This window comes from Poecilia reticulata, chromosome 14 (assembly GCF_904066995.2).
Source record: "Poecilia reticulata chromosome 14, P_reticulata-male-v2, whole genome shotgun sequence".
NCBI classification, from domain to species: domain Eukaryota; kingdom Metazoa; phylum Chordata; class Actinopteri; order Cyprinodontiformes; family Poeciliidae; genus Poecilia; species Poecilia reticulata.
The window spans coordinates 5,700,624-5,822,906 of record NC_088843.1 but is presented as its reverse complement, the minus strand read 5'-3'; the positions used below and the strand labels follow the sequence as shown (position 1 = coordinate 5,822,906).

The window sequence follows — 122,283 nt, the reverse complement described above, 5'->3', positions numbered from 1 at the left end:
TGCACTAAATAAAGTGCTAAACAAATACAAACCATTAACCAATAGAGTAGAAATAGCTTCCTACAGAGGTGAGGAATTCATCCTTGAAATGGATTTTTAGATTATGAAACTGAATTGATTCTGAACATTCATTTAAAGTAGTATCTCATAACGCAAGAAATACTAATAACTTCCCTGGGTTTAATTAAATTGTGCTCTGTTTGTACAATACAATAATTATTATTTTTTCAGTAGAGTTTAACATCCGTGTAAGAGTAACGAGCTTTCAGCCACCTCATATTACAAACCATTAGACTGTCACTGTGACGCATTGCAGTAACTGGCTTTTCTCCCAACATAAGACCCTGTCATACTATTTTGTATCAGCCTCTAGTTTCAAGGGTGTTGAGAGACATGATGCCATTGGAAAACACCGCTCCCACATCATCACAATAAGAAAAAAAAAATCATAAATATTGGCGTAAAAGCAGAGAGTTTACGTAACGAAATTGATTGCAGGAAACAGGTGGCGCAAATACAACATGAGAACAAAACTAGTAACTGAGGACATCTAGTGTTCCAGACTAAGTACTGCACTTAAAAGACAAATTCACGTCACTAATCGTCATTTAGTGGTTTAAACATATGAAATATTATGATATATTATGGAAATTTGAATCTTGAAATATTTTTTCCCCTCTGGTTTATCCTGGTTTTATGCTGTTTAACTTAGTGTTAAAAAGCATTAAATAACAAAAAGAAAAAAATGAGGTAAGTTGATCACATCACTAGTCAAATCGTCATTTCTATATGAGAAGATAAAGATATTAAATGTGACAGGTTTTCTCTGCAAATACAAATAATTTTGTTCAGATACAAAAAATTTTAAATAAGAAATTCACAAATTCCTCACTAATAAACTTTTAAAGCCAATATCAGTAGATCGTTTATATGTTAGAAGAGGGCAAAGTGCCACCATTATAAACATCTTATTAAGTATTAACTAGACCTCCGGTTGGTAGAGTTTGCCCAGCAGATAGAAAACAATGAATACAGAAATAAATCTCACTTTGACGTGTCTTGTTAAAAAAAATGTCATCTTCATTCAGAAAAATTACTGGAAGCGGCTAGCCAGAAATTGTACTCAAGTACGAAAAGTGTTACTTTAAAATAATATCACTCAAGCAAAGGTTTTAAAAATGTGGAGCAGGAAAACTACTCACAGAATAACTTTTTCTTTCTTTCTTTTATTTTCAAAAAAGTTTCTCAAGTAAATGTAACTGTACAACCGACCCGCTTGGTGACATCGTCAGTTTCAGACGTTTCCAAATCTGTAATGTATCCATTAAACCACTAGAGGTCAGGCTTTGAACATTTTGCCTTTCTCTTTCCGTTTCACTCTGCAGAAATATAAACCAGTAGATTTAACACACTGTTCTAATAATCCAACAAAATATTCACATAAATAAAAGCAGCACCCGATTTTTCTTGTCCTAACACAGTTTATCCAGCTGAATAAATGTTGTTTTCCTGACAATAGTGTTAAGATTTTACTGCTATTAGGAGTGATGTTATATTTTTGCATTATTCCTGTCAAAGTTTTTATACAAAATAAAATTATTGCCTACGATAAACAGATTCAATTAAAAAAACTCTTCATTCACACATTTTTCTTGGGAAAATGTTCCATCACTGATGCAGGATGTTACATTCATAGACTAGCGGTTCTCAACGTGGGCGGTACCGCCCCCCAGGGGGCGCTGGCGGACATCTCTACAAAAGGGGGGGCGCTGGGATGCCTTTGGTCGAAGGTAAACTTTACACCTTAAATGCACAAAAATGCCAGTTTAGACTTTGAGCAACTTGATAAAACTGTATTGTGTAACATTAAACCATGCCTGGCTGCAACTGTATCTATGGCAGCTCTTCTTCTTCTTCTATTCAGTGTTTGTTAGCTTCTGTTAGCTTCTTGGCGCAGCTCCGTTCTCCTGCTACTGCTAGCTAAAATCACGATACCTCACTGTGTATCCCTCTGAAAAATGAACCCATTTAAATAAAGAAATCCCTCCATGGGTGATACCTCGATAGAGAGCGTTCATTTTATAGCGTTAACACGGTGCTGTAAGTGGTCCAGTATGAAACGGGGGTGATAGAACAACGGTACCACAGCACTTTTAAATTTCAATAATCAGAATGCAGAAATTGTTTCCGTTGTTTTAAAAGGTTTATGTCAGTCTGCATTTTCCCCATCGATACTCTTCCAGACCGCCCTGCACCTTAGGGAGTTAAAAAAAAAAAAGACTCGCACATTGCACAAAACTCTGAAACAAGAGAAGCGGGACATAAAACGGAGCGACGAACTAGATGTGAATTATGGCATAAAAACAGAGAATCCGACGCTGAACAGTGAAAAATCAACATATGTGAAACACATGACGATTAGGCTGCGCAGCAGGTGATGAGATTACTGATGGTCAATAAACGATAAAATAAATCTAGCAACAGGAAAGAAACTAAAGTGGACATTGCAATAAACCAAGAGAGGATAAAACTAATCAAATGAAACTAAATGGAAATGAATAAAGAACAAAATGCAAGAATAAACTAAGAAACTAAAGTAAATACAGAGGAGTAAAGTGGTATGGCAAGACCTTTGGAGCAATAATTAATACAGAGGATTGTATGGCAAGAATAAAGACACTATTTCCAGATAAAAGGTAAAATAATATTGTTGAAATGTCATGGGTTTAAGACCATATCTAGTACTGAGAATAAATATCTTACAGACCATAACAGTAAAGGACTGATCACTTATTTATGTTTTTAATTAGATTTGATATATTTATTTCTTCAATATTATTTTTCATGTCAGTTTTAATGTCATGAGGCTGATGACTCCATGACACTTTCAATTTGACTCATTAGGATTTGATTAAGAACCAGATTTGTTCTTTGTAATTTCTGTCCAGTAAAACTATTAATCTATAAATCAATAGACAGGTCTATATAAAGATATAATCCATGTTTCTGTCTCATATTTGTATGGCATTAAAAGGATCTGGAACTTTTGTTTTTCCATTGAAAGCTCTGGTTTGCACAATAAATGCCATGTGGGTGAAGTTTTATGGATGATGCTCTGATGTCCCATTCTCCTGAAGGCAGCACAGAGCTGCACCACCAGAAACTCACAGAAACACTGAAGAGAAGAAGAGTTATGATTAATGTAGTTACAGTTCTATCCATGTTTTAATGTTGCAGAGCTCAGTCGTTTTGCAAATAGTTCAAAGTTTAAACTGGCATGTTGTTCATCTTTTATCTGGTCATTTTGTGGAATATTTAACAACTAGAAAATGGCACAAAATAAGAATATTTTTTCCACTCTGATTTGCTGCTGTTAGGCCTACCAATTTTAAGTTGAATGTTCATTGCATTTTTTGTAGACGCCTGTGAAAATAATTTTTATTCCCATGACTTTTTTGTTCTCTGGGAAATTATTTTTGATGATACAGAAACAAGCATAAAAATCAAAACATCTACAATAGTGATAGTAATATTAATGATAAAATAATAGTCAGTGCAAAGTAGTCTGCAAATTGTTTGGTGGGGGGCGGTGAGGGACCTGAATAAAGGCTAGGGGGGCGCTGGCCCAAAAAAGGTTGAGAAACACTGATCTATACAGTTTGCATTTGTGATAAAGTTGTAAATGTGTAGATAACAGTTGCAGATTTGAAATATTTTTTTATAGAAACAGGAAACCTAACATTTTTAAAAGGCTGGTAAGATTTCTGTTCTCCAAACAAATCACAAAAATCAACAAAATGAGTTATGCAGACATATATAAATAAAATAGGTGGAACACCTTGGAAACAAGGTGTAGATTTTATCTGCCATGAAGTATTCACAAGACAAAACTATACATTGAAACATGGGTGAGAGTTTATTTATTCATTCTAAGTAGTGGTACACTTGTTTGGCTAAAAGGACAAGCAAGTCGCATTTATAAAACACAAAAATAGAGATTGAATTGCATTAGTCAAGATTATTTTACTTAAATGTATGGCTATTGTTTCTGTTCACAAGACACATTGATACAAAATTGTGCCGATATTAAAACCACAGAGTTGACCAAATTTCACAGAAATGTATATTTATGTTGCCAGCAGTTACTGTTTGCACATCCTTGATCATCTTTAACCACAATTCCTGGGTTATTACTTAATCATAAAGTGAAAAAGGATTGGAGTTTAATTATGCTTTTGAGTTAACTTTGGTTTTTCTAAACAAATCAAGTGTCCTGATTTTAATCTCTTTAGTTTTCAGAGAATAAACAATAGGATTAATGCAAGGAGGCATGCAAGATGCCAGCGACAGACTCAAAACTCTCTTCTCTGGGTCCACTGCCATTGAAAAAAACCCAATGCTGAAAATAACAAGTAGAGGAATATAAAATATAGCAACAACAATAATATGTTCAACACATGTGGCCAAAGCTTTTACTCGTCTGTCCACAGATTTCATCTTGAACACAGTCACCAGGATGCTCACATAGGAGAGCAGGATGAAAACAAAAGGTCCTCCCAGGGTCAGAACAGAGAGGGATGAAGATGCCGACCACTGCAGTGAGTAATCATTACAGGCAAGTCGAAACACAGGTGCATAGTCACAAAAATAACTGAACACCCTGACAGAGTTGCAAAAAGACAGTCGGGTCATTGAGCTTGTAGTGAATGTTATCATTACCAGAGTTAAACACCAGGTAACGCTGATAATCCAGCACATGCTGCGCACTGTATTGATTGAGTTCTGCCTGAAGGGGAAACATATAGCAATCAGCCTGTCATAGGCCAGTATAGTGAGTGCATAAGACTCCAGAGCTGCAAATGCATAATATACAAACATCTGAACAAAACACAGGTTAAATGGAATAAAATTATCTTTGATGAGAAAAATCTTTATCATGCCAGGAATGGTGCAGGTGTTAAGCACTAAATCTATCACTGCCAGGTTGGTGATGGCCAGAAATTTTGGAGTGTGCAAACTGTGACTCACAGCAATTGTATAAATCAGCAAACAGTTAAACATAACTGAAAACATATACACAAATGCCAGGAAGATAAAATACACAGATATGAAGGGAAATGACTCAAATCCAACAATGTAGAAACCTGGAGGGTGAATGATGACAGAAGTGTTTGAAACAGATCTAGAGGAAGACATCACCGATTCCCACAGCGTTTGCTGGAAGATGGAGCCTCAGTATGAAAATCTTTAATCTGAAAACAGAAAAGACAAGGCTTGTCAGAAATACAAGCAAAATTAAAATGAAGACCATAAGTTCTGCATGTTCTAAATTATTTTAAATTGTTTTACCTAATGTTGCTTCCGAGTTGTTCGCTGCAACTCTTTGTGAGGCTTCTTTCAGTGTCGGCAGCAGGAAGATTCCTGCGAATGTGACTGTGTGTACCTGGGAAATATTTTTAAAGCCTATCCCATGAGTTTAGTCTCAAGAAGTCATTGTGAAATACCTCATTTGTTCTAGTAAATTGGTCCATTGAGAGACCACCAAGTTCATGCCATACACTTTGTGTTTGTTGTGATCAAAACAAAGTTCTAATTATCTGAAAGTTGAATTGCAACTCAAAGCCTGATGCAAATTATATCAACTGTTTGAATCTGTAAAGAAAACATGTTTTGATGGACTGCCTTACAGCATGCTATATCAACATGCTGTAGCTACTGATTTGTTTCCAATGTACATATTCATGTTTAAGTTTGTCTGTGTTAGTTATTTTATATGTGATTGCCCAGACCCTTGTGACTGTACATCCTTTTTGACTTTCAAAAGTTAAACATTTACTTCTTTGTATTGAAATTATTCTTTGTATGCTTTTTGTATGCACACAGTAAAAAGCTTGCACATCATATTTTCCTCATTTTCTAACATTAGTTTACAATTATGCCCCACAATGTGGCAGAGTGATACAGTGGGTGTTTGATTCCAAGCTGTGCAATCCGTTTTGTCAATACGGCAATATTTTTATGCTGGAAATGATTACTTTTAAAAAGATTTTTCATTTTGGATTTAAATGCTATGCAGCTTGATGTTTGTTACTTTTATTTACATCTGGCAGCTGCTGAATGGATTACAAAAAGTTACCTAATCCCAAATCCAATGAGCTGAAACAGGAGACTTCAAAGACACAGAGGAAGAGCAAAGAAGAGAGAAAGGAGGAAGAAATTCAAAGCACATCTTCTGTCAATCATGATGAGGAACATGAGGTTCTAGATCTCACTCTTGAAGCAATGATAAGGACCCAGCCTTATCTGCAATTTTATAAAATCTGTTTGCATGATCATTATCTCTGCCTGTGTGAAGCTTCATGACTGTATAATCAGAAAAAGATTTGAAACGGATCAGCAAAAGCAAAGGAAGTGGATTAGCAGGATTCAATTAATCCAGGAAAAGCTGCTGCAGCTCAGAAAAAAACAAAACAAAACAAAAAAAATGTCCTACTGGCTACTTGTTTTCTTTGTTCTTAAAAACATGTTTTAAATAAAATAAAAGAAGTATATGAAAAGTGATTGGGGAAAGGTAGGCAGGTAGATACATATTGGGCCAGGGGTCATCCAGTAGAAGGGAAACCCCGACCCACGGTCACAACTCCAGAATCCATCCAGAGATATTTCCAAAAAAGAAGAAAAATGTCCAAACAATCCAGCCAATCAGAACTTAATCAGAATGAAATAGTCCCACTCTCTCAATAAACTTAAATTGAAACTCAACCTGAAACCCCCATAAACTGCAACATGAATTTTCCCACTAAGTCAACCCCAACCGGCAAACAAACACATAAACCCACAAACAAATACTGATGGGTATTTTTCTCGAACCTTCATTAAAAGAACCACAGACAACGTATATGAATTTTCTGACCAAGCTTTTGCAAAAGGAGAAGACTCAGCAAACTGCTCCTCCAAGCCGTTCACTGAGCGTTCTGAAGACCTTTGGTTACATCTTGTCTTTTATTATCAAGCGGAAACAGGGAGGATAGCTAAAGAAGACAGCAGAGACAAATTATTAGGTAGGGAGTATTCTGGTTGATAAGAAGGCACCTGTGGAAACGTGATTTAAGGTCTGGGAAACACACAGTTAACTGTTTCACATGAAGACAAACAGGCAGATGGGCCTCCAGGTCAGTTTATACACACAGAAGAAAGAGAACACTTTAAATTGAACATTAGACTGAATATGAACTAAAGTAATAGCAAAATGATAATACCAAAAAATCTCTAACAAATACCATTCCAGGGCTCAGTTCAGAAGCTGAGTCCAGAGAGCTGGTTGCTTTGTGGCGCGACCATCTTATCCTGAATCTGACCAAAACAAAGGAGATGACTGTAAATTGTTATTACATGGACAACAGACTGGACTGGAGATGCAGCAGTGAAGCTGTCTACAAGAAGCGACAGTCCAGACTTGTGCATCTTTTCTGTAGTGTAGATGATTGGAAAAACAAGCTTCCTGAACTGAAGAAGAGATGTTCCTACGTAACAAGATAGTAACCCGTTTCTAATCCTTAGCATCAATTTCAATGAGTCTGTAACGGTGTGTTCAGTCAGAGGCCTGTTCAGATCTCCTGTGTAATGGCACAGATAGTTTAAATGTTTCTGTTAACATTTAACATCAGTTTTTTAAAAAAGAAAAAAGGTAAGGTAAAGGTAGATGTCATAAAAGGAACCCTTTTATTTTGTTTACACTGATTTAAAGGGGAAGAGTCCTGATTTATGGCAGGAGATTCATGCTGCAGGACTTGAGTGATGTTCTTGGGTAGTGTATTTAATTTATGTGGCTGGTAGATTTAATAAACTACCAGAAAGCTGGTAGTTTATTAGAACATGAGGCCATTATGTCCATGGAAAAGAAATAGCTTGAGGACACACTGTTCTCTCTTATTCACATCAGTTATCCATTTATATTAATGGATTATTTGAATTCAGAAAAATATGACAGACATGGTTTAGCATTCTTGGATATGTGTGTCAACAATAGCACATTTCAGGTTGAAAAGCTACTTAGTGAGTGGATTTAGCTATGCATGAATTCTTTAGATGTTGTGCAACAGTAACAGATTGAGAAGTTATGAGCACAGTCTGGTGGGTTTGTGGAATTGAAATCAAGGCAAGTGAGTTTGAAGCCAAAGTCAAAACCAAGGGCAAAAAATGCTTTCAAGTTGTTTTCTTTAAACTATGGTGTTCTATCATTTTGCCTTGAGGGTCAAAATTGTAAGCATAAAAGGCAAAAATAGCAACCTTTTTTCAAACAATTCTTGTTTTTAAATAAACTAAACATGCAATATTTATTAATGAAACAAGCAAGTGTTCAACCTATTGTAGAAAAGTGTTTACCAAAATCATAAAAAGGATGCAGTTTATTATTACAAATAGAAAATAATAACATTTGCTGCTTTTTTCCTAGACCAAGTTTTCGTTTATTTGGATTTTGAAGATTTTAGAAGAACATGGTCCTGTCTTTCTTTTGAAGAACTTTCTATATATGCCCAGGTTTAGTAAATGGCTGTGCCAAAAGCTAAAATTTAAACTAAAGGTGTCAATTTGGATATCATTAATCGGTGGGACATATTTTAATTGTGGTCACTTGAAATCACTCAGAGGGCCGGATGTGCACCCAGACCGTACTTTGGACAACCTTTCATTTTGTAGACAAAAACTTACTTAAAATGCATTTTAATGTCATGAAGGATCAAAACAGGATGATGGACAATGTCAGTTTATTCTTCTAAAGCGGCAGCCTGAGATATGACATGTACTGAGCCCATTTTACCACTAGAGGTCAGGCTTTCATCATACTGTGTATGTACGTTCATATGATTTATTTTTGGAGTACCGTACATTTAATGCTGCAACCTTTTACTGATGTCCTCATGCATCAAGATAGTGACCCGGTTTGTTTTCTCTTGTCCGTCATTTTCAGGTGGTTGTGGAGTTTCTCAAATATAGTTTTAAGCTGTGCTAACAAAATAAAAGCAACTGAAAATAATGAGCTGAAACATTAATTTACATCAAAAATATTATGATACATTTTATGGAGTATGTTTTAAGAAATCTATTAATATTGCTGACAAACCAAGCAAACTAAGAAAATTTCCATAACTAACACGCACATTTTCACACACGTTTAGACATGTGACTAGTCTAGATTCATGGTGATTAATAGTTACAGTATAGATTATAGATACAATCAAATATCTAAAAGGAGCTTAAGAAACGGAAACTCAGCAATCCAGCAGTGAAAAAAATCTCTTGATAACTGGAAATAACAAAAAACATTTGGCTTTACAGAAAGATCTATATCAAATGTTCCCTAATTAGAAGAAAATAAAGACACACAACTAAGTCAGAAAATATTAATTGTAACAATATATGTACAAAATAAAAATTTACCATACATTTTCATTAGTGAACTGAACAAAAATTATTTTTAATTTTTTATTCTTGTTTTGATCAGACCTTCCAGTTTATCACTGTAACGTCTGCAAGGATTGTTATTAGAATTTTGTACTAACTTTGGTTTTTCTAAACAAAACTAGTGTTCTGGTTTTAATCTCTTTAGTTTTCAGAGAATAAACAATAGGATTAATGCAAGGAGGCATGCAAGATGCCAGCGACAGACTCAGAACTCTCTTCTCTGGGTCCACAACCATTGAAAAAAACCCAATGCTGAAAATAACAAGAAGAGGAATATAAAATATAGCAACAACAATAATATGTTCAACACATGTGACCAAAGTTTTTACTCGTCGGTCCACAGATTTCATCTTGAACACAGTCACCAGGATGCTCACATAGGAGAGGAAAATGAAAATAAAAGGTCCTCCCAGGGTCAGAACAGAGAGGGATGAAGATGCAGACCACTGCAGTGAGTAATCATTACAGGCAAGTCGAAACACAGGTGCATAGTCACAAAAATAACTGAACACCCTGACAGAGTTGCAAAAAGACAGTCGGGTCATTGAGCTTACAGCAAATGTTATAATTCCCACAGAAAAACACCAAGAAGAAAAAATAATCCAGCACATGCTGCGCACTGTGTTGATTGAGTTCTGCCTGAAGGGGAAACATATAGCAATCAGCCTGTCATAGGCCAGTATAGTGAGTGCATAAGACTCCAGAGCTGCAAATACATAATATACAAACATCTGAACAAGGCACAGGTTAAATGGAATAAAATTATCTTTGATGAGAAAAATCTTTATCATGCCAGGAATGGTGCAGGTGTTAAGCACTAAATCTATCACTGCCAGGTTGGTGATGGCCAGAAATTTTGGAGTGTGCAAACTGTGACTCACAGCAATTGTATAAATCAGCAAACAGTTAAACATCACTGAAAACACATAAACAAATGCCAGGAAGATAAAATACACAGATATGAAGGGAAATGACTCAAATCCAACAATGTAGAAACCTGGAGGGTGAATGATGACAGAAGTGTTTGAAACAGATCTAGAGGAAGACATCACCGATTCCCACAGTGTTTGCTGGAAGATGGAGCCTCAGTATGAAAATCTTTAATCTGAAAACAGAAAAGACAAGGCTTGTCAGAAATACAAGTAAAATTAAAATGAAGACCATAAGTTCGGCATGTTCTAAATTATTTTAAATTGTTTTACCTAATGTTGCTTCCGAGTTGTTCGCTGCAACTCTTTGTGAGGCTTCTTTCAGTGTCGGCAGCAGGAAGATACCTGCGAATGTGACTATGTGAACCTGGGAAATATTTTTAAAGCCTATCCCATGAGTTTAGTCTCAAGAAGTCATTGTGAAATACCTCATTTGTTGTAGTAAATTGGTCCATTGAGAGACCAAGTTTATGCCTTACACTTTGTGTTTGTTGTGATCAAAACAAAGTTCTAATTATCTGAAAGTTGAATTGCAACTCAAAGCCTGATGCAAATTATATCAACTGTTTGAATCTGTAAAAAATACATGTTTTGATGGACTGCCTTACAGCATGCTATATCAACATGCTGTAGCTACTGATTTTTGTTTCCAATGTACATATTCATGTTTAAGCTTTTCTTCATTTTATAATATGTGATTGCCCAGACATGTGACTGTCCATCCTTTTTGACTTTCTACAATATTAATCTTCAAAAGTTAAACATTTAACAAGCGTCTCATGAACACAGCTGTGGTCAGGCACGTGCAGAGGGGGGTGGGAAGAAGGCTGGGAGTGCTTGAGCATCTGCCCCTTTTGCTCCTTGTCCCCAATGCCCTTTTGGTCAATTCTCTTTTTTGGGGGGAGAGGGGGCGTTTCTAAGCCCTCTTCTGACACATAATAACATGTAGTAAAATTATTTTGTTTTTTGTTGGGGTTTTTTTTGTACAACATAATATGTCCGTCACCTTATTACCTTTGACCTTTTGCCCGTGACGCATGACGCAATTGCCTCTCTCGCAGTGAGATAAGTCGGTTAACTGCGGAGCTCAACGTTCCAGATTACAGAACAGGTTTTGGTGAATTAAAAAAAAAAAAAGAAAAAACGTTTTTGGTGAATAAAGTGGAGTAAACTTGCTATTTGTCAGATGACAGAAATCCTTGATGTATCATTTCTGCGTCAGCATGGAGTAGCGATTTAAGCAGAGATGTAATGAAATACAACAGACACTGACAGGCCTCTGCTTCTGCCTTTCTCTGAAGAACTACTGAGTGGGAGGAGACAGCCAGGTGAGGAAAAACTGTTCTTAACTATCGATTCAATATTTTTATCATAGACATTAGGCTGTTGTTGTGCTATTAGCTAGCTGCTAGCTAACGACTTTGCTAGCAAAGCAGCATTTGTTGTATTGAAAATATTATTTGCATGCTTTTTGTATGCACACAGTAAAAAGCTTGCACATTATTTTTTTCCTCATTTTCTAACATTAGTTTACAATTATGCCCCACAATGTGGCAGAGTGATACAGTGGGTGTTTGATTCCAAGCAGTGCAATCCGTTTTGTCAATACAGCAATATTTTTCTGCTGGAAATGACTTTTAAGAAGATTTTTCATTTTGGATTTAAATGCTATGAAGCTAGATGTTCATTTACATTTGGCAGCTGCTGAATGGGTTAGAAAAAGTTACCTAATACCAAATCTCCAATGAGCTAAACAGATTTTACTCGTATGTCATGGAGTCTAATGTCTTAACCCACATGCAGAACACCACGCGGAGAACAGAAATCAGTTAAATATGTTTATTGTAAACACACAATAATGATCAACAATAGGGTTCTGAACAAAGTCTGCAAACTGGATCTCCGGAGCACTGCAATATGAAAAAAAGAGAGATGGTGAGTTCAGGAGTCCTGGAAAACGGCAGTGTCAGAATAAACGGACCGGTCTTGGGTGGAGGTAGGTTGGGGGGAAGAATCACTGTGGTTACCAGGGTTTGGTTCAGGTGGAGGGTTGCTGCTTGACCGACGAAGAGGTTGCGGTGGAGGGAGGACAGGTAAGCTTTGGATCACAGAAGGCGAGGAGCGAGTGAGACTGATGACAGGGTAATCCAAGGAGGTTTGGTTTACTGCGGAGGTGTCAGTGGAACTCTGGAAACCAGAGGGTCCACAGAGTCACGAGGAATAACCTGAGGAAGAGGCACAAGGAGACATCACTTTGAGGTCCACAACAGGAGATCACAGTGAGAAGCACAGAGGGCTAGAGTACCAAATACTTGCTAACACTCTGGAACTGTAGTGTTGGCAGCTCCGTCCTCATATACTCCTCCAGACGATCTGATTAATTGCAGGTGTGCAGGAATCCAGGAACCACCGGCAACGCCTCAGGAAGAAACAGCCTCTTGGCACCCTCTGGTGGTAAAAGTGGGGGAAAGCAGCAAAAAGGAACCATTCCAACAACACGGTTCCCAACAGCGTAATTGTTTTTATGGTGGAATTTCGGCAACGCCAGCTACCGGCAATTTTTATTTATTTATTTTTTATACATTGTGGTGTTGCCAGAATTCCACAGTAAAATAAATTAGGGATAAAAAAGTTTTTTGTTTTACGCCAGTTCCTTTGCGATTTCAGTTTGATATATCAAAGGCATTATAAATTTGATTATTAAAAAACAATAGACACTCAAGTATCACACCAACATTCTAATCTTTGTAAATTACTTTTGCTGTCTGGTTTATGGTTTTACATCAAAGATAAAAACATCAGCAAAATTTGTAATTTTGGATAATTAATTCCATTAATTTTAGGGTAATTTTCTGTAGGCTATATTACAATATTTTTCTATGAATTTTACAATTACTTAGATTTTTACAATAGATTTCTGTGTTTTCTACATTTAAAAATCACTTGCCATATATGTTTATGGAGTTATTGTAATTCCATGTATTTTCTACAGTAATGAAGTGATTTTTATATTACAGTCAGCAACCGTAACTATTTGACCATTTTTTAACGAAAATTTAGTGACTTATTTTGCAGTGGTGACTGACGGTGATTCAATGTAGTTTATATGATAATAAAATGTTTTGGACATTCTATGTTTTGGCTGAAAGTAGTTTTAAATTCTTGGTGCTACTATTTGGAGTTTCTGTGCTGATTAATTTTTTTGCGAAGCGATAAAAGCTGGGTAGCTCTTGAATTGCTACACAATGGAGCCATGTTTCCCTCAGTCCACTGGCTGCAATGTTGACACCTTGAGATGCCATGAGACCTAAATCCTGATACTCATGGCATGGAGTGCAACCCAGTTTTCCATGTCTGGCATATAACCATTCATTTTAGCTTTTAACCTGGTTATATTGATTATGTCCAGACAGAGGGATAATCAGTAGGTCTAGATTCATGACCTGTTTGTTCTGAAGATCCTGCAGCTTCCACTTCTCTTCCTAACATGGCGCCTCCTCACCCTGACTCTCATACTGATAGGAGGAACCACAGAGCTCTGTTAGGTTAAAGCTCATCTTCTGAAGTTGGGATATTTTTCCTCCAACAGGTCCCAGAGGAATCACCTCAAACCAGATGTTGAACTGGATTTTAATTCAATGTCATTTGTGAATGTTAGAGCCTAATTTTCAAAAGTGGAGCTATAAAGGTTGAAAAAGGTTATTATTTAAATCTCATCAACATCAATATTTTCACTAAATAAGAGGCAAAAAAAAAAGTTTAATAGAGGAAAAGCCTCCCGGACTCTGAGCTCAAAGCAAGATGTGTTTAAGAGCATCAAAATATATACTTTTTACATATTAGAAAATGTATTTAATTTCACATAATTATCGCGGTAGAAGCCATTTGTTTGTTAAATACTTAATGAAACATATTTACCGTGTTTGATGTTTGTTGTGAATGACGCATACTCACAAAGAACGAGATAATTAGTCCAACTTTGTCGTTTATTGAACGTTCAGAAACTACAGCGGCTGTGATGCGCCACAGCAAAGGTAAACAAAGATAAAACAACCCGAACAGGTGATCAACTCTAAACCACTCGCACCTTTTAACTCTGTCTTTCTCTCTGTGTGTGTCATTTAAGCACACCCGTTGCTGTGCCAACCCCTGAGCTCCACAAGCCGACCAGAGATTACATTAAAAACATAACATTCAGTCCGTTACAATATCAGATTTTCAGGCTTGATATTTATGTGGCGATTATTAATAAGCCTCTCATGAACACAGCTGTAGTTAATTAGTTCATTTTAAGCTCCTGCAATGCTCGTTATTAATGGAACCGAAACGCACAGAATTGCAACACCTGATTGAAACAATAATTACAGAGATTATTATTTTTGTCTCGTCATTAATTTGAACACGTTTTGTTGATTTTGTTGTTGTTCTTTAATAAAGTTATGAATGTTTTAATAAGGGGTCAGAGGAACAAGTGCTGGTCTCAGCATCATGGCGGCGTTCAGTTAATGCCGATATCGAATCAAAACCTTCCGCGATCAACGTGTTATTGCAGCCCTGCTATAGCAAAGCACAAACAGTTCAGAAACAATATGAAATGGTGAAAAAAGCTGTTTATTAACTAATTAGGTCGTGTTTTAGATTGTTCTTGAAAAACTAATCACTCACGGCTGCACAGTGAACCCATAGATTCTTTACAGCAGACAGCTGCTCCCCTCTGTTTGTCCTTGGGGTGCTCCCCTCTCTTGCAGGCACGCAGTACCTGCAAGAGATAGCACAAAACATTTGGCTATACAGAAAGATATATATCAAATGTTCCCAAATTAGAAGTAAATAAAGACAAAAAATAAGTCAGACGTTATTTATTGTAATAATATATGTACAAAATAAACATTTACCATACAGTTTCATTAGTGAAATGAACAAAAATGATTTTTTTTTATTCTGGATTTTATTCAGACGTTCCAGTTTATCACTGTAACATCTGCAATGATTGCTATTAGAATTTTGTACTAACTTTGGTTTTTCTAAACAAAACTAGTGTTCTGATTTTAATCTCTTTAGTTTTCAGAGAATAAACAATAGGATTAATGCAAGGAGGCATGCAAGATGCCAGCGACAGACTCAAAACTCTCTTCTCTGGGTCCACTACCCTTGAAAACAACCCAATGGCAAAAATAACAAGAAGAGGAATATAAAATATAGCGACAACAATAATATGTTCAACACATGTGGCCAAAGCTTTCATTCGTCTGTCCACAGATTTCATCTTGAACACAGTCACCAGGATGCTCACATAGGAGAGCAGGATGAAAACAAAAGGTCCTCCCAGGTTCAGAACAGAGAGGGATGAAGATGCCGACCACTGCAGTGAGTAATCATTACAGGCAAGTCGAAACACAGGTGCATAGTCACAAAAATAACTGAACACCCTGACAGAGTTGCAAAAAGACAGTCGGGTCATTGAGCTTATTGCAAATGTTATAATTCCCACAGAAAAACACCAAGAAGCAAAAATAATCCAGCACATGCTGCGCACTGTGTTGATTGAGTTCTGCCTGAAGGGGAAACATATAGCAATCAGCCTGTCATAGGCCAGTATAGTGAGTGCATAAGACTCCAGACCTGCAAATGCATAATATACAAACATCTGAACAAGGCACAAGTTAAACGGAATAAAATTATCTTTGATGAGAAAAATCTTTATCATGCCAGGAATGGTGCAGGTGTTAAGCACTAAATCTATCACTGCCAGGTTGGTGATGGCCAGAAATTTTGGAGTGTGCAAACTGTGACTCACAGCAATTGTATAAATCAGCAAACAGTTAAACATCACTGAAAACATATACACAAATGCCAGGAAGATAAAATACACAGATATAAAGGGAAATGACTCAAATCCAACAATGTAGAAACCTGGAGGGTGAATGATGACAGAAGTGTTTGAAACAGATCTAGAGGAAGACATCACCGATTCCCACAGCGTTTGCTGGAAGATGGAGCCTCAGTATGAAAGTCTTTAATCTGAAAACAGAAAAGACAAGGCTTGTCAGAAATACATGCAAAATTAAAATGAAAACCATAAGTTCTGCATGTTCTAAATTATTTTAAATTGCTTTACCTAATGTTGCTTCCGAGTTGTTCGCTGCAACTCTTTGTGAGGCTTCTTTCAGTGTCGGCAGCAGGAAGATACCTGCGAATGTGACTGTGTGTACCTGAGAAATATTTTTAAAGCCTATCCCATGAGTTTAGTCTCAAGAAGTCATTGTGAAATACCTCATTTGTTGTAGTAAATTGGTCCATTGAGAGACCAAGTTCATGCCTTACACTTTGTGTTTGTTGTGATCAAAACAAAGTTCTAATTATCTGAAAGTTGAATTGCAACTCAAAGCCTGATGCAAATTATATCAACTGTTTGAACCTGTAAAAAATACATGTTTTGATGGACTGCCTTACAGCATGCTATATCAACATGCTGTAGCTACTGATCTTTGTTTGCAATGTACATATTCATGTTTAAGCTTTTCTCCATTTTATAATATGTGATTGCCCAGATATGTGACTGTCCATCCTTTTTGACTTTCTACAATATTAATCTTCAAAAGTTAACTATTTACTTCTTTGTTTTGAAATTATCCTTCGTATGCTTTTTGTATGTGCACAGTAAAAAGCTTGCACATCATTTTTTCCTCATTTTCTAACATTAGTTTACAAATATGCCCCACAATGTGGCAGAGTGATACAGTGGGTGTTTTATTCCAAGCAGTGTAATCAGTTTTTTCAATACGGCAATATTTTTTAGCTGGAAATGACTTTTAAAAAGATTTTTCATTTTGGATTTAAATGCTGGGTTGCACAGTGGCGCAGTTGGTAGAGCTGTTGCCTTGCAGCAAGAAGGTTCTGGGTTCGATTCCCGGCCCCAGTCTTTCTGCATGGAGTTTGCATGTTCTCCCTGTGCATGCGTGAAAGTTACCCAATACCAAATCCCGAATCCCCAATGAGCTTAAACGGGAGACTTCAAAGACACAGAAGAAAAGCAAAGTAGAGAGAGAAATAAATTATCTCAAAAAACAAAACAGATTTTACTCGCAATTGTTTTTTTACAGTTGAATCTCGGCACCCCGGCTGCCGGCGTTTTACCCTAAAATAAAAAACAGATTTTACTCGTATGTCATGGAGTCTAATTTCTTAACCCACATGCAGAACACCACGCGGAGAACAGAAATCAGTTAAATATGTTTATTGCAAACACAAAATAATGATCAACAATAGGGTTCTGAACAAAGTCTGCAAACTGGATCACCGGAGCACTGGAATGTGAAAAAAAGAGAGATGGTGAGTTCAGGAGTCGTGGAAAACGGCAGTTTCAGAATAAACGGACCGGTCTTGGGTGGAGGTAGGTCGGGGGGAAGAATCACTGTGGTTACCGGGGTTTGGTTCAGGTGGAGGGTTGCTGCTGGACCGACGAAGAGGTTGCGGTGGAGGGAGGACAGGTAAGCTTTGGATCACAGAAGGCGAGGAGCGAGTGAGACTGATGACAGGGTAATCCAAGGAGGTTTGGTTTACTGCGGAGGTGTCAGTGGAACTCTGGCAACCAGAGGGTCCACAGAGTCACGAGGAATAACCTGAGGAAGAGGCACAAGGAGACATCACTTTGAGGTCCACAACAGGAGATCACAGTGAGAAGCACAGAGGGCTAGAGTACCAAATACTTGCTAACACTCTGGAACTGTAGTGTTGGCAGCTCCGTCCTCATATACTCCTCCAGACGATCTGATTAATTGCAGGTGTGCAGGAATCCAGGAACCACCGGCAACGCCTCAGGAAGAAACAGCCTCCCTCTGGTGGTAAAAGTGGGGGAAAGCAGCAAAAAGGAACCATTCCAACAACACGGTTCTCAACAGCGTAATTGTTTTTATGGAGGAATTTCGGCAACCCTAGCTGCCATAAATTTTTATTTTTTAATTTTTTATACATTGTGGTGTTGCCAGAATTTCACAGTAAAATAAATTAGGGATAAAAATGTTGTTTGTCTTACGCCAATTCCTTTGAGATTTCAGTTTGATACATCAAAGGCACTGTGACAGACTGGCGACCTGTCCAGGTGACCCCGCCTCTTGCCCGGAACGATAGCTGGAGATGGGCACCAGCAACCCTCCCGACCCCACTAAGGGACAAAGGTGTTAAGAAAATGTATGTATGGATGGATGGATATCAAAGGCATTTTAAATTTAATTATTAAAAAACAAAAGGAACCCAAGTATCACACCGACATTCTAATCCTTGTAAATTACTTTTGCTGTCTGGTTTATGGTTTTACATCAAAGATATAAACATCAGCAAAATTTGTAATTTTGGCTAATTAATTCCATTAATTTTAGGGTAATTTGCTGCAGGCTATATTACAATATTTTTCTATGAATTTTACAATTACTTAGATTTTTACAATAGATTTCTGTGTTTTCTTCATTTAAAAATCACTTGCAATATATGTTTATGGAGTTATTGTTGATAGGTATTTTTCTCAAACCTTCAATAAAAGATCCACAGACAACGTATATGAATTTTATGACCAAGCTTTTGCAAAAGGAGAAGAGTCAGCAAACTGCTCCTCTGAGTCGTCTACAGAGCATTCTAAAGACTTTTGTTTACAGCTTGTCTTTTATTATCAAGCAGGAACAGGGAGGATAGGTAAGAAAAACAGCAAAGACAAATTTTTAATGCACACAGGCAGTTTCTAAGGTAGGGAGTATTCCGGTTGATAAACAGGCACCTGTGGAAACATAATTTAAGGTCTGGGAAACACACAGTTAACTGTTTCACATGAAGACAAACAGGCAGATGGGCCTCCAGGTCAGTTTATACACACAGAAGGAAGAGAACACTTTTAATTGAACATTAGACTGAATGTGAACTAAAGTAATAACAAAATGATAATACCAAAAAATCTCTAACAATTGTAATTCCATGTATTTTCTACAGTAATGAAGTGATTTCATTACAGTCATCAACCGTAACTATTTTATCATTTTTTACAGTAAATTTACTTACTTATTTTGCAGATGACTGACGGTGATTCAATGTAGTTTATATGATAATAAAATGTTTTGGACATTCTATGTTTTGGCTGAAAGTAGTTTTAAATTCTTGGTGCTACTATTTGGAGTTTCTGTGCTGATGATTTTTTTTGCGAAGCGATAAAAGCTGGGTAGCTCTTGAATTGCTACACAATGGACCCATGTTTCTCTCAGTCCACTGGCTGCAATGTTGACACCTTGAGATGCCATGAGACCTAAATCCTGATACTCATGGCATGGAGTGCAACCCAGTTTTCCATGTCTGGCATATAACCATTCATTTTAGCTTTTAACCTGGTTATATTGAACCTGTGTCCAGACAGAGGGATAATCAGTAGGTCTAGATTCATGACCTGTTTGTTCTGAAGATACTGCAGCTTCCACTTCTCTTCCTAACATGGCGCCTCCTCACCCTGACTCTCATACTGATAGGAGGAAAAACATAGTTCTGTTAGGTTAAAGCTCATCTTCTGAAGTTGCTGGAGTTGGGAAATGTTTCCTCCAACAGGTCCCAGAGGAATCACCTCAAACCAGATGTTGAACTTGATTTTAATTCAATGTCATTTGTGAATGTTAGAGCCTAATTTTCAACAGTGGAGCCATAAAGATTGAAAAAGGTTATTATTTAAATCTCATCAACATCAATATTTTCACTAAATAAGAGGCAAAAAAAAAGTTGAATAGAGGAAAAGCCTCCCGGACTCTGAGCTCAAAGCAAGATGTGTTTGAGAGCATCAAACAATTTTTTTTCTTAGAAAATGTATTATATTTCACATAATTATCGCGGTAGAAGCCATTTGTTTGTTAAATACTTAATGAAACATATTTACCGTGTTTGATGTTTGTTGTGAATGACGCATACTCACAAAGAACGAGATAATTAGTCCAACTTTGTCGTTTATTGAACATTCAGAAACTACAGCGGCTGTAAACCGCCACAGCAAAGGTAAACAAAGATAAAACAACCCGAACAGGTGATCAACTCTAAACTACTCGCACCTTTTAACTCTCTCTTTCTCTCTGTGTGTGTCATGTAAGCACACCGTTGCCGTGGCAACCGCCAGCGCTCCGCAAGCCGAACAGAGATTACATTAAAAACATAACATTTAGTCTGTTGTGATATCAGGTTTTCAAGCTTGATATTTATTTTGCGATTATTAATAAGCGTCTCATGAACACAGCTGTGGTCAGGCACGTGCAGAGGGGGGTGGGAGGGAGGTTGGGGTTGCTTGAGCATCTGCCCCTTTTGCTCCTTGTCCCCAAGTGCCCTTTTGGTCAATTCTCTTTTTTTGAGAGGGGGCAGGGGGGAGTTAGAGGGGGTATTATTTTCTAAGCCCTCTTCTGACACATAATAACATGTAGTAAAATTATTTAGTTTTTTGTTGGGGGTTTTTTTGTACAACATAATATGTCGGTCACCTTGTTACCTTTGACCTTTTGCCCGTGACGCATGACGCAATTGCCTCTCTCGCAGTGAGATAAGTCGGTTAACTGCGGAGCTCAACGTTCCAGATTACAGAACAGGTTTTGATGAATTAAAAAAAAAACAAAAATGTTTTTGGTGAATAAAGTGGAGTAAACTTGCTATTTGTCAGATGATGTATCATTTCTGCTTCAGCATGGAGTAGCGATTTAAGCAGAGATGTAATGAAATACAACAGACACTGTCAGGCCTCTGTGTCTGCCTTTCTCTGAAGAACTACTGAGTGGGAGGAGACAGCCAGGTGAGGAAAAACTGTTCTTAACTATCGATTCAATATTTTTATCATACAGACATTAGGCTGTTGTTGTGCTATTAGCTAGCTGCTAGCTAATGACTTTGCTAGCAAAGCAGCATTTGTTGTATTTAAATTATCCTTTGTATGCTTTTTGTATGTGCACAGTAAAAAGCTTGCACATCATTTTTTCCTCATTTTCTAATATTAGTTTACAAGTATGCCCCACAATGTGGCAGAGTGATATAGTGGGTGTTTTATTCCAAGCAGTGTAATCAGTTTTTTCAATACGGTTAATTTTTTTTTTTGCTGGAAATGATTACTTTTAAAAAGATTTTTCATTTTGGATTTAAATGCTGGGTTGCACAATGGCGCAGTTGGTATAACTGTTGCCTTTCAGCAAGAAGGTTCTGGGTTCGATTCCCGGCCCCGGTCTTTCTGCATGGAGTTTGCATGGTCTCCCTGTGCATGCGTGGGTTTTCTCCAGGTACTCCAGTTTCCTCCCACAGTCCAAAAACATGACTGTCAGGTTAATTGGCCTCTCCAAATTGCCCCTAGGTGTGAGTGTGTGTGTGCGTGGTTGTTTGTCCTGTGTGTCTCTGTGTTGCCCTGCGACAGACTGGCGACCTGTCCAGGGTGACCCTGCCTCTCGCCTGGAACGTTAGCTGGAGAGGCACCAGCAACCCTCCTGACCCCACTAAGGAACAAGGGTCTAAGAAGATGGATGGATGGACTTTTGGAATTGTAATTTCTTTTTTAAGAACAAAATGTTTTGTTTAAAAAACTTTTTTTTTAATTAAATAACTCGTTTTTGTATCGTGAACTTAAAAAGTTATTTGCCAAACATAAACTTTTATTTTCACACATCAGAAATCTTTTGTTGCGCGTTTGGGCCCTGCCCACGATGTCATGCGAGAATAACAAGCAAAACTTTGAGTCACAAACAAAAACTTAGAATAGCAAGAAAAGATTTCTGACATGCGCAAATAACTTTCTTTTGCAAATAATGTTTTCATTTCATGAGGCAAAAATGTGTGATTTTAATTTTTCAAGTTTTTTTAAGCAAAACTCAGTAGGCTTTTCTCATGGTGACATGCATTAACAATTAAATATTTGCTTTTGTTGGTTTTTTTTCCTGCAGTTCCACATTAAAGTTTGATGCAGCTCTGCTTTCCTGAATGGACCATCTTCATCTCCACTGCAAGTGTAGCAAACAGGCAGCTCTTTTTTATAGGTTAAAGTACTCTAAAAAGTTGCATTGTGCCCTTTTTTATATTTTTAATAGTGTAATTCTGTAAAGACAAAATATGTCTGGTGGTCCAGCAATGATTTACATATCTTGCTAAATTGCGGGTTTGAATATTGCAATACTTTCCTATAACAAAATAGACCTGCAGAAAGAAATTACTAATGAAATATCTTACATATGCCTAGTTGCATGCTCGTAGAGATTGTATTTTTCATAATTTTGTAACTTTTCATTGTTTATTAAACTCTGGAAGCTGTGTGGCTTTGTTAATATTCTGTCCTAGAATGCGGTTGGATGTGCCCTTTTTTTTTTGAGCACCTGCCCCTTTAGTGGTCTCTGCACGGCCTTGGCTGTGGTTAATTAGTTCATTTTAAGCTCCTGCTCTGCTCGTTATTAATGGAACCAAAACGCACAGAATTGCAACACCTGATTGAAACAATAATTACAGAGATTATTATTTTTGTCTCGTCATTAATTTGAACACGTTTTGTTGATTTTGTTGTTGTTCTTTAATAAAGTTATGAATGTTTTAATAAGGGGTCAGAGGAACAAGTGCTGGTCTCAGCATCATGGTGGCGTTCAGTTTGTCACCTAATGCCGAGATCGAATCAAAACCTTCCGCGATCAACGTATTATTGCAGCCCTGCTATAGCAAAGCACAAACAGTTCAGAAACAATATGAAATGGTGAAAAAAGCTGTTTATTAACTAATGAAGTTGTGTTTTAGATTGTTCTTGAAAAACTAATCACTCACGGCTGCACAGTGAACCCATAGATTCTTTACAGCAGACAGCTGCTCCCCTCTGTTTGTCCTTGGGGTGCTCCCTTCTCTTGCAGGCACGCAGTACCTGCAAGAGATAGCACAAAACATTTGGCTATACAGAAAGATATATATCAAATGTTCCCAAATTAGAAGTAAATAAAGACAAAAACTAAGTCAAACGTTATTTATTGTAATAATATATGTACAAAATAAAAATTTACCATACAGTTTCATTAGTGAAATGAACAAAAATGATTTTTTTTTAATTCTGGATTTTATTCAGACGTTCCAGTTTATCACTGTAACGTCTGCAAGGATTGTTATTAGAATTTCGTACTAACTTTGGTTTTTCTAAACAAAACTAGTGTTCTGATTTTAATCTCTTTAGTTTTCAGAGAATAAACAATAGGATTTATGCAAGGAGGCATGCAAGATGCCAGCGACAGACTCAAAACTCTCTTCTCTGGGTCCACTACCCTTGAAAACAACCCAATGGCAAAAATAACAAGTAGAGGAATATAAAATATAGCAACAACAATAATATGTTCAACACATGTGGCCAAAGCTTTCATTCGTCTGTCCACAGATTTCATCTTGAACACAGTCACCAGGATGCTCACATAGGAGAGCAGGATGAAAACAAAAGGTCCTCCCAGGTTCAGAACAGAGAGGGATGAAGATGCCGACCACTGCAGTGAGTAATCATTACAGGCAAGTCGAAACACAGGTGCATAGTCACAAAAATAACTGAACACCCTGACAGAGTTGCAAAAAGACAATAGTGTCATTGAGCTTACAGCAAATGTTATAATTCCCACAGTAAAACACCAAGAAGCAAAAATAATCCAGCACATGCTGCGCACTGTGTTGATTGAGTTCTGCCTGAAGGGGAAACATATAGCAATCAGCCTGTCATAGGCCAGTATAGTGAGTGCATAAGACTCCAGAGCTGCAAATGCATAATATACAAACATCTGAACAAGGCACAAGTTAAACGGAATAAAATTATCTTTGATGAGAAAAATCTTTATCATGCCAGGAATGGTGCAGGTGTTAAGCACTAAATCTATCACTGCCAGGTTGGTGATGGCCAAGAATTTTGGAGTGTGCAAACTGTGACTCACAGCAATTGTATAAATCAGCAAACAGTTAAACATCACTGAAAACACATAAACAAATGCCAGGAAGATAAAATACACAGATATGAAGGGAAATGACTCAAATCCAACAATGTAGAAACCTGGAGGGTGAATGATGACAGAAGTGTTTGAAACAGATCTAGAGGAAGACATCACCGATTCCCACAGCGTTTGCTGGAAGATGGAGCCTCAGTATGAAAATCTTTAATCTGAAAACAGAAAATGTAGGGTCCGTGTTAAATTCAAGTCTAACTATATAGCCTTAACTGCCACCTGCATACTCTAACAACACACTGCCTTTCTCATGAGATTCAACTCACATTACGTACTTAAAAAGTAGTTGTGAAATACCTTGTTTATTCTACTAATTTGGCCCCTTGAGAGAGCAAAACTGAAGTTATTCTGATAAACATTTGCTCTGCATGAAACAAGGAGCTAATTATCTAAATGTTGATGTAGTAACCTGAGTAACTGAACTCCCATTGTTAATAATTACAACTGGTACAATCTGCTCCAAAGTTCTGAAGTGTGGCAAACATAAAGTTGAAGAGATGGGACATTGGCTTAGTTTCTAATTAATCATTTTGTGGCGTCACTAGAAGATCTTTATTTCTTCAAATGTTGCATGTTTTAACTTTTATTCAGAATTATTCTTTACGGTCCCACAATGGGGATTTTTCTGAAAAGGAAAAACTCAGAATCAAATGAGAGCTGCTTATAAATTAATACTAAGAGTGAACATCTCCAACCACCAACAACTCTAAAGCAGAGACTTTGTTGTAAGCAACTTTGTAATTGAAAACCCAATTGTGTCAAAACCTTAACTTCCATTTTGTTGTTGAGATGCTGCTTCATTATTTATGTACAAGGATGTTTTGCTTAATCAGTCTGTGTATTTTATGAAGCTACAGCGCCACAGCATGATACTATGAGGGGGCCGTTTAGGACAAAATCTATGTTTTGTCTCACACACTACATAAAACCTCATAAACACTCAAAAAATACTCAAATTGCTTATACACACTACTAAAATGTCACACACGCACACAAATGTTATCTTTCTCGCACATACACTGCACTACCAACACGCACACAAATGTTATATTTCTCGCACTCATACACTGTACTAACATGTCGCACACGCACACACAAAATACTACAATTGCGCACATACACTATTCAAATGTCCCACACGCAAACAAATTTTTTTGTCTTACTCACAAGACTAAGATTGCACATATAAACTGATAAAATATAGACTCGTCATTTTGTATGTGAGAGACTCAGTTTTGTATGTGTGAGGGACATTTTTTGTATGTGTGAGAGGTGTCACGGAAGAGGCGGGGCATAATTTGGAGATCAGATCACGCATGCGTTATACCACAGTGAAGTTAGCTTCAAGTTAGATATTGGAGCGCCATTTTTCAAGCGGCGTTTAGCTCAAGGTTAATCCGATTTATGAACGCTTATTTCGGCCAGCCGTTCTCTACCGCTCCCTCCTCAAGGGGTCGTCGGTTCACTTAGGGCGCTCCTCCGGCTTTAGAGCCGAAGTTAGCGGCCTTATAACCGGCGTTTGAAACGGAGTCAGCTGCCTTATAGCCGGCGTTATAGCCGAAGTAAGCGGCCTTAGAACCGGTGTTATAGAGCCGAAGTTAGCGGCCTTATAGCCGGCGTTATAGCCGGCATTTGAACCGGAGTAAGCGGCCTTATAACCGGCGTTTGAACCGGAGTAAGCGGCCTTATAGCCGGCGTTATAGCCGGAGTAAGGGGCCTTAGAACCGGCGTTATAGAGCCGAAGTTAGCGGCCTTATAGCCGGCGTTATTGCCGGCATTTGAACCGGAGTAAGCGGCCTTATAACCGGCGTTTGAACCGGAGTAAGCGGCCTTATAGCCGGAGTAAGGGGCCTTAGAACCGGCGTTATAGAGCAGGAGTAAACGGCCTTAGAACCGGAATAAGCCCTAGGTGAACCTCCAAGCGCTTGAGGAGGGAGCGGTAGAGAACGGCTGGCCGAAATTAGCGTTCATAAATCGGATTAACCTTGAGCTAAACGCTGCTTACACTGGGGAGCTCCAATATCAAACTTGAAGCTAACTTCACTGTGATATAACGCATGCGCGATCTGATCTCTAAATTATGCCCCGTCTCTTCCGTGACACCTCTCACACATACAAACTTGAGTCTCTCTCACATACAAAAAATGTCCCTCATACATACAAAACTGAGTCTCTCACATACAAAATAACGAATCTATATTTTATTAGTTTATATGTGCAATCTTAGTCTTGTGAGTAAGACAAAAAAAAATTGTGCATGTGAGATTTTAGTAGTGTATGTGCACAATTGTAGTATTTTGTGTTTGCGTGTGCGAGATGTTAGTACAGTATGTGTGCAAGAAAGATACAATTTGTATGCGTGTGTGCCATTTTAGTAGTGTGTATATGCAATTTGAGTGTGCGTGAGTTTTTTGTAGTGTGTGAGAGACAAAACATAGATTTTTGTCCTAAACGGCCCTTCATATGATACTGCTACCAGTTGGAACAATGTAATCAGGTTGACCAACTTTCCCCTTTGTATAATTGTAAAGTTATGATGGACAAACACATCATCAGTGCACATCATATTTTTGAAGTAATTTCTTTTTTCTCATTAAGTCTCCTTATATTGGAGAGTTAATGAGAAGTCTCTTTATATTGGTGCTGCATTCATTTCACTACAGATTGTGGCTCCCTTATCATTCTTAGTCAACATGATCACAAGACCTTTTGCTTTTCTTGCTTGAATGATTCACCAGGTGTTTGTAGATGAGCTGCTTCTGGACGGAGGCCCTCATGCCCCAACCTTTCCAACACTGTTGCTGTTTTTAACAAATTAAATCTTAACTATAAGCTTTTATAATTTATTTTATAGGCTAAGCTGTTTTCATGATGATGTTATTGTGATAAGCTAATATACACAGCTGCCAAAAATATGTTAATATGTAAATTTGCATCTTCTGCTGCTTCCTTTTTAGTCCACATAGCAAGATGAAATGTGTTTTGTTCACTCAAACTGTAATTTACTCAACATTGATATTTGGTAGGATTATTTTGTATTTTAAACAGACAATGTTTTATCTGAATTCATAAAACAATTAAACAATGCTTCTATATCAAAGTTGCACTTTACACATTTAACCACTAGATGTCAACCTTTTGTCCTTTTACTGCCTCTAAGCTTCAATAAAAATATTGTATATTAAAAGGAACTAATGGAAATATAATAATCAAATATAAATATAATATTACCAAAAAATAATTTTGCATACTTCTCCTTTTGATGATTCTACATTTAAAGAAAAATATTCGTGCATACATTAGCTACCATATCGTAATGCTGGTAATTTTCTCAAACAACATTGAAGGAAAACTTATAATGTTAGATTAACATATTCACAAATATTTAATGATAGAATACAAATACTGCAGAACAGGCATAAAATATTTCAGAAATGTGGAACATTTGAATCAACCTGATAAAAGTTCATTTCCAGTTTAGACTATTTTATTTCTTATTTGTTATGGGTCTTCAAAGAACCTAAATTAACCAACTAAGTTAATTTAAACTGTAAATGTAACACGGTGAAGTAAAACAGTTAATCCACTGTAAAATTTGTTTTCAAGGCACTGTTCCAACCAATTTCACTTAGAGAATTCAAATACCTGACATAATTTAAATCATATTTACACATAAAATCAAATCTCAGAAGACAATTGTGGAAGGCTGAACCCCCAGTTTTAATTGACTTTACAAGGTACAGATTACAAGAAAATGGTAACACTTTATTTGACGGGATGTGCATAAAACTGACATGACACTGTCATAAACATGACATAACATCTGTCATGAACATGAACGAGTCTTTATGAATGTTTATGACAGTTGTCATAAAGTGTCATTCGGTAAATAATTACATTTTTAATGCAAAGTTGTTCTAAAAGTTGCATTAAAAGTCCATTAAAAATGCCAACTTTGCATTCAATTGTCATTATTTACAAAATCATGCAAAGTTGGCACTTTTAATGGACTTTTAATGCAACTTTTAGAACTACTTTGCATTAAAAATGTCATTATTTACCAAATGACACTTCATGACAACTGTCAAAAACATTCATAAAGACTCGTTCATGTTCATGACAGGTGTTATGTCATGTTTATGACAGTGTCATGTCAGTCTTATGCAAACCCCTTCAAATAAAGTGTTACCCAAAAATTATACCACAGTATAATAATAAGATATTAGGTGTAGTGACATCCTTACATATTTATAAGTAAAAAAAAAAAGGAAAATTAGAGACAAGATCTGTTCATTACTTTTTTTTCTAGGTTATTTGTTACTTCTAGAGTCTAAAAAGATTTATTTGGATTTTGCTCAGATTTTTGTATTAACTTTAGTTTTTCTAAAGATAGCCAGTATTCTGATTTTGATCTCTTTAGTTTTCAGAGAATAAACAATAGGATTAATGCAAGGAGGCATGCAAGATGCCAGCGACAGACTCAGAACTCTCTTGTCTGGGTCCACTACCCTTGAAAAAAACCCAATGCTGAAAATAACAAAAATAGGAATATAAAATATAGTGACAACAATAATATGTTCAACACACGTGGCCAAAGCTTTCACTCGTCGGTCCACAGATTTCATCCTGAACACAGTCACCAGGATGCTCACATAGGAGAGCAGGATGAAAACAAAAGGCACTCCAAGGACAACAGTGGAGGAGTATGAAGCTGAGGACCATTGCAACGAGTTATCATTACATGCAAGACGAAACACAGGTGCATAGTCACAAAAATAACTAACCACTCTGACAGAGTTGCAAAAAGACAGTCTTGTCATTATGGTTGTTGAAAATCCTGTCATTCCAACAGCTAAACACCAGGTAACACTGATAATGCAGCACATGCTGCGCACTGTGTTGACTGAGCTTTGTCTAAAAGGGAAACATATAGCAATCAGTCTGTCATAGGCTAGTACTGTGAGTGCATATGATTCCAGTGTTAAGAATGCATAATATACAAACATTTGTACAAGACACAGGTTAAATGGAACAAAGTTATCCTTGGTTAGAAAAATCTTTATCATGCCAGGAATGGTGCAGGAGTTAAAGACTAAATCTATCACTGCCAGGTTGGTGATGGCTAGAAATTTTGGAGTGTGCAAACTGTGATTCACAGCAATTGTATAAATCAGCAAACAGTTAAACATCACTGAAAACACATAAACAAATGCCAGGAAGATAAAATACACAGATATGAAGGGAAATGACTCAAATCCAACAATGTAGAAACCTGGAGGGTGAATGATGACAGAAGTGTTTGAAACAGTCCTAGAGGAAGACATCGCTCATCTGCAAAGCTTTTGTTGAAAGACAGCATCTGTTTAAAAGTAAAATCTGAAAAACAAAGTGTTGATGTTTATTTTGAAATACTGATATCTAAAATATACTAAAAACTAAGTAAATCAGCTCACCTAATGATCCATGAGTGTTGTTTAGCCGCAGCACTGAACAGGGCTTATCTGAGAAGCTGCAGGCAGGCAACTGGAAATGTGACTTGCGTACCAGAAAAAATATATGTCCCAGTTTATCCCATGAGATTAACTCAAAACTTTGAAAGCCATTATGAAATACCTTATTTATTTCACTAATTTGGTCTATGAAGAAGTTCAACTGGTTCATTATCGTTAAGCTTGCACATCAGTTCCATTAGCTTTGAAAAAGTTATGTACAGATGAATACCTGCAGATTTTTCTATATTTTAACACAAACAGTAACATTGACTCTATCAAAATCGGAATATGGGACAATTTATGAGAAGCTACAAATACTAGTCGGTTATGACCTGCAACCTTCAGCTGTCTGAAAGCGAGATAAAACAATTTTTGACTTTTCCTAATCAATCTGAATCAACTAAAGAATGACTTTACCAGAAAAAAATGGTCTATGAGTGACTTAAACAGAGCATAGAAATAAATCCAACAAAATGTCTCATGAAAAAGACAGTGGACAAACATGTCCTCATCATCTGGGTAATCTGACGACAGAAGCCAAGATCTGAAACGTGGACAAACCTACAGAAGTAAACTGAGAGCCGAAAATGAAATAAAAAGTTGCTTCAACATTATATTAGATCTAGGGTGCACTTATTAATTATGCAGATGTTTATTTTTTCCCGACAAAATATGTTTTTCAAACTGTCTAATTGTTTAGCAGTCAAATAAATAGGAATACATGATGAAATAATTTATCAATTTAGTTTATTTGTATGAATATGTGTAATGTGTATAGTACAAAGTGCTTTACATCATAAAAACAAACACAAAAAATACTAAGTTGCAGAACACACACTCAACAATTGTTCATTAATGTCTAATTGATTATGTTTCAAAAGCAACTCTGAACAGGTGGGTTTTTAGTCCAGATTTAAAGCCACTCGGTGTTTTGGCAGTTTTCTCAGAGTTTGTTCCAGATTTGTGGTGCATAGAAGCTGAGTGCTGCTTCTCCATGTTTGGTTCTGGCTCAAAAACCTTTTGACTGCGTTTTGAAATGGGTCTCTTTTAGATCAATTTGAGTTATGCATGTAATTGAGCAGCTCATCACCAGACTGCCAAATGTTATATTCTTACAGAAAGATGTGTGAAAGTAGAGAAAAGGCCTTTTTTGTAGCAGTTGCATGGATGATGAGAAACTGTCTAGTCAATGTCATTTCTAAGGAAACATCAGTTTTTGTTTAAGAATCAATGTCGTATATTTAAAATTTCAAAGTTTATTTTCATTGGCAATTACGACATTTATTACAGTCTTTGGTTTTAAAAGTATCACAAATAGTTCTTGAACTTATCCCAAATCCACATGGATTTGTTAGTTCAACTGGTTAACTTGTTAGGGGTCTGCGATTGGGCTTTCCGCCGTTCTTTCTGAGCGTTTTGGAAATTTGTCATGCAGTCTTTGAAGCTCTGAACCTGCTTCTGGCAGGCTCTCCAGTCCTGATGTTCAGCCATGCACTCCTGCACAGCATAATGCAGCTCAGCACAGCCCGTACGGGATATCATCTGATCAACAGGGTCATCCTCGTCGTCTTTACGGGTGCGGTCATGGGGTGAAGGATAAGACATCCTCCTTATTTATAAGGACTCAGGCTGTGAAAATCAGCAAGAAGTAGAAAAACAAACAAAATCTGGTCAGAATTCATATCTAAAAATCATCAAGTGCATATGCTTAGAAAAAATAGATTATAACCTTGAATGGCTCTAATCTGACTATATGTATATATATTTTTTTGTACAGTTTTTAGTCAATGTTTAGAGGAAGATCGCCTGTTACCTGTTGTGTGTTTGGGGTTCAACGCTGCCCCACGGTACTTTCTGCCTCAGCCTCAAAGTTCACTGCATTTATGGCCAACCTGAAAGAATAAATATGTCAGTCACATTTATTAAACATACAATGGAATATCAAAAACATTTATAATGTGTAAATGAGCAAGTATATTTGCGATATGAAGAGAGACAGCAATGAGCATGCGCCAACTGAATGCTTACTTCATTGACAGCGCCACCACGAGGTACAACACTACACCTCCATACTCCATATAAATTTTACCATCAAAATGTTGATACTAGTGATACTAGCAATAATAAAAAACTCATTTGCAGGAAACTGAAATAGACAAACTGAATCTCTCGCCTCACTGCTATCTATTACTTCTGATGCACCTCTTTGACTTGTCAGGATTACAGGATTATATGTACCTGCATGAACTTTTGCTACATGCAGGTTGCCTTGTGTCTTACAATGTTGGACTTGTTTCGTTTAAAGCTGTGAATGGCTCAGTTTTTAGATTGATTTCTCAATAACGTAGCTGAACTTCTACTCAAAATCTCAGTCTTCTGTCAGAACAATACATTGTTTTAAAATGACTATATATACAGTTTAATTACTTTTCTCCCACCTCCGCCGAACACTTAGTGTTGTTATTATTACAAATAAGATATAACTACAAATGTTTTGTTCCACGTAACGTGAGCGGTCAATAAGTTTAGAAACAAACTACTACTCAGTTTTGCATCCAGCCACTAAGGAAAGGCGATAAGTTCGCGTTTAAATGCTTAATTAATAATCATAAAAAAATAAAATACCTCTCTTGTTTTGCCCGCTCAATCCATCAAGGACATTTTCCTTCTGTTGTGGAGCAGAAAGCACGTTTTCATAAAGCACAAAGCTTCATTGTGTTTGCATAACCAACCTACACTACGGAGAGAGGAAGGGGACATGTTTACGCAGAACCCGGAAGTGTCACCAGAAAATATGCTCTGTTCCAATGGTTCCGTTACGAAGCGAAATTCCATTACAATGTTGTCGCGAAATGTGAATTTGAAACTAGAATTGTAGAATTTTCAGAAAATTACATTATCAAAGCAATCATTTCTATGCTTACTATACAGTCTAGAGAGTAAATATCCCAAGTCATTAATAAGTCATTAATTCCTTAAGACCAAGTTTCCGATGTACAAACTATTGACTAATGCAAATTTTAAATCAGTTTTTTAAACTATGATAAAGTTTGTAATTGTGCTTAATGTCCTAGACAAAATGTTAATGCTGCTAAACTGAACATTTCAAACTTACTAAATTTATTCATTTATTATTAATTCATTGTAGTTTATGTGTGATAAAAAAAAATTATAATAGATGACATCTAATATTAATGTCCTTTGCAAACAGGTCCAAATGTAAAAAAAAAGAAAGAAAAAAAAAAAGAAAACAATTCAGTCAACATGTAGTTCAAATTAGATTAGATTCAAATTCCGTTGCATGCTATCTAAGTTGACGCAATTGTAATACAACTCAAAAGATTCAGATGGCAATTAAAGGCAGATTGGTAAAATCTGCCCAGTCAACTGCAAAAAGTCGCTGACATTCCAAGAACATCCTATGATGTGAAAGTGTGACAACACTGGAGCAGTACCGCTTTCTTTTAACAAGAAGAGACTTCCATTAAGATTTTGCTGGTTATCCTTGTGAACTCCCAACACATACTATAGCTACTTATATTTTGACATATGCTGCTGTTTCAATATTCCAACTAAAATTCAAAAGAAATTCAAATCTATATCAAACCAGATGCCAAATCTTGTATAAATAAGTTGTGCCCATTGTGGATTTTCTCTAAATTTTGAGTGAAAATCAAAGTTTTCTGGCATCGAATAATAACATGTTTACTAATCTCCGTAAAATATTTGCTATTCACTTCTTTGGATTACAATAGAATAGCAAGTTCAGAATATAAGAATACAGCACTGACTGTACACTGACTAGTTATAGGAAAACAATAGGAGCCCAGTAATTGTATGGACCATTACACAAGGCAGGTTCATTATTTCCCTCAGAGAAACTTTGCTGCTTTGTATAAAGTTGTTGTTTAGGAAATGACTCAACAACAATAATGACATTGGTAATGAACACTATTCCCTTGGGGGGCATTTTGTCACCAAACAGAGCTCAGTGACCCTAGATAAAATGATCCTCTCCTGCCTCTTTGACTCCTGGGAGCCCTGCTAATGAGTCCTATTTGTGATGTCATTACCCAAGGATGCTGGTTAATGACCTTCTTTATAACAAACAAAGCTTTTACAGCTCAGGCTTAAGCCTAATTAATCTCATCTGCACCCATTAGAAAGTTGTGCACTCTTGCAATTAAAAAAGTAAAATAATGGGAAGGGATGTAGAATGAAATGAATGAGCTTCTATTGCCAAACAACCACCTTCTCCATTAACAAGCAGATACATCTGCAGTCTCAGATGAACAAAAATAATGCAAATACTGTTTCACTTATCTTGGATTTTCATACGGAACTTCACATCATTATCAAACTGCTAGGCTACACGGATTAAGTGGTTTTTGAGTTCTTTTTATATTTATTAAATGATAAATTGGCAGAATTCCAGTTAGTGTAGATCCAACGTCAACAAGACAGAAAGTGTTTTGCCAAAGAGTTTCTAAAACATCTGAAGGTGGATCTATATCTGCTGTAGTCTTAAAAAGCTTAGCTACAGATTAAACTAATAACCAAGACATTAGTCTCAAGCCAGAGAAGGAGAACTTTGTAAACAACTTTGTAGCTTTAAATGAAGGCAATTGGATTTTGTCAATAGATTTCTGAAAGTCTTCACCGTTTGTACTGCATAAAAAAAAATATTTATGAACAAAAAGATTATTTCAGTGGTAGAGCTTTCGTAATTATATAACAGGATTCTGAAGGGAATATGTTAGACATGTCACAAAAACAGACAATAAATACTGCACTGAACTTTGAATAGTTGCATTGTCGACATTTAACCACAAGAGGGCAGTAATTGGCAGGTTTGATCTATTATAGCGGCTCATCCACTGGCAAGTCTTCAGAGAGGGACATAAATATATAGTATAAAATCCGAAAAAGGTTTTTTGCAGACATGATTCATTAGGTTGCATACTTTTTTCAGCATCAACTTGTAAGGCCTAATGCTTCTTAACAAAGACTGTGATGAAAAAGTTTTCTTAGTAGGTGTGAAGGATTGCTGAGCAGAGTTTACTGGTCAGTGTAGAAAATCAAACACCGAAAAACAAAATATTAAACTCTGGTTTTATGTAATGTTTTTGCCTGATAAAACTTGGAATGTAGTAGACAGGCTGATGGAAATGAAAGGACTATTCAAAGTTTATATAGTGACAGACAGGCTGTCAGAGCAGATGATGCCTCTTACTTTGCAGAAACATTATGACCAGATGAAGAATCAGCAGCTTCTATTGAGTGAAGGTCAACATGAAATATTTACTCAGCTGAGGCAGCATTTTTGTTTTTGACATATGAATCATAAGCAGTTTGCTATCCAAGGTTGTGTTTCTCTGTGTTATTTGCGGAAATATTTGCAGCCCAGGTGGGTGACAGGGCTACTATTCTTCATGTTATGCTGAAATCTGGCCTTGATAAGTGGCAGTACGTGGCAATAAGAAAGTCCTGGTCGCACTGCGCATCACATTAAAAATAGCATTCCCATGTTGAAACAGCTGTAGAATGGAAACTGTTCTTATCACGATGATATGTTAAATATGTCACAAAAACAGACAATAAATACTGTACTGAACTTTGAATAGTTGCATTGCCCATCAAGTCTGGTCAGAGTTGATGGGAAAATGGATGTAACCAAAAAAGTAACAGTGAAAAAGACTCGATTTGAGCCCTTTTTTAATGAAAAAAAGACTTTGCATTCTATTGGTTTATGACATAAAATCACAGTAACCTATCTTAAATTTTGCACTGAAACTTTAAGATATCAAGTGTACAAATACTTTTGTAAAGCCCTGAATTTAAAACAAAATAACAGCGCACTGTAAACCAGAGCTTCACTGTCCCTTTTACTTTATTCAGACTCTCTTACTGATGCATTTGCAACAATAGAAAGTCCCTCTGCAGTTGATGACTTTTGAAACTTAAAATACAAATTATGTCATAATGTGAATTAATCAAAAGCATCTAAAAGATCAAAAAGCAACTGCATTGCCACAGATGAGAGAAGGTTTTACTGCTTTGTTGATAAGTCCAGTTTGCAGTCAGGCCTCGGCCTCCCAGTCATTCACACATGGAGCAAGAGGGTGAGTCATTGCTTTGCATAAGGCAAGGACATTTTGTGCCTGAACTATAAAAAATCCCTCTAATGAATCTTTACTCGTCCCCCCTTTTCTTTATCTCTCTGCTGCTGCTCTCCCCGTTTGCTGGGCTCAGCTAAAACACTGTCCTTGCTTCCTTACAAAGTCACTCAACTGGATAAAGTCATTTACCTGAATGAAGAGGAGCAAGAAAGACGAGCAGCTGGGAATAGTGCAGGGGCACAGGAGATGTCTTTGACAAACCACTATTTGTAAAGAAAATGTGGAAAAATAAGGAGTAAGGGGGGCATGAATAAACTGGATGTTTTGAACCAACAATAGAAAAAAGTGTTTTCCAAGTCTTTATAGGACAGAGTCTCATATAATATAGGAACAACTCAGACACAATATAAGGAATATGCACTGACAGACATCACTTTATTTTTGCACACCAAGGAAAGATGAATAGATATTAATTACGTACAGTAGAGTGTAAACCATTAAAAGTCCGTTCTAAATGACAGATTCTGGTGTAAACAAAAATGAACAGGTAAAATTTTGAATTAACCTTTGGGGAACATAGTTATAGCCTACAATATCAATTTGAACGCAGCTCAGGTAGGGAACCACGTCATTATATTTCACACGCTATTTTGTTTTCAACTGTACTGAATTATTTACATTCATTGTGTGGGGTTAGAAAACGTGATTCACCTTAAATTTGACTCTGACAACTCTGACTTATAGCAGGCTAAAAATAACTGCAAGGTTGAATTGCACAACGCAGATGTCATATGAAAAAACAAAACATTTTGCTTGTGTCCGTATTTATCAAAGCAGGTGCAGGTTGCAACTGGAGTAATAATTCTGTGAGCATTATTACAGACACTGTGGGCCCAGTGAATAATTTGCTTATGTTGTGCATGTTGTGAGAAATAGGAAGATGTGCATCTGATCCTGAGTTTATAACAAAGTTCAGTTTAAAGTTACCAACAGTTTCAGTTCCTGCATACAAGCTGGGCAAAGGCATAGAAGAAACTAACCCTAAAAGTTGTTAAAGTCTCACCGAAGAACTTTGAAAAATAACGATTTTTTTTTGTGCACGATAGACATAAAACCAGTTTGAGAGTTTCAAAGAAAAACTCATATTGACATTTCATACAGGACATTTCCATACAACATTTTCTGGTTTCTTTTGGAACGCCTCACAGTTTTTTTTATGATTAAACATCTGAGAAACAAAACCCACACTTTGCCACAAAAGCAACCACTAACTATTGGGATTGTGTGTGGCACATATTTATCTAAAAGGCAAGCTTGATCGGAACCTTTTTTTTTTCATAAAGTTTCAGGAATAAAAATTCTAAAAGTATGGCATGGACTTTCACTCTGCCCTTGATGTCATCACTTTGTAGGTTGATGAATAGTGCTAGTTTTCTGCCACACAAAGCAATTCTCATACGGCCCAAAGGTTTTGTTTTGTTCAGCAAACATGTCCTGCTTTCTTCCACGTTTGCTGAGTTCCCTCCACAGATTTTGGAAAAACTGTAAACAAGACTTTGTGTGGATTTTCCAAAAGCCATGCACTTGCCTGCTTTTCACACAGTTTTATCACTTTAGGTTGTAAGGCTGACCATGTTTCACAAGATTTTTAGGGACATCTGTGGATAATGTGATGCCACACCCTTATTTTATTTTATTTTTTATTTTTATATGAAATCTCTCCAATATTAATTTCACAAGCAGGCAGAGAAAGAAGAACATTAAACAAAATGTGATAGGACGTATAACAAGTTTCATCAACTCAACTTTAGGAACTCAGCAGGTTTTTGATGACTTGCTGAAAAGAAACGTCACTAAAGGAGTTCGCTCTGTTACTCAGAATTATTTTTGAACATTTCAAACTGTGCAACTGCACAAGAAATAAGCTTCTCAATGAATGGTGCAGCAGCTAGGAGCTGTGGGATGTTGTTATCTCTTTTCCTTTCATAAAGGATTGCCTAGCGCATTCTCTGCTAAATAAGATTATGCAGGAAGGAATGAATCTCCCTTCTGTGGCATTAGGAGATTCTGATCAGGCTCTCATCAAATCGTCCCGTAAGTTACTTCTGGATCATTTGTCTGAGTTATGAAATGCTTTTTGAAGAGGAAACTAAATGTTGCTTTTCTGCTGGACTCAGAGCAGTCTTGCAGAGCTGCTGCAGCCTCCTGTTAAGTGGAACATGAATGTACCGCACTTGAATGCTTGTATTCTTTGACAAGGCTGTCTTGATGATTAGGTTATCTCTTAAACCTTCACACAGAACAGGACAGTAAATGCTACAGTAGTTCCTCCGCAGCTGACATGGTGTCACATTCTTATGGGACATCATGCCCCTATGATGCTGACTCAGTAAAACACTTAGATCTCGAGCAGGGGACTCCAAGTCAAGAACTCAAGAGCCGTCATCCTGCAGCTGCTTTTAAATGCATACATGCTCCAACACATCTGAAGCAAATGGTGGATTCACCATCTCATGTTTGGCCATGGCCAGGTAATGAATGATTCCCATGATTCATGTGTATTTGAGCAGGGATGCATCTAAAAGCTGCAGGACGTAACTCTCAAGGATTGGAGTTGGAGAACTCTGACCAATAGCATGAGAAAAACTAAAGTTACCTTCACTCATACTTATTGCATGTGTTGCATGAAAGACTTTAAATATGCAGTGTTGTACCCTCCGCAACTATTTTCATTTATACTTTCATTATTTAAGTCGATTAGTATGCTGGAACCTTTTATGTGTAATTTATGTTTTTATGGGATATAAATATGGCGCTCATCCCCTACTCAGAAACTTATAGGAAAATGATCCTGTGGGAAATTAAATTAAGTTAAATAGATGACATCAACCCATTTCTATCCTAAAGAACCTGTAGCTGTGCATGCAGTTTTTTTAAGTAATCCAATTGAAAATGAATGTATAATTTAATTTCCACTACACAAATATCAGTTTTTGTTGGTGTATATTTTGTTGGCAGCTGTGACTCAGGAGATGAGGATTTGTCCTGTTGCCGGTTCAAAACCCAACTTCTCTGTTGGTGTCAGTCATTGTGTCCTTGAGCAAGACAGTCCGTCCACCTTCGCCTGCTGGTGATGGTCAGATGGTCAGAAGGCCCAGTAGCACCGACTGTGTGGCAGCCCTGCTTCTGTCAGTCAGAGCAGATGTGGCTACGATGTAGCTTATCACCATCAGCGTGTGAGTGAATGACTGCATAATGTAAAGTGATTTGGAGTTTTCTGAACTAGATCAAATTCAGGCCATTTACATAAATTCCCAATAAAATGTGTCAAAGTTTGTAGTTGCTACAAAACACAATGTGGAAAAGAGAAGAAACTTTAGCAAGGCACTAAATGCAAAAGAAGCTATTTATTCACTTTTTTTGTTTGGGTTAAGCAAAGTTTAGATGTGGCATCAAAATGAACACTCTTAAACCTTTTTAGTCAGCTGTGAAACAAAACATCACTTAACCATCATCATCATCGCCTTTATTAAAGACACAATCAGGTCTTTATAAAAACATTAAATTAATGTCCAGCACAGGTCCAAAAGAAGTTAGTGTTACGATTTACTACGGTTGTGAACAAAACTACATTTAAATTAAAATTTTCTAATGTTAAATATCTAACTACTAATTTAGATAAAACTAATCTGAAATAATACAACATGTTCCCTCCCAAAAAGTGTTGCTAAAATCCATTTCAAGTTGTATAAGATTAATTTTATTTCAGCTGTACTTCTTACAACAAACATGGCACTCTGATGAATACACCAGCCTGCTAATGTCATCATCTCTCTTATAATTTGCACTCCACCTAATAAACCAGGACAGAATAATCTTGTTCTCCCTGCAGGGCTTGTGAGCCTGCAGCAAACTACTTTTCCAAGAATAACAGTAGCTGAGTCACAATTTTATTTGAGCTTTTCAGATTGAAAAATACATCCCATTAAGCCCTCTGTATGAAAAGTGCAGTTCTCCTCAGAAGTTTACATTTCAGTTGTGAAAGCATTATCAGAAAAGTCATTTACTTGTCTGGATCTCCATCTAGAAATAACCACAAAGAACCCATTTTCTGCCCCTTATATTTTTCATAATCTTGATTAAAATGTAGTTCTATTAAATCCTGACTTCTTTTCTCTTCTGTTATTTCACATCATAACAGAAACCTGATTTATCTAGAGTATTTAAACATAAAACTTTCCAAATGCGTGAGAATCAATTCGTTGTTAAGGGCTCCCAATGCCAGCATGGGGAGTTTAGCAAGATCCCATGTTCTCTAAATAATTCATACTTCTTCATTCAAATGTAAATTAAAAGTTTTGAAGCATGTTTTAAGACGTAATAAAAGTCCCATAAGTTTTTATAGCTGGATAGCCATAAATTAATCCTTCTACTGTAGTTTATTGAGTTATTGTAAATGTCTGAGCTTAATTCATATTTTTGTTGACATTGCAATTGATTCCAATATAAATCTCAATAAGTAATTCATAGTTTTTTGAATATTGTGTTGTAAGCACAACATAATTCAACTAGTACTTCAACACAGGTCACTATACACAAAACATGACTGCAAGAGCAAATGAGTAAATCAGAAAAATAACCGAATTTCTACAAGATATGTACAACGGTCATGTCCAGAAAGACTTCATGTCAAATGCAATTTCTTACATAAACAATGCAAACTGACTGACAGTCTCTTTAGGGGAGTCATATTTGATTCACTAAACCTAAAACATGTTGTCATACATGCAAAATGTTCATACAAATGAACACATTAATGCTGTGGTGAACAATGTAAGTAGGCCCAGCAAATTCAGCTTGTGGCTCCTCTTATACTCAGACTGGCTCCGGTTAAACAACCTCATTGGCCGGCCTGGGATCTGAGTCCTGCTCATTACAGGTTCTTCTGGTTCTTCCCAGGTCACATACAGCATCATCAAAATATCACTCTTATCTGGATTAGCATTATGCAGATCAACAGGCATAAAACCATCTCCAAGTTCTTGCTCATACATGTGTGTGTCCAGAGGGAATCCCCTGCTTGTTTCCAGCACAATGCAAAGCAGGAGGTCACTTTTGTAGACAATGTCCAGGATACATCTGTGTGTGGTTTCCTTGGTGTTGCTTGTGCACCTTTTCTATTGCACTTTATCCTTCCACTTAACTTTTTAATATTAAGCTTGAAAAAGGGATTCCCCTAACAACCAGCTTATTTTGCGCTGAACTTTTGTGGCTTGTATCAGTGACTGGATAACTTTAAAGTTTTCCTCCTGACTGTGTTAGTTTTCTGAGAAACTGAAATTTAGATTTTCATTACCCAAAAGCTCTAACCATAAAAGTTGTTATTGAAATGAACTGTCAGTGATGTTCTATTTAACTGAGATGCACTTGTCTCTTGCTTTCATCAAGTTATAGACCAGTTTTCTCCCCTTTTTCATGAGCATCTTGATTCATTGAGCTAAACAGCCACGTTGGCCAACCTGGGGTCAGAGTCCTGCTCATAGCGGTAGTGGTAAACCTCCATCTGGTCCCTGCACGCCTCTCTGATGTTATTGAGCCACCGTTTGATGCCTCCCCGGTTCAAATACAGCACCATGAGGAACACCACTCCGATCAGAGCCAGCACTAAGCCGAGGAACACGTATGAGACTGCCTCCAGGTTCTCGTTCATACAATCCACATCCTCTCCCCGCAGCTTCTCCACGGGGACCCCCCTCCGCGCTTCCGGCTCACTGCAAAACACCCGCTCAGCATCCTGACACTGCGATGAGTTTTTTAACCAATAGTAAAACACTTCCAGTTCGCAGTTGCATCGAAACGGATTTAAAGCCAAGTAGACGCGTATTCGTCTCAGCTGGTACAAACTAGATATGTTTTCTCTCCCAATGTTCTCAATTGAGTTATTTGTGAGGACTAAAAAGTGCAAGTTATACATATCTAACCTTTCCATGGGTATAGAGTTTAGTCTATTCCCCGCCAGCTCCAGTCTGTGGAGGTTCCGCAAACTTTGCGCGCCGAGCGCGGATGAAAGCTGCGCTGTGGCATCGGGCGAAACAGAGTAATTGAGAAAAAGAGAGCGCAGCTCCGTCAGTCCGTGGAAAGCCCTGGACGAGATAGTTTCCAGCTGATTATGGCTCAGGTCTAACAAATGTAAGCGGGTGAGTCCCAGGAACGCGTACGGCTCAATAGTCTGTATCCCGTTGTAGGAAAGCGAGAGTGTCACCATTTCCAACTCGGTGCCGTTGACAGTGAACGCGCCTTGAGGTAAAGTTGAGATGTTTCTACCTCTAAGTATCAAAGTGGACGTCCATGTTGGTATGTCCGAAGGTCGATCGGTTTGGCCCCCATCAGGTAAGCAGGTCACGGTCCCCGAGTCCCTGGCGCAGCTGCAAGAAGACGGGCAGGCGTCATCTGTCCTGACTGGCGAAGACAATAAACACAGCAGCGCTACGCAATGCGAACCCCACTGATTCCAAACAGAGAAAACACCGCTTAAATGTTCGGCACTACGAGTTATCCACATCTTTTCATTCACTGCTTGTCTAAAAGCTTCAAATTATGACGTAAAGTCGAGTCAGTCCGCGCTGAAAGCGACGCGCTTCTTTCTAACAATCAGGAGATGAGAAACTCTCCAGCCATTGTCACCTCGGTCTGTCTCTGGGATCTTTGCGCCTCTGAGCGTTGGACAGCTGCGTGGAGAAGCTGCTGAGCTCCTTCGGCGGTATTTTTGACGCCTGTCACACACAGGGAGAGCGAGAGCCGCACACACGCACCACACGGGCAGGGGCACGTCCAGAAAGTTTTGGAAAGGGGTGGCCAGATGGGGGCCATTGATAATGTTGGGTGACGGAACCTTATTATGATGTTGCAATACATGCATGCGCAGTAAAAGGAGTATCTGCTTCTCTATTAAAGACAACATCTGATATGAGAATGAATAAATAAACAAATAAATAAGTGAATCCTGTCTCCTCCCCTCCCTTCTTATTTATACACCCTTTGGATGAATGCAAGCAACCCCCAAAAACTAATCTAGTGTTTTTGGATTATAATGATTTGCTTAAGGACTTCTAATATAATTAGTCTTGAGTGAGTTAACTATTTTAGTGGGATACAAAGTAGTACATAGTCAAGTAACAGGACAAGGATGCTTTTTTACAATATATTTTACAAAACAATATCAGTGTTAATGCATTTGTGCTCATCTTTGCTCTAATACTCGGCATGTCTAGGTCAACATTACTTTTGTATGCAGTAATTAATTTATTCTGAGTATAAATACAACTCTTCTATACACCTCTAACAGCTTAGAAGAATTCATGATGAGCAAATAGACTAGACAGGTCATAGATAAAGTTGTATAAAAGTTTCCCGCAGGGTTAGGTTCTAAAACAGCATCACAAACTATGAATATCAGTTTGACACAACTGCAAACCTGCCAAGGTTTGGCAAATCACTGACTAGCTGTCAATCAAACAAGCAGCTGCAGGGCTCATTATGACTCTGGAGGAGGTGCTGGGGTCCATTGCTCAGGTATTTGTCCACACCTGGCCTGAAAAGAAAGCCGTTGTTGAGGGAAAAAAAAAGTAATTAGAAGTGCCATTCTGAGTGTGGGAATATACATGGAGTGATATGAAATTAAATGTGTTTCTTTCTAACCTTTGTAATAATATACATTCAAAATCCAGTCAGAAAAATAGAAAAAAAATCAAAGCTGCAGGAGAGTCAGCTTTAAGATTTATATATATAGATGCAGAAGAGTGCTTTAAGATGCACTCTCCTGCATCTTAAAGCTGCAGGAGTGTGTGTGTGTGTATATATATGTATGTATATATATATATATATATATATATATATATATATATATATATATATATATATATATATATATATATATATATTTGCTGGTCATTTTACTGCAGAGCTCCTGGCCTAAGTCACATTCATTAGAAGTAATGCAAGGGTTGTTTTGTTGAATCCAGATTAGTAGCTGTAATTAAATGCAGGCAGTGAAGCCTGTCAAATAATAATGTCTTGATCAACTTGCCTTCAGTTTCAGAAAAAAACAACATGGCCATCTGGAGAGTTGGTCACACTCTTTACATCTCTGGCAAACAAGAATCTACTTTCAGATCAAAATAATGCAGTACAACAGGAGTCTGCAGGATGTCTTCTGCAGGTTTTAGATTCATACTTATTCTAACATGAGTCAAATGAATGGTTCTTACTAGGCCTTAGCCAAAGTGGATGCCATGTTGAAGAGGTAATTCAGTGATTTCAATAATCTGTGTTGGAGCAGAGATGCATCACAAAGCCCTGAATTAAAACAAGGAGAATGAGCAACATTGTTTTGGAGGGAAATATATAACAATTACCAAAGAATGTTGATTGGAAATGAACTTGTGCACCTCTTCAGATATATTTCATAGCTGTCAGTTCAGCTTGAAATATTGAGGATAAAGAGACCTTCAGGACCAAGGTCAGCTCCACAATACACTTATAAAAACAAATCTAGTTTAACAGCAAAATCACACATACCAAATACCAAACAGGCGCTGAAATGAAAAAGATAAAACAGTTGAAGTCAACCTGTCGTTCAGGACCATGGAGAGCTCCTGTGGTTCTGAACAGAAACAGTGTGCAGCCTTTAACTCCCAAACCACCAGCCTCACATTTGAATAGCCTGCGTTATAATAACTCTGCATCTCATAACAAGCCCCATCTATTTCCATATTTTTTTTCTTTTTTGCAAAAAATACAGCATTTTATCATTTTTGTGACTTGGGTTGAGATGACTAAACAATATTCAGATCATAATGCTGATGGGATGATTTTGATCATCCCATCAGCATTAGAAGGCCAATAAATAAATTGAAGCCGATCAAAACATCATGGGAAGATGGATTCAGGCAGAGGTCCATCGGGACAACAAGCATCTGAGATTCTAATAGCAGCACAATGGGATCATTTACATAAAACATTTTCCTCTTCTTCATGTGTTTCTTTCTTCAAGACAAAAGTACAAAATACTTGGAAAAAGGCTTTCTGTACAAATGCTGCACTTTCAGATATTTTTTGTGGAAAATAAATAAATATTCCTCTTCATAGTTCTGCACTACTAGTTCATAAAACCCATGAAATACATAAAATGTTATGGTTAAATTGTAACAAAATGGAAAGAGTGCAAGGGAAATTTCTGCCTTTGTAAAAACATTGTGCAAGTAAGTTGGAATTGGTTTCATTCCCTTTCACCTAAAAAAGTAAAGCTAAAAATGCAATCAAAAATACAGACAAATTATATGATTTTTATGATAGAAGTGAGCTCTATATTGATAATTTACATACTTTATAAAAATCTCAAACTGGTTGAGTCTTCAGTCAAGAACCAAATGGACGTGACTGATCGAGGTTGGAGTGTAAATATAGGCTCAGGCAGAAACATAAAACATAAGACTTAGACACAGAAAGACAGCAAGTGTGCAAATAATGGAAAGTGAGCTCACTGCTGGCGCTCCTGATAAGTCGAAAGAGCTATATTAACGTCAATATTTATTCCTCCAGACAAACAAGGACACCAGCTCAGTCATGCTCTTCTCTTCGCAGGACCCTGGAGCTTACTTGATGGACGGTGGCTCTATCTTCCTGCACAGAGAGCTGATTTAGCGACGGCTGCTTTACACCGGCTGCTGCTGATATTGTCACGGTGCCCTCTGTGGGGCCTTCAATTTGACAGGGAATCTCAAAATTGATTTATCACAGGCTACTCATCCCTATGTCCTGACCACAGTGATAACCCGGATGTATGTGTGTGTATCTGTTCACTGTTATGAGGATGAGCCGGGTACTAATGGCATTGTGAGTCTAGTTTCCTTCCCCTCTGAAAGCCTCAGTTTGTTCATGGTTGCTTAAATGCTAAATGAGAGGAGACACACAGTGGCTCTGCAAACATGTAACACAATATAATAAATTTGATTACATGAATGCACAATAGATGAATGGAAATCACAACTCCTCAATGTGGGGCCAACTAATAGAGATGTAGAATCTAATGTGTAACGTAAGGATATCGACACAGAACAGAGTAATGCCAATATACATTTTAATATAATAGTTTTTATGCTCAAATGCTGTGCTGAAGTTTCAACTGGTCTTCATAGATATCTCTTCTGGTATTGCAAATTTATATTTCCTCATAGATTAGGTTTTGTACACTTTTTTCTTTTAAAAAAGCAAATAAAGACGAAAAGAGGGAAACAAGTGTCAAGATGAAACAAGCAACGTTTCATCTTTGAGATAAAGTAAGTAAAATATGAACCTCACAGATGTTTCATTGTTTGGTTGATTATAAACCGTTATGTCTGTTTCAGAATCATTTTGGTGACAGTAAGTTATCTTAAATATGTAGGGAAATAGGATGTTTCTGTCATGATCTTGGGTTATTTCAATAGGTTTTGGGTTTAGTTTATTCTTTGATTGACTAGATCAGTTTCTGTTTATTTTACTTTAGTTCTCTTTGGTGATTCTAGTTTATTTCTTGTCTGTAGTTTATGTTAATCTTGTTTTTTTATGTTTCTTTCTTATTCTTTAACGTTGGATTTAATTCCTAGTCCTCGGTCTTCTCTTCCTCGCCCCCTGTGCCACTTTCTCTCTCTCTCTCTCTCTGTCTCTCTCTCTCTCTCTCTCTTTCTCCCTCTTCTCCCAACACACCTGCAATTAGTAGCTATCGCTCAGGTCCATTTTCCAGCATTCCTGTGGTGTTTGAGAGTTTTTTCATAAATTTTTCATTAAAACATCCTTCACCAACAAGCTGCCTCTGTCTCTTTGCATTCAGATCTTTTATCAACCAACCTACAACATGACAGTTTTCATCATGGATGTGTGGGTGAAAGATCTGCACCAAATGCATAAATCCAATAAGAATCAAAATCTCCGGGGAATGTTTTCAACTCCTTGTTACATTCGCTCAAGAAAGAATTACACAAGACATTCAAACTCAGTATCTTTTCTGTTTCTCTACAGAAATTTCTCAATTTTTAAGTCTGATGTGACCCATACTAGTGAGACAGCTCATAAAAAGTCCAGTGTATCTTTTTGAACTGCAGTATGGATGTTTGAGCACACAATTACCTATAGGTAAGCAGCCTTGGCATGCAGTCTCAGGACTCTGCAGTAACTGTCAAGTGTGCATTTTACTCATAATAGGATCCATCAGACCTTCCATTAAACTCTTGAGGAAGAAGTGTTGGGTGTGTAAGCAGGTGGAGATCAGTGTTAATTTATCCCTCCTTCAGTGAAGATGGGGACACATGACCCACCTTCCTCCTATATCAAATGCAGAGCGCAGCTCTACAGTCTGCTTCACCTGCCCTTCAGTCTGTCCATCTGTCTGTCAGCAGACCTGCGCCTCAAACTGTACGCCACCAGCGAATGAATAAGAGATGAGGGAGGGGGAGAACAGGGATGAAGGCAGAAGTGAAGAAGAAGAGCTCTGGAGTAGACGGGGGTGTAAATAGATCTTGAGAAGCTGGTGTCAGCTGTCCCTGAACCATTAATTAGTCATTTAGGCTGGTAATGGACTGGGCCAGAACCAGACAACTGACCCAACAAAGCCAAAATCACTCTGTCACATGACTTAGCTGTAGCTGCTGATCACTGTGTGTGTCAAGGGTGGAAAATTATGATGATTGCTGACTTTATAATGTTGAAAAGAATCAGACCACACAGACTTAAAGAGGTGGTGTTTAATGCTGAAATGTTATCTCACTGAGGGATTAAGCTATTAAACAGTTTTTCAGATATTTAGCCTGCTAGTAGAATCACATTTGGGTAGATAAAGTGAATTAGGGAATTAAAATATTTGACCGTGTGACAACAAATTACTGAGAAGCTGTAAAGTTATTTACAGATCTGTAAATAACTTTGATATTTAACCACATTGTGCTAAAATATCTTTAGGTAAGATGCTCATTCAGGTTGAATTATGTTTACTTGTAATATTCTTCTGCAGCAAGACATCACATGCAGTTTGATGCTAGATTATAAATCTGTCCATTATTACAAAAACCATGTAGAAATACAGTTCTTTTCACATCACCTGAACTGTTTTTTATTGCTTTTCATGTTACAAAGTAGCTGAAAGCTAAAGTGAAGCCTTGTTGAAAGAAGTCAGATTATGAGTTTATCACAAGCCGTGAAAGTGACGCAGCAAACATTTGGCAGAAAGTTCTTTGGTCAAATAACACCAGATAAAACTTGTTCTGGTCTACTTTGTCTACAATTTGCCTGTAAGAGCAGAACAGAGTGTTAAATGCCATAAACTTTATTTAGTTACAATTATATAATAACTTATTTATAAAGCCGCCAGCTCTGCTGCAAGTTGCCTGCCTTCAAATCTTATGCTAATAAAGTCATGTCTATTTGAGTAGACACTTTTATGTGTTACCTTTACATGTCACACAACATTTAAAGTTTTATGAATGAATGCAATCCAATCTGAAAATGAATAGTTCAGAGAGTGTTCATTTGACAGTCATTTGATTCAGTCACTTGACCTCTCAAGAAGATATAAGGTTGAGTTACAAAGTGCCTCACAAATATCCAATAACCTTTCAGAGATGCCACAAAATAACTTTTCTCAAAACTGCTCTTTACTTTTGTAACCGTTTTATATGTGCTGTACTTCTTTATAAGCCTATTATAAATACTTTTATTTGGTGTTATTACATAAGACCGATTCCTCCAGCAGCACTCAGGATAGGTTTACCCCTCATTGTGTTCCATGGTGATCGTTGCTTTTCTAACGAGTGTGCGACAAACAGACGATATGGATACTCGGCGTCTCCTGTCTTTGTTTAGATTGAATTACAAAACGCTTGATATCTGATGTTCAACTGACCGCAGTGTATCCTTCTGGCTGACAGCAGCTGATGACACTGAAGCCCCCATGGCGGCTAAAGGCTCTGCTGCTGAAATGTATCAGTGGCACCTTGGAAAGTGAATCAGTTGTCTGACTCAAGGAGAAGACACTGGACTGCTGCCAGTCTCGTTAGGAAGGGTTAATCAGTCAAAGTGCACATTGTTTCCGTTTCTGACTTAATGCTGGAACTTAACCATTTTCTGTCTTTTCATCTGGTATAACTCTTTTTAAACACATTTCTGCAAAGCAGATTTTGGCATTTGATGCATAATTTAGTTGTGGGACGGACACAGAGCTTACATGGGGTCATAGTCGAGGTCAGAGTTTGAACTTGGGTTTGGTTAAAGCTTCAAGTTTCCACAGTTCGCAGAGTTCATAAGATACTCAAGTGACCTCATGGTAAATCTTAGTCCCTACAAGTCAGCGCTTATTTATTTAAATATAGTAAACAACGGTAAATAAAGGGAAGAGTGAAGTCCTTGTTGGCCACTATCTCCCTATAAATCCTCCCTCGTCATCCGGCAGTCCTGAAGGGAAAATGTAAGCTCTGATATTTATTCACAGCATGGATGGGCAGTCAAACTCATAGCTTCTTCCATACATCAGCAGCCAGACTGCTCATCACATCCACCCACTGTCAGGGTGAACTTTCCAGGGTGAACTGCTGCTGCTTTCTGCACGGACCAGGCAGCAGGACCCCACATGATGGACAGGCCAGAGTCCAGCTCTATGTCCTCTAAGTTGTTCAGTTATTAATATCATACCTGAGTATAGCTGGGACTTGATTTTAGAATTCAAAGATTTTAAAAACAAAACACAATAAAGGATTTTTTTAAAAGAGTGGTTTATGCACTACATATGAACAACAATACACTTCAGGAATTAGTTTATTCAATAAATGAAGTTGAACTGTGTTACTGCACATCACTTGTTCAAGACAACATCTTGTCATTTTGAAAAGGACTTAATTGGTCTTAGATTAGCAATAGATTTCATTTAACATTTATCCTTCAGCTTGTCGTTTAAATTGAAATAAGGTACCTCAGGTTATCTATCAGGCCACTAAGTTTATACAAAACGACTCCATGGTCAATCTATACATATAAACACTATAAAGACTCCTCATACCCTCTTCTTAAATTGTTTTGGTTTCTGCCATCCAGCAGCAGACAAGTTGAAGAAAAGGTCTTATAGCTACTACGTTTTTTTAAAACTGGAAAATACTGAAATAATCCTAAATTAAGTTTTTCTTTCACCAAACTTTCTGAGAACTCCACCTGTTTTCTCTTTTTCTGCTGTTGTTTTGGGACATGAATGACTGTGCAGAATCATGTATTTAATTCGTCTTAACTTTCTGCTTTGTACATTTCTGTTGGACTTAGCGTTGCTTTCATCACTTTGTGGCCTGAATTTTTGAGGGTCTTGTGCTTCATTCTACGTTCTTATGTTTTAATGTCTCTGCTCATGTCTGTGCTCAGTTTGTGTTTTGTAATTGTCTCTGCGTACGTTCACTTCGTCTTCCAGCAGGTACGCTCCATCGTCAGCTTCCTGCCCTCCAGCTGATTCCACTCAGTTAATCAGTTTCACCTGTTGCTCTTTCCAATATTCACTTTCCTCAATAGTTCAGTCAACTACAGTCAGGTCCTCCTATTTATATAACCTCCTTGCTTACATTTCCTGTTATGTTTCTTTATGCTTCTCAATGAGTTTAATTTTGTATTTCCTACCTCCTGTCTGCACTGAGGTTATTCACCGTGACACAATTTGCAACTTCTTGTTGGCGTATGCACAAAAGGAAACCTGTCTAAGTTGTCTTCTGGTTCTTTAGATGAGAAATGTTACATAATTTAAATACATTTATCTTTAGGATAAGGATCAGAGGAAGGGGTCAGGGTTTGATTTAACCAGTAGTTTACATCTAGGTTTGTAATTAGATCATAAAAGAAAGACTGAATGTTTATCAACCACATTAACAAGTTTCTGAAAAATTATGTTGACAGCAGTTACCTACAAACATATGTATCTTAAGCCCATATTTTAAAATGACAAGTTACTATTCTGATAAGCCAGTTCTTAATATCAGAGCACTGCTTTCAGGAATGCTGCAGGCTGATCGCTTTTTGAGCAGAATGTCCTCCAGAAACTGTAGGAGACTCCTGAGTAGATTTTCAGTTAATCTTCATTCTTAAAGGTCAAACTAGCTTATAGCTAATGACAGCTGCCTACGCCATTACCCATCCTCCCTCTGGCTGCTGCATGACAGTAATTGATAACTTGTGTCTATAAGTGATCCACTAGTGCCTATTTGTCAAGATGCCCTCTCATTTTGTTGGCCCATAAAATCCCTGAAAAATGTATCTTCATGTATTGCTTGGTCCACAGCTGTTGAATTTTAATCAGCAGTGGTCATATCTCAGCTTTCTTTATCTTTTACATTTCTCTGAGCACTCGACAGCTTGTACAGGTCTGAAATATGGCATGGTGAGATCTTATAGTTTGGTTATTTCTGTGAGTGTCTGCTGAGCAGCAGTTAGCACAAATTCTATCTTTATAGCTATATTTACATTCATTCTTTGGTCAGTGAGTTAATATTGTCACAAAATGAAATGAAGTCTTATAAAAAGGGTTTTGTCTTTATTGTCTTTAATTTGATCATTTTTATGCAGTTGAGTTAGAAAGATAAAATCAAACATTAGTACATTTTGGGCTGTCTAGTGATACAATTGTTGCCTCACTGCAGTAAAGTCTTGTTCTCATTCCGTGGTGAAGCTTTAGAGTTTCCATGTTCTTCCTGTGCATCTCTAGACTTGGTTCTTGTCAGTCATGCATGGAAGTTGGAGGGTAGGAACAATTCTGCGATGTCTTGTGCCAGTGATACTTTAAAGGTGTTGCACAAGACTTTAGTACTACTGCTGCAGAATTAGAAAACTCTTTCAGTCCTGGAAGATAAATCATCTGTTTTATCCACACACAACAAAATGTTCTAACAAGCTCAAACATTCATAAAGATAGACAACAGAGTACATAAAGAGAATGATAAAAAATTGTTACAAATAAATAATCAGTAATATCTGAAAATCAAAATGAACCCAAGTATTACTTGTTTAGTCAACCTGGTTTACTTTTAACCAATACTTTTTAGATTAAAAATATTAATAGATTATTTTGGGTCAAAACTCAAACACATTCTTGAACCCAGCCTTTGGTTAGAACAAACCGTTTTGTTTTTTTAGGCAACAGTTTTTAAGCTTTATAACTGCAGATTCAAGCTTCCCTAAACAATATCCCCAAAACCTAGAAGCACATACCACACTCTTATTGCAAAATAATAGAGTAAAACGGCTGAAAAGCAATAGGAGATCACATTACACTGCAAGAAGAGGAGAATAGTGAAAAAGAAGCATAAGCAGTCATGGAGCTAAATGGCTTCGTTATCCATCCATGTTTCTCCTCACATGAGACAGTTGAACCAAAAAAGGACATAATGTGACATTTATTACCGTGAAAATAAATTATAGAGGAAGGGTCATTATCATCCGGAGAGTTTTGAGAAAAATGAATCTATTCTTAGGTTTTGCCCACATAATGAGATATGCCTGCAGTTTCCTATTAAGAAGTTTCAGAACACCAAGCTTAGCACCGGTGAATAATCTTTCATCAATCAGACAGAAAAAAGTACAAACATTACTCCTATTTAAATGGAGGTGTGCTAGATGAATAAACATTTGTGGATGTTTTGCAAGAAAATGACTCATTTATTTAGCTAACAATTAATATCCCAGGGATCGCAGAAGGCATGCTGACACCACAGAATGTACACAAAGCAAACAAATTATGCCCATTTCCCTGAAGCCAGTTTCCTCCTCAATATTGTTTGTTTACCCATTGGACGTTTGAAATATGCCACCTGGGTTATTGCTTCCTCAAGGTGCATGAATAATTCCAGCAAAAACAATATTCTGCTTCTATGAGAGCTAGCTTCAGCTTTCAAGGACAAATCTGGGATACAGAAAAGGTTTTTTTCCTGTTTCACTTGCGAATAGCCTTTTTAATCAAAACCGACACTTATCCCCTCCACCAAATATATAAGCAGAGAGATGCGACATACATTGGGTCTTGGTCAGCTCTCATAATGCTTTGTAATAAATAGAAACTAAAACAAATGAGGGTGAACACTCAACTGTTCATTCATCAGAGCTTTTTTTTTGGTTCTTATAAAAAACTACTAGAACAAGGTTTTGTGTCTGGACAGAAAAAAATAGTTAAGAATAGAACAACTTCAATACTGCTCTTTTTTATATTTCACTGTGCTGTTGCATTGTTGATGCAGAAATCAAATCTATTGTTCCACAAAAATACTCAATCATTTTTCCTTTGCTGTCTTACATTAAATCAGACCTTTTTTTAGATCACTGGAGGTTACTTAAATTATTTATTTTTACTAAATTCAAGAAATTGGTTCAGCCTTAACATGGTATTAAGTTACCAAATATGATAAGCTGGTCGGAAATTCAACCTAATGAATTAGGTTTTTACTCTACACTTTATCACCAACTGTAAGTTAGATGACTCTCATACTAACGGCTTCATTCAGCCATAACTGATGCCTGACAGACCGTCACCTGTATCTTCAGGGTCACACCACCTGGTGTTTGAGGTGTCTCTCCCTGTTTCACACTGCTTACTCATAGATGTGTGATGGTGTTCCAGCAAGGTGAGCCGGCTGTTCAGGAGAATAATTGGCAATGCCTTTGCTGTCCAGTTCCCTCACCTTGCCCAGTATACACATTCCTCAAGCACACATGCCAAATTTAGCTCATCTCTCTGCAGCCCTCAAATTTAGAAGCTGTCATTCTCCTTCAACCCTTAACCCCCTCATCTTTCTCTCTCTATATTTTTAATAATGATCTATAGGATCTATAGGGTTTAGCTGAAGTCTGAAAGTACAATAAATGATGACTGTTTCTAAATTTTCTCCAGGAGAGATTGTGTTTACCGTCTAACCCCGATTCAGACTTGGATTAATTACCAGCCATTTTTATAATAGCTGGTAACAACTGTCTGTCCTGGACAGTAATGGAGATTTTATTTTTACATGAGCCCAGCTGCACTACCATCCTCTGCATCATGTATCAGATTCCTTCTGCTGAGGAGAGAGAGAGCTGAAAAACTGAGCGCCAAGGAGACCGACTGCCGACGCAAATCCACTAAAAGGCGAATGGAGAGACTGGAGAATATGAGGGGCTTTTAGAGTGAAGAGCGAGGAGCTCATCTAATGATCAGGATGGGATAGTTTGACCTTTAAATGGCCTTCCATAGGGTTGGACACATGAAACTGTAGGTAAACAGATTACTGCTTATTAAAGTGATGTGATAACGGTATAAAAATACAAATAGAGTATCTTGCAAGTCTACCCTTGAACATTTTCAAATTGTGTCATCATATTTTATTGCCATCCCCACAAAGCAGTGTGAGGCGCCACCAGAATACCTATCACAACAATGAAGGACTACAGGCTACAGCAGCCGATATGGGAGAGTCGAAGCTCCACGAGGAATCCACTGTTGAAGAAGTTTGACTTAAATTCCCTCAAAAGCATGTGGGAAATTTCATGGTCATATGGAAGGAAGTTCTTTGATATGATGAGACCAAAGTTGATTTTTTTGACAAACACCACATTAACAAACACACCATCCCCCCTGTGAAGCACGGTGGTGGCAGCATCAGGTTCTGGGGATTTTTATATCATTGTAACTAGTTAACATTAGTTTTTACTTTGACATTAAAGGATGTTTTTTGTATTTTTTAGTTCAAATAAGCCAAATGTTATTGGTCATGGTTGATTTGTAAAAACAGTAATGCATGGAAAAGAATATTTAGATTTTTTTTACTGTAAAAATCAACAAAATGGAAGTGTGAATTTATAAACAGCTTCCCTGCGTGTAACACTTGAATCGTTTTTTTTTACAACCCTTTCTTGGAAAGCTTGGGGACAGCTCTTAATGTTTTGCACATCTGCAGGTAGATATTTAGTATTAAGTGCATGCACTGCATATTTTGTTAAAGCACTCGTTCTTATTTCTTTGCAGTCGATCACCCTCATCACATATCTGTCCCCTTGGACTCCTGCTGTGCTCAGTGAAAACTTCCTCTGAGCTGATCTCAGTTGCCTTAATTTTTTTTTTTACTTTGACCTAGACTTCCACACATAAATCCAAATCTGTCCTGTTGGCTACCTTCCAGATAACAGTGGATGCCTGAGGACATCCAGCTGTGTGCTCTGTCTTCCTGCATTTATCAACATAAGTTGTTTATTCTCTATTGAAACTACCAAATCTTTAGGAGAACGCTTATTCTGACCGTATCTCTTGTTATTCATGAATAAAGCCATAACAGAACTGAGTTACGAGGGACTTTTAGGGTGAAGGTCCTGGGAGAGATGCACTGCAGGTTCAAAAGTCAAAGCACCTTCCTGCTTTCAAGCTATTCAAGCATGAAATTGAATTAGTCAGTGTGCAACTACTGCCATCTAAAGGTCAGAGGGCGACATATTGCAGCGTTTGAGGTTAAATTTAGAGAGAAATTTGCTTGGTTTTTAATCATTACTCATGGGTGTCTAAACAAGAGCCCCCCCCCACACACACACACAAGTTGAAAAGTCCACAGCTATAAAAAACAAATGTTTACTTCTGTTTGAATCGGAGCACATGTAACCTGGAAAGGTTGTCTTATACAGTGCAAGACCATCACTGAAGCATGAAATTGGAATTACTGATGGATCCATTCTGACACACACACACAAACACACGCACGCACACGCACACACACACACACACACACACACACGCACGCACACACACACACAAACACTTACAGGTGCTTACAGACAGAAAATTAACTCTTTCCTGAACCACAATGCCCACAGTCAGAAAATATTTTATTCCGTTTCACAAAATACAAAACTATATTTCGATATTAAGTGTGATCAGTCGGGTTTAAGGTTAGAATGTGGACCGTTGAAGACATTCCTCCAATGCGTTCAGTTCCTGCAGCTCAGGACAGTGAGGACCACAGTGGAGGGAGAGCATTCGCCTGACCTTAGGAATGACGGAGAGGGCCGGGCCTCTGGCACCACTGGGAGAGAAAAAAAAATACACACACACACACAAAGCTGGTTTTTCAATTAAGCAAAAATAATAAAAAGGTTAAACTTACACCTGAAACTGGTGCAGAATTACTCAGCTGAAAATAAGAGGACAAAGTATTTACTTGACTGACCCATTGAAGTGGACCTGAACTAACTTGAAGAGCTGCTGTCCCAGTTCAAGACTGTCTTTTCCATACTGGGAGCTGATAGCTGCAGCACTTTGCTCAAGATGGGTTGCTGCATTTTTCCAGTCACCTGTAGAAACAGTAAAAAAATAAAAAAAATTTTTTAAAAATACAAATAAGAATATGCAACTTCTTAATTCATGAATGTTGATCAGGATCAAAAGTTTTGTTCAGATAAAGTTAAACAGTAAAGACATTGAGTTTGGACTTTAACTGAAGTTAATAAGATATGAAAAGCAGGATTTGTTACTGTTAGAGTAAAATTTTAAAGCCAATGGGTTTCCCTGTGGAAACAGCAGTTCACATCCCTTATCTGTAAAAATTCTCCAGTCAGTAGATTGGGAAACAGAATCTAGTATCAGTAGTGATGCTCACAAAAGCAAACAAATGGAAACCTTTTTCATTTTTCTTTTCTCAAAGTTGTTGCTCTGCAATTAAACTCCTGTTCCTGCACCTGGTTTTGAATATTGCTCGATTATAAAGGATCTTTCTAAAATCTACAAAAAAAATGCATGCCTATCTTTTGTAATTCGCTTAATTTTTCTTCATTGCACCCCTCCTTTTGCTATGTGTTAATCTTTTTGTATAATTTGTTGATGATTTTCAGAAAATGAAAAACAACTGACTTTAGTAAAATATATCCAGAAAACATAGTTACAGATAAATAAGTCATAAAAGTACACCTTCATTTAGTAATGGCAAATTATCTTAAATAGATGGTATCATATAAAACCGTCCAGGCCTTTTGTAACTCTCACCCAAAGAAGCGTAAGCTCTGGCGGTGGCATCAGCCAGCTCCCCCTGCAGCGGATGAGTATCTCTGAGTAGAAGTCCAGACTGACTGCTGATCTTTTTCAGGAGGTGCAGGGCTTCCACTAGGTGACAGAAGAGTGGAAGAAGGACTATTTGTAACCGTGTACCTGTATGTTTAAGTCTTAAAGAGTTTTGTCTGGAATTTTGGAAAGGAACCTGGATTTTCTTTTTCCATGAGCGCCACAGCTTTCTCCAAGGCAACCCTGAACTCCTGCAGCTTGTGGTTCACATCAGATGATGATATTTGATGACCACATGGTAAAAGAGAGCATGAAAAACCGCTTCCTTTGTTTTTCTAAAGGAAGAAATATAGACATAGACAATATTTCAGATATTCAGTACAAATGTTTCATAGAAGTGCAAAAGAGGAACAGATCAGTAAAAATCCAAAGTGAGTAATAAATAGTCATTGAGTAAATTAATATACTTTAAGAGCTCCTTTGCACTTTGTACACAGGAGTCCTGACTCGTTCCTGCTGCTCTCCCTCATCTCCTCCTCCTGGCCGCTGCAGGCCTCACACTCACACAGGAAGTAGTACTGTTCCTGCAGGAGACGCCGCCGTTCTTCAGTCCCCATCCTGTTGCTGTTGGGCCCTGAGGACATGCATCAGACATTTAAAAGTGTCTTTTAAGCCAGCAACGTTTTGTGATTTTTATGGGGAAAAGCATGTTTTGCTAAGTGGATTGTTTGCTTTTACAAGTAAATACTAAAATTGTTTAAGAATGTCTCATATAAGTGGGGAATTTGGCTGTCACACAGCTGACCATAGCAGTGCAGGATCTCCTCTCCAGCAGTGATATCTCTGGCTGCTCTGACCGTCACAGTGACTCCCCGGTCCTGCCGTCCTTCCCCAGGGAGACGCCGATTGAAACCTACGGACTCCTGTGAGCCACCGGGATCATCAGCGGTTCCGGTGCTGAAAACCAGACTGGTGTTGGGACGGCAGGAGTGATTGAGAAGGCTGAGAGTTGGAAACATCGCTGTGGCAACTCGAATTTCCTCCACAGACCGCACTCGAGAGTTTTCAGATACTGTAAGAGGGAAAAGACGACAAACTAAAGGTTGTGTTTTTAAACAGATTCCAGGGTAATACACTTCAGTGCCTTGCTAAATTATTAATACCCTTGTACTTTCTATTTAGTTATATTTTTCCAACCACAAATTGTGAAGTAAAAGGAAATGACATTTATAAATTAAAAAGCGTTGTCAGGTATTTGTAATTGGCGTTAAACATGGCTCTACAAGGCACTAACTCATCACATAGGTTAAAAAAAAAAGAAAACCTACATATAGTACTGTTCACAATCATTCACTATACTTTGCTGGTCTATTACATAAAATACCAGCAAAAAGTGTTTACATGTGTGAGGCTGAAAGGGTAAAAACACCTGTATTTGCTTTAGCCTGGAAAATCCCAAGCTGCAGTTGTTTATTGTGACATTTAACGTGTAGGAAACTTACCTGTGTCTTGCAGTGTGACGACTGCCTGAGCATTACACCTCAGCTGCAGCATGTGCCTCAGAACTGCACTTCCCACAACCCACAGCTCTGAGCTCCACTCTGAGTCTCCTCCTTTCTTCTTTGGTCCGTCTGAAGATTGGCTGGTTATTGATGAAGCATCACTCAGTTTCCAAGATGTAGGAAGAGGACCTGCCTTGCTGAGCTTCAGGTAAAGTGTTGCCACAGTAAATGCACACAGGTGACGCAAACTAATGCTCTGATGCTCCGTATGCTGCAGCAGGTGAAACACGGTCATGTATGGATTATACTGGTCAGACTTTTTCTGCTCATCCCGGATCGTCTGCCTTGCTCTGTGGATGTTTTCAATCCCGGCCTTTAGCGTTACCCTGAGAGCAAGCTGCGCCATTACACCCATCGCAGCAAGCTCTGATCCCAGTGGACACTCCCAGTGGTGATGCTCTTCCCAGGCTTCCCGCTGACAAGAAGCTGAGCAATATCGGCTGAAGCTGCAGCCCTTACATGGCACGGCACACAGAGTTTCAGCCAAACACCAGTGACATCGCTTGTGCTCTGCTCCAAACACAATTTCCCTCTGTATGTCCGGCCCGTGTCCACTCTTTCCTTTAACCTTCTCAACTCCTGGAATGAGGACCCAGCTGAACGGCCTGTCACTCAAAATCACATCTCCAGCTGTGATCCTCTGCAGAGCCACCAGGTGGCAGCCTTTTTCTTTGCTGCACCCAACAGAAACTTGGGGACAAATGCCAAATCTGAAAGCTTCACTGGATGATATTGTAAGACTTTTGCTGCATTGATCATCGTTTGAGACATGATGGAGTTGATCGTTTTTTGTTTTTGCAGACACAGGTAGGTGGTTCAAGCAGAGACTGCGACGGTCCTGCAGTTTGTGTGAGAGATGAGTTGGATAGCCAGTGTTCAAGGCTCTGTCGATGTCATAAAGACATTCCTAATGAAAACAGAAGTTGATGAATAAACTTTACAGAAGACTAATGAAATTACAAAATTTAAGAATAACATTTTACAATCATAACCAAGATACCCAAACTTCAAAATGAATGATAAAGTAAAGAGGTCTGAAAGAACAGCCTGTGAATGAGCCATCACCATTCAATTAACACCTAATTAAATGTTTCTAATTAACACATCAATCAACATTTAAAAAGCAATTTTACATTGAACAAAGTGCTTTACAAAGAGTGAAGTGTAAAACTATGATAATATTGATATACAAAATAACACTTCGATATTAATTAAATATGATAAATCAAGATGTGGGGATGAGCGAGACTTCAAAATGGATAAGATGATCAATAAATGGTTCTAATTGAATTAGAAATGTAACTGTCATTCAACAGAACAGATATAATCACGAAATCAGATAATCACATTGCATCATTATAACATGAATGGAGGATAACCTGAATTTTAACTACAGTCTTAAATGGAAACTTCCACTAACTCATGCTAAAATATGCAGATTTGTTGGTGTACTTGGTCTACTAAGCAGATAAATAACAGTATTTATTCATTGTTCAGAGGAATATTTGAAATATAACTATATCAAGTGGTTAAAAACAATTGGGAAGAAGTTTTCTAAAAACTGTAAATAGTTGGTTTAGCCCTGTCATTTGCATAGATAAATCTCTCAGTTGCATGATTTTGCTTCAGTCTTTTAAGATTGTTTTTCTCTTTGAGTTCAAAGTTTAAAAGACTTTTAATTGCTTAATGCCTGATTTTATTTTATACATACTTGGCTTGTCTTTATTCAGGAGTCTAATTTATAAAAAAACATTTGGTGTGGCATTTCATTATTCCAATTTTTTTCATCAAGCCTCCTGAAAAGCAGAGAATGATCAGCCCTACCTGATACTGCTGCAGATGGTAGAGAGCAGCAGAGCGATTGGCATAGCACAGAGAAAGCTGCTCTGAACTTTGGGGAGCAAAACATATTCCCTGTAAAAGCAAGAAGTTTTCTTTGATTTCAGTTAGCGACAAGAATATACAGTTCCCCCCCATTTTTTTTATTTATAAATGCCTTAAGAACAATATGTACATACAAATGTTTTGACAGTTGACCAGCATTTCAAGATATTTACCATCAGACAGCTACATGTTCACCTATTGAATACTTTAACTCTCTGAACTTCATTTACAGCAATAGTATGTGAAGCATATGGTCCTTTGTAGAACATTTTAATTCACCTGTGAATAGTGCAGAGCTGCAGCCTTGTAGTCTCTCGTCTTAAAGCAGGAGTTACCCTTTTCTCTGCATCTGGCTGCTTCTTCTGCATCTTTCTTCACCGAGAGTCCTGCAGAGATCGATTGAATTGCATCCAGATCCTGTTGACTGGAAAACACAAAGATGCTTTTTTTTTTTTTTACTCTTGCGGCTCAGGGTTTTGTCAAAACCACCTACTGGCAAGAAATTATGGGTTAATGAATTATCGTAAACAATTCAACCTGGACGTCTTTAGCCCAAACGGTCTCAGATAGCATAACTGAAACATTTAACAACGAGTCAAACTTGTTTATAAACTGCAAATAGTTTCTGTTAAGAGAGAAACGTACTTTGCCAAACTTAAAGCGCATTTAAACACATCATCTATTTCATGCAGAGAGAGAAATGTTTCCTTTATCTCAGGATCCAGTCCACTCCATTTGTGTGCAACGTGATCTTGCCACTGCACGCACGGAAGATCCATCATGAACTACAGTGAGACTTCAAGGCACTATATCAAAGTTTTATCATCATACGTGGAAGCAAAACCTGTATTTAGGTTTGTTTGGGGACGGTTTCACATCCAGCATGCTGCCATTAAAACATCCTTATTAAGCTAATATCATCACTGGCAGTTCCTGGTAAGAACTTTCAAAATAAAATTCCACCTACTGTCTTGGTTTAAACCACAAAAATCTAATTTGGGTAATTTTAGTATAATTGGTATAATTTGGTTTATTAAAAAAATATACCTTTTGACGGTGCCACCATAATACAGCCTAAAAATGTATATATTAAATGTTTAAACAAATTACCAAGCTTATTATTATTATTATTATTATTATTATTATAAAATTTGTAAATTAACAAATAAACCAAAAACAAAACGGTCCTCAGAACCAATTGTGAACGACGCTCTCTTTTATTTTGAAGGCTTACATGTGCCATCTGCGATTATGTCTATTTTGATGTTACCTTTCTCGTTTCCTTCGCTGATCTCGCGAGAAGTGCAATCACTTGTCTGAGACTGCGCACCATAGAGGCTAATGTCTGCAAGCTTTTGGAACAACTTTGCGAAGAAGACATGACTGCGAAACTAACACAGGGGGCAGTTGAAGTAAGCTTCAAATGTATTACAACAGAATGTTTATGTTTACCATTAGAATAAATGTGTTATGGTTACTTTTAATAACGGAGCGCTCCCTCCAAGAATCTGCTAGCGTTTGCTTAGGATATTTATAGATACATTGGGACTTTACATGTAATGCTCCGAATTAAGAAAATTGAGACAATAAATGTGTGCTCAATTTTATAAATACCTGGGACAGATTATGTTTAAATCTTCGTATGAGTAAAAATTTGATCCCAGAGGTACCGCGTCTGCTCTATCCCGTCATGTGGTGTTTATATTTCTGGAGCGATAAGAACTAATTTATGTCCATATGCTAAATTTGTAGCATTAGCATCATAAAGTGCTGAATAAATCAGGCTTACTAACAGGTGTGTTTTTCCAGGCCCTGGTCAATGGATCCCATGTAGAGAAACTGGTGCTGCAATTACTGGTGAGTGAAAGAGTGGGCACAATCCAACGCGTTTTTTTCTTCACTGTTTATTGTGTATTTTTGAATAAAAACATAAACATTTTCGGTTTATGTTTATGTACGACTGGAGAAAAATCTTATATTTGTGGTTTGATGAATTGCATAAGTTTTAGTGTGACACAAAATAAAAAACAACCAACAGAATTTTCATAAATTGGTGTCTGTTGAATATGCACATATTAGGTTCTTCTTGGCCAATACAATTTTCAAGTTTTCTTTAAACTTTGATTTGTAGACTTTGCTTTTTTGCCAACTTTCTAAATTTGCAGGGTATCTATCTGGCTTCACACCTGGCCTCTGTTTTTATGTTCTCACTGGAAAACAACTAAAAGGCAGAATCAGTTAAATAAGAAAGACTTTCAGAGCTAAATCATATTCTCTTACAATATTAGTCTCTTTATACTCACTGTGGCAAAGTTCAAACAATTTGTTTAATGTCTTGTACAATGCTTTAGAAAATGTACATTTTAAATTCTTTATTTCATCTTGCTAACTTTCTTTCTGCGTGTTTTTTTTTTAGAACATTCGTCAGATTAACACCACAGGTGTGCCCAGGTACCGCCTCATGATGAGTGATGGTCAGCACTACTTGTCTTGTAAGTATCTTAAACATTTTCAAAATGTTCTAGTTTTAATGTTATCTTTAATAAATTTAAAATTCCCTATTTTTTCTTTCTTATTGTAAAAAAAAAAAAAAAAAATGCATGTCCAGCGTACCAAAATGAATAACTGTGCTTCACTATTTCTGTGTACAAGTATATAATCGTCTATATGTGAAAAATGTTTGCATCCTCAGTGGTCTTATATTGGCCACTCAAGCTATGTGGAAGTTCATGTTCGGGTTATGTAGTCTTTTCAAACTGGTATTTATAGTCCTGCTCATTATCCAGACTAAATAATTAATTTTCTGCAATTGATCAGCCTTAATTTGTTTGCATCCGTTTCTGTGTCCAGCCTTCCTGATGGCCACCCAGTTGAACCATCTGGCAGAAGAGAAGCTCCTTGTACCACATTGTGTGTGTTTGTTAAAAAGGATGACCAATAACACTTTGTCAGATGGCCGGTATGCGTTTCCTCTATTTGTAGTTTTAAATCGATTTCTTTTTTTATACTACAATATTCTAAAATTGAAAAATATATTTGTTTTCTATAGAATTAAGTTATTTGTTTTCTGATTAGAATACTTTTAACATTGATATTAACAAGCCAACATAGTATTAAAATGATTAATTTGAATCTAAATATGTTTAAATATGTTATTTCCTTGTTTAGGCACGTGGTCGTCGTTGTGGACATGGACGTCTTGAAGTCAGCAGAAGATGCTGGAGGAAAGATTGGAAATCCCACCTCATATTCAACAGATGGTATAGTTCTTTTAATGGTTTGTGGTTAAATATAACAGCAGCAATGCAGGGCATTACTGCTGTGAGGGCTGATAGATAACAGATGATATTTGATTCACCTGCAGACAAGTTGTCATCTCCAAATAAGGTGTCATCAACCACCTCTGAACCATCGTCCACTTCAGACGCTGAGGTACCTGGACCATCCAACAGCAAAGGTGAGGAAGCGTGAAAGGCCTGCATGTTTCGACTTGGTGTCTTAGATCGGCTTGGAGCTTGATTATAGCTTACAGCTAATAAAAACCCAAAATTAACTTTGACAGAAATTTAGAGTATGAAATACAACCTAATCAATATTAAAACATGTCTGTGTACCATATTTTTCGCACGATAAGGCTCACCTAAAAACCTTCAATTTCCTCAAAAGCCGACAGTGCGCTTTATAATCCGGTGCGCCTTATATATGGACCAATATTGAGCCACAACAGGTCTAGCAACTACGGTAAGCAGCCGCCGACTTCATTTTCGCCCGTAGAAGAAGCGCGCGGTGCATGCTGGGATAGTTGTCAGAACGCTGGTTTGTTAATAAAGTTTGACTGACCTATCTACCTACGGACCTGATAATCAGGTCGTCTGCAGGTCATTTAGCACCACGTTCTCCACCAACATGCTGTGCGCGAACGGAGAAGGGTGACCATCGTCCAGCCATGCCCCGGGCCAGTCGCGGAAGGCTCTCCTCGCCAACCGGAGTCGGACTGTTTTGTTGACATTCTTTATGTCAACAAAACATAAGGGGGCGAGGACGGGGGAAGAGAGACAGAGACTGCTGCCGCAGTGTGTCGGTTGGTCTGTGTTACCCAGAAAGCAGTTGGGCACAATTTCGCAACAGCAACACCGTGAGTGAAACAATGACTGGGGCAGCCTACTATATAAAGCACTCGGGGACCAATTCTTTACAAATGTGGATGTGTAATAATAGAGTAAGGAACAAATCGGCAACCCAAACTGAAGCGTCTATTCTATGCGCCTGACAGTGCGGAAAATACGGTACTTAATACTTGGTCAGCATTCCTACAGCAGGAATTGGTGCTTTAATGCATCTTGGAATGGAAGTGACCAGCTTGTAGCTCTGCTGAGCTCTTGAGGAAACCAATGTTACTTTAACAGGAAACATGATTTATACACATAAAAGGAAACTCGGGTAGGGAAATAAAATTAGGGCTATGTCAAGACTTAATTATTCCCTTACATAAAAAATAATTAAATGAAATAATTGCAACCCTTTATATTCACAAAACCTTTAATATTTACGTACCCTAATTTTGCCAACAGAGGGAGCCATTCACCCTTTACGTTTTTTGGAGCTGGTGTATGTTTTTAACTTACTGGATTTTCTCCATATTGGCTGTGTTCTGATTATAAAACCCCAAAACCTTGACAGAAAGATTCTTATCCAGAAAGTAGCACTACTGAGCAAAACACAAAAGCATGTTATTTAATTTCTTACAGAGCCAATATCACTTCTTTTATCATAGATATTTTTCAAATTTTTGTAGAAGCAGGATCATAAACCCCAGTGCTGATATCCATTTTTTCTTTTCTAAATAGATATTGCTATTCATTTATATTTATATAACCTGATCAATTGGTTTTAACAATGCAACACGCCTGAATGATGGCTAATTTCTTTCTACTGTGGATGGTGCTCTGAATTATACCTAATGTGTCCCATTTAGGATCAGATCCTCTCTTATTAGCTTAGCATGTGCTTCAGCCAGTAGTTTTTCAGCTCCTGCTGCTCTCAGCATTAACATTGCTTTAGTTGTGAGGCAGGAACATACCCAGTCGTCCTCCTCAATAGAAGATGTAGGAGGGTGGGTGGGTATAATGAGTTCCTGATACATTGTGTGTTTGTGTAGGCGCTTGTCCACATGTGTGTGTTGTGACTGAGGGAGGGTGTGTGGGCTGATGGCTTCTTCAGTTCATGGCTTCCTGTATGTTGTGTTAAGGACTGGATTCCCCTGTAGCAAAGCACAGACGGAGGGGAAGAGGGACAGACACGTCTAATTTGACTCAGCAAAGATGAGGGTTAGCCTTTCCTTGTTATGGTGCATCCTTTGATCAGTGTTACCTCAGAGATCCCAACGGTTCGAGAGAACCTGCTGCTGTGTTTACCTGTTGTGCTGACATTGTCTGCACTGTTCTTTGTAACCAGAATAACAAGCTTTATGTGAAGACAGTATTTTCTCTTTGTTAATGTGACCTAAGCTTTATTATTTTTCCCATATTTTCTAAACTACATTTTCAGAGTCGATGAGCATTATTTAATATCACAATTCGAATATTTCAATGAGCTTTGGGAAATCTAAAGACATCAGCTATTACAATTTGACCGGAAGCTCTGAATGAAGGAACGGTCTGAGTCACGTGTAGTGAACTTGACTTCTTGCCTCTTTCACTTACTTCTTTCTCTGGTACCCAAGTTCCTCCAAGCCAGAATGTCTAAGAGAAATGTCAGAACTTTCCTCTTTAAAACATTGCAGTAATTAGGTGTTTGTCATGTGTAAGTAAATAATTAAGCTTGCAGTCTAAGGCAAAGAGTGCAGTCAGATGAAATGCACATCTCGGCTTCCCCTCAGTGAGGAAATTATGAATTAAGAAATTAACTGAAAGCTGCTGTGACCAGCTATTGATGAATAGCATAATAGAAATTATTCTAACAAAAAAATTATTTTTTTCTTTAAAGGGAAGGGGGAATATGTCACCTTAACTCCACACTTCTATCTATTCATCAGCATCAGCAGCATTTATGTTGTGTTTATACATGCCATGTTTAAAGAGGGGTATTGGGTATATACTATATGTACATATAATAAAAATCGGAATATTTTGAATCTTTATTGTAACAAATAAATTTAACAGATGAAATTAGTCTGTTTTAACCCTTTCAATCATTGTGAACATATCATACCACCTGGTTTTAAAGTCTCCACAGCTTCCCTGCTAAATAAATTTCTCATTTTGTGTACTTTAAAGTTCATGAATGCTAATTTATTTGAAATGCCTTTGTGTTTTGTCAAATCCTGAGCCATGATATCAATATTCAACAATGACTTTTACTGGCAGCGACTGTAAAGTCAAAGGTCATGAAACGGTGGTTACAAACACATCTGTGCCTCCATTTAAATATTCATCCGTGGCTTTCGCTTGAAATAGGCCGACTTTCAAATGGCTCAGCACATTTTATTTAAATTTTAAAAAGAGGTCTGGACCAGGTCAGGAAAAGAAAAGTTATTGAATATTCATCACTAACTATTCGCTTTGTCTTCAAATGTCTTTTTCTCACATGTCTGACAGCTTCTGATGCTTGTAAAGGATCATGTGGTTGAACTGAAAAACCATGAGAAGCATTAATTACAAGTAGCAATTAATTTCAAGCATCTGTAGCTCATAATTTTCATGATTACTGTATTCAGTTTTTCAGAAAATGTGATGAATGTGATTAATAAATTATGAATTATTAGACCAATAAATAAGATGTTTAATTCAAGTCTACCTGACATATGTAAATGGTACTGTTCAGTAAAGGCACTCCGTACTTGGCTTGCCATGCCACAGTGATGAACCTTTAACTCAATAGAGAGGCTAAGGAAGCCTAAGTTACTTTTGTTGGGTTTCATTTCTCTCTGTGGTGTTTAGGTATGGTGAGGGTTCTGTTGGTGATGTGGGCATTGCTGGGAATATGAAATCAACTTATCCATAAAGTTTATGAAAGAGAAGCATAAACACTAGTGGTGACTTTGGACTTGACAAAGTGGACCAAAACCAGGAGAGGAGATAATATGGCTCACCTGTGGAAACTGCTGCAGCCTCCCACACGATCTCAAGTTGCTTGCAAGTTCCTGGAGTAAATTTGTTTTCTAGTTTTTCCTTCCACTCAACTTTCCACTTATATATTTAGATTTACATCATGAACAGCCAACTTTTTGACATCTAACCTGTTGATTACAGGGTGACAGTGATTGTCTGAGTGTGTCGAGTCTGAACTCCTCCACATGATTGGTCATAATATATCACTATTAAAAACCTTTTCCATTTATGTTTTATACACCAGGGGAGTGGGGTCTGCTTTTGATTTGTGCCTAACAGTCCATTCACCAAAATGCTGTTATGGTAGATCTCAAATGCCAACAAAACCAAAGCCTTGCATCAAAAGTATGCTGACAACAGCTAACTGTTTGGTTTGAATCATTCTGATTGGGCCGATGCTGCTTCATTGTAGGAGGTGAGATGGCGCCATATGAGATTGTGGGATGAACCAAACTGTCTTCTGGCATTTCATCTGTTCAAAGGAACAGAAGAAAAGAGCTCTGCAGTTCTTCAAACTAATTTCAACTTTCACCCTTTTATGATTTATTTACATTATAGTTGAACAGAGATTGGGACATACTTTTGTATGTTTTTATTTTCTGTTTCTACAATTTTAGGTTCAGCTGAAATGTAGCTATTTATTTACCTTTTCTAAACTAGAAGCATATGAATTATTTTATCTTCAACCTTGACTGCAAGTGTAAAGAATGTCGGTGTTTAGTTTATTATGATGTAGTCCAGGTTTTAATCATTTAGCAGATGAATATGTTTAGGCCTATGTAATTCAGACAGCTAATATAAATTGTGCTTCTTTTAATTAAATTCACATGTCAAATCAAATGCTTGTCTGGCTTCGTTTTCCACTGACCGTTTGTTTTTCTTTTTTTTCCTCCTAAGGATGGGGAAAAGGTTCCACTGGAAAAGCTCCTGTGAAGACTTCACCAATGAAGACCTCTCCTATGAAAGGGGCGCCCTTAAAGACGTCACCCATGAAAGCCTCACCAATGATGACCTCTCCTATGAAAGGGTCACCCATGAAGGCTTCACCAATGATGACCTCTCCCATGAAGGGTTCGCCCATGAAAGGGTCACCCATGAAGGGTTCACCAATGATGACCTCTCCCATGAAGGGTTCACCCATGAAGGCGTCCACCAGTTCACCAGGTTCTGTCCCAAAAGTGATGCCTATCGCTACCCTCAACCCGTACAACAGCAAGTAAGTCTACCTGCTGCTTTGACCTTGTTTTCCACATATTTGTTTGTTGTTTAAACTCTGTATCACACAGTTGAAAAGTACTGTGCTTCCTCCTATTTTCATATCAAACTGTATTCATTTGTCGTTTCACTCTTAAATCATTTTCGTTATTGCTCAGCCATCAGCCAAAGTATGTTCTCTGATTTTGTGGCTGGTTTGTTTTTGCTGCCATTTCTCTGAAACACTGTAGGGCATTTTTGAAAACGTGTGTCAGTGCATGCATGTGTAAGCATTTCTTTTTTATTATTATTTTTATACAAATGTGAGTGGCTGTGTGGACTTGAGCGCGTGCATGTATTTCAATCCATTTGCATGGAAATGAAATAAAATGACTGATCTTGCCTCAGAAATGGATTCTTTTTTTAAAGGCAGGTACTGCTGGGTCTTTATGGGCTGCTGCTGAGGTTTTGATTCTATTATTTGGACCTTTGGGGATTTGGCCAACCTTGTCTGTGTCCCTTCTCCTTCACTCTTATATTTTCTCCTCAGAGTGTTCAATTTCACTTCTTTTTTAAAATCTTTTTATTAAACATTTGTCTTTGGCATTTAGTGCTGTTGTTTCTGTTCCAGAACAGTTGTCCAGATTAGAGCAAAGGTACTTTTTTAACTCTCCATGTTTGTGCTCTGATAACATAAATGTGTGTGAAATTGCAGGCTACAAGATAATGTGCCTGTAGGTGTTGCAATAAACTGATGACTGTTCTTGCTTTGATGTTGAGAAGGACCCATGGTGAGTGAAACAGATAGTGTCAGCAGTTGTGCTTCATGCAGGAAGGCTTGAGTGGAAAAATAGTTAAACATTTTTGCCTGTGTTGGACATATTACAGTTATACTTCTTTTGGCAATCTACTTTGACTTCTGGCTGTCGTAAACCCGGGTGTGGCGGTCCTCTCTGTATCATGCTCTCTCTGGATCATCCTCATAATTGGGGGTTTATTCGCATAAGTTACATTGTGTATATCCTCCACTGTTTTAGCACAGAGATCAGAAAGCTGGAAAAGTGGAGAGTTTTGCAGACTTGCTTAAACAAGAATAAGAACTATATTTTGTAAATGCATATATTTATGAATGCATTAAGTTGTTGGTAGACGTACCAAGTTTGAACTTTGAGGAGAAAGTTAATTTTCCTTTCTTGAGACTTTAAAAGCTTTCATTTCCAATTTCTTTGAATTGTTTAATGATATGAAGGGCCTGAAATTCACTTGTGGATTATGGGTATTGCATATTATATAATCAATTCCTGCAAATCTAGTTTTCATAATATGGGAAATTTCCACATACTGTTACAGTGATATGTAATAACCACCATTGGAGCCATAAACTAAAATGAAGAACACTTATAGCAGTCTCCCTTTCTCTCTCATGGTGTCATTGAGCCGGACAGTGATCTGTTCACCAGACACAAAATTAACATCCCTCCGTGGTCATCTCACCAGATCTGAATATTATATGAAACATTTGAAGAAAGAGAGCCTAAGACTCTGGATCATCATGGGCAGCGATTGTAGACTCAAACTTTAAGAACCAGTGTCTCTCATGTTTAGACAGGCTTTTGGCCTTATACAGCTGAATAAATTACTGAATTAACTGTTGAATATAACATCAAGTTCAGTAGGGCTTTATAATGAATCATTCATTTTAGTCAACTGTGCTGAACCAGGCAAACTTCTAAGATATACAAGACGGTCTGAGAAATTATGCAAACAGAAATGGTCAAATGTCTCTATATTACGATTCTTTTGTTTGTTGTTTAAGGAAGGTGATGGTACAAAATGTTAAAGTGGTTAGGTGCTAGTAAATAATCATATGGATATGTTTTGAAAGTGGCTTTATGGATCCATTTTTGATCCCATATGAGGAAGTTCTTCAACACAAACCGCCTACGCCTGACCCTCTATTAGCATGTGCTGCCTACAAACTGATCAGCTTTTGTACCGTTTGTCTCTAGGTGGACTATCAGAGCCAGAGTCACAAACAAATCCAATATCCGTAACTGGAGTAACTCCAGAGGGGAGGGCAAGCTCTTCTCCTTTGAGGTCGTGGATGAGAGTGTGAGTAGAGATGTGCTAACGTTTGTTTGCATTGTGCATGTCACACATGGTGGTGTTTTTGCTTTATCCATGCAATGTGCCTTGCTGGTCAACAGGGTGAAATCAGGATCACAGCCTTCAACAATGAAGTGGACAAGTTTTTCGCTCTGTTGGAGCAAGGCAAGGTGAGGACATTCATATGAATCCTTTACATAATAAGAGCTTTTTGTTATATTAAAATATAATATTTTGAGTGTTTTGCTCTTTACTGGCTCATGAGTTTTCAGAACTATTCAAACCCATACTTCCAGATAGTTATTTGCTTTTAGATTGATTAAAATCTTTGTCATCAATGAATCATTTTAAATCTATTCACAGGAGAAGTTTTTAGGTAATATAAGGTGACTTGCTGACTGCAATATAAAAAAACCTTCAATAGAAATGGCTTAAAAAAATTTTTTTTTTTTTTTTAGAAATGACTGCTAGTCTTGCTGTTTCAGTTTGTAAGGAAGCACAGTGGGTACTGTGGTGGCAAATCATGCAGATGAGAGGATTGGCATAGATGTGCTGCGATGCACTGCTGTGATTTAAATGACTTGTAACACCTGTTTCAGGAACAGACAATAAAAATCCTGGATTCGCTGTAAAAATCCAGGTATTTTTACAGCTTTAATACATTTTCAAGAAGCCCTTTTGAATATAAAAAGTCATCTAGCTAATATGGTAATATATGGTAATATATTTTATATATTTTAATATATTTTCTCTTCTGTAATTTATTTTGTCAAATAACTAGGATTAAGATTGTTTCTGTCTAGGATTTCTGAATTGCAAATTAGTGATTTCTATGTAATGGTACAGCTCCCTTTTTACCTGAGCAGCTATATCATCTGACAATGATTCAGTGGATAATTTCTACTGGATTTTTATTTTGAAGGTTTAAAATTGAATAAAAGACTGATAAAGTTTGGGGTTGATAATTTTCTATTATCTTTGTCCTGATATTGTTTGTTTTTTATTCTCATTTAAAACATCTTGCTTGTTAAAAGATGGATAGCTTATGATTTTTGTTTTAATTTGTCTGTGTATTTTGAAAGGCAAAGCATGAGTAAAAATGTTACCAAAAATGCTTTTTAAACTGTATCTGCATCAGTCACCTGGACTAATGAGTCAATTTTTTATATTAATTAAGGGAAAAGCAGAAATTCTGGTTAATAATGACAATATCTATTATTGTTAAACCCATCATCACAAATTTTCCTCCACTTTTTATAAATCTAAGCATTTTGTTTGTGAATTGTAATGGAAACCTTTATGTGCCCCTCACTCCTTTTTTCCCTTTAGATTATCTGTTCTTATAATATTATACTATTTGTATTCAGAGCATCACTGCATGTCCTTGAAAATACAATGACCTACACAATATTATGTTCAAATCATCCTTTGTGATTTTCAGAATGGACATAAAGATACTGTGACAATTACAAATAGATAAATTGTTTAGCTCTACTTTCTGCCATTAGCAGCTGGAATTTAAATTGAAAGTCATTTATATTTGGAGATACTGTGTGCATTTCACCTTGCACGTCAATGTGCAAAAAGGCAAACTACTCTGCTTTTGACTGATTTATGCTAATTTTATTTTCCATTTGAGATTGGCCCTCCAGTTCACAGCAATTACATTTTTGTGCCAGTTCTGTTGTTGGCTTGTCTGACTGTTGCCGTGCTGACTTCAATCTGCTCTAATATACCACTCATCCTGCAGAGTTTTGTGCTTTACATTTTGAATAGCAATAGGAAGTTGAAGTACTACGCTGGTCAAAACAACACCTGAATACATTAAACACTTTTTTTTTTAGCCAAAATTATTTCTGAAAGAAAGATAAATTTGTACAGAACAAGCAGAAGGTCTACAGGAATGTTTTATTTAACCATATAATGCCAAGCTAAGATCTCCAGTTGACCCTGTATCTATTTGGATCTGCATTATTAACAACTGATTTTGTCCTTTCTTGGATGTTATAAGGTTTTCCTTTTTTTGACACGGCTTTTGGCAGCTTTTTTCCCCTTGTACATACACGAACCATGATATCCATCAAATACAGCTCCCCTCGGAGAATGTCGGCATCAGTGCTGACCTCAACAACATACACTATCAAACTGTGTCTGTGATCATTCAGACACCCTTGCTGCTGAGGGACTGGGTACTAGGAGATCTCCTCCCAAAAATCTCTGAATTTTTATGACCTTATTCGTCATTTTGATGGACAGGGAGAAAGCACTACATGGCATCATTTTTTTTAAATTGCTAAAACTGCCATCCCAAAAGTAACTCAGTCACAGAAGTGCCTGTAACTACAAACAGTCTCGTTGCACTACAAGCCTCGCTTCTTAAGTGCATAGTTGGGGAATCAAATAACTATTTTTTTTCTGACAAAGCATTTGCTTTTATAGACCCTGAGGTCTATAAAAAATGTTTGCAGAAACCTAAGATAGAGGATGTTGGTTCATGACCTTGCAACAGTAAACATTGAGCACGACGCTTGGAAAAGTTCTGTCCCCTTAATGCAAACACTGATGCTGTTTGCATTGCTGTAGACGTGTGGGATCACCAGCATCTGAAAGGCGGCCAGCATGATTAATGGCACTTAACCACCAAATTCATCAATTAACCCTGGTCAATGTTTTGATTGTCGAATTGACTCTGGCATCAGCCTCCAACAGTGATTCCTTAACTTAGACCTAGATCCAATTTGTGCCCTCTGCCCTCCAAATAAATGAGTGGTCTTTATGTTCTTCATGTTCCAAGTCTTGACGGACCAAGCTGGAGTGTGCGAGAGGCTTGAAGCATAATACTGCTTACAGAAGTTTCCTGCTCCTCTGTGTGAGCTAAATGAAAACGGAAGGAAAGGCAGGAAGGAGCGAAGGAAAGGAAAGATTCAGAGAAACAAACCCAGAGGCAGAGAGAGAGGTGGGATATTGGAGCCTTGAGAGTGTAAATGAAGAAGAGTGCCTAGCAGATTGAGTTTAAATTATGCTGTTAAGCAGAGTCACTCTCAACTGCTGCTTATTTTCTGGTGAATTAGAGAAGTGATGGGGCTGATGGGGACACTGAGCCTCAGTTTGACCCGAAGGGTTTTCCATTCTTATGAGGAAGTTTTGCTTGAACAGAGGCTGTTTTTGTAGAGTAAATTTCCTTTGCGGGTTGATCTGTCAGTCTCTTCATCGTTTCCTCAGTGTGTTTAATTAAGTCTAATTTTATAATGTTGGTGCATTTCGCTGACCCGTTTCTTTTCTCCAGGTGTACTACATCTCGAAGGCGACTCTGAAGGTAGCCAACAAACAGTATACGACACTGAAGAACGACTACGAGATGACCCTCCACGCTCATTCATCTATCGTACCGTGTACGGACAGTCAGGATGTCCCAGTCATGCAGTGTGACTTTGTGCCCATCGGAGAGCTGGAAAACCGAGACAAAGACTCCATCATTGGTGAGGAACAATGTTTACAAATTCAGCCTAAAAAAGTATTTCCTCTTGATTTTTAATAAATCAATTATGTTGAAATTGTTAGAAGCCCACATTGTTTTGTAAAGGTTTTTTTCAAAGTATTTTGATGATCAATATTAGTTATTGTCTTCTATCATAACCCTATTAGTGATCTTTAATGCTCTAATATGAGAATTAAGGATAAATGCAAAGTTAATTCTGTTTTTTTTAATTAATGTTCCTTCATTCCAAGTTTCATGTCTGATTGACTATTTTCTTTTTTTTTCAGTCATTCTACTTATAGTTGACAAAATATTTGCGTTGACAAAACTTTATTTCATGAGTTTAACTTTTAATGGAACAATGAATAACCAATCAGATTTTATGCAAGTTTCCCACGGTAACACAGATCACCTCTCTTGGTCCCGCCCATCGGATCATTTGAAAGATTGAATGTTTAACTGAATGAAGTTAAAAAATAAATATAAACTGCATTATTTCTCTGCAGACATGTAAGGACTACTTGCACTGTTTCTTTATGCATATGGAAATGACTAAAGTAGCAACATTTAACACATGTGATACTGTCTCAGTGGGAAAATATTACTTTGATTTTTTTCTTCTCATGTCTTTGACAGATGAAGTTCTTTTAAGTTGATATTGACATTAGTACCAACCATTAAATGTGTTATCATGGTAATCAAGAACACCATTAGCTGTACATCTGCCTTAGATTCATGTTTGACAGAATTGCATGCAGAATTTGCCACTTACTAGAATAACAAGACTACCACATAATTGCAAAGGCAAAGTCATGAAGGCCATCACATCATATCAGTTCACATCTTAGAGATTCACTGAGTAGTTAAGGTAAAGAAACATGTTTGCACTGGTTATGTAGGGCCAGTGTTGCACATCCTAATCTGTCGTCTCTCCTGTTTCCCCTCACCGATCCTTCCCACTCTATCCCTTTGTTAAATATGGGATTATAACATAGTAATGAGAACTGTCAGCCTGTTCCTGTTTTGATAATGGAGTTCACAGGTGGATGACATCGTTTCAATCATAATGGAATTAAGCGAGTCTGAGAGAACACTGACAGAGAGCAAACGCGAGGGACGGAAGAGTGGGCAAGAATTTAGATAAAGGTTAACAGAAAGTGCAGAATGAAGAAAAGGGTGATTTGCAAAGCCGGTTTTAGGATATTGGCCGCTTATTTAATGTATGAGGACCAGCCGTGGCAGACAGTTAGCCATCACAAATCTGTAAGGCTGGTTGAGAGTTTGAGCACTCGTTGTACCGAAGGGCTTTATTTCGTTTAGATTTTTGTTTGTATCATATTGCATACAAATGGAGGCAGAGATATTTTATTACTATGTGTGTCAGTGTGTCAGAGAAAGTTCAAGAAAGAGGGAAATGCAATATCGTTTAATTTAATTTATGCTAATCATGACAGTTATTAAGAAACAGGTTTTTCCTCAAAAAATAAGGAAGGAATTTTGTACATAAATATGTTTAAAGTAAGACTTTAGAGGACTGTGTTTATGATTGATTAAGCTTTAGATAAATAAATAAAAAATCTGAGAAAAGCCTACTTGTGCAGGAACTGCACATTAATATCTGTCTCCTTTTGTTTTAAGCCACCTTGTAAGATTCCTCGTTGATTTATGATGAGCTCTTCACAAATTCATTTGAATGATGCTGTTGTGCATTGTAGAGCCATGTCTTCTGCAGTCTCTGCTCTTCAGTTGTGTAATCCTGAATGAAGTGTTAAAGCCTTGAACGTGACGGGAAACATGAATAAGAAATGAGTTCATTTGTTGTGATTTCTGAGTAAGGAGCAAGAGTTAGCTAGCCTGTTGCGATGTTGATATCAACTCTCTTGAGATTTGGTGGTTTCACCGATGCTTGATCTTTTCTGCATAGAGCAAGTCTAGAGTAAAACCCAAACAATTTCCACCAACACTAAATAGAAAGATCAGAAACCTTCCTTACATGTTTCCACTATTTTTGTTGAGAAGTTTACATAAAATGCAGATCATCCGCGTGAAGATTACATACATTTTTGTCTATTAGTTATTCTTTCGAACTGTTTGTTTCAACTTGTTTGATTTTTAAACAAAAATAAGCTGCATATGTTCGACTTGTTTATAGTTGTCCTGCATAAACACCCTGATTTTATCTGTTAATTTGTGCTGAAATTTGAGAGTTTTGAGGTCAGCTCTTTTCGTTCATTGTTCCATCAACCTTGTGCAATAACTTAAGATCATTTGCACCAAAACAGACCCTCAGCATGATGCTGCCATCTCCTTGCTTGAAGTTGGCACTGATTTTTAGATCCTTTGTTTGCTCAGCATGACATCTGCAAACTTAATTTGTCGTCTTATAATCAGTTCAAGTTTTTGAAACCTTTCTCAGTCCATGGTGATGTAAAAGTGGCTTTGTTCTGGACCCCGTAGCGTCGCATGATTGAAACCGTTAAGACCCTCCCCCTTGCTCTGATTGGTTGTTTCTAGTTGGCTCTGGGAAAACACAGGGGAGCTGATTATTTTTTTTTGTTTTGTTTTACAGATTATCTGTCTCTCATAATGTTACAATATAGTGATGTTTTCAACAAATATGTAAAAAATATATATTTTTTATTTTTTATAAAAGTTACATACTTCAGCTTCCTGCTGATATGTAAACGTCTCACCAGAACAGTGTTTGTTTTCCTGTCTTCGTAAGCTATATGTCAGGAGTTATTTGATTGTGTGCCTTTAGATATAATTGGAGTGTGCAACAGTGCAGAGGATGTATCCCGTATCACCACTAAGACCAGCCGGGAAGTCTCCAAGAGGGCCATCAACCTAATAGACACCACTGGCAAAATGGTGACAGTCACACTGTGGGGAGAAGAGGTAAGAGCTATAATCTCCCTCCCTGTATGCATCCATGACTGGATTTATAATGCATCATAAAAACACATTGAGCCAACTGTAATTAACTGGGTTTTTGAAGGAGCCCATGCATTTATGCATCTGTGATGTGTGGGTGGTCTTGCATACAGAGCACTCTGATTTGCTTTTCTGGGCTGTTGGATCGTTTAAATCACTCTTGTGACCTTCAGTGCTGTGTTGGACCAGACACTCTGATTTGACACATGGGGCTAAAATGGCGCCATCCTTCTCCAAGCTCATTTGATCAGCCCAGCTAATCCGTCCTCTTTACCAAACTCTGGAAATGACTTTAAAATTAACTTGTAGTTTGCCTAATTATTAAAGTAAACTTTAGCTGATATTCCAGTGGCTAAAAGTTGGAGCCAGAGATTAACATGTAAGACCTCTCTCTTTTTCTGTCTCCCATTCTCTCCACTATATCAGTCTAACGTCTTTTTCTGTTTCTTCTCCAGGCGGAGAAGTTTGACGACTCCGGACAGCCTGTTGTTGCCATCAAAGGAGCTCGCTTGTCTGATTTTCGGGGCATATCTCTCTCAGCTTTGTTCAGTTCTACAATCATGGTCAACCCAGATTTACCCGAAGCCTTCAGACTCAGGGCCTGGTGAGTGGCGCTGATGTACACTGACAATCACACACGCTGATAATCACATACAGAACTGTTCACAAATTACAGATTTTCTAAGACTCTGTCACTGATTCTGCTCAAGACAAGACGTGCGTAGCCAGAAAGAAATATCCTTCTACAAAACATTTTGCCACGTTAAAACCTCAACCTTCAGTGGGATTTGCGCCGTTGACCAACACATAAGTAACGCAAGTTTTAAAAATTATTTTTTTGTTTATGTTTTGGATTTAGCCCCTTTGAATCAATAATTTGTAGAGCCACTTTTCAAAGCAGTCCTGGTTGAAAATCTTAGAAAGTATTTCACCCAACAGACTTGCTCATCTAGATATTATAGCCCTCCCCATATTGAATGGCAAGCCTTGCCACAAATTCTCATTTTGGTGTAGGTCTGAACTTGAACTTTACGTTCACGTTTAGGGTCATTGTGATCCTAGAATGGGAACCTTTTACTTTGTTTCAAGTCTTGTCTCATTATCTCATTAGTCTTATCTCATTAGTTTGTTTTGCGTTTGGCTCCATCCATCTTCCCATCAACTCAAATGATGGGTCTGAGTTAATATAGTCACTGCCACATTTCACTGATGGAGATGGTGTGGTCAGGGTCATGCACACTTGTATTTTTCTGCTGCAGAGCATTTTGCATACATTTCCTGTCTGCAGATTTTCCCACCTGAGCTGTGGATGTCTGCGGTTCCTTCAGAATGACCAAGAACGAACCTCTTGACAGTTTTTCTGTCAGTTTTGACAGCCAGGTCCTCGTCAGTTTGCACTGGTGTCACACTTTTGCCATTAGCAGATAATTTATTGAACAGTCCTCCTGGGATCATCATTTATTACCGAACCCTGCTTTAAGCTTTTCTGCAACTTTCTGCCTGACCTTTCTGGTTTGCTCCTTGGTCGTCATGATAATTTGACTTCTCTAGTATTTTTTAACAAATTCCCTTACGCCCTCAAAGAAGATGGTATTTGCTGAAAAAACATCCACATGTTGATGTTTGAAGAAGTATTTTAGTTGCAGATGCATCTTTTGGTACAAATGATCAAGCATAAACTAAAGGAATGCTAAAAAGCATTTAACATTTGCTCAAGACATTTTAAAATCATTTAAAATTGTTTAAATGACAAAATAAATATTTTTGTCATTTATTTTATTTAAAAATAAATTCAATTATTTGCATTTTTTATGCAACGCAAATATTGTACAAAATAACCTTAAGTTGTTAAATGAAAAATCACAAGAATATATAATTTTTTTAAATCAAATTAATTGATTCAATGGCATACGCAATTACTAATATGATCAACTGCAGCCCTAATATTTATTCTGTGTTTGTACTACAGACACTTGGTGGCTCTGTTTAGGTGTCTTGATAACTCGTCGCACTGGGTTTTTGGGGGCTGAATATAAAAGCACTCCAAACTTTTTATATGTACAAAACTGAGTATAATTTTCCTTCCACTTTGCTATTTTGTGTTGGCCTGTAATCTAAAATCCCATGTTTGTAACTTTACAAACTGTGAAAAACTTAAAACTATACAAATTTATCATTTTTGCTGTGTGGTCAGCATATCATAAAATAGGATATTATAGTCAAACCTAGAACTATTTCTTATACGTACATGATAATAAGCAAACAGAGGTGGAAAAACCCTGATTAGTGTCATGCGACCGTTGATTTGTGTCGCCTGAGTCTCAGTGGGTTCCTAGTCAAGATTGGATTGATGGAATACCAGCAGCGGATATTTATTCTTGAATTTCAGCTCTGAACTGCTGCCGCCTGTTCTCTAAAGCTCGTTGAGCAGGATCAAACTGGATTCCTATTAGCAGCTCCTGTGGAGGGATTTTGAGTTATGACTCATTCACTCATTAAGACTGTTCCTAATTCTGGCCACAGGAAAAAAAATAAATGCATTTTGGATTTTTCCCTGTGTGTGTGCGTGTGTGTGTGTGAGAATGCTTTTGTGTGCATGAGTTTCTCTTAAAAGCAACAGTGAGGCATCAAGCAGCTTTAAAGTTAGAAAACAGGCTAACAAAGGTTTTTATTTGTTACTTGACGGAAGCATTTGGTCCTTTTGTAGTTCCAGTTTAGGTTTTATTCATCCAGCAATTTTATTTTTCACAACCTTTACGTGACATACGTAACTAATGCTGATGCTCAAAAGTCTGAATGGGACTTTCTTCCTTTCTTCACTGCCTCCATTCTTCTCTAATCGCTGACGTTTCTCGCCGATCTGCTCTGCCGTTTGGTTCTCCTTTCTGCATTTTTCCTGGCAGCAGGAAGTTTATTTTGAGGAGGGAAAATGTTTGCTGCGTTTTCATTTAGCTTCTCAAAGAGAGCGTGTGTTTTACTTAATTTTTTGTGTTGCAGTGAGCAGCTATTTTTATTATTAGGATAGGGCTTGTTTTCATAAATGAAGAAAACTGATTTAATCTCAAGTACGCTTTTATTGGCCTACTCAGCCTGAACACAGAGGAACAAATCACTGCTGAAAGAAGGTTTTTGAAAGGGAAGAGAAATTAAAAGATACAAAGCATTCCCAGAATAATAAACAAAGTGTTGCACTAAGAGTTATAATGTATAAAAGTAATATGAAAGGAAACATCTGTGGATGTTGGACATCTGTGTCAACCCTAACCCTAATCAAAGTAATCATCTGGTGGCCAATAAGATATGGGAACAAGAGACTTTCTAGTTCTACTGATGCTGACAAATGAGTAACTTTTAACAAACTACTTACTCAAACTTTCAACTGCTTTCTTTTTTTTTTTTTAAATCGCATCAAATGTTCATAACTGATATTTGTTTTTACTCTGTGTAATTCAACTGCATAACTTTGAGGAGAATGAGTTTATAACTAGTTAAACCACATGAGACTCATTTAACATGAGCTAATTTCATTAGTTTGGACCATTTATTGATTTATTTCAACTATTGTTTTTTTTCTGGGTGGAACAATGATGCAGCATATTGGGACAGAGTTATATTTATACTTTAGCTCAAATTAGTACACAAATCTCCACTAATATACAGTAAATAGCAGATTGGACTCGGACTACATGTTTTGTAAAATGATGAACAAGCTCAGTTGGACAACCAGTTATGTCCAAGTTTCATTCTAGTCTCTGAGTTGTGGTGAAGCTCTAAAATTTGGAGTCAGTTCTCCTTCATTATTCTGTCCAACTCATGCTTGGCGCTACAGTCACCTTGCTTGACAGTTGATGAATGTTTTTGGATTTAATAGCCTCACTTAATCATCCAATCACCCTTCTTGCTTTTGGCCAAACAACTTAATTTAGTCTTGTCTATGAATAAAACCTTTCTCCAGAGATTTGGCTTGTGTCTGTGTGCAAGTCTCAGTCATAGTTGAACATGATGAATATGGAAGAAAAGAAACTGGCCTCACTGTTAACAGAGGATATCAGTGTTCCAGCAGCTTCACCTTCTTACTTTCTTTTATCTGAAGGAGATTGTTTGGGTTTTTTTATGTTTGCAAAGCAGTTAAACAACTGAAAACTTGCAGTTAACATAAAATTGTTTGGTGTGACCATTTTTTTAATATGCAGTAATTGGAATAAACTTCCATCAGTAGTCAATCATGATCCCTTAGTACATGTTGATAGACCTTAGCCTTGTCAAGTTAACACATTGTAGAGCCCCCAGTTGTTGGAGGATTGTTTCTTTGCCAGTGTGTGAATGTATGTTTACATTTGAGCCTTCGTGGGATTCTAACTATATGTGAAGAAAATGTACAACAAATTCAAAGTTTTGCATCCTGTTGTTGTTTTTGAAAATCATTGCAGTTTTATGTTGTTGAGTCATTATAATAAGTCATTAGAATCCACACATTTAAATGATCAGATTTTCTTTTTGTGCCACATTTACACATGATTATTTCTGTCTGTTTCATGTTTTTCTGTGCTCCCTCTGTAGGTATGACCGGGAAGGTCATGCAGTTGACAGCCAGTCGCTAACAGAAACCGTGTCAGTCGCTGTTGGATCGAAGATGAACTGGAAAACGCTGAGCGATGTTAAGAATGAAAACATGGGACACAGAGAAAAGGTACAGTTTACACAGGCGAACATGGCAGCTTCTTATTTACTAAAGGGTCATTTATGTTGAGGTTCCCTACACCAGTCTGCTTGTTGCTTTCATATGCTTTTATTTCTTATGAAAGCAGAATCTAGAGAGATGCCTTCAAACCCAACTGATCCAAACTCACCAGCTCCACTGAAGTGCATCAAAACTATCAGTGGGTTTTGTTTGTCTTGGAATCGTGGAGCAAAGTTGTAATTCACAAAATGTTTACATATTGAAGCTACATTTTCTTACATGCCTGTCAAAATCTTTCTAAGTTTCAGAATTGGAAACACAAAACAATTTTAAAACCTTTACATTTAAAAACTTTGTTTACACTCCTGTTTGTCTTCCAATCTTTGCAGCTGCAATTTGTTTATCAATTTGTTTTAACTGAATAAGGATTAACACATCACAAATAGCTATACTGTGGAAGAACGTACTGTTGGAATTGTGTGCAGTGGATCTTAAAGTTGAACCATCTGCCGTTTTAGGAAATGAAACGGAGCAGAATTATCTTGGTTTCAACCAGAATTGGAGTCCATCGCTAAACTTCCCATCTAATTAATTCAGTTTATCTCAGATTAGTTTTCCTCTTTCCTTGCATTTAATTGGAAGCTGCTTATGGATAGCTTGAAGATCAATGTCATTTCTAATGAACATTTCTAATTATGTGCTAGAGAAAGCCTAAGGAGCGTAGTATTACCAGAAAGGAAAGAGGCACAGAATAAAAATGTGGACTAGCGACTCCATTGCAAAAAAAGAAAAAACTTAAGCACTGCCACTTTAACTTCACAACACACAGGAATCTGTTTTGAAGAATATAAGAGATCAAGATGGTAGAGATGACTAGTCTGGGAAAAATAAGGGTGGCTTAAAAAGTGAAGCCTGAGAATTTGATGCCGACTGGAAAGGTTGAGGACGGTGAGTTTAAAAGTGAGAAATTCTCATTTTTACCTCTTTTGTCTTGGCCTCTTTTCTCTTGTGCTCTCACTCAGCTCTGTGCACCCCCAGCTGTTTCTGTAATTGAACTGAAAAGCGAGGACAAGGCTTCCCATCACACACTCTGAGGCTACAGCTTTGGTTAAAGCTATGGAATCTTTCTAATTTACAGCAATCCAAATTAGCATACTACCTGTTTCCTCCATCTTTGGGGGTGGATAATTTGGCTAGTGTGTTAGAATCTATCTGTGTGTGTGTGTGTGTGTGTGTGTGTGTGTGTGTGTGTGTGTGTGTGTGTGTGTGTGTGTGTGTGTGTGTGTGTGTGTGTGTGTGTGTGTGTGTGTGTGTGTGTGTGTGTGTGTGTGTGTGTGTGTGTGTGTGTGTGTGGATAGGAGCATGTTGGAGAAGGACGGTTGTGTGGGATATAAGTGTTCAATCCATTTCTAATTAATGTAGATATGCGTGTGTGTTTGGGATTTTGGGACGAGCATTAAATTCGTCATGTGCAACCACATCAATTATGTGAAGTGGATTTTCACTTGGTTGCCCTTCCACGTGTAAATTTTAATTACATTTAGGTGCCAGAAGGTGACACTGGGATTTGGTGTGATAAGAATGAAAACTACTTTCACATTGCAGAATGTGTGTCAGTCGCGTACATCCAGTTTGTGTTTGTGTATCTCTGAGTGGTTTTGTCTACACCCTACTAGTGGTGCTATTAAAAGAGTTTGCCCCAAAGTTTTTCTCTCCATACGGAGCATTGCAAGACTATTACTCCTTTTCACTTTTACATATTTAGTAGTCGGAGAATGATGCATCGTTATTTTTATATTTTTACAAATAAAATCAAAAACATGTAACATGCCTGTGTGTCTTGTCCAATCATTTGAACTCAGACATCGGCTAAATAAGGAGTTGGGTCAGCTTGTGTGTTTGTTGGGGTCTCTATACAGATTGGAAAGTTATAGGATTTGATTTCATTATTCCTCTTTTCTGGGTAAATATGAAAAGATAAAATACGCATATACAGATTTGTTATTGTTATTTTTTCCCATGTATTCTCGATCCTTTTCTGGAATCCTTCCTTCTTATCCTTTTTGAAAATTTTAAATCCTGTCATTTTTTTCTTCCCACTTCAGTTATGCTTTACTTAAGTTGGTCTTTGACATAAAATCACAATTAAATAAATTAAGGGGGCAGTTTTATGTATTTTCCTCACACATACTGGCATTTTATTGCACAATCAGGTACTTTTGTTACCTCCAGTTATAAAGATGTTTTTCAGAGCGCAGTAGCTCCTATGATGAGCTCAGTAGGTGCACAGTTTGACCAGGTCTTTACTAACTGCTGCTGCCGATAGTCTGCAGGAGCTGTGCAGGGGAGGCTGGAGGAGAGATGCTTTGTGGAGCAAGCATTTAGGCATCCCTGAGTGGTTGCCACGGGAGATTAACATAACATGATGTCAAGCTCAAAAAAGTCGATTTTACATAATATTTAAAGTTTGTAATTGTAATGCAACATTCAAAATGTGCCAGGGGTATAAATGTTGTTATAAGGCTTTGTAGATGAATACAGCAGGAAAAGAAAGGACCTCAGCAGAGAGTCTTTAATTATGAAATATTGTGGGATTCATTTGTCATGTTTTGCTATTGATGAAATAACCCCTGGTCAAGGTCCTGCTGTCCTTTATGTCCACATTAACTCTGCCATCATAAGGAAGACTCGGCAAGCCCTCATTTCTGCCTCATCCACCCACCTACTGCCTTCCACATCGCCTCCCCACTTCTTTATCCTTCCAGTTTGCTTTTAAAATGTGACGAGGCAGCCATGCTTATGGGAGCGTAGGAGTGTGGTGTTGATGAGGAGTGGGGATGTTGCTAAAGGGGGAAATTCTGCTAATTAATGAAAAAAAAAAGCCTCTTACTAAGTGTTTCTGAAGGGTTCTTGCTTGGTGGCATGGACGCTGAGTCGATGGATGGGTGGACAGATTATGAAACTGTGAGTCAGTATTGGCCAGAGGGGGAAAAGTGTCAGAGGGCTCAAAGTCTGAGTGACAGTAAGTGTAGAGGTCGAGGGGACGCAGCACAGCATTAGCCCCCTCATGAGGGATGCAGGAAACACAATGGCCTTTTCACATCCGATGCTTTTACAAAACACTTTGCAGGAATTATGCTTTGCAGAGCAGAGGAAAAGCGTTCCTCAGTATGTGTGTGATTTTGGCCCACATCCTAGAAAGAGTCTTTGATAGACTCATTTAGGCCAACATTAGTAATGAGTCTGGCCCAGCTCTAGCTGCTGCTTGTTGTTTAGTGTGCGTTTTATATTCTAGCTGTAATTCCTGGATCTTGTTTAAAGTCTGATCTAGAGAAGAAATGCCCTCTGGTGTATTGTTGGAAAAAATCAATTCTTTCTGGTTTCCTATACGTGCATGTGGATCACATTTTCCATGAGTATTTTAAATTCCTGTATGCTTGCATGTAGGTGCATTCGAGGGCTGCCTCTTGCAGTGAGACATTGTTCATCTGCTGTGTGTGGGTTTTTTTTGTATTTATATTTATGGAAATGCAATGGCATGCTTCTCTACAGGATGAGCGCAATAGCCTTTTCCCCTCAGAATTAACATTTCTTTCCTTTTTAGCTGTTGATTTTAGCAGTGTGAGTTCTGCCGCTTAAGGTGCTAATATCTGTTTAAATTACAGCCGCATCGTTGCATTTTAATTTGATTTTGTTTGACTGTGCACACTTTAATTTGATTTTGTAACAGAAGGAAGTTTAGCGTCACTATATCTGCATTGCACATGTAAATATTTGGTTGTTTGCATATAACCTTGCATTATAGTCATGTATACTTGTCAGTTTGCTTGTGTGTCTGTATGTATTAGCACAGCTTTCGCATTAGAGAGGGAGAAATTCATCTGGTCTTGCATCGATTATGCAAAGATTTCTCAAACTCCTCCTGCTCTTTGTGAGCTGTTCCAAGATTTTCTGGAAGTCAAATAGAGATGTGTAAACGACATGCATGCACCAGTTGGGCTGAATTGTTGGCACCAATTAGATATCCAGTGCCAAGTCGGATGTAATTTCATTTTGGATTTTCTTAATTATGCCCTTTTGCACCCTTTGTGATTTGCTCTGTCGCTGTTTGAACTTAAGGAGCCCTTTGGCTTTTTGGCTTTATTTCAAGGTTTTTACTCTCTTAAAATGTATGGAATTAGGTTTTTCCATTTTTCAAGTCTGGATGAGAAGGGTTTTTGAACACCGGAAAATATATATATTTTTATTTCAGAGTGTTAACTTTTCCATAATATAAATCAGAAAAAAATAATTCAACCATTGTCTTTTCACGCTTTTTCTTTGCCAGGTCGCAGGGTTGCTGGTGCCGTCTCCAGGGGTCATTGGGCAAGAAGCTGGGTGCCCCCTGGACCGGTCACCAGAACATTTGATCAAATATTTGCTCACCAATCAAAGCTGTGTAAAATCCAGCACCTTTAAATGCTGCTTCTAAAAACACATTTACTATGAAATAGTCACACACATTGTGTAAAATTTGTAATGTAGTATCTTCATTCAATATTGATTCATACATTTGCAATTATAACACTTTATACCATAAAGTAATTACAGAGGGCTCTTTTAAACGCTCTAGAGTTTGTTACATTTAAAAAAAATGTCCACAGTTCATAGTCAAGTCTTATTGCTTTTATTTCAACATTGAAGAGGTTGACGCAACGCATAACTTCAGACAAGATTTTTTCACAGTTTAAGCCCTTAACAACATTTAGCTGTTTGATCTACTCGTAAAAAATCTGACAATATATATACACAAATAATATTCACCAGATTTCAAAGATAGAATAAATTTTCACTTTGTTATTTGATATGTTGTTTTTAAGTCTAATTGGTGAGAAATTGTTCTATTATCATTATTTTGTTAGGAATTATGGTTGATTATATTATGTTTATTCATTTGAATTCATTTTCTTTTAATCTTTCTGGATTTAACTAGTTGTTGGAGTTGATTTGACACGTCAATCCTGGCCTTTCTGATGCTATTTTGATCAAATGTAGTTCCTGACGTCCAGTCGTGTCAAATGGATTGAAGGTCATGACTATTTCTGATCACAAACTGGATAAGATAGTTACTTTTGCACTCATCTTTTTGCGCGTTATGACTGCAAAGAAGTCCAAACCTCCGAAGCTGACGTCATACCCCACTACTGTTCTGTGATTTTTGACTGCTGTGGACTAGTGATTACTCACTGTGTTCTTGAGGCCTTCGCCACCTGGCATCCCTTTCATCTCACAAGATGTTGCCTCCTACATAACAAACACTTTGATGAGATATCTTCTTCCGCTCCATTCATTGAACACCTTTCACTTTGAAAAGTTTGATTTCGTCTTGGCAAATGCACTTTCTCTTCTAGCACACGTAAACATGTGCTTTTAAGTTTGAAAAATCCATACGGCATGACCTAGGAGCAGGTTAAACAGAAGGATTTCATTTATTTCCACTCATCGCAGTCTTGAAATATTTTTGATATTTAAATGTGGTTTAAATGTGTTGGGTTGTTAATGTCAGTGGTTCATGTGAGTTGCTGTGTAGATGTAAAAAAAGCTGTTTTTATAAATGTACTAATAACACATTTTTAAGACATGGGTCATACATTTTTGCTTCCCTTTTTGCAATCACGTAAACTTGGCCTTTCTTGGGATCAAATGAACAGCAGCAAAAGAGGAGCATTATGCTAATAAACTAAGGAAAATGTAACTAAAGAGTAGCATTTATGTAAATGGGTCTGTCATTTTTCAAAATGTCAAACCTCTAGTTGTGATGTTAAAAACCATCAGACCTACAGGGATTCTTTTCTGTTACAACAATCAATATGCATTCAATTAAACTTAAAACAAGTCAATACATATATGTGATTGTGTACAGCATATTAAGATTATTAGTTCTCCACATTTTGAGTGTTTACTGTGTTTTTCTTTGAAGTAAGCGCCATGTAATTATGTGCTTCTTATAGACTTCACTGATGCAGTCGGTGACAGGAAGCTTCCCCATGTCTTAAATATGGTGTGTGATTTAATTTATGCAGCTTATATTTCCCCCCTCACTGAAGCTGCAACCAAAAACATACAAACTTAATATCAAAGTTTTCTTGAAGTCTAAGCCTCTTAAGTAGAAATCAGATGGGTATGCTCTGAAATTTTAATGAAACAACTTAATTATAAGCCAGTCACATGGACTACTACAGATAGTTCCATGTTTTAACATCTGCCAGCACTGTCAGCATCCAGCAAGACATAAATGGGGAAAATAAATGCTCCAACACTCTTTCTTACTAATTACCAGGGTTTCTTTTCTCTAGTCTTGCGTTTTGTGATTTAAGCACTTTTTTGGTACCTAACAATTATTTTAAAAGATAGCATTTATTCTCTGGTAAGTTAAATTGTAGATGTAATTCCTGCTGTTCAGGGTCTTTTTTTTTCTTCTTTAATTTATAAATTTGGCATTTAAATTTCTTACAATGTGTCCAGGCTATATTTGACTGATGATAAACAATCATTCTTTTTATGGTATTTGGGTAAAACCTTTAAAGTATAATCAAATATGCTTGTGGTGTTACAGTAAATAGACATTTGCCAAGTTTTCTGGAGGAAAACCGAATGCTGCTTCTGTATGTTGGGTTGTTATTGATGCAGAGTAACTTAAACCCAAAGACCTGTTTGGTCTGGAAAATTATTCTATACATCTGCAACCAAACTACTGTCTGTTTCACTGCTCAGACTCTCTTCAGTATTTATATTTAGCCTCTTTTTCTGTCGTTTTTGTCTTTCAGGCAGACTATTTTAGCTGCGTGGCAACTATAGTTTACATGCGTAAAGAAAATTGTTTGTATCAAGCCTGTCCGTCTTCAGACTGCAACAAGAAGGTCATAGACCAACAGAATGGTTTTTACCGCTGCGAGAAGTGTAACAGAGAGTTCCCCAACTTCAAATATAGACTCCTACTTTCAGTGAGTATGATGCACATATGGGACAAACAACATTAATGCTTGTCAAACATGCAGTGATTATTCTCAGTGATGACACAAATACACAGTCAGACAAACAGAAGTAATGTTTTGCCCGACCCATCATCTCTCGCTGTCTTGACTCTCAGGCTAACTTGGCAGACTTCGGGGATAACCAGTGGGTGACATGCTTCCAGGAGACAGCTGAGGTCCTGCTGGGTCGCAAGGCAGAAGAGCTGGGACAGCTCAGAGAAACAGTGAGACTCTGACACACACATGCACACAAACACACAAAAGGAGAAACTGCCACATACAGTTCTTCTTAACAATTTCGCCCAGGAGATCTAACTATAATGGACTGCTTCCTTTTAGAGTTTCCACCAAACTTTTTGTTTACCCCTGAATATTTGTCTGTTTGCGTGTGTGTCTGTGTGTGTGTATATTCCCAAGGACGAGGCAGAGTTTGATGAAGTCTTCCAGAAAGCCAACTTCTCTACCCACATCTTTAAGAACCGAGTCAAGCTGGAGACATATAATGTAAGTAACAATAAACAGAAACAGTATATAAGTATATGGTGCAAAGGAATTCACTTGTTTCCAAGACATAAGACTACAAAATGCTGCATTGTATGATTAGCAGTTCATGTCTCATTCATCATAATTTTGAGAAATTAAAAATTGTTGAAAAGTACATTTGTTTCAGTCATTCAATTCAGAAGTTGGAATTCGTAGCTTTATTGGATAAAGATTGATGTATTGGGCTTGATAAAACACTAACGGCAACAGATAGGAACGATTATTGATTGTACAAACCTAAAGTTGGACCTAAAGAACCCTGTAATTCAATTTTGATTAAAATTTCCTTACAAATTTTAATTAACTGCAAATTTTACAACGAACTAGTTGTTTTTCCATAACAAATTTCCTTCCATGTAAGCTGCTTGTATATAAACTCAATGAACAAAGAGCTTCTTCTCCCTCCTGTCCTTGTGGGAGGCTGTCCGTGACTGTTGTCTGGTCAGCTGTCGACTCAGCACTCCTCGCTGTGATTGTGTAGCTATATGACATTCTGTATTGTCACTATCACACTCCTGCATTGATTATCCCTTTTTTTAGACTTTTATAACTTTAAAATTTTCAGTAAAACACAATTTAAGGCTATTATCATTGACATTATTAGAAGTAAAGTATTGAAACATGTGGATTGAACTAATAAGCAAACTTTTCATTGGGATTCTATTGTGCTATGCTGAGTAAGCTGTTGTTTTTAAATAATCAAAATGCTGTTGAGATTAAAATAATTAAAACAACACATACAATACAGATCTAGAAATGTTTCCAAGCTGCTCCGTTCGCCTGACTCCATCACTTTTTTGTTATTTCTTTCAAGTAAAGTTTTTATTTTTTGTGGATTAGTTGGTTGGCTTGCGAAAATTGACCTAGTGTCGATACCGTAGCAATCCCAAATGAGGCTGTTTTATAAAACAAAGTCAAACATATAATCTTTATCATATTGTGTTAAGTTTTCCCCAGGACTAATGGATAGACTAGCTGTTTCACAGGTGAACAGAATTGGCCAATTTTCTGCTTGACTGCTTTAACCATGAATGGCTGACATTGATTTTTTTCTGTAAATGTAGCAGCTACTTAACTTTAACAATAACAGCTCTTCGGTGCGGAAGTTTTTAGTTGGATTTCTTGTGGCCAATAAAGAAAACTGTGTAACTCGTTGTGTTGAGCGAAAAAATAAGAAATTACAGAATTAAATATATCTCTTAATGATAGTAAAACTGTAATGGCCTAATTTTTAAGTAGCCTAAAAACTGCAACTGTTGCATCTGTGGTGTTATTGTTTGCCATAAAACTACAAAAGGAGTTGCATGTCTACTACGCATTTGTAAAACAGAAGTCATTATCTTTAGTTTTTTACTGAACTGCAGTTTTAAGCTTGTGAAACCACCAAACAAGATGCACAAACACGATGTAATCACAAAGCACTGTCAGTCACACAGCATAAACTCCGAATCATTTCAATTAGTTACAGAACGACAGGGGGGTTGTTTTGTAGCCAGTGCACTTTGGATTGCAGAAAACAAATACAGCTGTGGATTCATTTCTCTTAATTAGGCACAAATTAGCATTTAGCTATTGTCTGTCTAAGGCTAATTAGCCTAATTATTCAAAGGCCAAATTGCCACTAAGGGAGGAGCAGTTGAGATTCAGATTTATCTCTGAAGGATCTTTGTCTTGACCTTATGAAACCCTTCAAGCAATCCTGTGCAGTTTAATGCAATCCTTTAGTTCATAAAATAAGAAGGAATGCCTGCAAGTGACTGAAAGATTCCCAGTGAAGCCTCTAAAGACCAAAGTGCTACAAAAATAAAATATTCTCAGTGGGAGAGATTTGTGTCTAAAGCACCAACCTCCCACGCCCAAGACAAAGAGAAAAAAACAATACGCCTTCAGATTATTAGTTTAATTTTAAACCTTTCTCTAATTGTCTGAAGTTAAATGAAGACGTATAAAATTGTTGCACAAAGTGGATATAAGTGTTCAGAACAGATGCATAAATACTAATAAAACAGCATTTTAGCTGGCAGATTTTATCCATGACTACAAAAAACAATTCAAAGTGTGAACATTTTCTGTCATAAAGTATTTAGTAGAGCCAGTAGCTGTGTGTTGCCACTGTTCATTGTGTCAGTGGTCAGTCAGCCACCTTCCTCAGATCTCCTCAGGTGAACAGTGTGCATATCGGAGTGAGTCAGCATTAACCTTTTTCTTTTTTGCAAAGGTCTTTTTCATCACAAAAACTTTTAATGCACAACGTAGGCTGGGTTAAAATTGTTACTTTGAGGGTTTTGCTGGACTGTTATTTACAGTGTGTTGCAACACACTGTGCATGTAATGAAAAGTGTTTTTTTTTCCGTTTGTTCATGCAGAAGCAGAAATGTTTCAGGTGTTTTTTGCTGTAGGAGTCAGGGTAATTTTCTAGGGTATTTTCTCTTCCACTGAAGGAACCAAACAAAACAAAGTGGATAGAAATGTAACTCAGAAAGAGACCATTAGTCAACTCCCAGTTTAGGATCTTCTACAGGTCGTATTATCTGTTGACTTTAAATATTGACATGAGGATTTTATCTCACACAGCCTGTAAACCCAGTCATGTTATTATATCAGTGTTTTCACAGGGTTACTTTTTAAATCTGTTCATAAAACAGGCGAACCTTAGTGAAAATGTTAATTGAATGATTTAATTGAAGCACAGACCTAAGCTGGAGGCTAAGGGAGTAATACTGTAATAGTTTTTTAATGATTTAATATGGTGAGGTTAAAATATTTATAGCATTTATGTTCTGAGATACCAATTAAAGCGATCACAGCCCCCCTCGGGAATGTCCATCAATAAGTAATTTTGAAGTTTCAAACTAGCAAACATGATAAAGCAGCTGGTGCTGGGTGTCTGCTCCAAAGATAAGTAAAACCTGTGTTGATGAAATACATTGGAGGTGTTAAAGTAACGCCTACCTTTATTTGGGATGTCTATAAATGAGTTTTTGTGAATTTGATGCTACAGAATCATCGTCAATGTTTTTATTGCTGGAAATTATACGTTTTATTATCCCCAACAGACTTGTTTCTCCTCTCCCTGTGAGTGCGCGTTATAGGGATATTCAGTCTTTTTGTCTCATAAGTTTGTTACACATGAATTCAGTGCAATACCACTACTTTTCTCATTTGTCTCTTTTTATAAGAACAGCTAGTAAAAGCTTCACTTCAGTTGTTGGCTGTAATGTTTAGCTCATTAGTTCATGCAGGAATAGACTATCCATCTAAATAATTATGGAGTGTGTGGAAGAGGTTTAGTATCCAAGAATGTTTAATCAGTAAAATGTTTAGATTTAATTCAATTCAGAAAACTTTATGTATCCCCAGGGGCCAATTAAACGAGGCACAGAGAGAAAACATAATAAAAAGACACAAAAAATATAGAAATAGAAAGAAGGTGTGAATGGACCTTGAGGTATATACATTATATAGATGTTATATTTGTATTAATAAAGGAGGAGTTCAATCTGGTGTCTGTTATTTTCTCCTTCATATGACTGACTTGTTTCTAAATATAGCACACTTGATTTTCCCAGATTAGGCCACTCAAAAAACATTTACACCGCTGGTAAAGATGTGTAAAAAGCCTCAAATGAATTTCTTATTCCTTCGGAGCAGTTGCATAATCTTACACTGAAAGATTTGCTGCTGTAGCTGTTTGCCTTCCTCTTCACTGTGTGACGCTAAGATAAGCTCAGCTCCTCCTCCAGTCTTAACCGTCACCTTATCGATGTTTAAACACATGACTAAATGCAGTTATGATTGAGTTTTTGAGTAGCTGTTTTCTTGTAGCAGATATCAGACTTGTGAAAACCTCATTTGAATTTGGTGTTTTCCTGTCTGACTTTCTAAAGAGAGGCTAAGATTGATGGGCCTCTATGCGTAGTTATATAATGAGAGGTCTTTGACTACAAATTACAGTAACTAATTTCCTAATTTTACTCAGAGCTTTTCTAGTTTTGAATATCATGTTTTCCTGTTTGACACAATGCATTGCTGAGACAAGTTAGTGTGTTATTTCATATTTATAATACAGAGAAAATGTCCTGAGCTTTAAATGTTCTGTCTGATAATCGTCACAAGAGAAATGTCATGACTTTCACACATTGATTTTATTTTTTTCAATTGTATAGACTTTTATGTGTTAAAAATGTAAATGCAGTCAATTACAGTGCTTACTGTGTCATGCAAAAGTCCTGAGAAGAAAAGTTTGTATTCACGTGTTTCTGGTTTGAGCCTAAATCTGACGCACAAACAGCATCCACAAACACTCCAATAAAGGACAAAGCAGCTTATCTTAGGCCCCCTGGGGGTTAATTTTGGCTTTAAAAAACATTTCTGTTGTTTCATCACTACTACCTGATATGCAATGTGGTCTCAGATCTGTCGGGACAGCTTAATACAAATTCAATGCAAGACATGTAGCAATCACAGATGTCCAAACGCTAATGTCAGTGTTAACAATCTTTCATAAAGATAATTTTTTCAAAGGAGTTTTTGAAACGCTTGAAATTCGAATAGGTAACATCATTTTACAGCAATCTGATGATTGAATAACCTAAATAACAGATTAAAAACAATTTACTTTTTGTTGAGCAACAAAAGTGGTTTTTGAATTAATTTTTTTTTGTTGGTATATATATGGTTTTCAATTAATTGCAGACTCTGCAATTAACTCGATTAAAATTTTAATCAAGTCCCTCCACTAATTTGAAAATATGTCAGGTCTGTTTACTCCATTTGACTTGTTTGGTGTGCCTCTAATTGGGATACCAGTGATAATGTAGAAAGGAATTTCCTCCCTTTGGTATTTTTTTCACACTTAACTAAACTAAAAGCTTAATTTCTCTTAACTTTTTAATGTGAAAAGTATGTTGGTATAATTAAAGGTTGTTTTAAGACTTTATAAATGTGTCTACCAGGGTTGTCAATACATATGGCAACATAATGATGCCTGTATTTGGTCTTGAATCCATGTGTCTTTCATTATGAAGACATTTAAGAAGATGTAGATGTAGACTCTTATCATTTGCTGCAAGGTTTCAAACATGTGAGCTGTATATCTGTTTGTATATTGTGTATAACAAACAGACCATTGAGACCTAATATTGTCGCCTTACATCATCTGCAAAACCAGACTCTTAGTCGAGCTTGTCAACAACAAATTAAATTCTTATTGCTGTTTCACAGTACGATAAAAATGGTTAGTGAAATCGAAGGTATTTTACATAATCAATGCGATTCCAAAAAAATATTTCTAAGTGTTTCATTCTTTACCATGTAGCTGACTGTGAGCACTTGTGACACACTGGACAAACAAATCAACAAAGACACAGCAGGCTGTCCGTAGTTGACATGTTTCTTAATTTGGATAGACGCAAAGGTTTTGATGTTTTCAAAAGAGGAATAAGAGTCGTGTCGCACAGACCCACAAACGTAAGCCCTGTGGGGTCATTTGAGGACAACTCAGAGCTCCAGTAATGTTCCGGATGAGACCAGTGTTTCTAAATACCGAGGCTGCAAATTACTGATGCTGCTAATAAAACTTAAGATTCAGTGAGGTCAGTGGGAGCCATTATTTTGCTCAGAACATACTGAGACAAAGTATTATCTGCAGGGAGTATTAACTGCTTGGTTGTGGCAGTTTTTCTGCAGGAACCTTCTGCTGTGTAATTACATTGTTTAACACAGTACTGAAACTTATTAATTCTCCATGAGGTTGTAGCATATGTCTGAATAAATTGGTTAGTGGTGTGTTGCCTTTGTGTGAGGCACAGTGTGTGTTTTCTTTCGCATTATATCCGTGTGCCAGACAGCGTCCAGACCTTATTTCTTCAGGGAGAATGCCGGCTTCACACCAACCTGTGAAATACAGTTGGAAAAAACGTTCAGCTGCCTCAATATTTTATGTTTTTCTACACGTGAGTGGAATATTAATTACAGCTTATTGTGTTGATCACATCAATTTAGCTAGATTCCCCCTTTTTGCCAAGTAAAAATTACCCATTTTTAATTTTACTTTTGTTTCTTTACATGGACACAGTTGAAAATAATGACAGGAGTGTGAAATCACAGATATTAAACAGCTTTAATACCCAATTTGGTTGCTGAACTGCTGATGGAATATTTTTAAAGCTTTGAAATTGTTTTATGTGTAATCCCTGTGATAGTAACAGTGATCATAACAGAAAAGACTTCAGTCATTATGTCTTCACAGGAAAGTCTTATAATTGCTTCAGCTCAGTCTCCAATTAATGGAATAATGCAAATGATCAGTCAAATGGAAAAATCATATTAAATCTATGATTTTGTGATTTAAGAATAATCCTTGTGGATGAATGGCATGTTGGTCTTTTCATTTTATTTCTGCATCCCCTGTTTGTGCCCTTCATCTTAAAAAATACCTAAAAAAAAAAGTCATATTGGAGCATGTTTCTCTCTCATTTAGTCTAATTTATAGTGGAGGAAACGTGCAGACCGGACATCCTGCTTTTGCGCTGTTAGAGATGGAAAATGTCACTTTCACGCTCTGTTCCCCCAACAAATTGTAGTCATCACTGAGGTGTTCACAGTTCACAAGTTGAATGCCACCTTAGACCAAAGTCGGGTCACTTTCAAATTATCTTCATTTTATTCCAGTTGAGGAAAAAAAAATCAAACGTCTCTTTGTGAAACTCTGTAGGAACTCATTTTAGATCTACAGGATTATCAATGAGGCATTACAGCAGATAATAATTACAATCTTTTTCCCCTTCCAAGTTATTTGAAGAGTTGCATCTGCTTTGTCTTTAATTAAATCCATGTTTGCAATATGCAAATAAAGTGTTGAGATATTTTTGTACGCATTTATTTTTTATCTTTTTTTATATTGCACCACTTGTCAACAGCGGTTTTCTTGGATCTCGCAATGGATTTTGAAAGCTCCTTCAGAATCGGGCTCAATAAAGCATTCATTTTCCACAACAAAAAGGGGGTTTGATTGGGCAGCTAAGTGTGTCGGTAGTAACTTGTATGAAAATGGACCTGGAGTACACAGAGCTAACGACAGCAGAAGCTCTGTACATGACGGAGCTCCAGCCAATTATGCAACATTGAGCCAGGCATACTTTCTATTTGATAGAAAAGAATAGACTACACATTGCTAATAGCAGCAATAACATTATCAATGGCTTTGTCCAAGGAAGAAACACAGCTATACACACACAGAACCACTGAATGCGGAATAATCTATAAGGGAAAAGAAAAACAAAGGAGCATACACATCATTAAACAATAGCTGTGTTGATGGCTTTGTCCAGAAAACAGACGGCTAAGCCAATTATTTTCAGCTCTCTCCTCTATGTGGGCTGTGCAAGAGGCTTACTAATATTCATTTACTTTTTAAAAGTAATTATTTTTGCAAGCAGCAAATTTGGTCTATAGTCAAACATTTCCATAATGTCAGGACAATATGGCACAAGGCGTAGCAGCACCTGGTTGTGTTTTCAGCTCCAGAGCTGGAAGCATAAAATGTAAAGACAGATTAAAGTGGGACAGACAGTGTTTTTGGTGAAGAGCTGATGTCTACCTACAACAAGAAAATAAGTCAACACATTACATAAAAAAACATGAGGCATTGAGTCACCAAACTGTGAAAAATATCAGTAGCTGACTAATCAAAGAAAATCCATTTCTACCAAATAACTTCTCTGGACTGTAGAGAAAGGCTGTTTTTATTTGCATATGCACTAGAAATTGTTTTTGTTGTAGTCAACATAAATATAAAAATAAAAGCTTAAATTGTGAAAACGAACATGTAATGTTTGTTAAAAATTGCCATTTTATTTGACTTATTTTTGAAGTGGCTCCATAAGCCATCAGCTGTGGCTGATGGAGCGTCAACATTCACTGTTTTAAGCAAGTGCAGTTTGCACTTGAATCCTTTCTAACAGATGCTGAGGTAAATGATTCATGTCCGCTGCGTGACAAAACAAAAGGAGAAAATCGTCTGAAAAATAAGTTTCACTAAGTATTGATGACATTACAGCTCTACCTGCAGAAAGTTTCTTGGACTGAAAGGCCAGACAGACTCCTGCGCTTGTTTGTTGAATAGTTGTTGTTTTTCTAAAACAAGCTGTGATTGCTAATTACAGGCTTGTTTCCTTCTAAAGTCAGAACAGATAGAATGTGCAAAATCTAGTGTCCTCCCAGAGTTTTAATTAAAACATTCAGCTTATTAAAGGATGTTTGCCATATTAGCTAATTATTCTTATTAGCTGGCTTGTATGTAGCTGCTGCCAAAGTGCGAGCTTTGATGATGAACAAAGGGTGGTCCAAGCTGCCTTTGCTTCATCGTTTATTTGTTGTGAGCTTCTCATATTTCCCTCTCATTAGCAAGGTTTTCGGAACATTACTCGGACACAGAGAAATACAAAATCAAATACAAGAAATACAAATCAAAACTAACATTTTAAATACTTAACAATGATGCGTCTACATGAACTAACAGCATAATGGCTTATGTTGCAAAGAGCAGTGAACTACAGCTGTATAGTCAACCGCTTTGAGGTTAGCAGTCAAATTTGTTAACTGTTGCTAAACATGCTGTTTGATTTTATACCTTAACCTATTAAGTGAACAAATATTAAAGCTGTTCAATTGTTGAGGTCTAATTTGAGTCTTTTCTTTTGTCCACAGGACGAGAGTCGGGTGAAAGTGACCGTAATGGAAGTACTTCCTGTCGACCACAGAGTGTACAGCAGACGACTCCTCAGTAACATTCGGAAACTGGCTCACTGAGCCACATTCACATCTGGCTGCCTGGTGTCTGCTTGGTTTTTGACCAGACTAGGACAATGGTGTGAGACTTTTTCAAAACCTCCAGAATTTATATCTGATCCAGGAGCAACCAGTTTAGCAGGTTTATATCTCAAAACACTGACACAGAAAAGTTTATTAAAGGGATTTTTTTTTTTTACTTTCATAAGGTTTTTTTGTTTTAAAGAAATTTAACTTTAATTTGTGCAATTTAAAATTTTTCCTATTTCTTAACAAGTGATTTGCGTGTCTGTACATTTTAGTAGTACACTTGTTTTGATTTAAAGCATGTTGATATTCAGTGTTGACTAAGAGATAAAAAGAAAAATCCTACCTTTAATTTTGTAAAATAAATATAGCACCAGTGTGTGAGAGTTTCTTTTAAATCCATGCTCAGTGTTAAAATATTTTTTGTATTGTTTTCAAAGGCTTTTTTTTTGTCTCTAAATGATGCTAAACTGTGATTAAAATAACTTGAAAATATCCAGTTTTTGCCTTTATCACTTATTGGTAACACTATTTGAAGGGGTGTGCATAAGACTGACATAACATCTGTCATGAACATGAAGTCTTTATGAATGTTTGACTGTTGTCATGAAGTGTCATTCGGTAAATAATGACACTTTAATGCAAAGTTGCTCTAAAAGTTGCATTAAAAGTCCATTAAAAATGCCAACTTTGCATTAAATTACCATAATTTACAAAATCATGCAAAGTGTTCATGACAGTGTCATGTCAGTCTTATGCACACCTCTTCAAATAAAGTGTTACACTGTTGGAGTATCTGTATTTTACTTGTATAGAGCTTTGTACTTGTATAGCACTTTAATTAGTCCAGCAGATGCCAAAGCTCCTCTGAATAACTTCAAATCCTCACTCACACACTGATGGTGGTGACCTTTAACCCCGCCAGCAGGAATGGTGTCTTGCCCAAGGATGAAATGCCATCAACAAACAAAAACTGTCGACCCAAATAACAAAAACCGCGTCGACGGATTAAATACCTGAATGTAATTGGGTTGCTGAGGGATATAAAACACCGTTTAATAGTGTTTGAGGAAGTTGCTGTAACTGACATCAATTAGTTACTAGAAAACTAATTGCATTTTCTAACTGCTTTCATTTGTCATTCTGCTGTCTGCTTCAGTTGCACGCAGCATCAAAGGAATCCTTTCACAGGGTTTCTGTCAGAACAGTCACTTCTGCAAACACCGTCGAGGCTGGTGGGAGCTGTGCTCTCTAAAGCATTTTGCACATACTTTTGTCCAGACATTTACTGCTCATACTATGCCGTGTTGCGTGAAGAAATTAACTGAATGACTGTACAATTTTGGTACAATGCAAAATAAGAAATGCATGTTGGCTTATAGAAGAACGTAGAATTCTCTCAAGTGATCTTGAAATATCTTTTCAGCAGATACACGTCTAAATGTTTTGGGGAAAGTGGCTCGCTGCAATCCGCAAGAAGCTCTTTCTCAATTTAACAAGAAACCTGATTTGCAGGGTTTGACCTCCAAAGTTTGAAAACACATTATAATTTACTAATTAGGCATACCATTCTGACAAAACAGTCCGACTTGTTGATGTCTGTACTTCAACAAGAGAGGTGTTAGACAGCAGCGTGTTGTAGGTGAAGTGTTAAACAACACTGTATTACCAGCCAAACTTCTATGACTTGAGTGGATTTGATTTATTTTACTAGCACATCCCTGAGATTCTTGATTGGATGGTTTTGTAACAGATTTGCAGTCAAAATCAATACATCAAATATCAGTCTTCTTGTGTCCCTCCACCCCTTACTGAGATATTTCTGCCTTGGTGGTGCGGTGCGTTATGCTGCTGAAAGGGTGAAAGGGGTCTCGCTTGTTGAGGATTGGTGTTTTACATAAGAGCGTGGATGGTTTGCTCCAATCCTTTGATAGGTGGTATGTGTCAAAGAAGGCAGGACTTGGGTTTCCCACCTCAACATTGCCCACAGCATCTGGCTGTCTGGTGATGTGAAAGAAAATGTGATGCATCAGACTGTTGGCTCTTTCAAGAGGTAGATAGAGGTCAGCATGAGACCCCTGACTGCTCCATGTATTCTGACAGATTTCTTTCAGAATCAGTATTAACTCCTTTTTTTAGCTACAACTCATCTGTAAAATCGATCTGTATGACCCAAACAAACGTAGGTGCTCAGGTTTTCCATTGTTCCTTTGTTGAATCACATTAAACATATGCTTACTGATGCAGAGGAAGAATGCTCCACATATACTGTAACTTTGGAAATGTACTAAACCTGTCATTTAGCAACCATAAGTAGAGCTTGGTAAGATCACTGAAATCCGCAAGCTAGCCGTTTTTTTCTGCTTCTCACATCAACTTTAAGACAAAACGTTTTCTTGCTGCTTAATGTCTTACTCACTCACCCTTTGCCATGACGAATTAACCTGTTGTTCACTTCCCCCTGCTGTTCTTCCCTAGCTGTTAAATTGTTTTCTACTTCAGTTATTTTGTTCATCATGGCAATGGAAATCTTTTTTTGTTTGTTTGTTTGAAGCTCTGGTTTTGTTTTTGATATGATGGATAGATAAATGGATTGATGGAGAATTCAGACATCCAGTTGCCCAAAAATACGACATAAAGAGCAACAGTCTGACTAACTTATGTAAAAATGACATTTCTGCATCTCTACTAATTTTTCTCCTTTATATTCCAGTGCAGTTATGGAATGGAAGTAAGTTGGAACAAAATTTCAACTCTGGAGTGAAAAACTTCAAAAACAAAGCCGTGTGATCACTGGTAAATTTGTCATCTCATGTATGCAACACTTGCGACTAGCATGGTATTTTAAACTCATTGGAGTCTGCAGCATGGCAGAGCAGCTTTTTCTTTACTCTGACCGTACGCCTGGGGCAGTGACATGCCCAACCTGTGGTGTGGCTAATGGTCATGACCCTGATGTATGATGGCCACAATCACCTTCTCTTTCACTTCACGCACCATGACTGCCACTTCCTACCCACTGCTTGTGGCACTGTGTGAAGCTCTGGGATATGAAACATTCATGTGCTGCTCTTTTTATAACTAAGTGCCATGATTTCACTCCACTTATTTCTTATATTCATGGACGACCTTATTAAAGTTTTGTTTTGTCATTTACAGAAAATGTGACGGCGGCCTGAAAGTTTTCTTTATTATTTTAAAACTTCGAGGAATAAGTCCTGTAGGTGCAGTGATTGAATTTTTGAAAAGGAAGCCATGAGATCAGAAAGTCATTTCCAACTTAAAGCCTTATCTGTGATTGAATTTTAAGATGAAGACATGTCAGGCATTACAGCAAAGAGGGAAGCTAAAGGACAAAGTGAGATCAGAGAAAATGATTTTTTTTTCTTAATAGTTATTCTATGTAAGTTTTGAGAGGTGAGAACTGGATTGCATTTAAGACTGACAATTTTTTTTTTTATTCTTGAAATGTGGGGACTTGAATATGCAGTGACTGTGTCTGCAGAGTGTAAACCTGCAAAGACAGGAAATGAAAATGGGCTTCTGTTATCACAGAGGTGGCAGCCCTGATCAGTCCATCCACTCTTCCATCTTGATATTCAGTCAAGCCCCCCTGAGCCTGCCTACAATGTCTGTCTTTCAGACTGCAGAAGGAGGAGGATAAAAAGAAGCTCATGGAAACGAGTATTTTAAAGAAACAAGAGCACCGAACACATAAACATGCATCTCTGCAAATTAAAATGTTGTCTAAAACCTATCAGTAATTTTATTCCAAATGTACAAAGATTCAATAAACTGCTAGAGAGGAAAGAAGAGAGTTCTGGACAATTGTTTTAGGTGTGAATACGTCTTATATTGAGCTGCACACAAGGAGGCCAAGACAGTAACAGAGTCGGTGTGAGCCAAGATTTTTGACACTCGGTGAAGGCTACTGTCAGTGCAGGCTCATGTGCTGGAGCCGCTCTGATAAGGCCGACAGGAAGCGAACACATCTATTACACACGCATCTAGAAACACACACGAAGAGCCTCTCTGGCATTCTGCTTTTCTCGGGAAAAGCAGCCGGCTTGTATGTCATTATGATGATAATAATATAATGGATCAATAACTATCTAACAGGGCAGTGACAGGTTACCCCACCAACCACTTGTAATTTTGTTTATGAATGACTGTATTGTATAAAATATTCCATCAGTGCGTAATCGACTGCTGTGTGTGAAGAGACGGACCTTGCAAAAGGAAAACACTTGATAAATTGTCATCTAAGAGAAGTCATCTCTAGCAATAAACAAAATGTTTTTCTCATCTTAACAAAACACTATAATTGCATTTGAATCATATTTCTTTTAATATATAATATCATGGTTTACAAACAACAAAATCCACTTTCATTTTAATAATAAATGAGACTAAAACGATAGATATGCATACGTTTTTTGGGTACAAAAATGTTAGAATAAGGCCATAAGAAAAATTAGCAAGACTGCTGACTTGACATTTGTCTCCCACAAGCAGGGAGATCCACAAAAGTTCAAAGTTACAGAAGAAATCTCAGCTCTATCTCTTGGATAGAGAGCTGGCTGGTGTTAACCTCTCAGAGTGCGACGGCAGCTGTGACCTCATTCAACGACATCACTGACTGCAATAAGACTGTGCTTGATTGGCTAGAAAATGTACCTGACCTGACCTGAACTCCACAGAGGATAAATGTGATGTCGTCTGGAGGGAGATGAGACACCAGACCCAACAATGCAGCCGAGGCTCAGTATTAAAGCAAACTTCCAGCTTAGCAATGACCAAACTTTGACTTTTGAGTGTACGTACTGTATAATATGCGGCGATGCTTGTCAAGGCAAACATGATTTTTAATGAATCTTGTGGAAGATTTCGATTTTCAGGGAAATTGAATTTGGGTTTTTCATTAGCTATAAGCCTTCAAAATGAACAGAAATAAGAGAAGTTTAATCAGTTTTTGAAGTAAATTACTGAAATTAATTAACTTTTTAATGATATTCTACTCCCAGATACTCCCATAGACTGTAACCAGGGAACACTAAGCGTTTAGGTTCAAAACACTTAAATAAGAGTAAAATACTGATGACTTTGACAAACAATCTGTGGAATAGTTTTAGTTTGAAGTTCAGATATGAAGTTTTAAACTAACTCACAAGGGCCCAGTTTTCACTTGTCACTCTTACTGTCAGTCTGTCTAATTTGAAGCTGCTTGTTGGGTGACAAATATAGCAGAACAAAAATAATATCCTACTTCTGTGTTGAAACAGTTGTGACACAAACCAAAAAGCAAGCTTAAAACATGACTGCATAACAGGTGGGTGAGCAGCGTAACAAAACAAAGGAGCCCACAGATCTACTAAGAAGAAGATCAAGAGACAAAAATATGACAAGGAATAAGCAGGGACTAAATATACTGAGGGAGCAGAGATAGCTGCAAAGCAGGTGGGACGGTTATGGAAGAGGGAACATGAGCATCGCAGAAAGAAACACAAACAGAAAAAGACCAAGGAGATGAAAGTGAAGCAGGATAAATGAAAACTGCAATAATCAAAACTAAACTCAGAAACACAAAAGATCAAAACGAAACATCTTAATAACCCCTGTAAATAATTTTATTCTATTTACACAGTTTAATAACAAGATGTTGTGTCAAGATGTTGATCTGCACTGTCTCTGATTTTCACTTTGGGCCACATATGAGGATCTGAGAATCTGTGGCGATACTTTGATTTGATTTGAATTGATGTCTGTAGGTGCTCTCCGTCCAATCTGACTAACCTTTGGGTGTTTTGAATAGAAGAATGGACCAAAAAATGATTCCAGAGGGTTAGAGAACGTAGAGACTCACCTGTGAGGTTTTACAGAGGTAAATGTAGCAAAAGTTGTTTATAAAAACTATTCAAAATCCTCAGAGGGACTGAATACAAACACAAAACATGGGTTCAAGTTAGTTAGAAAAGGGGAAAAAAAGCAGATTGTCTTCAGCCAGAACAAAGCTTCCCATCAACTATATTCATGTTGTGGTAAATCCTGGTTTAATCCACAACACGAAACCAGAGGCAGCCAGACGAACGTCCTCGCTGGTTTGCCAGCTCCTCTCTGTGGACCTCAGTAGACTTTAACAGACAGTCTGAAGGCCTGTTTCTGTTCAATCAAGGACACTTCATGCTCACTGGGGTATTTATAGGCTCTGAATTGTCTCTCTCTCTCTCTCTGTTTGGCTGTATGAATGTGTCTAAGATCTTAGTTATCCAAGTTTTCATAAAGGACTCCGGTGGCAGAAATACAGATGCTCTGCAGCGTTCTCTTTTCTTTCATGTTTTTCATTCTGTATGTGCAGCCCTTTGCCAACTTTCACTCTTACATAATTCCCTTTTAACATCGTATTTGTTTTATTTTTCTTTTCCTCTGTCTTGTCCTCTGTCCTCCTGGCCAGTGGGCACCCACAGCAGATTTAGCTTTCAGTAGAATGATTATCATTTTTCTCATTGATTTTTTTCCCCCACTCTGTACTTCCTTTCATTGTTTCTCTCCTATCCAGCACTAGTTAAATTAACCTCCCCTATTGCACTCCATCCCTCTCCATCATGAGCACATTTAGCCTCAAGCCATGTGTGGGGTTTTTTTTTTTTTTTTCTGCAGCTCTTGGAGAGCCAGAGGCCATGCCAACACCAAGGACGAAATGCACTTTGCTCACTATGTGCTAGTACTTATGCATGATAACTCTTCAAAGGTAAAAAGGTCTAAATTGCAACTGCAAGCAAATTTATGACGCAGTGAGTAATTGGAAACAGCATATGTGTGATGGATTTTTAAGTGAATTATTGGGTATAGTGGTGACAGAGCAGCAGGTGGATGTAGGTGGTCGATCCCAGCAGGTACAGCACATCAAGCTGACAGTAGTATGTTGGTGCAGCATGCATGCGTAGCAGGTTGGGGATTAAATCAAAGAACACTCCGAGTGGCATCAAAGACGGTGCATGAAATGTCACCGTAGACTTCATTAGAAGCAAACTCTCACACTCAAAGTCAACTTCCTGGTTTGCAGCTCAATGACTCAAAGTAGGGGGAAAATTAGCATTAGCTTACATTAAGAAATAGACTTCTGCATGATATCAGATTTCAGCTGATTTAACTGGCATCACAGCAGTCTAATGCTTTGTTACATACTGGAGCTTACAGTATTGCTCAATCTCTCTACATTGTCCCTGGGTCCTCTCTCCTCACTTCACCACAACAGGATGTAGATTTGGGGACTGGCATGGTCACAAAAGAAGAATGATTTTGTGCATCATGAACCTTTCAGGGCTGATTTGCCCGTGTGATTTGGGTAATTGTCGTGCTCAAAAGATTTTTATTTTAAAAGCACTCTATTCCCAGAACCTTTGGAAGAGAAAAAGTACCACAGCATCACAGATCGTCAACAGTGAGCATGAATCAATTCTCTAAATATTCCTCCTTTGCTTTCTGCCTGACCAACATTGAGTTAAGGCTGCTTAGCATTTAGCAAACACTGGATCTTTATAAGCATTATGAGCAACAGAAACATTTTCCCTGACATGCCATCCAATTAATTAGATAGTATCTACAGCTTACAAGACGGTGTCCTCCTTACCAGTAGCTCTCTTATTGACTTTTTCAGATAGTTTTACCTATCTTGCCATACTCATTGTTCTATGTGGTGGAAAGGTAAACTTAGCTTTTTGCTCAGTTTTTAAAAATGCTCTCAGTCTGGTTTGAAATCCTTTTTCTTTCTGCTGAAACATTTTTTAAAGACGAAAAAAAGTAACACACAATAGTAGTAAATTCAAACTTTAAGAGTGAGCGGAAAATACTGTATATGCGTGCAGAAAATGTTACAGCTTGTTTTTATATAACCTTCTGTTTTTATATAAGCTTTTTTTTATAGCCAAAATTAGAGCTTGTTGCACTTTGGGTGCCGAGAAGCAACATCAGTTTCACGAGGGCAGCTGGATCGAGAGCAACAGAAAGAGAAAAATGTGTGAAAGCACACATTACTCAAAACACTATTATTGTGGTCTTTTGTGACTGCTGTCAATTGACAAATTGGTGTCTCTGGGCCGTGTTCTAAAGAGTCGGTGGTGCAGAGAAATGCTCTCATGCTGTGACAGCTGACTTTTAGATGTTTTGCTGCTACAGGCATGAAGCGCAGTTGGAAGCAGGCTGTGATTATGAGAAATATATTATTTGGAGGTGAGAGGGACTTGTGTCAATCATTGGCTGTCAAATTTGATTTTCCTGTGTTGGCTGTTACAAATTGTTTTCTGCTCCATGGAGTCATGAAACATGCAGATGGTTTGCGAGTGTGTGTATAATGTCTAATTATCTGTGGTTGGTCTTTTTCTAGACAAAAGTGAAAAGAGTTTTCAACAAAATGAACGCAACTTTTAAAATTGTTTCAATCCTTAATCTTTCAAAGAAAATTTCTCACGCCTTTTTTTTTACAAAGTTTAATAATGATTTAATATGCCGCCTTAATAAAAATCAACAAACTATTCAATATTTGCATGACTGTTCCAATAAATAGTTGTGTTAATCTATCACTTTAGTAAATGGCATGCCACACGAAGCACTGTTAATGTCTCTTGCCAAGCAGATTTTCAGAGATTCAATTTAAACAAAGGAAACTGAAGCTTATTTTGCTCTAAGTGGCTGTGAGTGATTTCCCGGTAAAACAAACCCCAAAAAGGCGTCACCATTGAAACTGCTAAATTGCAATCCTGGCAAACTTCACAACCAGTATAACAACTGTAACCCATTTTCCTAGGTGGTTTAATATGTGACATTTTGGCTCCCTCCAATATAGCAAACAGAGAGAAAGCCAGACTGGGTCAGCAACATTTATGTGATTTCAGCAAGTCGGAAGATGTCATTGATTTCACTTGGAGCGGGCCACACACTGAAGCATTTTTTATTTATTTTTACCCCAAACCTGATTCTAAGAGTTCAACAGCTACAGAGATATAAAAATATATTCACAAGATTACATTTTCTCATGAATTTATACTTTGACTTTTAGCATTACAACATTTTTACTTTTCTAGCTGCATGTAAATGAAATCAACAAGAAGATACATTCATTGTATTTAGTGGTAGGAGTTTCTCAGTGTCCAAGATCTGGAAATATGGCAGCCATTCATAAAATAATAGAAATACTCTCAATAATAAAACTGAAAGTTTCTCACCAACACTAAACTCAAAATGCAACATGCCTGCTGCTGGCAGCAACAGCTGCAGTAATTATTGTTTCGCACTTTTGTTTTTACACTCATGTCTTATTAAATAACACACATATCATGACAGTGTACAGCTTCTGTTGGTGAAGCAGTGTGAATACAGACAATTGCTCAGAAATATACTGTTGTTTACCTATATTTGTAATAGTTGTTGGAAATCAGCAACAGTTTTCCAGGCTACAACAAGAAAGCAATTGAAGGGACGGTGCCACATTTTTGCGGTGCAGTTCTGTCTTAAGGTTATAAGCAGGTCTTCTCTACAGTGGTTGACGCTTGTCATTTTTATTTACTTCCAAGTCAGACAGATTAGCCGTGTAGGCTGAGGTTAACAGCTTGTCTGAAAGGTGTCAGGACCAAACCGGCTTTCTGCTGTCTTAAATTAACTCCAATTGCGAAAACGTTGCAGCAGTAGATGTGAATTGTATTTTATGAGCCTTTAAACCATTGACACGCTTACATTGAGTAGGTATTAATAGAAAAGTTGATAATTATTTGCACAGTAAACTGCAGGTTCTGCACCACCAATAATCTTCCTGTGTGAAACATACCGGAAACATAACATGTCAGTTATTTAAGTAAAGCAGTAAAAAAAGCAAAAGTTCTGCATTTCTTCTTTTAATAAGCAGATTATGAATTCGTTCAGTTTTTCTATCCTACGTTTTCCTCACAGGAAGATGATCCGGCAAGATCATTGGTGGTGCAGAACCTCCTAAGTCAACTACCTGTGAAATAAAAAATGTATGACAATATAGTTACTTGATTGTGCTACAAAATGGCACTAAATGTTTGCCAAACACATTCTACTGACCCTTTAACTGCTTTTATCCATTTAACAATTTAATAAATTTTAATCAGAGCATGTTTGAAACAAACAGTGAATATTCTCTACAGCCTGGCCCTCAGGTTCCTCCCAAGAGCAACAAAATGTTAAAAGAAGTCAGAGAACGAGGGCACAAGTTTAACTATTATGGGAGGCTTGAATGGAGAAAGCCTTTGCTCTATGAGAAAAACAAAACAAAACAAAACATGAAGGCCAATCTGAAGTTTGGATTGAAATAAAAAAGAACTGAGCCTTGAAAATTGTGTGGACAAATAAATCTAAACAACAGAGCAGAGGACTGGTCATGGTTTAGGGATGCTTCGCTGCAGCAGAACATATCTAACTCACCATCATAAAAGAATCATGTCATTTACCAGAAAGTGTTTGAAAAAAAAATGTAAGAAAATGTTTTTAAGCTTTATATTAAATTAGGGAAAATTTCAAAATAAACTATTTTCTAGAGATAAAATAAGATAAAAATATCTTAAATAAGAACTCGACATCTAATGGGCTGCACTATGTTTTTCTCATATATATATATAATAATTATTTGCTATAACAAGGATCTGAATGGAGAATCATTTTCACACCAAGTCTCATCAAGCCCTGACTGAATATCTTTTTCCATTTCCCTCATCGTCCTTTGTGACCTGCTGCATCTCAATGCACCATTAGTATCTCAGTTCACAGCTACAGCATATGGTGTAAAATTAATATTTTGCATATGGATTTTTGTCCCTGTTGCCTTGTCTACTTTTGTATTCTGCCTGCATGTTTCTGGCAGTCTGTTTGGGTTTAGCGTTTTGGTCCCGCTTGGAATTACGGCAAAATTATATTAAAAACTCCATGATCCTGAAAATAGAGGCAGTGTGAGCAGAATGCTGAGTGTGTGTAATGTTTGTTTTCAGACATGAATCTGAATGGAGGATCATCTATTTTAGAGTTTCTAATGATTGTATATGCTACAGTCATCCCTTAGCTGTGTTGGTCCGTTTAGCCGCATCTCTGTGCACCTGCAGTGTCTTTAGGATTTGCTAGTCGATAACCGTCTTAAGCCTCTATCTTCATAACCTCAAATCGGATCACTGTGATATGACTGCGATAGATCCTGTTGTTTGTGTGCTTATCTACAGGATTAGATGCACCCGCTGGAATAGCTGTGAGATAACGTCTTCCACTTTGCCATTACCTGGCAGCGAGAAGAAAAGAGTCAGAGTTCCTAGAAAAATGTCTGTCTGAAAATACAGGTTTTTCTTCTATAAAGGTAGGATTTAATTAGGGGTGTCCTTCATTGCACTGTTGCTACGTATAAAATTAAAATGGTCCTTAACCTAATTACGATGGGCTTTTTTTCAAAGTTGTAGTGAATCACCAGATAACAGTTCAAAGAAAAAGAATTGGCATAAATCCTTAGCTCTTGCAGAATTTTTTTAATTACTTCATCAGAGGACAAATACTGAGTCATAAGACCCAGACATGGTTGTATGGATAAATAATTTCAAGTCAGAGTTTCTACAGCACAACCATGAGCACACCTGGATGCACATAACTGGATGCACATGCAAGTTATGTGCATCCAGGTGTTGGTATAAACAAAAAGGAAAAGGTTGGTAAAGAACAAGAAAAAGCATGTATTTATTTACTCTGGTTGAGATGAAAGGTGAATGTTTTTGAAAGCATCATTTGGGAACCAGAAAATATAGATTGACAATCCTTTCAAAATAACAGTATTTTAGGCAGCAATATATTCCAGAGAAGAAAATTGGGGCAATGGGAGATATGCAGACGGGCAACGATAATAAAGGTTTTTAGTTTTCAGATGAAAACTTATGATGCAGTGTACTGTATGTTGATTGTAGATGGCCTAAGATATTAAATTAGTTCATATACTTTGTAAAAGATTGTACATCTCAGAAACGTTATCACATTCTATCTCATTGTAACCAAAAATCTCATTGTAAGGATTACTGGTGACTGACCTATACAAAGTAATGTATAAATGTGAAGCATAAGACAATCTGAAAAGTCTGGCATGATTTGTGTTGAGTCTGCCCACCCTTCAATCTCAAACCCTTAAAATTTATCATAAAAAATGACTTGTCAAAGACACCAGAGGAGACCTATAACATTTTTATGGGCTGTTGTGTGTCTGTAGTAGCCAGTAATAGGTTTTCTATGGATTATTAAGACGGCTATGAATAAAGTAGGACATTAATTTAGACATTTTTGTTCTGTTTGTTAATGAAACATATTTTTTCCTGTGGTAACTCTTGTTTTTGGTACTATTAGAAGCATTATTGGAAGAGGCCTAAGTATTAACAACATTAAAAGGGAAACAAGAAATATTACGATGTAAATCTGGGTCTCAAATATGAGTATGTAAACACATAATTATGTAATGTGACGTGTTTTTCTTCCGTCCTCAAGTGTGCAACAAAACACTGAATGGAAGCGCTGAAATCATTCGAACAGCATATGGATCATTTTCACGGGGTTTGTATTAATTTGTTTAGGACTTTCTGCAAAGTCACAGTTAACAGATGCAGCAATGTTTCTGCATTCTTCTTCTCCTCGCCTCTGTATTTCCAGCTGTGAGCTAAGTGGAGATGTGGCTAATTATCCGGTTTACACCACAAAGATAATTACACCCTTATGAGAAGTAACACGTTGAATATGCAGTACATATTGAACTCAAAAAGCTCTCTTCTGTGCATCTGTTTTGTGTATTGATTCATCACACGTGCACCACATCAGTTAAGTCTTATGGAGGGGAGCTTCTCCAAGTTCACTAGGCTGTTTAATATTTAATTACGGCCTCAAACACAATTTAAAGCAGGATTATCGGGATAACAAAGAGTTAAGGAAGGCGCTTAAAAGAGCCAGCTCCTCAGAAAATGCTGCTTTATACTGAGCTTTTCAGGTCTTCGCATCTGATTTGGACTAAAACAATACAGCTTGAACCTCGTAAATCTCCCTCCCAGAGGGACGTGGCTAATCACAGATGCACCACATGTCAGTGGCTCAGTTATTCAGCCAGATTAGCAGTGCAGGGGGTATTCAGCACACAATGCAGCAGAACACATTACTAAACACAGCCTCAAAAGGTGGTAATTGAAGGTTTCTCAGCCTTGTATTAAATTTGATTTTAAAGGGTAGGAAAACAGATGAAGATTATATTTCAGATCAAATCAAATCTACTCAGAAAATATGCAGAAAATGTGTTTTTAATGTCTGCTATTTGTGTTGACCAAATGTTGACAATACTATTAATTCCTGGTATCCTAAAATAACTTTTAAAAATGCCTATGCCTTGTCCTTAAAATATAGTCGATGGAAAGCTTGCAGAGGAATAATGTGAGCCCAAGAAAAGATCTTTGAAGCACTTCACAAGAGAGAATGGGTAGAGTGGAGACTAACATGAAGGGATGCAGAGAAACTTAGGATCTGAACAATGCAAGAGCAGTACCAGTAACGCTAACACAAGTACAAGTGAAGCTCTTAGCAAGAGAGAACAACATTTTTAGGAGGGTAATTTTTCCAAGTGCTTGTTTTTCTAATACTGTACATTACACTACAGGCGCTTTTCCTTCAATCCAATGGGAGATATTGAGATTTGTTGTGTGAAAAGCAGCTGTGAGATCCAAAACTACAGGGAGAGCAAAATCTGTATTTATTTACAGCCAGAATTTGCAGCTATTGTTGCATTATTAAAAAGCTTGCAGCTTCTGTGTTGTGAAGTTTTAACACTAAGACAATAAATTCTGCATAACAGATACAGTTATTTAAAAAATAGTTTGTATATTTTAGTGAACAAGAGCAGAAGGAAGTTAAGATGAGCAACATCACAACACAATCATAGCACCTTCATGTCCTTGTCCTCCAAAGAAATGATGTTTGCCCTTCCAGCTGACTGACCGTTCTAGTTTCGTCAGAAAAAAAAGTCACATTGTTGGAGGACAAAGGGGTTTCTTGTCAGAAAGTAATTTTACCAGGAAGCTGCTCCATACCCTACAAGGGCAAAGCATTGTTTATATATATACAGTGATTCTTGAGAAGAGGGACAAAACAGGTCCTATGGATAAAGCACACAATTTGAATAAAATATATACAAAATATAATCAAATATCTGACTAAACTAACCTGGGTCATGTGAGCACAACAATGTATATTTTTCTGGTATTTGCTGAATATTTTTTTATTTTAAACATTGTAGTGGGTGGATGATGCCTGTAAAAGCCCTTGTCCAGGAGCAGAACTCAATACATTATAATAGTTTTAAACAATTAAAGAAATACTACAATTATATATTATGACAATTAAGTATAAGTAGTCATATAAATAATTATAAAAGTATCAATAAATTGAATTAAAAATATTTTTATATATTTTCCAACTCCATTGAAATTTGTCCCTAGTTTTTGTCAACACCGTCAGAAATGAAAAGAATGTAAAAAAAATCAGGCATTATTGGGGGCACCAGAACTTCTGAGGACCCCATGACCACTTCCCTTTTCTTCCTTTGCTAAGAGGGCTAGTTAGCTCTGGTTAGCTTATGTTATTCTTTTGTTTTTTCTTCTTTTTATTCCTAAGTTGTTTGTCACAACCATGATGTGTCAACTCCATAACTGACAATTTACAAACCTTTTATGAAATTTTGTGAAATAAAAGCTTAATTTTAGTTTATTGTAAAGATTTCATGGACCTGATGAGCTACAATATGGCTTCCTTCAGAATAATATTATATAAATTGAGGTAGTTTGGCTTTTTGTCAACTCCGTCAGAGTTTTTGTGACTCTTTCAGTGAAATTGTTGTCAAATCTCACTTAAATGTGCAATTTATTAATTTTAATGTATTTTACATAAATTGCATAACTTCACATGCACCAAGTTTTTCATTTTACTCACTAGTTTGTCATCACCTTCAGTTCTGTGTCAACTCAATCATGCAGTGTCAACTCTGTCAGATGGACTTTTTGTTGTTTTTTGTTTTAAATAATATTTATTTTGTTTCTTGAGAAGCATTTATCTGTAAAATGAGTAAAAATATCACTAATAGGGTATTTTAAAAATCATTTTATATTTATTTTTGTCAGATGGTGATGACAAAGTTCTGGGTCAGGTCGATTGAAAATGGAATTTAAAAAAAAAATGTTGCAACTGGGAGCCTGTACCTTAGCATCTTTACATTTCCAAAACATTATTTGTCATATTTGCATACAGAAGGTTGAGAAATAACAAAAGATAAATAAATGGGAAAATTAAAACCCATTTTGTCCCTATTCTCAAGAATCACTCACATATATATATATATATATATATATGTAAGATAAGGCAATTTTATTCACCAATGTTCTTTCTGACTTTGTTTCCCTTGTTCTGATTTTGAATCTGAAAAAACCCCTACTTTTTATTCTTTGTTTGTATACTATTTAGTTTGTAAGAGTCACTGCTACAGTCATATTCACTAAATAAGAATGTGTTCTGATCATTTTGTCAGATTAATAGTGTTTTGAAAATAATCTTTTCATAGGTATGAAACATACTTTTCATCAAACCCAAATTTCTGCTTTCAAAATGTTTATTTTTAATGTATTGGTCTTATGTCATTACTTTTCTAAAGAGGCTGAATAAATACTTAAAGAAACAATACTGTACACTAATATTGTGTAAAATACACATACAAGTTAAGTTTTTAAATTATTTTTAAATTTAAAAAATCTACAATTATTTAATCTGTTTGACATTTATCCATCCAGTTGAATATGCTATTAAAATCTTTTGCATTAACAGAATGGTACAGAGAGCTCGATAGATAAAACCTTCATTGTGTGAAAAAAAGTGTCCAACATGTCTGCTTTCAGCTTTTTAAGTTTTTCTTGTTAAATCATAACCAGAGTAAATACAAGAAGCAATTTTATGATAAATATGTTATTTATTAAAAGGAAAACAGCTATCAAAAACAACGTAGACCTTTGCGACAAAGTAACTGCCTCATGAATCTAAATCTGCTTGAGCTACTTTACCAAGAGTAGCATTTGCAATCAAATAAATCAAACATTTGCGGTAACTTATATTCAGGCCTTTACACCACTTTTTAGGTATAAGATAAATATTAGAGTTAATATGTTAAGGCAACTTATTTTATTTACAAAAGTTGCAAATAAAAGGGCGAACTTATCATGCAGTGCTGATTTTAAATGTTTATGGTTCTTCACTTTATTGAGTCATGGACTCACCAACTCAGACATGGTGGATCTTTTTTTTTTCGTGAAGGTTTTTGTGCAAAATAATAAAGCTTTTGTGCTATTGTGACATCAATGTTTAAAATATTTTTATTGCATTATAGCCCCTAAGCGCTTCTCCCTGTAGCTACATTTTAATTCATCAGTTTGATGTAGTATTGAAACACAGCTACGTTTTTACTGAGGATACATTTTTTGGAGGTGGGTGTAACATGTTGGTTGTTTTACTGTAGGGGTTCTTTTTTGTAATCACAGATCTTCCAGGGTCTGTTACAAGTAACTCAGATGGGATGTGTGCAACATTTATTTAATGCATGTGTTGTGATTGCATGTTGATTAAATGTCATTCCATTTTTTGTTCCCTGAGAAAAAATGATTCATTCCTGTGAAGGAGAGTGGGTAATCATGTAGTCTTTTGGCAAGAAATGGTTTCTTGTGCAGACAAAGTGGATTTTTTTTTCCCTCCCTGACCTCATTTGCATAATTAGACAGACTTTCTTGGCTTAATCACCACTTTACCTTCATTATTCTGCAGCCGTTCATCTGTTTTCTTTTCAAACCTGCACTGTGCTATTTTGATTTTTTAAAAACTGCACTTACTTTTTGTGCTCACTCTAATGGGTCCCTGGAGCTGCGCGAGGATCAGACTGATCGTTTCGAGGACAACTTTTTGTAAGGTTAGACCATTTAGTCATGCAACCAGGACGACACAATTAAAGCTCCTCTGTGGGCCAGAAAGTATATTGGAGGGAGAGGGGATCAAAGCCGGAGCCCAACAAAAATGTAAACAAATGGTGGGTGAAATAATGTAACGTTGGCAGGGAAGAGCATCATGACCAATTTAAGCTTCTTTAAACTTGTTTCAGAGCACATCTGGTGTAAAATCAATCTACAATCATCTTTGATGTTTAAACGTAACGCTAGAAGTTTCTACATCTAAAAAACTAAACTTGTCTGCTCTGGAAAGATTGGCAAGACTATCAAGACTGAAAGTCCAGACTTACTTACGGTCTGATTAGATGAATCAGATCTTTCAAGCTGAAGGTCTGATCCAATTATGTGCTGTTAGTGCAGAAAAGGCATCGGCATTAAATGTCAGTACTTGGATAGTGGACCTCTGATATTCACCAGGCTAGACTGCAAATAGCTAAAATCCACACTTGAGACCCCTTCTGACAACATTCATAGCTGCTTATTTTAATAGTTTAAAACATCAATTATACCTTAATGTGCATTAATCTGCAAAGTGGAAACTATTTGAGCACTACTGCAGAAGATAACATCTACGATCTTCCTTATGTGTTTTGTGAGAACTTTCCTGTACATTCTGTCGTTTTGACCTAATTGTGTTCCTTTGCATCAAAAGATGTTTAATTCAGACTGTGTTGAAATCCTGGAACAGTTCAAGCTTTCTCAAGCTGAACCCTGACCATAAATTAAATCAAAGTGCCCATTTAATAATACAGTAGGCTCACAAATGCAAGTCTTCATTTTGAAAGCTGGTAGAATTTAACAATGACGACGCCAACATAAATGCTGTCAAAACGAAACATGCATGCAAATATTTCCGTCATGCTATATCAAATGCATCAAATGCAATCTGAAGAATGTGAGAGCTTAAATGTTTTGGATACATCCTCTTTTCCTTCATCAAACTCAACAGTCCTCTGAACAACAACAGTTATTCTCCTTGCTCTCTCTGTCATCAGTCTGATTTGAATCCCCCTCTCCTCCGTTCTTTGCCGTCTCATTTACCCAGCACCTTCTGCTAATGAGTTCAGATTAATTGTATCCCATTTGACTTGAAAACGAATGAAATGTTGAAATCATTCACAGGGAGATTTTAGATTTGTAAGGGTAATTTTTCACTTACTTTAAAAAAAGGACGAATAACCGTGGATTATTTTCACACAGAACTTTCTCGCCTGTTACTGCTTTTGCCATGCGATTGGGGAGAGGGTTATCTTACGTTAGAAGAAGTGCTTCACAGACGAGTAATGACATATTTTGTGAATGATACTTTTGTAGTCAGCTTATTCATAGAGATAATGGCTTATTGTGCTGCTGAAAGATTGCAGAAGGACATCTTTAACAAATTATAATGGTCATCTAATCAATCCTTCAGTCCACCTTTTAGTAGCAAAGACAATCAGAGCTAAAAAGATTAGATGCTGTATATTCTGAGCTCTTATCATGAGCAAGAAAATTAATTTGTGAAACTACTGAAATGGTAGCAATTACTTTTTGAGTAATTATTTCTCACTAACTGCCTTCTGGGAAGGACATGTTGGAAGTGACCTGTATTATTGATAGATAAAAACTTACATTGTATTCATCCTCCTTAACCTTTTTATTTACACTTTGTATGACCAGAAACCGTGTTTTCATCAACCTTTTTTATAATCTGCTTAGTTGCGGTAGATAATTTTATAACTTGTTGTAATCAGAGCATGTGAAGCATGTGTCTTTTAAATATATAAAAAGCTATATTTACACAAAGAGGTTTACGTTCTTTAAGTAAAACTCAAACTGATCAAGAACTGCATCAGAGTTTTATGTCATGGTCAACACTGTCAAATGCTGCACTGAGGTCCAGCAGTACCAACTGTGGTTCTTCCACAATCTGTATTTATGTCAATATCATCAAACACTTTGACAAGAGTGAGCATGGAAACCAAACTGAAAGACATAAAAGTGGTTGGTAATTGTTAAGAAGTAAATTAACAATTTTAAAACAGCTTTTTGTTTTTCTGAGTTGAAGCTGAGAAGAATGCTGTAACAGGAAAACTCCAAATATTTTGCAAGTTACTTTGTACAGAATAAAAAATATCTCTGTTCATATTTACAGAAATATAACAAAGGAATCTGTCTGTAACCCATTGCTCTGCCATTCAGTTCTTTCACAAAAGACAGTAAAACATTTCCATGCACTGTTAGGTCAGTTCTATAAAGTTAAACTTAAGCAATTCATAATCTCAATTCCCTTTGGAGAAAAAGATAACTACTATAATTGGGATCGTTCGGTTAAGTGAATGTGCTAATCCTTCACATCCAGCTATTTTAAATAGTTCACAACGTTCAAAGTGACATACAGAGCAAATTGAGATATTCATTGTCTGTGCTACAATTCTTCCTGGGATTAACTGAGTTATTTGCTATGAACCCTGAACAGTGTTTTGTGTTTTGCTGAGATCATTGTTTCATGCAGGCAGCTGAAATGCAGAAACGATGCTGCCACTTGAGTGACTTTAGTTTCCTTTAATCTTACTGAGGTTTCAGTCAAACAGCCTCTCAACACTCTGCTTCTCTTCGTTACTTTTTCAGCTCTTAAACCCACAAAAACATCAGCCTTAGGAAGTGTGCGTGTATGCCATGACAAACTGGGAGTTTTGACTTCATCTTGAGTCGCAAAGAGCAACTTCTTGTGTTACTTTTTACCTACTTCACTAAAAAGTCCCCTATCAGGTCTAGTTAGAACATTTTGTTATATTTGTTTATCACATTTCTCAACAAACAGAACAGCAGAGTTGGTGGCAATTTGGTCTTCACTGTGTTGCTCAAATACACATGGCAGGGCTACAACTGTGGAGTGAAGAAATTAGTTAAATAGAACCTGTCAAGCATCTATTAGACAGGGATGCAGACTTTGGGACTGCATCAAAGTGATCCACAGTGATCCACCAACCATGGAAAAATGGTGACGCTCACCCTGAGTGCCACACCTTCCAGAATTACTCCAAAACTTCATCCAAAACTCATCCAATAGATCAGAAAGGATAATGTAAGTACTTATTTGTCTCCACAATAAGAAAAAATGGGCAACGACAGTATCTACAGACTAATACCACGGTGAAAACCAATGCTGGCTAAAAGAGAAAACAGTCCTACATTTGTTTAATAAAAGACTTTTAGGCAAAAGTCTGGAGACTATTGAGAAAAAATGTTTAACTTTTTGAAATGTTCAAAACTAAACATGAATTCTGCTCCCCAAAAAACCTGAAGGAGAAAATCTGATGGTCATCGGATGGTTTCCTTACATTCAGTAACGTTAAGCTGGGAGCAATGACGGTAACAACTCTGCCTCTAAATGGCTAGAAAAATACAAAATTATGTTGTGGCGAGACCCTAGACAAGCTGTTCAGGGTTGAAAGCTCTCCAATGTGGCTGAATCTGAACAATTTCATAAAGAGTAGTTTGATGAAATATCTCCACAATGCTGTTAAAGTCATTGGAAATGTCGCCTAGCAGCTTGTATTGTCAAGGGTGGAACGTTTAAGGTGACTTTTCCCCTGTACTGTGTTTTGTTTGATTTGTACTTTCATTGTCATAATGAAAATTTTCATCATCTGAATATAGCTTTTTGTACTTAATCAGTTTATGTTTTAGTCCAATATCAAAATTTGTTCTATGATATGAAATTAAATTTGTAATTGGCCGATTGGTTTTTCTCTGCACAACGCAGAGGAACAATTCTCTTTATGGGTTCGAACAGTTCATTAGGGATGAAACTAGTGGAAAGGAAGCATTAGGATATTTTGTGTTATTATAGCTAAAAGTATATTACATAAGAATGTTATTTTTGTTGTGTGTGCCATTTGGCTGGGTGGTGCTGCAGTCGAACCGTCTGGGATTTCAGAGACCGCTGGGCAGAAGTAGGACGCAAAGACAATGTAGGTTGGAATTTATGAGGAAGCACAACTACCTGTCAGGAATAATTCACCAGAGACAAAAAATGGGGTGTGTATTTCCATGCATGTGTGCAAAAACCCAAACAGTAAAACCTGAGCAGTATTTTATATGTGTGTCATCATCTGCATGCGTGCGTGTGTGAGTGTGTGTGAGGGCGAGTGAGAGAGAGAGAAAGAGAGATTCTGCCAGCAAGAGAAGAAAACAAGAGCAAAAGTTCCCCAGCCTGTGGAGTAAGTTAGTTGTCATCAGTAAATAGCTGCCTGTGTGGTGCTGGGCCAGTGGGCAGGCAGGAATAATGAGGACTGTAGATGGAGCCAGATGGAGTCTCACTTCACACAGCATGACTCTGTTCAACTGTAATGGAGAGCATTTTGTTGTATGAAAGAAGAAGTTGAGAGCTTTGGGTCAGTGTTCTCTCAGTCAGTCCAAAAGCCAAAAATAGAGGATTGTTCTATCCAAAGCTTATAATGCTGATCTGTTCAATGCAAGAGAATGTTAGAAACAGGCTCATGGTTTAGTAGCAACTCTGATGGGATTGCAGTTTTTATTATTATTATTATTATTTTCAGCTGATTATTAAGATTATTTTAAAGTAGATATCATGTATGCAAAAAAAGAAAATAAACTGCTGATATACTGCTTTGGATTTAAATTTCTTTTAAGCACATTTGAGCTGAAACATGCATTTTTTAGAAATAATTGTGTTTATTGCTTTGGCTTTAGTGTCCCAGACTCAAAGCAACAAGAACATGCAGCCGTTTTTTTTAAATTTCATCTCTGTTTTCTTCTTTGCGTCTGAAGCTGAGAGGACACGTGTATGTTTTGCAGAACAAATGGGTTCTTGTTTTGTTAGAAGCCTGGCCCGCTGTATTTGTCTGCTGTAACCCCCCCAATCTGCTGCCGCCAGAGCGCCGCAGCGTGGACTCACCCTTGTGTGTGTGAATGTATGCGGATGCATCCATGTGGGTGTTTTGACTTGGATTTGAACTCATTGTAGAAAATCATGTGGAGAAAAAAAAAAAAAAGCAACAAATGATGGGAGTTTCTCTGAGCACTTCCACACAGTGAGTTAGATGCCTTAATATAGGTAGATTTCATTTAATAATATCATCAAAGGATAATTTATTCATTGATTCAATTCAGAAAGCTAAATTAATACATCGGATTCATTATTTACACACTGACATGGAGTTACTGGATTAATTTTGAGCACTTTTGATGTTCATGAAAACTCAGTTACTCAGAACATTATAATATTAGATAAACTTTATTAAAAATTACTTTTTAATAGAGAAGGGTTATATTTTGGCCATGTTATATCATCTAAAAAATGCTGAGTTGACAGTTGTCCCACAAATAGTCATTGGCAATTTACATAAGCACATTAAGTACTAAAAGGCCACTCATAAAAAAAAAACTTCCTGTTCACACAGTGACCTATTGCAGCATGTTATTGGAAAGTTGATTGGAAGAAAAAATTGTGCATTGGTACAAATACAGTTTAGATAATTGGGGCTTTAGGTGAAACCCATTAATCGGTTTGGGGAATCGTCCGGTCTCAGTGGCTTAAAAACAATCAAAAATAAGTGGCCAGATGTTTGTGTCTGTTTTTAAATTAATCCAAAAAATGTGTCTCATGTAGTATGCAGGAAACTGGAGCTATTTAGTCTTCAACTACGCTCAAACATGGAATGATGAGTACAAAAAAGATACCAGACAAAACATGTTCCAGAAACTGAAGGAAAAAGAAAGGAAACAAAAATAAATAGCTAAAAATACCAGAACATTTGATTGACCTCACCTGTCATGAAAATAGATGGCTTTACATAACATGCTTTATAAGAGAGGACAGAGTGATTGCAATAAAAGTCACTAAAACGGCTCAAATTGCCAGATTATGTGATTCTTGGCTTTATTGATCGGTTTATCTGCCAAGCGAGAATGAAGTAACAACAAACCGAATGACAGGTGAACCGTGTTTAAACAGAAAACAGGAGCAAGGACAGTGCAAGGATTGGCAGGGAAGGACTCTGTGTCGGTCCAACCAGGACGGTGCAGCCAGGTAGCACAACATTCGCCAGCAATTTGGAGCCAAACCCGGCTGACTCGCTGCACAGACGAGTCTGTGGACTGAAATAGCACAAAGATTGCAACACATAAAGGCAGGTGAAGGCCAAGGCCTGGAACAGGAGGCCTTTGAGCTTATTTTACTGTCTGGCAAAGCTGGTTTTGATTCATCACTCTCAGTATGGTACCTGTCAGGAATTCAGTCGAACTAGATCCAATAAACATAGTGATGCTTTGGTGAGTCACAGTAAACAGCAAAGCAATATAATCTTCTCAGATTATTATTTTTTTAGAAGACATTTTCTCATGTTTAAGCCTCTGCAGACACTTTTCACTGCAAAAATAAATAAATTTAAGTTGGATAATGACACATTAATGGGTAAAACCCAAATAGATTTCTTTATGTTTGACATCGAATGAACTGGATGTTCCCTGTAATGTCTGGGTTTCATCAATAGTTCTGCAGAATAACAGCTGCTTTTGGAAAGCCTGGAGAAGTATCGCTTTGGACTAAAAGATTAGAAGGAAGTCTGTTAAAGCAGGAAAAATATACAGAAAGCAGGAAAAATAAAAAATAAGGCAACACACACAACAGCTGTTATTGGAAAGTGCATCATAACATTTTATAAAGGGAAACAAATCAAAAGTCCTTTAGTTACATTTATACACACATCATAACAGAATAATTTAGAACTTTATGATATAAAAGACGTGTTTATTTTCTATCTAACTTACAAAAGCATTCATTCCAACCCCTTAACTCTGTGTATCTTATTTGGATACCTGTCACAGACTAAGACTAAATAGTGGCA

The 122,283-nt window shown here is 37.2% G+C and overlaps 8 protein-coding genes across 12 annotated transcripts; 1 reads left to right on the top strand and 7 right to left on the bottom strand.

Annotated features, from left to right (window-relative positions):
- Nucleotides 1–3,775: 3,775 nt before the first annotated feature.
- or41a3 (odorant receptor, family 41, subfamily A, member 3) lies at nucleotides 3,776–5,560 on the bottom strand. The gene has a single exon (XM_081615788.1). It carries the CDS (start codon nucleotides 5,194–5,196, stop codon nucleotides 4,228–4,230), a length of 969 nt encoding a protein of 322 aa, XP_081471914.1. The 5' UTR covers nucleotides 5,197–5,560; the 3' UTR covers nucleotides 3,776–4,227.
- Nucleotides 5,561–8,589: 3,029 nt separating this feature from the next.
- Nucleotides 8,590–14,880, bottom strand: LOC145554907 (olfactory receptor 2AT4-like). Its single transcript, XM_081615787.1, has one exon. The coding sequence runs from the start codon at nucleotides 10,512–10,514 to the stop codon at nucleotides 9,546–9,548; it is 969 nt and encodes a 322-aa protein (XP_081471913.1). The 5' UTR covers nucleotides 10,515–14,880; the 3' UTR covers nucleotides 8,590–9,545.
- Nucleotides 14,881–14,929: 49 nt separating this feature from the next.
- Nucleotides 14,930–16,379, bottom strand: LOC145554959 (olfactory receptor 1M1-like). Its single transcript, XM_081615950.1, has one exon. The coding sequence runs from the start codon at nucleotides 16,357–16,359 to the stop codon at nucleotides 15,391–15,393; it is 969 nt and encodes a 322-aa protein (XP_081472076.1). The 5' UTR covers nucleotides 16,360–16,379; the 3' UTR covers nucleotides 14,930–15,390.
- Nucleotides 16,380–23,280: 6,901 nt separating this feature from the next.
- On the bottom strand, nucleotides 23,281–25,049 carry LOC103475588 (olfactory receptor 2AT4-like). Its single transcript, XM_008427362.3, has one exon. The coding sequence runs from the start codon at nucleotides 24,485–24,487 to the stop codon at nucleotides 23,519–23,521; it is 969 nt and encodes a 322-aa protein (XP_008425584.2). The 5' UTR covers nucleotides 24,488–25,049; the 3' UTR covers nucleotides 23,281–23,518.
- A 2,793-nt stretch (nucleotides 25,050–27,842) lies between these two features.
- LOC103475591 (olfactory receptor 2AT4) lies at nucleotides 27,843–32,693 on the bottom strand. Of its 4 annotated transcripts, none has more exons than XM_081615731.1 (3): nucleotides 32,506–32,693; nucleotides 31,694–31,772; nucleotides 27,843–31,509 (listed from the first exon to the last, which is right to left on the bottom strand). In XM_081615731.1, the coding sequence occupies exon 3, from the start codon at nucleotides 29,710–29,712 to the stop codon at nucleotides 28,744–28,746; it is 969 nt and encodes a 322-aa protein (XP_081471857.1). In that variant the 5' UTR covers nucleotides 29,713–31,509; nucleotides 31,694–31,772; nucleotides 32,506–32,693; the 3' UTR covers nucleotides 27,843–28,743. The 4 variants fall into 4 exon arrangements, with proteins under 4 accessions (XP_081471857.1, XP_081471858.1, XP_008425589.1 ...); XM_081615732.1 differs by having other exon boundaries at nucleotides 30,611–31,520; nucleotides 31,695–31,772; nucleotides 32,506–32,672; XM_008427367.2 differs by having other exon boundaries at nucleotides 30,611–31,509; nucleotides 32,506–32,671.
- Nucleotides 32,694–39,510: 6,817 nt separating this feature from the next.
- tpbgl (trophoblast glycoprotein like) lies at nucleotides 39,511–42,915 on the bottom strand. The gene has a single exon (XM_008427368.3). The coding sequence runs from the start codon at nucleotides 42,559–42,561 to the stop codon at nucleotides 41,497–41,499; it is 1,065 nt and encodes a 354-aa protein (XP_008425590.1). The 5' UTR covers nucleotides 42,562–42,915; the 3' UTR covers nucleotides 39,511–41,496.
- Nucleotides 42,916–55,873: 12,958 nt separating this feature from the next.
- Nucleotides 55,874–62,366, bottom strand: smyd4 (SET and MYND domain containing 4). Of its 2 annotated transcripts, none has more exons than XM_017308590.2 (10): nucleotides 62,296–62,366; nucleotides 60,786–60,930; nucleotides 60,447–60,536; nucleotides 58,563–59,529; nucleotides 57,866–58,132; nucleotides 57,528–57,694; nucleotides 57,257–57,395; nucleotides 57,046–57,162; nucleotides 56,234–56,357; nucleotides 55,874–56,089 (listed from the first exon to the last, which is right to left on the bottom strand). In XM_017308590.2, the coding sequence occupies exons 1-10, from the start codon at nucleotides 62,334–62,336 to the stop codon at nucleotides 55,957–55,959; spliced, it is 2,190 nt and encodes a 729-aa protein (XP_017164079.1). In that variant the 5' UTR covers nucleotides 62,337–62,366; the 3' UTR covers nucleotides 55,874–55,956. The 2 variants fall into 2 exon arrangements, with proteins under 2 accessions (XP_017164079.1, XP_008425592.1); XM_008427370.3 differs by lacking the exon at nucleotides 62,296–62,366 and adding an exon at nucleotides 61,152–61,428.
- LOC103475593 (replication protein A 70 kDa DNA-binding subunit-like) lies at nucleotides 61,784–98,876 on the top strand. Its single transcript, XM_008427369.3, has 17 exons — nucleotides 61,784–61,918; nucleotides 62,316–62,363; nucleotides 62,923–62,998; nucleotides 63,357–63,465; nucleotides 63,675–63,766; nucleotides 63,871–63,963; nucleotides 68,513–68,831; nucleotides 70,819–70,921; nucleotides 71,017–71,085; nucleotides 74,202–74,394; nucleotides 77,155–77,291; nucleotides 77,783–77,931; nucleotides 81,888–82,017; nucleotides 88,815–88,991; nucleotides 89,138–89,245; nucleotides 89,439–89,525; nucleotides 98,274–98,876. The coding sequence occupies exons 1-17, from the start codon at nucleotides 61,886–61,888 to the stop codon at nucleotides 98,373–98,375; spliced, it is 2,025 nt and encodes a 674-aa protein (XP_008425591.1). The 5' UTR covers nucleotides 61,784–61,885; the 3' UTR covers nucleotides 98,376–98,876.
- Nucleotides 98,877–122,283: the final 23,407 nt, after the last annotated feature.

What these genes read in the sequence shown, in the direction of transcription:
- or41a3 (XM_081615788.1), bottom strand. Translation starts at nt 5,196, where the DNA reads ATGTCTTCCTCTAGATCTGTTTCAAACACTTCTGTCATCATTCACCCT.
- LOC145554907 (XM_081615787.1), bottom strand. Translation starts at nt 10,514, where the DNA reads ATGTCTTCCTCTAGATCTGTTTCAAACACTTCTGTCATCATTCACCCT.
- LOC145554959 (XM_081615950.1), bottom strand. Translation starts at nt 16,359, where the DNA reads ATGTCTTCCTCTAGATCTGTTTCAAACACTTCTGTCATCATTCACCCT.
- LOC103475588 (XM_008427362.3), bottom strand. Translation starts at nt 24,487, where the DNA reads ATGTCTTCCTCTAGATCTGTTTCAAACACTTCTGTCATCATTCACCCT.
- LOC103475591 (XM_081615731.1), bottom strand. Translation starts at nt 29,712, where the DNA reads ATGTCTTCCTCTAGGACTGTTTCAAACACTTCTGTCATCATTCACCCT.
- tpbgl (XM_008427368.3), bottom strand. Translation starts at nt 42,561, where the DNA reads ATGTGGATAACTCGTAGTGCCGAACATTTAAGCGGTGTTTTCTCTGTT.
- smyd4 (XM_008427370.3), bottom strand. Translation starts at nt 61,288, where the DNA reads ATGATGGATCTTCCGTGCGTGCAGTGGCAAGATCACGTTGCACACAAA. An exon ending in ACCATCTGCAGCAGTATCAG is followed by an intron (nt 59,530 to 60,446) that starts GTAGGGCTGATC and finishes TGTTTTCATTAG; the next exon opens with GAATGTCTTTATGACATCGA. An exon ending in CGTCACACTGCAAGACACAG is followed by an intron (nt 58,133 to 58,562) that starts GTAAGTTTCCTA and finishes TCCCTCTTACAG; the next exon opens with TATCTGAAAACTCTCGAGTG.
- LOC103475593 (XM_008427369.3), top strand. Translation starts at nt 61,886, where the DNA reads ATGACTGCGAAACTAACACAGGGGGCAGTTGAA. An exon ending in ACATGGGACACAGAGAAAAG is followed by an intron (nt 82,018 to 88,814) that starts GTACAGTTTACA and finishes TTTGTCTTTCAG; the next exon opens with GCAGACTATTTTAGCTGCGT. An exon ending in TCAAGCTGGAGACATATAAT is followed by an intron (nt 89,526 to 98,273) that starts GTAAGTAACAAT and finishes TTTTGTCCACAG; the next exon opens with GACGAGAGTCGGGTGAAAGT.